The sequence below is a fragment of the Xenopus tropicalis genome, chromosome 4, assembly GCF_000004195.4.
Source record: "Xenopus tropicalis strain Nigerian chromosome 4, UCB_Xtro_10.0, whole genome shotgun sequence".
NCBI lineage: Eukaryota > Metazoa > Chordata > Amphibia > Anura > Pipidae > Xenopus > Xenopus tropicalis.
In genome coordinates this window covers 126701983-126846161 of record NC_030680.2, presented here as the reverse complement: position 1 = coordinate 126846161, position 144179 = coordinate 126701983, and the positions used below count along the sequence as shown (strand labels likewise).

The 144179-nt window shown below is 41.2% G+C and overlaps 2 protein-coding genes across 2 annotated transcripts; both read right to left on the bottom strand.

Moving 5' to 3' along the window:
• Positions 1-15096: 15096 nt before the first annotated feature.
• Positions 15097-25498, bottom strand: gnat1 (guanine nucleotide binding protein (G protein), alpha transducing activity polypeptide 1). Its single transcript, NM_001102808.1, has 9 exons — positions 25284-25498; positions 21725-21767; positions 20225-20366; positions 19446-19603; positions 18799-18927; positions 18481-18610; positions 18039-18192; positions 17755-17949; positions 15097-16446 (listed from the first exon to the last, which is right to left on the bottom strand). The coding sequence occupies exons 1-8, from the start codon at positions 25387-25389 to the stop codon at positions 17759-17761; spliced, it is 1053 nt and encodes a 350-aa protein (NP_001096278.1). The 5' UTR covers positions 25390-25498; the 3' UTR covers positions 15097-16446; positions 17755-17758.
• Positions 25499-67344: 41846 nt separating this feature from the next.
• Positions 67345-129285, bottom strand: sema3f (semaphorin 3F; the record flags this gene model as incomplete). The annotated part of the gene is given in 18 exon segments (NM_001011157.1): positions 67345-68382; positions 70325-70458; positions 70897-70964; positions 71150-71307; positions 74414-74422; positions 75522-75610; positions 76262-76484; positions 76818-76962; positions 77047-77116; positions 77226-77340; positions 77989-78128; positions 78290-78409; positions 79697-79790; positions 82843-82962; positions 83621-83683; positions 85172-85332; positions 110643-110781; positions 128833-129285. Coding segments are annotated over 13 exon segments (1458 nt in total), but the record flags the coding sequence as incomplete, so codon positions are not given.
• Positions 129286-144179: the final 14894 nt, after the last annotated feature.

Genomic DNA, 144179 nt, shown 5'->3' with positions numbered 1-144179 from the left:
GCGGATGCTTGATAACTGTATTAGTAACTTCAATAGTCAAATTAGCACCTTGTAGTGTAAGTAGGAGCAAGTAATTGAAGGAGACTATACCATTCCTTACTTGTTTCACCAAATACCATCCTGGAAAAATTCATTTTCCACTTTTCTGCTTAATGCAGCATTCATATACTTGCCTAAGAACCTGGAAGATATTGCTCCTTCGGGTACTTTTCCATTCCTTGCACAGCTCATTCATGCCCTTCAACGGTCAAAAGTGTGAACAGTCATGCCGCACTTGGTGTATCCTGGAAACCTTAAGCCAGGGCTGGTTGTTGGTGGAAATTGATTTTTTCTGTGCATTCATACGCAGGTTTTGCACCTGGGTGACCCATGGTGCACTCTCATAGCATTTACCTCCTAGCTGCAGCAAATCAAACGCAGGCACCTGTGCTATAAGGCGATGGTTTGTACATCTGACGCAGACATCCACATTTATTCTGCAGCAGCATCCTAGAAAGAGCGAGAGCACATGGACTTAAGATCAAATCATCTTCAATGTGTACATCCCAGGCAGCAGGGACATCACATTTTCACCCCTCTTGCTGTGGTGTATTAACATGTCCCATCATCCAAGCTAGCATCTGTAACTTTGGCATCCCTGTGCTAAAGAATGGCTTTTAACCTGTTGTTCTTTTTATTTTTTCCCAGGAGACCTCTTTTATGCATTATGGGACCTTTATACTTCTGCTGCTAGTTTAAAAATGCAAGCTTAACATGTCCTAATACTAAGATATTGCGACAATCCCACAACAGACATTAGAAATAATCACAGAGTGAATAAAGGATTAAGCAGAGGATGAAGGTTGTAGAGAGACTATAATTGAATGACTGTGGAAGATAGAGGGGGCAGAGTGAAAGAGAAATCAAAAATCAAAAGGGAGAACTTAAATGAGGATATTAAAGATCCTGTCACCAAGATACATACAGTTTATTGTAAATTAGAGATTCCCCAAATCCATAATTTAGTTTACAATTTGGCTAAATCCCAACACTTTTTGCTGAGTGTTTAGCAAACCAATTCCCAACCCTAAATACTTGTATAATTAGCTGATTGTCTAGTAGGTAAATAGGACGGATTCCTACCTGGCCTTGGTTGGTGATAGTTAGAGTTTCCTTTAACAAACACCATAGAAGATTTTGGTACAATAACTGAATACTGTTCTGACCTTGGTGCTAGCTAGCAAGTGATCATAGTAGGCTTTAATACTAAGGGTACTGCTAATTTGTACTGAGCTGCTCCTACTAGTACTCCTACTCATTGCCAGGTGACGGGTTGACTGGTTCTCTCTCCACAAATATTATGGTGCCTATCACAATCCGAGAAACTGGGTTCATTGGATCTGGGACAGTGTTTCAGTCATGGGTTTGGAAAAATATTTTCTGCCTGGTAAATATTTCTCCATAATAAACACAAGCTAAACATTAATTAAGGATGGTACATTAATGACGACTGTGGTTCTTAGTATGCTGTGGGTCAGGGAGCTGTCATGCAGCTGTGTGTAATGGGGAAAGTAAATGTATCAAAAGCGGTTACATTAGTACAAACGTCAGTGTTTATAGCACAAGGATTTTGTATGCACTGGGCTGGACTGATAATTTGGTAACCAGATGGCATTCAATAGACACTGTGAATAAAGTGACCCCATAATGGCACTTATAAGTGCTCCCACTCAAAGGAATATATACACACATGCAGATAAAAGTTTGCAATGATATATTCCACTGACCATTTATATGAAAACCTCATTTATTTAAAGCAGGGTTTGTTATCCCTTTAAAGAATGTTTCTGTACATACCATAATAATATTATTGAAGATTAAGGAAGTTTTTATGGGATTAGCAATGAAGCCTTCTGCTGTGTAATTATTATTTGGATCATAACAGATAAAAAAACAGACTAATTGTTTGGGAAATGTATCTTGTTTCAGATATATTTAAAAGATTTGATTGTATGAGATTAAAATAAGTTTTTTTTTAAACATCTGGATACAAAACATTACTCTCTGGTTTACAGAGCATAAAAACTGTCTTTTCTATTCATTGCTATTGAAATCCCTGAACAAAAATGTTTAAATTTTAGGGAAAAAATAAGCAAATATTCCCTCACCAAACCACAAACTCCTGCCCAGACACACACAAACTCCCAGACACACACAAACACACGTTCTCCCTATGCAGCTTCTCTAATCCTGTTCGAAGTGTGTGAAGCCCCCTCGGCCAGTCCCATGCCTATTGCCTATGCCTATTAGCCATGGGACCAGCTGCAGTGAAGGGCAGATAGAGCCCTTGGAGTGAAAATATAGATGAAAGTACAGTTGGTCCCATTGGTCAAAGCAATTCTGTCATTGTTAGTACAACAAACAGCTGCTGGTTGGACATCCCTGACTTAAATAGAATATAATAGTGTTGGGCATTTTGATACACAAGGCTGTAAACATTCCACTAATTTACTATCATTCCACTAATCACTTATCATTCACAATGTTATCTCATAACACTTTATTCACCATTATATCTCTTATGGTTAGTCTATAACATAATGAGCCCCACCGTAACCCTGGGTGTGTAAGGAAACAGTCATTATCCACTAAGAAGGATTTATAGACAGTACAAGCAGTGGTTTTAGATCCAGGGCAAGTGTCAAATAACATTTAACAATGTTCTTCAAAATGCCTCCATTTACTCTTGTCTTTTACAGAGTTTACTGTAAAATAGGGTAAACCTCCTTTTTGTAACCCTGTTATTCTGAGTATTCCTAATTTCTTTTAGGATTCCCTCATCTTGCTGTACATTGAGCCCCTTGCGCAGTTGCAAGTTTCCACACACTTTATAAATGTAAGTGCAATTGAATGCAACCTTTGACACAACACAACATAGCAGAGCTCCATTCTCCCTCCAGTTCTGATAATCAGCTGATTTCTTTTGAAGGTTTATGTTGAACTGTTTTGCTGGAATCAGTATTGACTTCTGCACTTACTGTGCTCTTCTTTTCTGGTCTTTTTTTAGGTAACTGCCTTCATCATCTTTCATGAACCCTGTGGCATAAGAGTGTGCAACCTAGCCCTAGCATCAATGATCTGTCTTCTTTGGACTTTAGACAAGTCTGCCACTTTCCTGTTGGCAGATAAGGTACACTTCGCAGATACAATACCTTTAGAAAATAATGATCAGACTTATACTAGGGGGCTGATTTACTTACCCACGAACGGGTCGAATGGAGTCCGATTGCGTTTTTTTCGTAATGATCGGTATTTTGCGATTTTTTCGTATGTTTTGCGATTTTTTCGGATTCTTTACGAATTTTTCGTTACCAATACGATTTTTGCGCAAAAACGCGAGTTTTCGTATCCATTACGAAAGTTGCGTAAAAAGTTGCGCATTTTTCGTAGCGTTAAAACTTACGCGAAAAATGCGCAACTTTTCGCGTAAGTTTTAACGCTACGAAAAATGCGCAACTTTTTACGCAACTTTCGTAATGGATACGAAAAACTCGCGTTTTTACGCAAAAATCGTATTGGTAACGAAAAATTCGTAAAGAATCCGAAAAAATCGCAAAACATACGAAAAAGTCGCAAAATGTTCGTTTTCAAGTCGGAACTTTTCCAATTCGGGTCGGATTCGTGGGTTAGTAAATCAGCCCCTAGGTGTTTCTATTTTTTGTACAGCAAAAGCACTGGATATTAGTAATGATGGAAATAAGAAAATGTGCAATTACAGCATGGAGGAATACCATACATCAATGGGCACTATCTCTCTGTGTGCCATTACTTATTACTTACTAGTCACTGACACTTTTATGGCTTTATTGTTTATTTCTGATAGTTGTGCTGCAATGTTCTAAGAGCAGAATCATTACATCTGAAAGAATACAGTATATTGTCAACTGGGGAAATCTCATCCCAAGGGGACTGTAAATCTGGACATACACTTGCGGATCTGCTTGTTTGGCAAGGTCAACAAACGAGCGGATCTTTCACCAATAGTCCAACGCTGATAAATATCCAAGGCTGATAACTAATCAACATTATATAACCTTAATTTAATCCTAGCTTTGCAGTTTGTCCAAAAAGTTAGCCTTTTTTTGTTAAAAATGTATTGTATAGTATAGTGCTTCCAAATATGCTGGTGCTTTGTAAATATATGTTAATAATAATAATAACAACAAATACATTTACAGTCTCTTTAGCCTAGGAATTCTAGACTGCTCTATTTTCAGTTGCTCAAGGTAAAATGACTCCGGCGTTTGTCACCTGTACAGAGCTGTAAGTAAATGCATCCGCAGAGGCTTGTTTGTATTAGCCTTGAATGTATTTGTGTTGGGGTTATCATATCTGCTTGGGCTGTTTTCCAGTGGAAAAAAAAAACCTGTATTGCTCATTCTTTCCAGTAAATTTCGCACTTTCTGTTTTTTCTAATACAACCCTGTATTACATTCACACAAACCTGCATTCATAATTCTCCCCCCCACCCCCCAAAAATATTTTTGGACACTGGTTATTACTACAGACTACAAAAAAACCTACTCACAGCCCTAACCATCCATAAAATATTGCCAAATGTTGTCATTTTCAGACTGAGGACCCATCCTCAGCTTTGTGCCCCCTGGAAAGGCACAGGCTCAAGATTTTAGGAACCTCTAAAACAGCGGATGCCACCATAGAGTGCTCTTTTACTGGCTTATTTACCAACCACTATTTTAGCCTTTGGGTTTAATGGGCATTTTGGCCAATATGTTGCCAGCATTAAATAAACGTCTAAATCAGTGCAACATCTCCCCCCTCCTTTGTTTAAAAGTCAGAATATAAACTCTTTACATGGCAAGAGTGTCATGTAAATTTCTATATGTAATTGCAATTTCTACATATCAGGCATTCCGCTCATAGCATGTGATTCCATACACAGGAGGATGAGTGGAGGGAGGGAGGGAGGACATTGTGTTCATTACCCAGAACAGTGTTTAGACCAGTGTTTAGAGCAGGGATACCCAACCTTTGCCCTATAAATCACTCTTCAGAATCAGGTTTAATGGTATATTGTGTAAGTAAGTATAGCTATAAGCAGGGCAAGTCTTAGGATCTGAAGTCCATCTCTGAGCAAAGCAATAGTCATTTAATGCCCTTTCCAACATCCATGGCGAGCATCTTGTTGAGGTGTTGCTATTTACACTTGCCTCTGTTCTAAATTGGTCAAGTAATGCGCACCTGCTTCTACTATATCTTAAGTGGGATTTGTAGGCCAGAAATCATATTCCTACGATGACAGAGAGAGAAAGCGGACAGGCCCCATACAAATCCATTTTCCACAACTCTCCTACCCTTCTCTTTCTGGCTGAGTGCTTTTGCATTTACTCATTGGGAAGCAATAGTATAAAGAGTAGGAGACGTAGCATTTGGCAGGGTCGGACTGGGCCTGGCAGGTCAATGGGAGAAAAATGGTGCCCCCACCGACCCAGGCCCGCTCCTCTGCCTGTGCTGCCCAATCAAAGATTCAGAGTAAAAAGGCAGAAGTTACACAATGCAGCACACTTACGGCAGGGTTTGTAGGAGGGGGACCCTGGAGATTGTGAGAGGGGCCCTTCTAGTCACTGCCACACCCCCAGTCCAACACTGGCATTGGGTAGTTTGTATTTACATGTACTTGTCCATGTATTTAGTGATACAGTATATCTTTAACCTACTCCTGAATATTTAGAATAGTAGCCATATTTTTAATAGTTTGGTTTAAAAGAGATCATCATTCTTAAAACCTGGCCGAGGAATTTGAAGGAAGGGAGATAAAACTCTGCTACCTAGGATTGCATCTTCCACAGTTACATTTGGGTTTAAAAAAGACAAAATCGAGTTCAACCCTTCCAAATGAACCCCAGTGCATATATATACTGTATATATTATACAGACCTATCTATACACTCACATATATAACTATATATACCAATACCTATACTAGCTAACTGCAGATCCTAAAATTATTAACATTATTATTATTATTATTATTATTATTAACATTTATTTATAAAGCGCCAACATATTCTGCAGCACTGTACAATAAAATCACGATGTCTTTGGATATTATGCTTGTTTAAAAAAATCAATAATTCCACGAAGAACCACCTACACCACACCTGAACTGGAATTAATGGAAACTATACCCCAAGAATGAATACTTAACCAACAGGTGGTTTATTAAGTGACCTATTCACTAAGAATCTTACCAAACTGGAATATATACAGTATATCAGTAGATATTGCCCTTCAACATCCTTTCCCCTGAGCCGCCATTTAGTGATGGGCTGTGTGCGCCCTCAGAGATCAGCTGACAGGAAATAATGCAGCTCTAACTGTAACTGGAAGTAGTGTGGGAGTAAAAGGCAGAACTCTGCCCATTAATTGGCTGATGGGGCCTAGCATGTATGTGTACCCCTGGTTTGATTGTGTTCACTGTAAATCTTATGATCCCAGGAGGCGGCCCTTAATTCTTAAAATGATAATTTTCTATTTAGCTTTACCCAATAGCACATACTACTAAAAAGTATATTTTATGAAAATGGCTTATTTAGATAAAGCAGGGTTTTACATATGAGCTTGTTTATGCAATATTTTTATAGAGACCTACAATGTTTGGGGGTATAGGTGTCCAAACAGCCCCCAGCAGCCCAATAAATAGGGACTGTCTATGGCATCTTACAGCAGCCCCTCTGGCATTTTGGAATTCACAGAATCTGTAAAGAAAAACATGTATAAATAGTTGCTGAGACAAAGGTCTCTGCAGGTACCCAGTTCATTGCCCAGTTTAACAGAAGAAAACAAGTTTTAAATGGCCTAAAAAAATTAAATGGAAATTGCAAAAGTGCTCAAAAAAGTACTCTGTACAAGTTTTTCTTTATTATCATTCTTATTGTTTTTTTTTGTTATTGCATATTGTATCTATTCAGTTGTCTGGCGCCTTGGCTACAGGGCCCGGGGGCCTTTTCTTATGCCCATAATGGTATTTGGAGGGGGTGGGGGGTAATGCAGTAATTGTCCAAAAAGACTTTCTGGGTCTTCTAACTTAGCAGCAACCAATAAGATTGTTGTTTCCAGTAACACCCAGCTGATTGGTTGCTATGACTTTACTCCATTTAATGTCAAATTGCATCTGTGCATTAACCATTATTATTTATCCTTGCCAGAATAATATATAAGGTCTATGAATCTTCTGTTGCTCTTCTTTTCTATTACAAATGTGCATCTCTAATACTATAATGCCCCAGTAGGCCCAGTCATTTTGTTAAGAGTTTCTATGCTCTTGCTCTTTTCTAAGGGGATCTAGTCCCGTGCCCTGTGTCCTGTGCCCTGTGCCCATGCCCTGTTCTAGAGGCATCAGATTTAGGCACCTGTTGCTGGCTTGTCATACAAATGTCAAGGTCAGTATGATTAATGTCGCTATCTCCTGTAATAGTCATGCTTTGTGTGTGCCCAAATAAGCGTGTGTCAGTATTGCATGTAGATCATAGATTTGCAACTACAAATTTCTTCATCCATCATCCACAGTTAGTACTGGACCCCTGTATAGGAACAACCACAGGACTACAGGGTTAAATCTTGGCCTGCGTTTATTCACCCCACACTGGCATCAGCTTTTGTCTGTATCTGCCCCCGGAGTCATTGTGTTGGCCCAGGTGCAGACATACAGAGTGGATTTCGGCACAGAAATGCATACCGTTGCACCAAAATCTGCAGTGGCTCCGGATGCAGGATCAGGGAAAGCTGGTGCTTCTCTGCCTGTGTTTATCTATAGCCCGAGAATGAGCCCCATCTGGCATTAGCCTAAAGGTTAAAGCATGAGTTTCTTGGCTTGTGTACTTTTCTTAAACTACAATTGAATTATATTTCAAGGAATTTCGCTGTATTTTTCTGCCTAAAGCACTGAAAATTCCATTTTGCTATTGGCAGAAAGTTTCATAATGTCTGACTATCACAGACACTGCATAAGAAATAAAATCAGAGAAATTCCAATACTTTGTCCCATTTTAATGATTTTAATTGTTTTGTATATTTCTGACACAATAGTAAATTTAAAATGGGTTTTTACTCATCCTGCCAAAAATCTTATTATTTAGCTTCCAATAACTCAAAAATGTCTTTTGGGGATATCTATATATACAGAATTGCACTAAGTTGTGTGGGGTCCACCGGGGCTACCAATCCCCCGGGGGCTCCCACACTCCCCAGGGGCCCTGCCAACGGAATGACCGCCCAACCCCACCCCTGAGTGTGCCTACCTTATACTTAACTATGCCATAATAGGAAAAAGGAGGTAAGCAAGGGAGCATCGGTGCTTCAGATCTTGTCGGGGTCGGTGGGGCCCACCAGGTTTTTTTTCCTTCTGACCCTAAATATATATAAAGTATATTATTGACTGAAATCCTAAAGAACTGTTAGCCTTTCATAATTAAAGTCTTTATTAACTTGGTGTTACTGCTACCACTCCTATCTTATCAGATGCCAAACTATGTTACCTGCGGCTATTCTCCTGTGCTACTAAGGCCATTCTTCTGCACTAGAAACCTACCTCTCCTGCCTCTATGGAAATTTAGCTAGAACCTGGTTAATGACTTGTTGCCATAAAAAAACTGACCTATTTGGCCCAAGGTTTGCCCAACAAAGGTAAGGCTATATGATGGGTATATAATTGTCAATGGAAGAGATATGGTGCCTGGCTTGATTTAAAGGTTAGTTAACCTATAATATAGACCGTAGCTCTGTTTATGTTTAAAACACAAGTATAAAAGTACATTTAATTTATACATTGAATAAGTTATTTGTAAACATCATTGCTATTAACAGCCGTATCTGTCCGTCCTTTGCTAGTCCCTGCTCTGACTACCTGTACCATCAAAGCAATGCAGCAGTCGGGACCTTCCCTCCCAGCCAATACTCCATTTCCCATACTGCCTTGTATTTCCTATGATGGCCATAACTGTTAGAAGGAATATCACAGACGTGTGCAAGGCTATGTGGGAAATGGCTGGGGGGAAGGGGCGCTGCGTTGTTGTTGCATGAGTAGTCAAAACCAGCAGTGCAGAGAATATCAAAAGGACAGATGGATACTGTTTTAAATAAAAATGACACTTATGCGGAACTAGCAATATGAATGTTTAGTTACTGGGATTAGTAAAGAAAAGATTTTCCGTATATTTCTGTAAAATATAACTTCACCCTTTAGGTTCTGATTCCCCTCGTACCCTATAATTTACTGCCCCCTAGTCACAAGGTAGGTGTGTATTCACAGGGCATAAAAGTTTATGTATAAATACAAACAGTCAACCAATAGGAATTTCTCTATAAATATGTACTGTGTGTTGACATACATGGTGCCTGTCACACCCCCACATAACAATCACATGCCGGCAAAGTCAGTGGTGAGATCGGTGCCGGGCCCCCTGAGAGCTCCACCTTATGCACTCCCCCCAGCAGCTCACCGCTATTGGCTAATGGGGACATGGCCCTGACCTGATGTCACAAGCAATGGAAAGACACAGGAGCACATTAAGTAGAACGTGTATATACCGGTCACTGGGCAGCACTTGCCTGTATTTTCAATAGGAACAAAGTGTTTTTTTTTTCTTCCCAGCCATTCAACTTTCAAGGACAGTTTCATTTATCTACCTACTTGCTCCCCACCCTTCTGACGGGCATTGTCACACACAGAATGGGGCCCCCCCTGATTTGTGTGTGATCAACAGGGCTCAAAGGCTTTAACAATAACAGTAAAATAGAGAATAGGGGTTAACTTTGTTAAACCAGAGTGTTCCATTATATGTAATAAAAGGCACAATGTTTGTCAGTATGCCACATGCAGTACGATATGTGCTTTTAAACAAATTACCAGTAAATGCTACCTGCTGTTTACACTAGAGGGGACCTGAATTGTGCATTCCAGACAGGTGACTGGGGCGCAGAAATATTTGTTTGCAGGGGGGCTGTTGGATTAAAATAAACCCCCTACTCACAGATGTACATTAATGTATCATTTACACAGATTAAGTTTCTTAAATATAAGTATTTCCCTGTACTTTGTATCATCACTACCCAACATGCATTATGTATGTGACAGAGAGGTACCAACATGGGATTATCCCATAGCCCAGTCTTATAATGGATATGCAAATCGTGTGACATGATGTTAGAATTAGCCACTGCTATAAAGCCAAAGATTATTGAATATTGGACCCAGCACATTCCTGTGTGTCCGGGTTTTAGTTTTTTTTTTATTGTGTTATTGTGTTAAAGGGGCTGCTTTATACACAGTATCATACAGTAGCACTCTGCATTGATAAAACCATCTCCCAGAATGTAACACTCTTCACGGAAATTGCATATAAATGGCTGCACACATTTAAAAGGATTTTATTTCACGCCTTGGCTTATTGCTCATTTTTGAATGTGGTTTTTGTTCTTCGGCTAGTAGAGGGCGCCATTGTTCCATTATTGCTTTTCAAACTAGCTTGAGAGTTAAAACAGTTCCAAACCAGCAATTACCAGTAATGTAAGAATCCCGACAAGCCAATCTGTCAGGTGGTTTCAGAGTCACCCATCTAAATAGGGCAAATGCTAAAACATTATTTTTTTATGAAACTTGTCACATTGTGTGTTATAACTCTGTATGAACAGTTCAGTATAATACATTTTTAGTGACCCAATTTAATAGAGCTACTCAAGCCCGGACTGACATCTGTGGATTCTGGCAAAGCTGTAAGATGCCATAGACAGTTACTATTTATTGGACTTGGGGGCTGCTTAGGCCTCTGTGTAATTGAAGTGCCAGGGTCTATTTTAAGTCTAAGGGGCCTATTTATTATGCTGTGTAAAAAAAATTGCCAAAGAAATGGTGTAAAATGCTGTGTAAAATAAATGGCGAAGTTCACCGTCCCAATGCCAGATTTTAGGCCTTCATTTTATAGAAGTTCTGGCGGAAGAAAAAACACATCAAAAATTGGTGCATAGGAGTAGCATGATTCCCATTCTCTCCCACCAGTATTATGAAGGGTTCCCAGGTTTGCCTGCCCAACCAGGTAAGTGCTGGGAGAATGTTTTCTGTCTTGGAATAATGCCAGGAAATACAGATTGAAGAAGTAAAGGGCAGTTTAAATATACTGCAGGTATTCATGTATATATTGTTCAATTATGTCATGTATATAATATGTTCTCTGCACAGTACTAGATTAATCAGCAGTCAACCCTAGCTTTGCTGCCACCTAGTGGAAATATTCATTACTGCACACATGCCAAGCTGCCAAATATTAGAAATGCATAAGCTAGGTCCCCAGGAATTATTGTCAGGGCCGAGGTAGGCATCTCTCCTGCCTGCCACACCTGAGTTCTGGCCCTTCTGTAGCTCACTGCTCATTGCCCGACCCACTTGTCACTGCTTCCTCCTACAACCCATATACCTACTTAATGACCCCGTCAATGTAGTGCGGCTAGCAGGGCAGCACACAGCCACTTTCGTCCTTTTTTTTTGCACTTTGCCCACTGCATGGGGTAATGTACAAATAGCCAAAGGCCCCTGTGCTCCATTTCTGACTGCTCTTTGATTCTAATGCACCCTGTGTTGGGCTGCGCTATAATCAAAAGGCGCGGCCTGGTGGAGGTATATAGGATCCACTGGGCACAAGTGCTAGCAAAGGAACTTGTGCCCCCCCAGGTTGTAAATTACCCTTATTTGTTTGCTCTGTCCATCCTCTCTGTGACCTAAGTACATTATCCGCACATACTAGGATCTTTCTTGCTTGGCTTTTAGTTAAATTAAGCAAGATATGTTCCATGTTGCAGATACTGGGGGCCCAGAGGTGGCCCTTACAGATTCCAGTGTCACTTGTATATCCCCTAGTGCCCTGAGTCATATAGCAAGGTGATTGTTCTGCCCATATGGATGTGACTGATTTTGAAGAAGTTTCCTAACCCAGTGTTGGACTGGCTCACCAGGATACCAGGAAAACTCCCGGTGGGCCCAGTTGTCAGTGGGCCCTATTGCTCCTGACCATTTGGCCTGCTTCATGGTTATTCACTATTTCTGAATGGGAACAAAGGAGAATTAGATGGAAGGATAGATACTAGCATGTAAATAAAAGAGACTATGAGAATGAAGAGGTTGGGTGAGGAAAGGAGGAAAAATAGTTTGGCGAGTGGGCCCATGGTCTAAGGTTTTGTGGTGGGCCCTGGGGTCCCAGTCTGACGCTGTCCTAACCAGATCAGTAAGAAATGGTAAAAATTATCTAACAAGTCTGCCAGTTAGAGAATCCAACAACGGGTTCCTTGTGTGGCTACCTTTAAGCTTTATATTTAAGTTAAACGGATACCCTTCAGTCCCAGAAGTGACATTTTTTTTTTTTTAATGTCCTCAGCGATAATCACAAGGCACAGTTTATTTGTTTCAGGGAGGATTCCTTCTCTGTACCCATGAGAGCTGCCATGTTGTTGTGTGAACAGTGGGAGGGCATTGTAGTGTTAAATAAATACAGTATTACTAAGTCAAACTCTAGGTATTAGCTTTCTACAGGCCATGCCCAGTACCACTGGATCTGTGTTGGTGACAGGACCTTGGAGATACCAATATCTTCCTGAAATCCATAAATATAAATATAAAGCAAACTTTATAAATGAAAATTTGTTGCTGGGTCAGAACTGGGGAGGGTCTTTTATGAATGCTTATTTTTGGCTCCTTTGAACCATTAACTTGTTTTTTTTTGCACAGTTTAATACATCCAGGCACCGCCCATACTGTCTTTTGGGAATACCAGATACCCAATTTTAAGTGAAAGGGTACACCTGATCATGAATATTCATAAAAGCTTCTGATTTGATCTGGAGGGGCTGTTGTAACCCCTGTTTGAGTTGACATTTTGCTTAAGGCCAATCTTACTGTTTAGCCATGATTTGTTATCCTGTTCCTGTTTCCCACTTCCTGTCTAAGCTGAGAGCAAGGAGCTAGCCAGTCCTACCTGCTATGTCATAATAAATGTACCAAGAGTTACTGTGCTTGTCTGACTGGTTCACCCGTATTAACACAGCAGAATCATTTAACCCACTGCTATCCAAACAGTTCATCACAGGGGCAAAGTAGGCAGCTTATACCAGCTAGCTTATCATAGGCCAGGACAATAACAATACAGTTATTTGCTGCACGTATATACCCTTTATCAAATAGTATATACTAAAATGCCCTGGTTATACTAGAGTTCTAGTCCCCCCTCTAGAGTTGCAGCCCCCCTCCAAAGCTCTTAGCTGCTGGTAAGATCCTGATAATTTTTGTTCACAAACTGGGTATGGCATGCTAAGCACCAGTGACATATATGTAAAGACATATTTATCCTTGTAGATTGTAAGCTCTTTTGGGCAGGGCTCTCTTCCCCCTTTTGTATCGGTTATTGATTGCTTTATATGTTACTCTGTATGTCCAATGTATGAAACCCACTTATTGTACAGCGCTGCGGAATATATTGGCGCTTTATAAATAAATGTTAATAATAATAATAATAAAATTTATTTACATACTGTATGTAATTCTAGTGGTTCTATAGTAGTGTGTCAAGTAGTATGATGAGTAGTATGGTAGTATTCCAGCCATGCATCATCCCTGCAAATCCATCTGCCCTGGTTTCTTCACAGTGTGTGTTTGATTGACATATTCAGTACATAAAGGGGAACTATCGTGAAAATAAAAAATGTATACAAACTTCATCTCATGGAAATAGGAAACTTTCTAAATATAATCAATTACAGATTCTGGTCCATTTATGAAATAAATGGTATACCCCTCTCAGCAATCTGAAATAAGGGCTGTGGATGGCTATTTGGTAGCCCCATGTGTTCTGCAGGAGGCTCTGTTTTGTATAAAACTGTGTCTCGATGCTTCCAAAAGTTCCCTTCAAGCCAGAAATGTAAAAATGGGCACTTACTTTTAGGCCACTGGGAGAAACATCAAAGGGGGTGGTGATCAGTGTATCAGAACCAACAGTCTTTCATAATAACTGTCTGCGATACAAAGTTGCATGTAGAGAGATAGAATGCTGAATGGGGAACAGTAAAGAGTAACTTCACTGTCTCATTTTCATGTATTCAAGTGTATGTGCTGGCATATGGTGCACTGGTAATGTACTGCACTATGTAATATGATGGCACTTTATAAAAACGTATTTTTATTATTAACAACAATAATTAAAATGCAGATTCATCATCAAGTTGATTTTGTACATTTTCTACTGGGACTTTAGCACCTAATGCTAATTGCTCAGGGTCCATGTGTAAATAACCATGAAGTGGGTAGCACTAGGAGCAACCTGAAATCAAAAAGAAGACCAGAATGTAGACCAACCTGTAGTCAAGTAGAAAATTTAAACAACTCCAGAGTCAGCTGGAACTGTAACTACAGAGAAAGCAGACCCAGCAGTTGCAGGGGAGGGGGGCAGGAGACCAGGGGGCCCAGTTTAACTTAGCAATGTTTTAGGACCCTAAATTTATTTTTTTGCTGGGTCGAGTTACATCTAAAAGTAATAAGCCAAACTATAAGTGGAACTTGTTTCTATTTCACTGTGAGCTGTGGGTTGGTTTTCCATGTCTACATATGTTTACATATTGAATACTACTTTGTGCTTGATTTTGTATGGAATTGGCTTGTTGTGCCTACACAACGTATTTTATTCCCGAAATAGTTTGTTTCAGGCCTCAAAACTTCAGGTGTTAAGATGACAACATTTAATAATAGATTGCTACCTGTGTACATAATACTGTGCAGAATGGTGCTCATTGTAGGGTCATGAAGAGGGGTCTTGCACCTGATTTTGTACCAGTGCCCATAAACTTCCACAAATGCTGCTTCCTGAATATACGGGATCCAGCTTCTCATCACCTTTGGCCAAACAATACTAGGGAAGGCTCTATTGATGTTTGTTCTTTGCAGCCTACTTGTTTATCAGCCCATTCATAGAGCTGTACCAGCTATTGCTTTTTCCCATGCCCATACCACCCAACAATGCTGTTGATAGGATAATTCAGCAATGATAGGACAACATGTTGTGACATCATTCCGCCTAACAACGGCATTTAATGTATCGAAAGCCTGGTAAAGAGCAGCTACATTCTATCTGTACAACTGTGGATGGAAACAGTGAGGGATAAGTAGGAGCACATGTAATAGTTACAAAAAAAATAAATGCATTCAGTACTGAAACCCTACAGAAGAAGCAGAGGGTCAGATCCCCTCTTACTGATCTGCAGACACATCCAATGTAAACGGGATTTTTATTTAGTTTTCTTGGGGAGGCTGGAAACGCTAGTATAAGATGTTCTTTTCTGGTTGGAATATATATATATATGTAACTATATCCATATACTGCTGCTTTTTAGTTATGGTTGGATAAGCCAGCTTGATCTCATATCACTTTCTCCCTGTTGTGTCAACATAGAAGATTCCTTAGGAGGCTATAACAGCAAAGGAAAATGACTCCCAGCTGGCTTGATGAAAGAAAGCATCTCATCATGGACATGGACACCTTAACATATATATATATATATCTATATACATTACATTAGGTCTTGTTATTAAAGCCCGGGTGATTTAGTCATGGGATTACAACTGGAGACTTTTTAAAGTAATAAATATGAAGTTTTATATAAAAGAAGGGGTGCGATTATCAATTTCTATGAAAGTGGGGCAGAAATGCAAGTGTTTCTCTCCAAGGACTGAGCCCCACCTTCCAATGCCGAATACTGCCCAATGTGAGAATTAAAGGTTCACATCTGAGGAAGTTCTCCTGTCTGCTAAACAAGTGCATTATAAACAGACTGGCAATTAATTCTCCCCACTCCAATGTGCTCCTTTAACCACTACATTCCTAAACCCAGAGCCCTTTACCCCACCTTAACCAACAGCTGCAGAACTACTAGACTGAGCCAAAATGTTACCTGCATCTGGAATATCTCTTATAAGGTGTGGCCAGTTAGCCCTCACCTGCCAAAATGGCCAGTAGTTGGGAAACACTATAGACATCTCTTACAGAGAAGGGGGTTTTCTGAAATGGAGGAACACCATTGAATTTGAACCTATAAAAGTTCTCCTTCACTGAGGTCTTGTTTATATCCAGTGCTTCAATTGACTTTACTTCTCTAAAATATTGTTTCTTTGGCTTTTTAAACCAGGTGTGGAGGCAAATTAAGACTGTTGTGGGTCCTCTATGGGTGCTTAGGGTTCCTTTAAATGGGTGTGAAGGAACTGTATACAATAGCCTGGTGCAGTGTCACTCCTCTGTCAGTTGGAGATGGGGGCCCCACAAGGGTAGCAGCAATGCTCCTTCGATGAGTTGCTCACCGTTGGGTGATGGGGTAAAGGGCTGAGGATGGAGTCACCTTGGTAAATTCTGTAGCAGTCTGACGGCAGAAAAAAAAAATCAGAATAGCAATAAAGGCAACTGTAAAAGAATAAGGTAGAACAGAGCTGTCCAACTGCCCCCTTCCCATGCAACTCACCTGTCTGGCTACTGTGACTGCTTACCATTGTGTAAGCTTTAAATTATATCTGTATTGGGATTATCTGCCACCCTGCATTGTTCACACTTGAGATTCAGACTGTAAGCCCCAGTATTGTTCACACCTGTAAGCAGAGTTGGACTGGGGGTGCAGGGCCCACCAGGGCTACCGCCCCAGGGGCCCTGCACCACCAATGTGCCCCCACCGTGTCCCCTGCACCTCCCACAGGGGACCCCACCACGCCACCCTAACCCCCACCGCACCCCCTAAACCCACGCAGGGCCCCCCCACCCGGGCTGACGTCCTCCCCCGAGCGTGAAACTTGCTAGCAGGGGGAGCAGCGTCAGGGATCGGGTCTGGGCCTCCGGGGCCCACCGGGTTTTTTTCCGGTGCCCCAGAGGCCCAGTGCGACCCTGCCTGTAAGTTCCTGTTTGTGCACACCTGTAAGCCCTTGTATTGTTGACACCTGTAAGACCCTGCATTGTTCACACCTCAGATCTGTTACTTGCGTAGTTATGACCTATGCTGCCTGTGTGTGCCATTCTCTGCCTGCCCTGTGCTGCCTGTGTGTGCCATACTCTGCCTGCCCTATGCTGCCTGTGTGTGCCGTACTCTGCCTGCCCTATGCTGCCTGTGTGTGCCATACTCTGCCTGCCCTGTGCCACCTGTGTGTGCCATACTCTGCTTACCCTATGCTGCCTGGGTGTGCCATACTCTGCCTGCCCTATGCTGCATGGGTGTGGTTATAAAAAGGGACTGGTCAAAAATGCCCTCCACCACGTAGGCCAGAAACATTTTGGACAGCACTGAGGTAGAGTATTAGTGTATCAAACAATCCAAACCCTTCAGTGCACATTGAGATCTAAACAAGTTGCCTGAAATCTGTTGCCTTCCATTGCAGAGGAACTTTTAAGTCACATGACAGTTATGACAGCTCCTTGATTTCATGCATCCCAAGCCATTATGCATTGAGCTAATGTCTTTTTATGTTTATTTAATATGCCATGTGATGGGCAATGTACCATTTTGTGTTGTAATCAGAATCAGATAAAAATTGGACTATGTATTGGAAATAACCCCAGGATTGTAATTGCCTCCATTCCAACCCTCAAGGCTGATTGTGGCTGTACAACAGGACCTAATTGTCTCAATGTTTAAGCTTCTGCGGTAAATATTAGTAGAAGGCCCATCAGTAAGAGTGGTTCATACCTCCTTAGAACAGGCCACAGTCCTTCAGATTCTCCTTGATGATAATGTCTGTGACTGCGTCAAACACAAACTTAACGTTCTCTGTATCGGTGGCGCAAGTCATGTGACTGTAAATCTCCTTGACATCTCGTCGCATGTTAAGTTCCAGGAACTGTGTCTTGATGTAACTACCGGCATCCTCGTATGTGTTGGGCCCTGTGTGAAAGAACAGAGAACAATCAAGAACACAGAATTTAGACTACATTGATATGTTGTGATATAACATTCTTTGCCGTTGTGCCCACCATCATAGTCTGGGAAGCAGATGCTCAGGTGAGCCTTCTTGATCTTCTCTGTAAAGACATCCTTCTTATTAAGGAAGAGTACGATGGACGTTGTGGCGAAGTAACGATGGTTGCAGATACTGTTAAAAAGGTGCAGACTTTCATGCATACGATTCTGTGATTAGAATAAAAAGAAAACTGATTGGAAAAAATATAATATTCTGTTGACTATATGACTATATGAGATTTATCATTAGCCTGTGTATTCTCTTCTCATGGAATGTTTTGTATAGCACTGCTGCCAGTTTTACATTTTCCCATTTTATTTTAATGTGTCAGGCTACAACTTCTCCATCCACTAGAAGCCATTTTCGCTACCTTCTATCTTTAGTGAACTGAATATTATCCCAAGGACAAGCTGCTGAAACCAGTCCCTTTGGGCCTTGCTCTTATTTTAACTCACCACTTCATCATCCTCAACCAAAACCATGTCGTATGCACTCAGTGCAGCAATAAAGATGATGCAGGTCACCCCCTCAAAGCAATGAATCCACTTCTTACGTTCAGAGCGCTGTCCCCCCACATCAAACATCCTGGGAGGAACAAAATAATACATTGAACTAAAGACGGCAATATTCTAAAGACCAATATTTATGCACTCTACCCACCAGAAATAACTGATCTGGAGGAGGTAGGAATAAAAGCTAAAATAAAAAGACACTTTACAGAATGGGAGATAGATGTAGTAACAGCAGATCCATGGAGAAGACCTTAGTAGTACCTAAAGTTGAGATCCTTGAAGCCAAACTGTGTCTCAATGATACCCGTGGTCTTCACTCGAGATCTCAGCACATCCTGCTCAGTTGGGACATATCCAGGAGTCACCAACCTCTCCAGGTCATTCAAGTAACTGAGAACCAATCAAAATGCTGAACAGTTAGCTTTCTACTCTTTATGTTGGTAGTCATTTTTCATTATAATATGTCTATATGTCGCAGCCAAGGGCTTTGGAGAATGCTCAGTACAATGCAAGTGGTGTAATGCAAACAGCTACTATAGAAAAGCTTATATAGAAATATGCAGGAAAGGAATGCTGTGCATATAGGACTTTTGCCTTTAGTTTCAAAGAAAATTGGAAACTAAAAAATGCTAGATTGTCATTATCAGCTCTTAGGTATTTGTTTATTCCTGCTTGTCTCTACTTCTTACCACTTGATTTGGAAAACTTCACTTTGGAAAAGCAAGTTGCACCCTATAGAAATGCATGGTAAAATGTTGGAATTCTGAATGAAAGTGACTGTACGACTGGCCAGACCATGAATGACTTTGACATAGTTTATCAATATAATATTTTGTAATATGTGGACAATGGTGCTGGCTACAGCTTGCACAGCAGAAAAAATGCAGGAATACAAAATATTTCCTTACTATCCAGCAGAGTCATTGAGCTGATATTCAGATGCACGATCAAAGCATGCCTGGATACCCGTGTCTTTCCATAGGCGCCCAATGATATCAGACATCTCCTTTGGCATGGAACCTTCATCAATGGTGTCTGCCAGGTGCAAGAGCTTCCGAGAATCATCCTGAAGGATACATACATGTCACTGCAAGTGTTGGGTTATATTAACAAGACCAATCATCTTACGTAGCAAATTCTTAGGAAAATACATTTATCCAGTGACCCACTTTATATATCAATGCACACTTCTTGTAGCTGTTTTTTGGCTGAAGTTGTGATTTATGGATTGTGGATTTATAACCATGCAGCTTAAGTGTAATTTTCTTACACTCGTGTTTTGTACAAAGTACAATTTCAGAGGCAGTTCACCATGTTTTATTTTACCAGACTGCTGTGTTTTTTTCCTCCACATTATCAGCATAATTGTGTTTGGTGCAATGGCAACTCATGAGGGATGCTCTGGGATTCTTTGTTGTATAATTATATCTGTTTGTTATTGTTTGGGCACAAGTAAATGGCACATTTTCCCCTGTGTCATTAGATGCATCAGAATAGTAGGCAGGTTAGGCACACTAGCTCCATGTGCACCTATATGAATAGTGTAAATTAGTACAATGACTGTATCCTTTTTTGCACAAATACAACTTATGTTATAAATGACTTCTCTTCTTTTATGCATACCCACTAATGTGTGTGTTAGTACATACCTAATTGATATGTGAAAAGATATACGTAAAGTTCTTACCTGCCTTGCTGGGTCCCCATACTGGATGTTGAGTGTATTCATGGCTCTCACAATAGCAAGCATAGACTGTAGCGTGTTGCCATAAATAATTGAAATAAACTCCAAGCATTCCTCAAGGGAGTAACCATCCTGGTGAATAATTCTGGTCAGAGAAAAGAATGCACAAGACTGTTAGGAATGGGGTTATGTACGATTGTTGGTACCCATCATTAATGGTGCATATTTAGCACACAGGAGTAAGTATGTTGGCTATACAGGAGTGGGGACTAGTGTTGAGTTTGCTAAATGTATGTATGTATATCTTTATTTATAAAGCGCTACTTATGTATGCAGCGCTGTACTGTAGAATACATTAATACATTAGATACATTAAGATAATAATAGATAAATACAAAGTACAACAATAAATACAGATAGAAACAAGATAAATACAGTTGCAATAAGTTAAGAGTCAAAGACACAAGAGGATGGAGGTCCCTGCCCCGTAGAGCTTACAATCTATAAATGACGTGCATGTATTCTATGTATTATATTATTAATGAGACCATGCATGCTTGTAGAGAATGAGAAAAGCATGGTAACATATTTGATATGCAAGAGGAGCATGGTACAGCGCTACTCTGTAGCCACTTTCTATGTAAGAAGAGCAGTAGAATACTGGGAATAAATGTATAAGAGTAACATTGAAAAGCTTGGTAAAAGGAACAGTAAAGGGAAATGGCTTTGCAAGAAAACAGGGTACAGCACAAACAATGTAAGATGGGCAGAGCAGAAGAGGAGCTGTATAGAGCACTGGGTATAAAGAAGAGCAGTATAAAGCAACAGGGGCTAATTAACTAAAGTGCTAAAATGCACCACTACAGTTGCCCAAAACTATTAATCAGACCTTTGCTTTTATGTTCTAAATAGTAGCAAAACTAATTACAGATTGGTTGTTTTGGTTTAGCCCATATGTCATGTGTAGAGGTGTGTAAGAGAAGCAGTATAGAGCACTAGCTGTGTAAGAGTTGCACACAAGAGTTGAACACAAACTGTATAAAAGGAGTTGTAATAAAAAGGCACAGACACTAAGTTTGCCCAGGTGCAGTAACCCATAACAGCAAATAAGATGTTTGCTTTCAGGCAGGTGACCAGAGGCTACCTGCTGATTGCTTTAGGTATAGGTATTTGTATTGGTAAGTGCACCTGGACAATCTTTTTACATAACCTCATGTGTGTGCTATAGGAGCTGTGCAGCTCAGGAGAAAGTAATATACAATATCTAGTGGCTCTTTTGTTATGTTTCCCTCTGTAGCAGGAGCAAGTTGGGGAGGAACCCTAAGCATGTTACTCTGGCAGCTATTCCATGTAGAAGTGTGTTTATTGTAGTGAAAAGTGGCTGGGCTTGGTGAAAAATAAAGTCTGTGTGTGCACAGGTTTCATAAATGAAATCCTTATTGTGTGGGAATGGGGGTGCAAGTGGCAGTGCAAGTGGCAGTGCGTATGGGGTCTGTAACTTACTTCATCTGTTTTACAATGGTGCTTTTTCCAGACTCACCCGCCCCTGTAACCAAAAGAACAAAATAACTGTAACTGTGAAATAGACACAGAAAGTACTACAATGGACACTTAAGCAGTTATCTGATATTCATTCTTGTAAAATAAATTATAATTGATTGCTGTAGGTTGCCACATTGTGTCTTGCGTTGTACTTCAGTATATGAGGGCCTCTGAATATCCTGTCAGTCTCTATGTTAAATGCTCATGTGCCTTATCCTCCTGCTGTTACAACAACAAACCATAAGTAGCAAAATGTTCCTGGAGAACTCTTTCCATGCAGGGGAGCCAGTTAGTAGACATACAATATTTTCATGGGCCAGACTGTATCAAAATGATGATATAGTGCAGTTTATGGAACCCACACACAGATTGGAGTGTGGTCAAAATTTCTTGGACATCCGCAATAAAGCCAAGAGGCCTCCAGCTGGATAGCTTTTGTAGCTTGTAGGCTTTTGGGATAGGGGCCCTGCTGTGGGTCCCAGTAGCATTTAGTTAAGCCACTAGTGAAGACTAGATTAGGCATCTTTTATTTTCATGGGTCTACTTAAACCAGCACCTGCCTAGAATTTTGTCTAGAATTTTTAATTTTTCTATTGAAGCATAGGTCTATTTAAAAGAAAAACCTGAGGAAACATCACTAGTAATAGCCACAGACAATGGTATTTGGGCAAAAAATGCGCAGAATGGACATTAAAGTCTCAGTTCTTGATAGTGGGCTTCCATGCCCTGCGGACATACTAAGATCCTCCTGTGACAAACATAGCTGAGGGATACATAGTATTATAGGTAAAGTATCCAATAGTCTAATAACCCATTGGGATAAACATATACCTTTTAGTGCAAATAAACATTGAAGATGTAATCTTAATATGTATGTGTAACTAGCAGCATAAGATTCTACTATCTGTAACAGGACAGCTCCCTATTGGGCGGTCATAATAAAGAGAAAATACAATTATTTTGCAATAAACTCTCTCTTTTTTGGAATTTTGTTACAATGAGCCTTACTAACTAAGTACTTACAGGCTGTTTGTATCAGGCATATATTCAGTGCTCTAGGGAAATGTATAGGCCATAATGGTTTTAGTAGCAATCACAGTATTTTCTCCTGTATGTTTACACCCTGTATTACCACTGGCTGATTTAAAGACATGCTGTTAGCCATTGTTTATATTTTTTATTCATTTATAAGAACCAGGTTATCTACAAATGAAAATCCAGGCTCAAAACAGGAGACATGTGACTTTAGTATCTATGGGCACCAAGGCAATTTTATAATTTTTATAAGTTTTAAGCCTTTGCTCATGAAGTCAGTACGGTGTGCCATTCATTTTGCCATGGTTCCAAGAATATTTTGGCAGCAAATATATTTTCACCCCAGAATTATTCTATTCTATTCTATTATTCTAATTGATCTTCAAGCTGGGCTTTCAGGTGTATTCTCCTCAAACTCTGACTTTCATTGGCGTTTAGAGCCCCTCCTTAGTAACTTCCCAGTATTGTAACTGGGATGTGTGTATGTGATGAGTTACAGAGAGATTTTACTAGTCTCAGGGCAAAGAAACTGATTGCAGCACAATGAGTAATATAAGACTATAACTGGATGCAAAACAATGTAACTAGCTACAGATTGGGATTACTGCTCACAAAACAATAACGTTGATCACAAACTATACTCTACCACTGACTGGGGGTGGGTGGGGTGGGTTATGTTCCACAGGTATCAGCTGTAGGCTTACTACAACAGAAAAAATGGAACAGTAACACCTAAGACATATCTCTCTATGAGACAATTTTCACACACTGTGTCTTCATAGATGTCTTCTAGAACTCAATCTGATCACGTTATCAAAGGTAACATGCAGTCACAATGTATAAACCATGTATTAATTTAATACCTGTCAATTATGCTGCTAATAATGATGCTCATCATTATGATGCTCATAGGTATGTGTGAACAATGGGAACACCATACAATCTGGAGATAAAGACCACCTTCTGTGTCAGATAGGGTTGAGCCACTAATTTTTATTTATATAAATGTACAGATGGCACACTGTCTGTGTTCCTCTGGGATTACCCATCTGACCTTGTACCTTCTCAAGGTGTAAGCATTAAGCCTCCTTTTCTAGGGGCTGGGCAGCTTTAATGGGATAAGACCCAGAGCTGGGATCAGCTGTTAGAACCTGATCTCTCTTCTCATCACTTTCATTCTATTTGTGTTTAACTTAGATATCCCTCTCTTATCTCAACAGCCTATAGGGAGGAGGAAGATTTGAAAATTGCTTACAATTTACAAGTAAACTATTTTAAATGTCATTTATCTGAAGGATTTGAGGATTAAGAGCAGATTGGAAGGGAGTGAGTAATGTGAGGACCAGACAAAGCCTTCAATTTTGTTTTTACAATGGAATATCTGTATATGAGCAGTGCACATATGACAGTACATTATATGCTACAGTATGAGGGTATAGAGGCTGTGTTTAGACAGGCAGGCAGGTAGGAAAGGAGACACAGTGGCCAAATTATTCATTCATTGTCCAGCACACTATTGAGAGCCTGTATAAAAAAGAAGAGTCATGTGGCTTTAAGTGTTCAACTGAATTAAATCAGAACCATAAGGATTTGGCCACATCCAATATCCTACAAAAGATGCTGGAATTCAGTTCAATCCTGAACAGATTCCTGGATATGGTTCACCCCTATGCATACATTTATGTATAGGCCTACAGACCAAGAAATCCATTGGCACTCCCCTTATGTATGTGGTTCTTCCCAGCAGCGCAGGCACAAATGTCAGCATATTATTGGGGATATTAATGTAAAGGTACTGTTGGTACAACTGTAGGTAGGGGGCATCATTGCTAGAGCCCTGAGAACCAATATATAGTATATGCATTATGGTTATGTATGACATAGGCTCCACTGGAGAAACTGGCAGCTGATTAGTAGTACTAGTTACAATATTGCTCCAGTGTGGTAAAAACCCTCAGCATTAAAAATTAGCCTACTGCAAGGTAGACAGAGAAAGGAAATGCTTGGGTGTAATAGTTAATTAAGTTGGTGCCATTCAATACCTTTGTTAAATGATCCCTTGCCTATAAATATTAATATACTATAAAGGGCACTATTGTTTTTTTACTTCTCACACTGCTTTATTTTTTTTTAGAATATTCCCTTTTTGTGACAAAAAGGTTAAGGGCCATTTACAAACAGATGGTCTCTAATTGATGTCTCTCTTCCAGCTGAAACCCTCTAATTGGTGTCACTGTGTACAATGAGAAGGACTTTAGCCAGTCACTTTCTGCCAAATGAAGTTCTCTAATTGATCTCGCTTTCTTTCTTTTTTCTCCCCTGCCCTGACCTTTTCTTTCCCATTCTATATTGTCTGATTCTTCATTACTGTACTGTTATCTGGGAAAAGTCTGTTGTGGCCAACAAGAACAAAACATGAACAAACTCTTGACAGGCTGACCAGCAGTACTTTGTTCCGTTAGTTATGAGGAATGTGTTTACTCACCCAAGAGGAGCAGTTTGACAGTCCTTGCATCTTTCTCGGCATCTTCCTTTAGCTTCTTTTCTAACTCCCGAGAGTGCTTCTCTTCAGCACTGGCTCCAGCCCCCATATTCCCGTATTCCAAGTGCGGGGCAAGAGAGAGATGGCTGAACCTGACCTCCTGGTTTCTCTAAAAATGGGGGAATTCCAAACAGGGGAACGGGGAGCTAATGTGGTCCCTGCCGTCTGGCTGTTTGACCACCACTTAGTGCTCTACCCCCTCTCCTTCTCCCAAAGCTGATCTGCTGTAATTCCCAAAAGGGTTTTACAGATCCAAGTGGTCAGGTGACCCACTTTGGCCTATGGGGTGCAAGGACAGGTATGGGGGCTGAGCAGGTGTGGGAGATGCTGAGCTCAGCTGAAGTGTATTGCCCAGGAAAGATGGGTATCCTTATCCACAGAAGAGGTTTATCTTAAATCTGTGTATACGCTGAGTCCAGAGAGGAGAGATTTGTGCTAAGCCATCTCTATCCTGTACAAAGATCTCACTAGTAGCATTTGTACTCAGACACACTGCCCGTCCTTCCCTGCCAACAGGTAGAGTCATGGCTTCAGGAAACAAGCACTGCTATCATTTCAGAAGTTGGATCTTTTTTTTAGAATAAAATATACATGTGACTGAATGAATCAATATTTCACCAATAGTCAGCTTCAGAGTCAATTAAAAGTACAGCAAACAGGTAGGCCACAGACAACTATGTATGCTGTGCCTGCTGACAACTATGTATGCTACACACATGTGTGAAAGTTATAGGTATCTTTAACTGAGAATCCCTGTGCGTATGTAATGTGGAATCCACATAGTCCTGCACTGCCACATCTACCTCTATTTTGTTTGCTTCTGTATGGCACAAGGTTGTCTTCTTATGAAGGCCCATGGATATCATGATGATGCATGTGTTCTATAAATAGGCAAAGAAACCTCCCAGAGGGACTCGCTGCATATAACCATTGATTTTGTACCCAGGTTTCACTATGACACTAACAAAAAAAAAAACATATTCAAGAACACAGTGATGATAAAGGATATTAAGGTAAATACGACTTTAAGGTATGTAAAGACCTACAGTATATCCCAATAGTTGCTTGTAGCTTTATAATATAGAATCCAGGAGCTATATAACTAGATAATATAGCAGATCTTGCAAGGATTTGCGTTAGCTAAGATCTTAGTTATGCCTAAAACTTGGCAGGGATCCCCTAAACTGAATACACAACAGGTTCACCTTGTGGCTTGACATGGCAGAGTCAAGTGTAATTTAAATATGGCCTCTTATGTTAAAGTAAAATCCAGTGCAGTTGAGTTGATTGGCTGAGTTCACTAGATCAACATCTTGTGCAAAGTGATTCAACTAAGAAGCAACTCACTTGATGAACTGTCATCCTGATCACTGTAATCTGGTGACATGGGTGTGCAATTTATGCTTAAATTCCAGTAGATCCAATGAGCTGATTTTGGGCTGATCAAACCAATCAAACCCAAGCAATATGACTAGATTTCACTCATGGCTTACCTTACCATCTTAAGCTTGAAAAACAGGCAGTGGGATATGTGCCAAGTGTACTGGCTGATATATAGAAGACTCTAGTGAAACTGTTCAAAAGGCCAATCTGCTCAATTGTTTCAAGTGGCTGCACATTCATTCTACGGTATGCTACCCACTTGCAAAGCACCATTACTCTTCCTCTTCATCATCCTCTTGGAAATCGGGTGTCTCTGGTAGCAGAACTAATAGCGGGATCCATCCAGCAATCAAAGTTGGATTACATGATTATTATTATTATTAACATTTATTTATAAAGCGCCAACATACTCCGCAGCGCTGTACAATAAGTGGGTTTCATACATTGGACATAGTGAAGCATTACCAGTAATGTTGGCCAAGACATCCAATCAGTAATCAGATTTCAACAGTAGCAAAGCATCTATTGGCTGCTATGAGCAACATTACCTGTAATGTCTTACTCCACTTTTTACACATTGTGATAAATATACCCCTTAGTATCTTACTAAGTATATTAATAAAACATTTGGCCCGTGACTTAGCCTGTGTTTTAGATTTCGGCCCCCTTATGTGATTGAGTTTGACACCCCTGCTATAGAAGATTACTAACCAGGTATGAAAGTTGTTCCAATCAGATTGCAAGGGCACTAAAACACCAATACACCTGAGGCCAAAAGTGTCAGCAGATTTATTATTCTTTACTGTATTTTTCCGTCCAACACCTGAAAGCCCAGCAATTTGTACAAACGCTAAGCTTGCTCATTTTTTAGCTATTTGTTTTTAGCTTTAATTGCCCTCATTTTGAAATTATTTGTGTCAGCATTAATAAGCCTCAGCAAGGAAGTCTCTAATGGAATTGCAAGTCATTATGTGTGCTACAGTATATAAAGATCAGCACTGTGCAAACACTTTCAATTTTATGCTAATGCATTCACCCCGGGGGATCCGGCTCTTTACCTAGTAAACAGATATGTGATGGGCATCATATGCTAACGAAGGATAAAGAAAATGTAACAAACAAATACATGGGATGTGTGGGCTGAAATAATAGACAAGTGCACTAAGCAAAATCAAATAATTTTCCAACATCTTTTAAGCTCACAGTGTAAAGCTCACGTTGTTCCATTCTGAAGTAATAGATTCTGGGAGTCCCTCACCTTTCCATACTAGGTTGTGCGCAGATTCTCTGGAAAGCAGACTTCAAATCCCAGAATCCATCACTTTGCAACAGAACAAGGTAAGGGAGGAGATCATTCTGTGAGACTAAAGGTGGGGAGGAGGAAGCTGGTCCTGAAACTATTATGGTTTCCTTTCTCTCTATGGAATCAGGTATGTATGTGTAAAGAAACACATTTTTGTGATTGGTTATTTGATAAACCAATGTAAACTGGCAGAATACAGGAGGCTCAGTTTGGCAGTATACATGGTCTTCCAAAACTTACATCTTTATTCAAAAATAAGCACCTGTTTTGAGGCCACTGGGAGCAACATCCCAGGGGTTAGGGAGCAACATGTTGCCCCCGAGTCACTGTTTGGGGATCACTGCAAAGAGACACTTAAAAGTGCATAAAACCCCCTTGTTTAACATGAGTGCAATGAATAGAGCTTGTACCGAAGTAAACATACTTTACCCATATTTTATTTACAAGAGATCCATGGCTATTGTTATTTCCTGAGCTAAACAGGGCAAATTGGGAAAGAAAAGCTACTCCATATTTGATCCTTGAGTAGTAAATAAATAGAATCTCAGTGCACAGGTAATCCCCCATCCTAATGGATTTCTGCTCACAAAACAGTCAAAACTAAACATGAAAGGCAGGGTTTGAATACTGATAATCTACTAGGGATAGGCAGAATATATAGGGTGCAACAGTGAGGGGGCACCAGGCAGGTACCTCGTCTGTCGGCCTACCCCTCTGGGCCCTTCTGTAACTCTGAGTGGTGGGCACGCTGAGTTTTCTTGTTTTGCATATCAAGTCCATCCTACTCTGAAAATGCAAATGTATATCCGCCCCTTGTGTGTGTATCATTCTAGCACAGTATTTGCCCCCTTCAACTTGTAAGTGGGTGATATTTACCTCGGAGCTTATAACCTGTATAAAAGCATTTGGTTGGCAATCTCATGCCTTTAAATCGGGGGGGACAAACTTTTAGGCTCAGGGGCCACATTAACTGACAGGCCGGACCAGCGCCGTCTCTGATTGTCAGTCCCCTGGGTTTTGCGTTGCTGCATTTACATGCAGTCTTGATGCCAAGTCTCGTGTGATGAGACTTGCGGAGTCAGGATTTTCTGAAAGACAGAAGATTGCAGACTGCGTTTCGTACGATATTCGGTGTGTGTATGGCAAGTCGGCGAGTCGACCAATATCGCAGGTGGCTGCTGATATCAGTCGACTCGCCGATCGGCCAGGTTAAAAGATTTTGATCGGGCACCATAGAAGACGCCTGAGCAAAATCTGCCGGCAGGGCTGAATCGGCAGAAGGAGGTAGGAATCCTATTGTTTCTATCTCCTTATCTGCCGAGTCAGCCCTGAATGTTAGTGGCCGATCACCACGTGTGTGGCCAACTTTAGGAAAGCGAGACACACCAATCCTCGGCGGGCTGGATTGAAAAGACCAATGGGGTGGATGTGGCCCATGGGCCGTAGTTTGCCCACCCTTGCTTTAAATGGTCACTCTGTGACTTCCAATATCTTTCTAATTTATAATAAGGGGGTAAATTATTCTCCCTCTATATATAAGGATGGGATTGGTTGGATCGTATGATCAGTGAGTAGGCATGATTATAATAATAATGGATGAGGCAGTGTCAAACAGCATACATTTATTGTACAAGTTGACCAAGAGGTGGCGACCAAGTACCGCGATTGCTCAGCTTTACTACCTCTCTTGGCCGCACACAAGCATTTTTTATTCTATGCCGATCCCATAAGCTTGCCTCCAGCAGATCTGCTTTGTGTGTGTTTGCAAGTCATAAACTGAAAAAGAAAAAAAAAAGAACTTTATATGAAGGAAGCAGCCTGGAAAGAGAGTGCATAATAACAGATGCCAAAGCTAAGTGCCGGTTCTTGTGCTGTTGCCCCATAGATTCCAGTGTCCCAGGCCTGCTTGATGCCTGCCCACGGAGCAGCCTTTAATCACTGTCAGGCAGGGCCTTTATTTAAACAGGCCTATAAACTGATGCTCCTAACCCGGTGGTGTCCAACGGGAAAAATCTAAATTATCTAACTTATTGATTGGACTTTTGCAATTTACATGTTTTCTTTGTAGTTTTCAATATGTTATCAGTTTTTTACACTTTACTTCAAACATCACCGCTTGCTGTTCATTTGGGCTGACTGGACACAATTGGTAGAAAGTTAGTGAGATAAGGAAAGCCTTGTGATGCTGCTCATCTCAGAAAATGAAGTTAGTGAGCAGTCACTAGTCACCCAAGTCTCTGGTCAGTTCTAAGCAATGTAACGTCATATACTTTCTTACCAACTTCATTTTCTACCAACTGTGTCGGGGGGGCCAAGATTGCCAGCTTTTTATGGCGCATCCCGCTGTCCCGGATAGTTCCATGAATGTCCCGCATTGCGGGACATTCATTGAACTTTCCAGCACAGTGGGATGCACTGGCTGGAGCCGGCCGTTCCGGCTTCTCCTTCGGCTTTGCTTGTTATGCCTCTCCTTGTGCAGCGCAACAGGCCCTTTTATAAGGTTGCACCCCGTGTGTACGTGTGACGTCATTACGCACGGGGCGCAACCTTATAAAAGGGCCTGTCGCCGCCGCTGCACAAGGAGCCGCATAAGGAGAGAAGCCGCAGACGAAGGCGGAGCTCCTATGGGGGGGTACTGTGTATGGGGGGTACTGTGTATGGGGGGATACTGTGTATGGGGGGGGTAATGTGTATGGGGGGCTACTGTGTATGGGGGGCACTGTGTATGGGGGGCCACTGTGTATGGGGGGCTACTGTGTATGGGGGGCACTGGGTATGGGGGGCTACTGTGTATGGGGGCTACTGTGTATGGGGGACTACTGTGTATGGGGGACTACTGTGTATGGGGGACTACTGTGTATGGGGGCTACTGTGTATGGGGGGGCAAAACTGGTACATAGTTATAACTCACTTATAACTGACTGCCTTCTCTCTATATTTGTATTTTATATGTAGGAGTAGCTATATTGTTTTCCTTAGGTAGTACAGTATGAGGGTATAGCACATTTGCGTCTGATCCCGCCATTTCATCTATATAAAAGGAGTATTTTTTTTTAAATGGGGTGTAGTAATTGGGGCATGGCCACAAAAATGGGTGTGGTCAAAATTTTTGTCCCTCTTTTCATTTTTCAAATGTTGGGAGGTATGCAAATACAGGCATAGTGTTCACAATGCCCCAGAGGTAAAACTCACTGAACATTACAAGATTTCTGTTTTTTCACTAACTAAATTTTCTATCAACCGTGCCCAGTCTAATGAACAGCAGGTGGTGCTGTTGTTTCAGATGTACTGTACAAGCAGTGCAATACCTGCTAATATCTTGTAAAAAAAATAAGAATTCAATTATGTAAATTGAAAGTGCTCAGAAGAGTACTCTGACCATTTTTACATTCATTTATTTTGAGGGTTTCACATTTCCTTGTTGCACTGGGAGTCAATTAGCTGGTCTCCCATCTCTCAGCAACTAAACAAAAGCTTCTGTAGCACTATTTGACCTACCTAAAATAATTTTGGATAATATTAGCTTTATCTTTGGATTTTTTCAGATATTGCTCTCAGTTCTCCCTTTCATCAACAAAAGAAGCTTGGGCCAACTACTCCTTATATAGACTTGTAAGGCAATGCCCTCCCTCTTAAGGGTGAAGACACACTGAGTTACTAGTAGCAGCTACTTTTTCACGGCTACTAAATGCCAGAAAATACCCTGCTATAGACAATACTGAGAATTGCCTCTGCTAAAACACATAGAGACAATTATCAGTTAATGATCAGCATTGTGTATTTTCGTAGTCACAACAAGTACTGCTACTAGTAGCTCCGTGTGTCTTCACCCTAAATGACACTGAGGATTTCTTTGTAGAACCTTTACACAAAGTTGAACTGGGCTGGTGGGACACCATGTGAAATCCTCCTAAGGCCTGCTGACTGCCTGCCATGTGCAGGGGGGGGGGGATTGGTTTGCCAGCGGCCTGAACTTCAAAGTACCTGGCAGAGGCAAGAATAGGTTTGTATGGGTGGTGAAGGTAGGTATATGGTAGGGGAACTGGGGCTTTACAAAAGAGTGGGGACCTCCGTTGCTAGGGTGGTTGTGGTGGTGTGATGACACCTGGTGGACCCGAAATATCCAAATCTGAAACTGCCATAATTTAGGGGATTTCATTCAGTGACTGGAATAGGTAACTGCAATAAACTAATCCAAAACAAATTAATATATTAAGCCTCTTTTTTTAACTTAACATGGGTACAGGGCTGCGTATTATCTGTATGGACCCCAAGGGGTGACATTTTGCATCGCATTTCAGCATCCTGTAAAAGAACCCTTAACTGTTCACTGTTTTTTAGTTATTCATGACAAATACAAAAATATTCAGTAAATAATAGTTTTTCTGACTGTGGACTATGCCCAGTGTAGCACCCTCCTTACATAAACACAACATGAACCCTCACATAACTCTCTCAGATCAAAAGCAGAAGCAGCGAGAGTGCACATCTGATCCCCATATTATGTTAGAGCTGCGAGAGTGCAACCTGTGGCTTCCCAGCTGTCACTGATTTACAGCTCCCGAGTGTTAGTTGTACAGCAGCCGAGGTGCCATGGGGTTATTGGTGTGTGCCGTGCCGCTATTCGTCTATGGATGGGGTAACACTAAGGCATTGTAGGGTGGCAGGTGGGTTCACTCTGGTGTTACCACAGCTTATAAGTAAAGAATGGTGTCTCCACCTTAAGCATATAATGCTACAAAACAACTAGATAAAGGAAAAGTCTTTCGGGAAATCGTGCCGCCGCGTGTGCGATCCCGCCGGCAACTTACATGTTCACCGGCGGGATGGCGGGTCATGGCAACTCGGGGAGATTAGTCGCCCGCGAACAGGGAGTTTTGTTGCGGGCGACTAATCTCCCCCGTGTGCCACAGCCCTAAAGTGTTATCCCACTAGTTGATTTTTAAACAAAGCATGTTTGTGCTGTGTTTCCAATAATAATACCATTTATTGCATTTAGCGTCAGTGACTTGTGCTGGACAGAAACCCCAGACCCCTGCTCTCATTGCCTTCTACCTAATGGAGATGTGCCTAGGCCCTGGAATTTTAGAGACCCAAATAGCCTCCTATCAGCCCACTAAATGGTGACTGCCTATGGCATCGTACAGCAGCCCTCCTGGCATTTGCCTGAATCCAGAGATTGCCAGTGCGGGAGGGAGTAGACGTGCCCGTCCATAACTAGGAGTCTATAAACCATTTTTTCCAGAGCCAAAGAAGCAGGGCAGGGCAGAGACAGAAAGTGGTAGGTTCTTAACCTAATTACAACTAAGGGGGTAAGTTCACATGAACATAAATATTTAGGTTCTGGGTAGTTCCTTGGTTCCCGTGTGTCAGAAAGAACAGGATGGACCTGGTAATAGTAATAGTAATGCAAGTAGTGGCTTACAGACTGATTACAGAAGATATGCTGGTGGTCTTCTTGCTTGATGTTCTTCAAGTGTCCTTTCACCTTTCATGGCTGATTAGATCACTGTTAATACCGAACAATAATTTCATCTAAATTGTTTTGCTCTTTCATGAATGTCCAACCAGAAAATCATCTGAAAGATTAATTATGCGATTATTTAGCACTTGCAGAACTCACAACTCCACATTCTGATCTCACAACTATGTAGGGCACACAGAATTTACATTATAACAATGGTCCCTCCGTGTCCAACAGCTCTGCTCTAACTATGATGTTCTAAGGCAACTCCCCAAACAATGCAACTCTGTATCTCACCTTTGCACTACATGCCTAACACACTCATTATACACATGGGTGTGTTAAGGTCCCCATACACCTTAAGATCCGCACGCTTGGCGATGTCGCCAAGCAAGTGGATATTCTCCCGATATCCCCCACCTACGGGTGGGAGATATCAGGAGAATCCAGGCTAATTCGATTGTTTGGCCCTGGGGAGTTATAACGATGGGTATAGGCAAAGTCGGTCTGGGGACCGCATCAACGAGCCAATGTAGTCCCCGATCCGACTAGATTTTTAAACTTGCCCGATCAAGATCTGGCCTATTTCAGGCCAGATATCGGTCGGGCAGTCCCGTCGGTACTGCCCATATAAGGGCCGATTAGCTGCCTTTAGGCACATCCATGCAGCACATGCTTTGTGCATATATTACAAGATTTGGGACCTGATTTTGCCTGATATAAAAACAAAACTATCGGAAAAAATCCTCTTTGCAAACAGCTTATCTAAATAAATCTGATGTCAGCCATCTCCATAATGCAGTGGCACCTCCACTCCAGGGTGTCTCTTCTCCAACTGTTTCCTAAACAACAAATGCTGCTGTCCCTTTGAGCTGTTGCCCACCGTCTTCTCACTGTTTGCAATAAAGTTGCCTGTAAATGAAGAATAATGAAAGACTGTTGGCCTCACGTTCTCCTACATGCGGTGTTTGTTTAACGACGACCATATGAAGATCTAAACAAGTGGAAAGATGTTTAAGTAAACACAATCCTAGTTCCGAAGGGAATTGGCATAAATTCACTATTCCCTGCCCAGAAAAACAGAAGACAGTAACTGCATATCCCAAGACAGGACTAAGCTCAAGATAATACGTCTAGGTAATTAGACATATTTTAGGATATCGTTCTCCTTTAACTTCACAGAGCTTGAGGGAACGGCATATGCCAGCAGGAACCTCCATTGTAGAGTTGAAGCATGTGTATGAAATTGTTGGTATTCTTTGAACCCTAAGAATTTCTTTGCTCACAGTTGTTTCCTGTTACCGTTAAGTATATCTGAGGCTTTCCCAATTTCCTTACCAGATGCCTGAATCCCCCTTCCCGATTCCCATTGCTTAGGGATCATTTTTTTTATTATGCTTAAATAATCTATTTAGGGGGCTTTATTCCTTGGATAGCGATGCAGTGGTTATGTTACTGTACCTCTTTGGCAATTGGTGGGCACAAATGTTTATTTAGTGGGGGTTGAGGGAAGAGGCCATAACTGTAAGAGACCACCTTCCTAACCCAACTGAGCTGTCAGTAGCCATGTTAAGAGTTATTGTTCTACAACAGCTGAGAGGCCAAAGGCTGCCTATTATACTGTTATAGTGAGAGAGGGGATGTTGAACTTACCTAGAGAGCTAATATGTCATGAAAAATGATTTGAAAGACACATTAATGAACAACGAAAGATGGGGCAGACGGGTTGGCTGAGTGGAAATGGATCTTCTGATAGGGTCTCTCTGCCTTGGCCTCCCCTTGTTTGTATACTAAGACTGTTACTGCCGTGTTGCCTAATTATCCTTGCACATCTGGTCCTTTCAGACAGTTTCCTGAACATGTTAAAGCTTTTAGAACTTCTGCCATTTCTTTTATGTTTGAAGAATAGCTGTATTTTTGTTTCCATATTCCTTGCGCACATTCCCCCTCCATATGTGCTCCTTGTCTGCCTTTGTTGACATCTGTTGCATAACTGCGCTCTAATCGAGATATTCTATCTGGAATGAAAGATTTTTCAGGTTTTATTTGACCTTTCTTGAAGATTCTTTGTTTTTTGAGTTGGAAATCTATTAAACAGGCCTTATGTGTCCTTTTAAACAAAGTACTTGCTGATAAGACATGTAGCCATGCTTTCTGCGTTCTGTGAGCAGTGGCGCAACTTCTTGGCCTCGGGCCCCCCAGCAAAAATGTTTAGCGCTCAGTTGTGTTTGTCAGTCATGTAACTCGGCTCCTGCCCAACATGACTTAGAGGATAAGTAAACCTTTAAAACAAGTCAATGTAATATTGATGAGAGTGCTATTCTAAGGGCACTATATACTCAGTGACTGGTCTCACTGCTTCTATGGCCGCCTATTCTACAGCCAACCAGAGACGCCCGGGGTGCATAGTAGAGATATACAGCAGATCACAAGCAGATGTAAATAAAGAGCGTTGAATTCCAGCGATTACAGCAAATCAACAATCTATATACCAAAGCCACCCAGGGCCAGTATTAAAGAATAATCAAATGTTCCAAGTAGAGTGTTTTTAGGCTGGTTATCAAAAATGTGCTGACAAGTGGGATTAACAGCCTTTTTAAGTCAAATACAGATTTCACATTAAGATTAGAGGGTAATGGCATCCTGTAAAATATAATAATGCAGTCAAAGCAATGCATACTGATATTCTACCTAGTGCCTAATTACATTACACAGTCAGAACCATGGGTTCAGTCATCCACGGTATATATTAATACACTAACCCCCCCATATGTAATAAAAGGCACTAAGTTTGCCCAGTCGCATTAACCATAGCAACCAATAAGATGTTTTCTTTCAAACAGGTGACCAGTAAATGCTTCCTGCTGATTGGTTGCTATGGGTTACTGCTCCTGGGCAAACTTAGTGCCTTTTATTACATAGCCCCTTAAGAGTTGCAGCTAGCCTTCTATTTCTCACGCTCGGTCTCTGATTCCTCTTATAGTTCATTGCCAAAATGTATTACTTGGCTTCAATCAAAAAAGAATATTTTACATTCCTCACGTAGGCAATAAAACCAGCCAACTGTATCCCAGGCTTATCATTCACAGAGGATTTAGGGAGCCAGCTCTCTGGCTTTTGTAAAGGAAAAGGAGACCAAAGACTAATCCAGCACTGCGGTATCTGTGTGCCACTAGTTAACTGATAGATACGTTGGTTTCTGGGCTCTAAGAGTAGGGAAGTGAGGCGCCATCATAAACGGCTGATAAGGAGATGCACAATGGGTTAATTTATTAAACAGAATAGAGAGCTGGCCACATGATTGATAAGGAACCCCCTGAGAGAAAAATATGGATACACCCAAGTGGGAATAATACAGTCTTGTGCTTCATAGTAATTAAAGAGTAGTTGTACCTAAGGGACAGCTATGGGGATTAATATGTGCCCAGCTTGCGTATCTAAATATATGTGTTTTCAAATAATTATTAATATCATTTTTTTAAAGTATTTTAGTATTTTAGTATAAAATATTTAGATGAAGACTGGAAGCTTATTGCTAAAGAACAAACCAAAAAATAACTGATTGCATTGCATAAGTATATACCCCCTTCAAGTCATGCAATGCATCATTGGCACCTTTACAGCCTGGGGTCTGTGTGTATAGGGGATGAATAAAGGCATAATATAATAAATGCACTTTAACATTTGGCTTGAGGGCTGAACAAGAACTGCATTTAGTCCTGACCAGTAGGTGGTGATGGTGGCACAGTGGCTCAGTAGTTTGCACTGCTGGGTTTGCTGGGTTCCCCAATTTGATTCTGCCCCAAGGGAGAGTTACCCCAGGGGTTCATGTTTAGCAGTAGCCAATCAAACTGTCTATGTAAGTTTGGAGACAAAAAAATACAAAGCTATTGCAGATAGTGCCTTGGTAGGAACAGGACTAAGGACCCTGAGCCGCCATGCCACCCATCACGGTGGATACTATAAAGCACTGCCTACCATGTCTGTATAAATAAAGGGTAGTGATCATATTTTGAAGCTGTTGAGGAGGTGGCTTTGAAGCAAGCAATATGGTAGCTATAACTCATGCGCAGGGATGGGATATTTGGAGCACAATATAATCTCATCATTTACTGTCTTTTTATAGAGAAAATGAAAAATGAACCTTGCTTGCAATAAAGGAGCTAATCATCGATATACAGAAGTGAATGTGATTCCGATCTTTTAGGGCTGGAAAGTGAAAGGAACTGTACATTTCACAGCTGTACCCACTAATACTCTGTGATTTATAATGACTATGTGAGCCATTCCACAAAGGGTAGATAATGCTTGATTAATGGCTGTAGAGCTAGAATTCAGGCTACACTGGGAAATCTCCATGTGACCTTGCCTTCACTGGAAACAGCAACATTGCCTTGAAATACAGCTGGGCAGTAAAATGCATATCAGAGCGAGCATTGGGCCATAATGGGGGTGAGAAATACCAACCGTTCCCAGTCAGATTTCTTGATGACATAGAAGCCAAGAATTCTGTATTATTGCAATGACATATTTATTGGTATGACCCCAAAAGGCATGTGTAAGATAAACAATAGTGTTTTGTGTAAGTAATGCTTATACCTATCTGTAGTTGCACAGTGCCTTCCATTTCTAAAAGGGTCTCAGCTCATTCCTTATGGTGCCCCTACATGGGCCTGACACAAATGGTAGCCAACCAATCGGCCTGCCAGCCAGACATACGGAGGGGCTGTATGCATACATGGCCAGATTGGAATTGTTCCATTCATTTGCACCAAACACATGGGAACAGCAGAAAGTGAAGAGAAGCAGCAGAGATCCATCTCTCCCTGTGTCCTTTTGGATTGCAGAATTATCAGTCTTCATGGACCCACTATTGGCCATGGTGGTTGGGCAGTATGGTCGAAATTGGCCCAACTTGGCCCAAACAAATCTGTACATGTATGGGAACTTAAGAGCTCAACCAAACTAATCCAAACTCTTAAAAGGAAATTCACCTTTAAAAGAAGCTTTGAATATGTAAACTAGGGTTAGGATTTGGTTTGTTATTCACCTGCAATCTTTTGTAGAGGATTTGGTATTCAGCCAGTCCAAAAAGTAAGGATTCGGAGCACAGGCAGAGAATAACAAACTGGGGTTAAAATGTGGTGAGTTGAACTTTGCACACTGCACGTGGGCTCATATATAAGTTTTATAATCTTTATACTGTATCTTCCCCAAAAGATTTGTCAAAATCCCAAACCCTAACTTGAATCTTAAAATTTGAGGAAAATCCCACCCCCCCAAATGTGCACCCCCCCCCCAACACCATCAATCCATATAAATTTGGAGGCAAAGGGCTTAGAGGGGGAGCAGATTCTTACTGTCCCTCTGCTGCCTGCCCCGCCCCACTCCACCTATTTCACTGCCCCCTCCTGCTTCCCCAACCTAAGTGCCGGTATAATAGTAAAAAAAACTCATTGCTAACCACAGATAGAGTCAGTTCAAGTAAATGACACATGGCCACATTCAGGTGTGGGAACTGCTGTTGGATTATATTTTCCATGTGTACTGAGTAATGGATTATAATAAGGGTGTTATGGGGACCATTTGTTGCCCATGGCAGCATAGCCCAGATAAATTGCTGGGACAGTCTGTAAACTGCATGAAGGTAACAGTTATCAGACAAGCCCAAATCAGATCCCAGTGTTGTGTAATGGAAGGGCCTTGCCCTGCTGCAAGCAATTGCTTCTCTGGCTCATCTATAGCATCTTGGTAGACTTTGTAGGCTAGATAGCATTGCTGGGGTCCATGTACTCACACCCTGGGGTACAAGATTCTCTTCATCTACCACTGACCATTCATATCTACTTTGTGTCTCCTTATCTGTTATCTGTTCTGTAGGTTCGGTCAACCGATGGCCTATATTAGTCATTCATAACGACTACAACTCACATCACACCGCTAGCAATTCAGTAAGAGAGTGACTGGTAGAACACCCCTTCTTGGACCTTTTCTTTAGCCCCCTCTGGTTATCTTAGGATCTGGTTTAAATGTTTTCTTATTATATGACATCATCTTCTGTCCTTATCGCCTTATTGTTACTATCTCTTTAATTGCTAGTGTTCAGCTATGACTTACATGTGCAGCGCAGTTCAATGCTCAGACACTAGATGGCAATATACCACTTCATGCTACTGCAGAGCTGGACCAGCATATTGTATTTGGCTCTTTGTCACATATAATAATATAAAGACTGTATTACATGTTCCTTTTAAACACTGCAGTAGGAGTGCTTGCAGTTAACTTTCTCTTTGCTAATTGCTTTCATGTCTAGACGCCTGCAAACATATAAATAGGGTGTCTGCCGATGTGACATGAGGAATGGAGTGGCTGCATTACATGGTACAGGTGGCGTGCCTACCTTCATTCAAACCACCCAATACCTTCATGCCAGCAATTAAAGGTGTGCCTGAAACTTGGCAAACAGGTTGCAATCCATTCGCTGTATGCTTCCAGCCTAAATAGAGATGGAAATGGAGAGATAACCTTACCTCCCTGAAAATCTTGGATTTAACACAAAAGAAAACTCCACTTTTATTCCTTTATATGTATGTGATGCTCATCTGCACTGAAATCCATTGAGGTCAGACTCCTTTCTAACATGTATTTTACATTAGGCTCAGTTTCATACAATGACTGTGTTTGTGGTAAGTACACTAGTTCTGCTTATTGGAATAAACCCTGTGGATGTGCGTAGGGGACCTGCAATATTTAGTGAGAGTAGTGGGAGAACCCTAATGGCAGCTCTATGTATAAATAAGGAAGGGGTGATGGAGAACAGTGTCATGGATCCCCCTCAGGGAATTTGTGTGTTCCAGGCAAACCCTCAGGCAGACACTGTTAATGGGCTAAAGGAGCTGCTGTAGAAGCATTTTTTTAAATTAGGGCTAGGAAGCCAAGAAGTCATAATGGACTATCGAGTTACTGGTTAGTGGGGTTACTATAGGAATAGCCATTGGTACAAGGACAAGACATGTATAGTATTAGGGATAGAGGCACCCTCTATAAAGTGCTCTCATTAAGCATCTCAGAGATTTAAGTTGGCCAAGAGCTGAAGACTTGACCCCCTCCAGGCTGAGTCAGTGGCCTATCAACCTGTGTATGTGGTCCTCTGGAGGTCCTGAGATCAATCAGGGAGGCTTAAAAAATCCTGTTGGGCAAGGGCCCTGCAATGACAGCCTGTCCACAGAAACATTACCCATACTCCCTAATAATTTGTAACCAGGGTTGCTCCTGCCATGAAGCAAGGTAAGAACCTCCTTAGGAAGCAGAGATCACACAGTTACCAGGGGAGGCAAAAAAAACGCCCCTGGTAACTTTAAGAGCTAAATCTCTTTTGTGCTCTCTGCACTGGTGATGCAGCTGTTGGGGGGGGGCAGAAGTGCAACTGCATGTTACTTTAAGTTCAAAAAGCCCCATTTTAGGTAGCAATTCTCCTTGTTAGAGCAATTCCTTCAACTTATGGGGGCAGTAGCTTGGGTGAATCTTGCCTGACTCCATGTTGCTTCCTGTGACCCTCACCCCTGTTCTTCTACCGGAGTGGCACTTATATTATTAGTCTGAGCTAGGGTTGCCTCCTGGTTAGTATTTTACCAACCTGGCCTGGCATAAATTATAAGTCTGATGTCAACAAAACCATTGAAAGCAATATTGTGCGTTTCTGCAGAGGTCAGAGGCCTTCAGTTCGTTCCCCAACACGGTGGGGTTGGGTCACTATAAAATAAAGCCAATAAGCTAAGTAAAGTAAAGACATTTTAAAAAATACTGGAAAGGCCTTTGTTCTTGCACCAGAAGGCAGGACTGTGCATTGCAATCACACAGAGGGCCTATCTCACCCTGCCGCTTGTTGCTAGATATTTGATATTTCTCATCTGCCAGTCATTAACAAGAATCCCCCATCTGTGATTGCAACACTCTTTCTTAATACATTAGATACACACATCATACATTCATAGAATCACAGGCAAAGGAAAATCGGAGGAAAGCAAACAGAAAATTCTATCTGGTGAACCCGTGGGGCCCTAGCGCAGGATATCAGGGTGCAGAAGGGCGCAGAAGGGTCACTTATGAATGCAGTGCTGTAAGCAAAGTGCTATTTTCAGATGCAAATTGTCATGTTTTTCACCACAATGTATTTATTTAAGTGGAAATTACATTAAAATATTTTTTTACTGTTTATTCCCACAATCTTCAGTCCCAGAGGGGGCATAGCCATGTTTATGCAGACTCCTCAGGACATTTATTTTGTTGTTTTCAATTGATTTAGTGTCTGCTGATATCCTAGTGCAGGGCTGGCCAACTGGAGGCCCGTGGGACAGATGTGGCCCTACAAAGGGTTTTTATGGCCCCCCAAAACTCCCCTCCCGGGAGGACATCATCATTATATTATAATCAAGCCCTCAAACACTGTATAAGTCATAATTGTCCCTCTACAGGTACAGTAATAGATTAGACAGCACTGCCATAATGTATAGTGGTGGAATCCGGCCTCACCGGCCCATGGTGGCTCTCTTACTGCTCCGTGCCACCAGCTGTCAGCCGGTCCTCTCCCCACCGGCGCCCTGTGTTTGGGGCTCTGATTGCCCTGCCTCATGCACTAACATGCAGGTGTTTGACAACCTTATTTATACTGATAATTGCCAGACAGCTGGTGCACACATCAAAGGCAATCATTAAAAGAAGCATTTGATTTTCAGATGTCTTAAGCTTCACATGCACTGGGCGCTATAGGTTACTTTCCTACTTATCCTTTCACAGAACTACAAAGACCCATATTTGTGGGAGCTGGGTGGTACCCGTCTACTTCAAATACTTTCACTGAGCTATAAAGGCTTAAATATTTCTGCTCTTTCTTATATTGTTATTCTGCTGGATAAACAAGCTCCTATTTGCCTTCTAGGTACTGTTCTTGCCCAACATCTCACCTCTCCTCCTGTAATCTTCTTTCTCTGATCTATCCCTGGAATTTCGCTGTGCCTTCCCAACGTGTTACTTTGATGCACATTAAACGTGAGATAACAAAGCATCTGTTACCTACAAATTAAGTGTCCCAAGTACAAAATCCCTCCTGGACGTTCTCACTGCTTTGACTTTTATGATTTTTGTTTTTCTGAAATGTAGTCATGTGACTGTGGTGCATGGGAATCTTTTGCTGCCAAGTACAAAATCAAAGACAGCCCCAAGGCTCCTTCAGTTGTTAGCCATGGTAAGTGACAGAAGTAGCCCCTAGCAGGCAATTGTCATGTTCAAACGCACCAATGAGTAGTGGAAATCAAGAAGCTACATGTGCTAAAGCCTTGAAGATGCCGTCAACCAGATTTCTACTAGAAGAACTTTCTAACATAAATGTGTCATTCATTCAGGGTTTCTTACAATAGATATTTCTAACTGTTTAGTCCAAGCACCCAAGTATGAGGGGTCAACATCTGCTTACTTAGAACTAGCCTCTGAGGCCTGTCCTTATGAGGGACGTCTTGATCAGTAGGAGCTGCCACGTGAGGGACTGATTTGATATCCCACCAGAACTAATTGGTTCCTACCTGAAAACTAATTCAATACAGTCTTATAAATATGCAGTCAACAGAATGGAATGGTATGACAGAGCAATACACACAAAGAAATCCCTAGCCTGACAATAGCTCATGAATGTATAATTGCATGCATTCTCCTGCCAAGTGGTTATTGTTTACTTACTTTTGTTCCTACAAGTCAGTAAGCATTGTTTCAGCCGTAATCTCTAATAGCACACTACTGAGCAAACCCTACAATGAGGTTTTTTTTTCTTAAGGCTAATGTCATACTGGGCAAAATTCCAGCGACATTTCTACACCAAATGCTGTTGCCAAGACTGCGAGTGACGTGGGTTGAATGAGCACCCTGCCGGAGCAATGGCCTGCTCTGGAGCTACATCTGGAACCTTCAGTCCCCTGGTGTGATATTAGTCTTAACAGTCACAAGGGGCATCTCTGGTCATATGATATGAATGTAGGGCTGCCAGTGCAACTCTGTAAGCTAATGCTTATGTAACCTAGGCCGTGCTGAGTGAAGTATATTACATAATGCTAACTGACAGTATGAGTTGGCTGTCCTGTAGAAGCCTTTGCTTGCTCCAAGTAATAAAATAAGCTTGCCCTGTTGTAGCCATGTTGGATGCAGGCTAGAAGATGGGTTGGCATTATATGATGTGTTTGATGATGTTTTGGACAGGCTCAATATGACCCTTGCCTGACTCCCATACTTCATGTGACAGTGTCTATAATGGGATAATAATGCAGAGCGAGAATGATAGGGCTATATGTTCCAGTCATGGGCAAACAGAGGTCTCAATGAGCACTCATATTAGGACTTTTTATATTTTAAAGGAGATATATAGGATAAGTGAAATTCCCCCCAAAGTCTAGCAGCCAATATTAATAATATATGGTGGTGATTTCACTCGGGCTGAATTATCTTTAAAAATCCCCCCTTTATTGTAGCTCCCTATAAATCCTCTCTGAACCCTGTCTGTGTTTCAAGAAGAAGGCGTGTCCCAATGGCCCCTGCAAGAAACACAGCAGGAGGGGGATAGCCAATCACTGCCCTGCACTCACACAAGCAAGGACAGGCTGCAGTTCCCCATCTGGTCCACCTAGCTGCTGATTGGTTCCTATTCTACAGTACAATGTGTTGAGTGCCACTGGCCCCTCTGCACACCCAGAGAATTTACCCAGCAGTAAGTAGAACAGAAGGGAGGAACAAGTAGAGTTTTTGGGCAAAAAAAGGATTAAAAGTTCAATAAGCTTGCAGCCCCAAGTTATGGGGGGGGGACCTGCAGTTATTCTGCAATATGTAGGGAAGGGTGCAGAAGAACATGGCTGTGTGCCTATAATTTGTTTTTTATACCCTGCCCTATATACCATGTGTTTTTTTTTTTAATCCTTTTCAGCCAATCCAAGCTTTTGTTACAGCACAGCATATATTAAACATGATGAAACAAGGTCTCCACCAATCAGTGGGCTGTCAGTAACAGCATTGCAGCTGCTACGAACATCCCACTTTTCTGCTATTTCCCGGTTCTGCCATCTCCTTTGCACTAAGCAGACATTAAGGGCTATGATGCAACAATCAAAATGTCAGTACCCACTATGGCTTTGCTTCTAATATATATACTGTATATACATACTTTCCAGGGTGGCTTTAAGTCCACCATTCATTGCCCACTAATCTAAATCTGACAATTCCAGCTAGAAGAGGGGCTGAGGACTCAAGTGAGTGCCAATTCTCAGTAGGCTCAAAGGGTCGGCTAAAAATAGGGCTACCCTTGTGACAAACAAGATAATCAGATCAGTGTCCTTGGAACAATGCCGCCTGTGCATAAAGGCAACTTTAGCTAAAGGGAAGGCTTTATTTCCCTCTATAAGAAATCATAATAACATTTATTTCCATATACAGTACTGTGCAAATATTTTATCATTACTTTAAAAAGAATTTAAAGGAAACCTAAATCCACACTATCCTCTATTTTAAGGTGTCTCTCTACCCACTACCTAACTACATAACTCCGACTGTGTAGAGCCCCACGTACTGCTGGCGGCTGCCATGTTTGGCCACATCATTTCCACTGTCTGGCTCTTACAGTTGCTTAATAACCTATGGGGGTCATAATATTTTCTACATGATATCTTGAATATAAAGTGTCAGAACTACTGGGGGAACATCCCTTTCTCTGCCCAGAAGAGCCAACGTTGCCCCAGTGGTACTATTAATCTTGCCCCTCTTGTGACTGGAATTCTGAGGGGAAATCCTGCATTGTGGGAAAAAAACCATTGTGATGGTGTTTGAAATTGCACTTTACTCACTGCACTTGCAGATGGACAAGAAAGTAATTGGGGTTATTTAAGGTGCAGTTGTACTTCCACACGTTTTACCCCACAGTGTGTTGCATGGTAATCCCCAATAATAAAAGGTACTTGTATAAAATGCACCCTTACGTATTGTTACGCTAGGCAGCTCTCTGCCCTTCCTGCATTCCGAATTGGGTGCTGCTGCACCTATTGACACTGGGTACCAAGGGGGCCTGGAGCTACCACTGGATTAGGGGATGGCGGTAACTTCAGGCACTTAGGCACTTGCGCCTAAATGTCACTTGCATGGCAAACACCTGAAATTATGGCAGCTGGACTTACACAATTAGTCATATTTGTGTGGGCTGCAATCTAATCTCTTCCCTAATTTTATCATTTATCAGGCAAGTCATATTCTGACTCTTATCTGTATTTAACCTGCATCTCCATGGGAATGTCAGAATATGACTTTGATAACTGATAAAATTAGTCAGAATATGGCTTTAGTGGGGGTTTGCCCTACAATAAATGTAATAGGTCTCTAATAGGGTTCGTCAATGTGACACAGGACCCAGAGTGCACCTTGTTCCACTGAGACCTGAACACAAAGAACACAGGTCCAAATCATTTATAATATGGTGCCGGGTGGAATGGGAAGCCAATGTTTTGCACAGTTCAGACTGTAATTTGGATGGAGCTGCACATAGCAGTACGCCCGAATGAAATACAGCTTCTTTGTCAAAAATATTTATGTGCACATTGCCTTTATGTTGTTGATTCTGCTTGCGTAAAGTAAGCAATTTCTCAGGGCTCTGCAGTCAGAGGCTTTTCATCTGTTGCTGCATCACAAATGCCAATGGCCGAGGTTACTAAGAGCAGAGTCAGTTAGAAGCATGTCATGCTAGAAGCATGTTTGTCTCTGCTTTCTTGGCCCTTTAGCACTTCCAAAAGAGGAGCACTTACATTTGGATGTGCGCCCACTGACTGGAGCAGAAACATAAGGAGCTTGGTAGGGTCACAGACAGTGATCGTGAGCAACATCTTGCTTGCCAACCCTTTGGATGTTGCTCCCAGTGGCCTCAAAGTAGGTGCTTATTTTTGAATTTCTGGTTAAGAGGCAAGTTTTGGATGTATAATAACCCAGTGTAATTGCCAAGCAGAGCCTTCTGTATGCTGCCATTGCACATAGGGGCTATCAGCCAATTTTAGCTCTTATTGGCACCCCAACACTTTTTCCATTTGAATGTGGCTCACAGGTATAAAAGGTTGGGATCCCTGGTCTAGCACAGCCTTATGGGTGCAAAATCTGCATCTCGCCCCAGTCCTCATTATTCCTTGGCACACCTCCTCATAGCACTGCTGCTGGGCTGAGGGCCTCCTGGTGGGTCTGTTGGTGTAAGTCAGGCCCGGACTGACAATCTGTGGGTTCTTGCAAATGCCAGAGGGGCTGCTGTAAGATGCCATAGACAGTAACTATTTATTGGTTGGTTGGGGGGCTGTCTGGGCCTCTGTGTATTTAAAAAGCCAGGGCCTATTTTGAACCCCTGAATCAGGGAGCTCAAACTCAATTTACCTGGGGGCCGCAGGAGGCAAAGTCAGGATGAGGCTGGGCCGCATAAGGGATTTCACAAAAAATTGGCTTTCAAGGGATAATGCAAGGCACGGCGGGTGGGAGCTGCTGATTGAGGAAATGACGTTATGCCATCATAACAGTTATTATGGGAAGACGTTCTGTGTGCACAATTAGCTCCTTAGCAGCTAATTGTGCACACAGAACGTCTTCCCATAATAACTGTTATGATGGCATAACGTCATTTCCGCAATCAGCAGCTCCCGCCCGCCGTGTCTTGCATTATCCCTTGAATCGCAATAAAAATCGCGATCCATTCATTGCTTTTGAGAAGGCGTTGGTGCGGGCCACAAAATACTGTATCGAGGGCCACAAATGGCCCGCGGGCCGCGAGTTTGAGACCCCTGCCCTGAATGGACCTGGTGTAGTTGCACTTGCTGTCCCCCCAACAGTACCACCATTGATCTTCATGTTCCTACTAAAGCAAATTAATTATGTTTTATAGAACCTTTTGCAGTTGCTTCCTTTGTATCCAAAAATGTCCTTTCCTTAAATCCCCCCCATAACTGGCCATCAGGCTGCCTCCCCTCCGTAACCGCTGCTTTGGGCCTCTCCATGGGGGTTAATGCGGCCCAGAAGGTTCAGTAAATTCTGCTGTAAATTATTAGCCCCAAATAAAAAGAGCAGCCATCAATATGCAGCGAACCTAAATAGCTCCATACCCTGCAGTGACCAAAGGAGGAAATAATGAGATCACTAAGTGCACATATATTTTGTTTTTCTCTTTTTAATATACCCTTACAAAAAGCCTTAGGGCGGTGGCAGCGTCCCAAACTGAAACAAGAAAATAAAGTCAGATGTAAATCTCCTTTAAGTGCACATGCCCTTTAATCTAGCAGAAGTGTAAACCAAATAAAAATTCACCTTATTTTTTTTTTTAGCTGAGAGCAAATGCCCTTTGTTAGGCTCTGAAATGCAATTTCCCCCCTCGGGTCTCACTCCCATCTGTAATTGTAATTTAGCCACGCAGTTAATTCTACAAGATTAAAGGCTATTTATTTAGTCTGCTTTATTTTTCTGTAGTCCTGCCCATGGCTTTTTTCCTTGTTGCTGTAATGTATGCAACATAAGTAAGTGCCAATCTTCTTTTTGTGACTCCGGCACTGCACACAGAGCCAAGCCGCCTTTCTTTCTTTTTCACTTCCTCAGGGTTTTTCAGCCTCACCATCTCTGCAATTGGTCTCTGTATGCCCAGGACTGTAGGACTAGATAACCCACGGAATCACTGTGGTGCCTTCAGAGATTTCAAATCAAGGATCTGATCCAATTTAAAGTCCAGCAAACAATGAGCGTCCATGGGAATGTGTCCTCGCTGAGCCCAGCCAGGGAACCCTGCTTCCAGCTGCTTATTGCCAGAACTCAGTGGCCTTAAATAAATCACTAGCAAAGAAACAGTGGCATCTGCTGCCCAGTGACCCAAACATGATGAACATTTTTCAGTTAAAAGCCCAGTGTTGGCTATAAAAAAAAAAAGAATGCAATCTTAATGACTGTCACGGCTAATGATCCTGTTGACAAATACAGCTGTCAGCCCAGTTTATTTCCTGCCCCCCTCATTAGGTTTCCACTCGGATGTGGGGGCTTGTAAAGCTTAAAAGAAACAATATCAGGAGAAAAAATGTTTTTTTTTTCTTAACGTCCATAAGCGGTGAGTAATAGAGAGTGAACCCATCGAGCAAACAAATGGTATACATTATTTTTTATGAGATATCGCCTGTGTTTACTGTTTCCTATGCAGGGAGCCTTTTAATTGGTCATGCGCTGTGGCAGAATAAATGTATTTATATATATCTTTATTTATATAGCGCTGCTTGTATACTCCACTTTGTATATTATACATAAATAGTACAGAGGGGGGGGGTAACAAACACAAAATAACTGTAATATAAACACAGTTACAAAGATTAATGGCCACTTCTTAGGAGACACAGGAGGTCCCTTCTCTAAAGTGCTTGCAATCTAAAATGATCAATTACTATGATTCCTGTTGGCTAAAGGTGGGCATACCTACCACTGGTCATAGGAAAGATCCACTCTAACATTAAGAGCTGAATCGTCTGATATGAAGGTAAAACTAAGTATTTCTTTATCCCTATCTGACGGAGGTACCCGATCAAAATTTGCAGTCCTGCCTGATGAAGAGAGGATATCCAAGGCTTTTACCGACATCAGTCACCTTGTCTCCCACCATATTTATTATTATTATTAACATTTATTTATAAAGCGCCAACATATTCCGCAGCGCTGTACAATAAGTGGGTTTCATACATTGGACATACAGAGTAACATATAAAGCAATCAATAACCGATACAAGAGGTGAAGAGAGCCCTGCCCAAAAGAGCTTACAATCTACAAGGAGAAAGGGTTGAGACACAAGGTGTGGGAATGGGCATGACCAGAGTTGTGAGAGGTGTGGCACAGGGTATTGCTAAACTAGATTAGGGTAAGCTTCTCTAAATAAATGTGTTTTTAGAGATCTCTTGAAGGCAGAGAGATCGGGTGAAAGTCTGATAGTTTGTGGGAGCGAATTCCAGAGAAGGGGGGCAGCCCTTGCAAAGTCTTGAATACGAGCGTGTGAGGAGGGAATGAGAGAGGAGTTGAGGAGCAGGTCAGTAGAGGAGCGTAACAAGCGGGTTGGATGGTACCTAGAGATAAGTTCAGAGATGTAGGGTGGGGCAGAGTTAGGAACTGCTTTGAATGTAAGAGTCAGGAGTTTGAATTTTATCCTGGATGGTAGGGGAAGCCAGTGCAGGGGTTGGCAGAGTGGCACGGCAGAGGAGGAGCGGTTGGAGAGGTGTATGAGCCTGGCAGCAGTATTCATTATGGACTGGAGAGGGGACAGTCTTTGGAGGGGAAGGCCGATTAATAGGGAGTTACAGTAGTCCAGGCGAGATATTATAAGAGAGTGAATAAGAATTTTGGCAGCATCAGGGGTGATAAATGATCGTATTTTGGAGATATTTCTTAGGTGAAAGTGACATGATTTGATAAGTGATTGGATATGAGGAGTGAAGGACAGGGCAGAATCAAGGATAACCCCAAGGCACCGGGCCTGGGGAGATGGGGTGATGGTAGAATTGTTAACCTGTATAGATACCTCGGGAACAATGTGGGCGTTGGATGGGGGAAAGAGAACCAGTTCAGTTTTAGAGAGGTTTAATTTAAGGTAACGTTGGGACATCCAAGTGGAGATAGCGGCCAGGCAGGAAGAGATGCGAGATCAGGAGAGGAAAGATAGATCTGAGTATCGTCAGCATAGAGGTGGTACTGAAAGCCAAAAGAATTGATTAGTTTGCCAAGTGAGGAGGTATAGAGAGAAAATAGTAAGGGGCCCAGCACAGAGCCTTGGGGAACCCCGACAGAAAGAGGCAGGGGAGAAGATGATTCCCCATTGTAAGAGACACTGAAGGATCGATCTGAGAGATAAGAAGAAAACCAGGATAAGGCAGTGTCACGAAGGCCAAGGGATTTGTTTCATATAATATGGGTGCGTGTATGGCCACCTTTAACAACACAGTTTCATGGTTTCCATTGCTGCAGTCAGCACAACTTCTAATCACTTTTAAAGCCCCCATCCATTCCTTTGTTTATACAACATACAAACCAATGGATGGGGCCTTTGGTTCCAGTGTTCACTAATGCCAGTGCTGGTGTTGGGCATGTTAGTGACATCTGCGCCTTATTGTTTAGCCACAAGTGTGCTGCATCTATTGACGTAGGGCGCTGAGGGAACCCTGGAGCTTCCACGTGTGAGGGGGTGATGGGAACAAGGAGTGCAAAGAGTGTCTTTGAACGCAAGTAGCTTTAATGAACGGCAATAACTGCCTCCATTTTTGTGAGACCACAACTGCAGTTGCAGTCTAAAGGAGGCCTTGAGAACTGCAGTATTACCCATATAGCATATAATTCACTTCAGCCAGTTAGGGTGAAGACACATGGAGCTACAAGTAGCAGCTACTTTCTCACAGCTACTAAATGCCAGAAAATACCCTGCCATAGACAATACTGAGAGTTGCCTCTGCTAAAACACACACAGAGACAATTATCAGTAAATGATCAACATTGTCTTTAGTAGACATGACAAGTAGCTGCTACTAGTCTTCACCCTTAGGGGGGAATTCACAAAAGTGGAGAGAGCCCTTTTTTGGAGTAAAAGTGGTGGAAAAACTGGTGGAAAACACTTTCTCCAGATTCACAGACAGAAATCCGCCTAAATTCCAACTCAACCGCCACTTTTTAGTTTTTGGTGAAAGAAAGACAGTTTACAGACACTTTTGTGAATTTGTCATTTTAATGACATTTATACGACGTTTTAATGACATTTTTTCCTGACATTTTCCCCCGACATTTTCAAAATGGAGTAAAGCTCAGTGTAACTCTGTCAGACCAATTCTAAGCTCTTCTGTTTTGTTTTCACCTCTAAGGTAGGGGCCCCATGGGGGGATCGTTAACATGGACGTATGTCTTTTTTCAACCCAACTTACTATGTTATTATATTAATGGGGATTAGCAGCCTATTGTTAGAGGACAAGTTTCTAACCCTAGAACAATAGGTGCAAAAAGCCTCATTAACATTTTATAAACAAGTAAAACACTGATTAAAAAAAGTTTAATTTATATCTTATATATAAAAAGTTTTTACCTCACATTTGCATTGCTATGCTAGTTTCAGCTTAATCAATGAGGCAATAAAAACATTTTGAGTGAATAAATTCATTTTTATTTAAAGGAAAAGTAAAGCCTCCCAGGCAAATTTTTAGTTTTAGCAGCAGTGCCCCCTCTTTAACCACTTCACTGACATTTGCCCCAACTTATCTATGCCCCCATAGCATGTCCAGAACTACAGAGCTGCCTGACAGCATTGGCCCCACCTGTTCCCAGTAGCTATCTTGGTGGCACATACACACTGGCACCCAAACTGGGATATTGGGGTACAGGGTTGGACTGGCCCAACAGGGCACTGGATAAAAACCCGCTGGGCCCTAGTCCTGTTGGACCTCTATTCACTGGGCATGTTGGTGTGTGGGCCGGATTGCTGCTGCCCAGTAATGAGTAGGGGCTAGAGAAGAAGGTATTTAGATCCTTAAATCTTGTTACAGGAGTGGAATTACACAGAAATATAGAAAACATTATAAAGCCCAATTGTCCTGAAAAAATATATATAGTTTCCCTGGGAAAACTAAAGTTACCCCTCAGGAAATGCCCCCAAAGTGAAATGGCAAATGACAAATGAAATGCAAAATCCTGCTGGTAAAAAAAAATCCGTAGCTGTTGGACTGGGTTTGATGGCACTGACAGATTTACTAAGAGCTAAAGGCAAATTCATAAAAAAATGTCGGGAAAAAGACAAAATCTGAAAACTGTCTGTTTAAAAGACAAATTCACAAAAGTGGAGATAGATGTTAGTGAATTAGGTGGAAAATCCGACAAATCTATCTCCACTTTTATTTTGTCGGAATATCACCACTTTTGTGAATTCCCCCCTTAGAGTTGCTAACCTTTTTGTTCAATGATACTGTCCTTTAGGTCAGGGGTGAACAGTGATGTCATTTGGGAGGAGGGTAATGAAATCATAGGGTGGGGAAATGGGCAAGAAGGGTGTGCAAATGGGCGGAACATTGGCGGGCCTGTACTTATAAGAGGTAATCTTGCAGCGGAAAGGATTCTGGAAGGAAGGGATTTATAGGCAAATTTACCCATAATTACAAGACAAATATTTCACTGCTAGGAAATTTGTCTTGTGGCAACCCAAGTCATTATGCAACATAACAGTTTCTGAATCCTGATTTGCACGGGACCCATTTTAAAAACAACTAAAACTTAACTGAATTTATTATTTATTTTTACATTCCACAGTATTAGCATTAGTATTAGTTGCTCATAGAACTGAGCAGAATAGCACCAGGAGATGTTTCCTGCACCAGTAAATGAAGCTTTCTGTCTGGGCCCTCTCACACAGAACAGCAGTGGGATGTTTGAAGTTAACAACTTAAAATGAAAGAAAAGAATAATTAATGAAAATAGCAAAAGTGCTCAGAAGAGCACATTGAGCACATTCTCCATTCAGTTGTATGGGTGGGTACATCTTCCTTTCGATCAGACAGGCTTAGTGGTGCTGTAAGAATCTGGCCCCTCTTCTTACAATGGAGGGGGTGTTATAGATATCAAACAATAGAGCAGCCCAAGGTCAGAATGGGAAGCCTATATCTGCTATTTGCCTAATAAAAATGTAAATTGTAGATGTACTGTATATGTAACATCCAATACATTAAATATCTGAAGCCTTTATGAAAGATAAATGTGTGTGTATGTTGATATATATATATATATAGATATATATACAGTATATATTGCCCTCATCAGCCCATTAGATCAGATGATTTGTGATAACTCTTTTCTCCATTTGCTCTTTATTCTATATTCTCACACATTGCTTCTCATTACGATATGTTATAGGCTCTCCTGGGGGCAGTGATTTCTTTCCATTTGCACTTAATTCCCAGAACTTGTCTTTTCTACTCACTATTTATTGCGCCTGTGTGTATGAATTGTTATATTCTTGGCTCAGAAGGAATTTACCCTTGTGGCACTATAAATACAAACCAACACAATACAGTTGGGGAGGGTAAATAAACAGTGCGGCCCAGGGTAAGGGATGATATAAACTGTATTCTTGTCAGGCTGTGGCTGAAATGCAGCAGTAAATAAAACTCATCAGGAGATAAAGGCAAAGTCTGACCTGCATTCTATCTGCTGGGGCAGCCGGTGCCGTGTAGCAGGGCTTGCATAGGCAGAGCGCTGTTAAGGGCTCTGGCACATGGGGAGATTAGTCGCCCGCGACAAATCTCCCTGTTTGCGGGTGACTAATCTCCCCGAAATGCCATCCCACCGGCAAAAATGTAAATCGCCAGTGGGATGGCATACGCGGCGGTGGGATGGCATTTTGGGGAGATTAGTCACCCGCAAACAGGGAGATTTGTTGTGGGCGACTAATCTCCCCATGTGCCAGAGCCCTAAGGCTCTTTCAGCAAGCGTATATCAGTTATGTGGCAGCCATGAGAAACTGAAGCTATTAAAGGCACATCCATATTATTATTTCATTGTATTCAAAAACAGTTTCTTGTACAGTCATCATATTCATTTATTTATATAGCGCAAGCAAATTACGCAAAACTTTACATTCATTTAAAGCAAACGCGGATCTTACGATAGTTTGACAAACACGGGTTTATGGAGTAAGAATAGGATCCATATAGGGCCCTACATGCCCTTCAAACAAATGAATGCTCAGGGGGCTTTTCTGAACAGTTTTGCAATTTACATTGAGTAATTGTGTTTCCTGGTTTTCAAGATATCAGCAGTTTTAGGCTTTTTAATATAATCAATGTGTTTAATTTGCTCTCAGTTTAACCCTGCAATGCCCAGGGCAATGCCCTGCACTATTAGGAATGAATGGGAATAAATGTATTTAACATTTGCCCAGTTTGTGTTGCGACCCCTGACTGGACAGTATTTTGGCAAATGGAACCTGACCACTTTATTATTCATTTTGTATAAAGATACAAAGGCAATTCGCTGCTCAGAGTTCATTAGTAATCCATTTAGATACATGAGCTGTGGCTGCTTGGGAATCAGTGTAGTCTGCAACATACTCAATACTGGAGCAGTTGTCTAGACAAAACAGCTAAATGGTTAGCGTACCCCCTGCTGAATTATATACTGGCGGAAGAGTTCCTGATAATGCATAGAAGTAGGGTGAATCTCCTGTACCATATAGCAGCAGGGGATAACAGATAGCGCTCACAGGATATCTCCTGTATTACATACCAGCTGGGCACTATTATACGGCTCAGGGAATATCTCCATTACTCTCCTATCAGCTCCCCAGTGTAGATTCTGTTCTATGATTATTTCCATATAGAATAATCAAAGTCCCAAAAATAACCCTAAAATGCACTCGCTGATTTTAGCCACATTGGTGGCCCCATTATCCCTGCGCTGCAGCTCAGCTCACCTATCAATTGGCTTCTTATTGCCAGTGATAAGAAACGGATTTTTCCTGTTGCTTTCAGCTGCCATGGACAGCACAATTCCCTTGAAAAAGCAAAGAGAGGATTTGTGGGGAAATGTAAATACAGCCACTAAAAAAAAATCTGGACAGCGCTCAAACCAGCCTATTTCTAAAGGCCGATATGATTGCGATGTTGGGAGGTTATATGACTGTGCCCAGGGCAGTCACAAGGCAGACCCCGGAGGAGGGAATCGAACCCTTGCCCTGTCGTCACAGGGCGTTCTCCCTATCCTTCCTCCTCCCACTTATGGGATGTTTTTTATTTGCTACATAGTGGCAGTTGGTGTATCCTAACTGAGTGAATGAAACATTCAGGGTTAAAGCCTGCAGTTTGCTCAATACCTATATAACTAGGGGGACTGTTTAATAAGTAGGGAGAATGAATCCTCCATTTATCAACATTCTCTGAGAAAGTTGATAAGTGAGCCCCGGGGGGAGGTCTCTTTCTAACCCTAGAACAATAGGCGCAAAAAGCCTCATTGACATTTTATAAACAAGTAAAACACTGATTAAACAAAAAGTTGAATTGATATGTTTTTTATAAAAAAGTTTTTTTACCTCACATTTGCATTGTTATGCTAGTTTTAGCTTAATGAATGAGGCAACAATAACATTTTGAGTGAATATATTTTTACATTACATTAATACATTTTTATTTAAAGGAACATTAAAGCCTCCCAGGCAAAATTTTAGTTTTAGCAACAGTGCCCCCTGTCTAAAGGGGACATATACCATAAATGTTAACAATGCACTAAACCATTCCCATTTCCCTGCCTGCTCCGCCCATTTCCCTGCCTGCTCCGCCCATTTCCCTGCCTGCTCCACCCATTTCCCCTGCCTGCTCTGGCCATTTCCCTGCCTGCTCCACCCATTTCCCTGCCTGCTCCACCCATTTCCCTGCCTGCACCACCCATTTCCCTGCCTGCTCCACCCATTTCCCTGCCTGCTCCACCCATTTCCCTGCCTGCACCACCCATTTCCCTGCCTGCTCTGCCCATTTCCCCTGCCTGCTCTGGCCATTTCCCTGCCTGCACCACCCATTTCCCTGCCTGCTCCGCCCATTTCCCCTGCCTGCTCTGGCCATTTCCCTGCCTGCTCCACCCATTTCCCTGCCTGCTCCACCCATTTCCCTGCCTGCTCTGGCCATTTCCCTGCCTGCTCTGCCCATTTACCTGCCTGCACCACCCATTTCCCTGCCTGCTCTGCCCATTTCCCTGCCTGCTCCACCCATTTCCCTGCCTGCTCCGCCCATTTCCCCTGCCTGCTCTGGCCATTTCCCTGCCTGCTCTGCCCATTTACCTGCCTGCACCACCCATTTCCCTGCCTGCTCTGCCCATTTCCCCATCCTATGTGATGCCATATAGTGCCAATAGTGAAGAAAGGTGGCAACCCTAGTTGCCGCTAGTGGCACCCGCTGCTGTGTTACTAAGCCAAGGCCCCCACTATAAGCATTAGGCACAGAATATTCCAGCTGAAAGAGTTATGTGTCAGGGCTGCTGTGCATTTCCATTAGACCTCTCTGTGTGAGGTTTGGGGGCTGGGGTGAAAGTTTTAGTAAAAGGGAATTTCAGAATTGGCAAGTTGCAATGAAATGTATTAAGACAGATGAGGGCGTGGGGTCGGGGGTCAGATCTCAGATGTAAGTACCAAACTCTGCGTGTTCCTCTGTTTGTTTGGCCTGGGCCTGTATAAATCATCCACTGTTTACAGTTTGTGCTGCTCTCTGGTTTGAATCGCTGCATATTATAAATAATGGGAATATTTTTGACCTCTTCATTTCCATCCATCTGTTGCAAGGCATGCCTGCAGCTTCTTAACCCTGTCACTGCCAGGCAGCAACAGTGTTTAACCCCTTCCCAACAAGCCCCAAGCTGCTACACACTGCTTAAAGCCGAATCCTCAGGAGAGGGTTGGAGGCCACTTATCCCCAGACACATAATGTATTATGAGCTGCGCGGGTGCCGAAGGAGAGCGCTACTCATCGCATGGCTGTTGTTTCAAGTTGCGTCTTTAGATTTATTCACATGTCATTAGTTGGTCCCCTAGGGGCAGCCATGGGGTGTCCCTTCCAGGCTGAGACACTCAGAGATCTGCACCCCCCCACCCCCATTAGACATCCTGTAACATGACGCAGCTTCTCTGTAAATAATTCACTTTATTTTTCTCCCATAAACACGGGAATTTACAGATGCTGTAAAAATTTGACGGCAGTGCCGGTAGGAGGGATAGAGGGTAATTCTGGGAAGGAAACAAAAGGTTGTGATGAAATACAAATGACTATTCGCCCCCGCCATGCAAGCGTGCACACTCACAGGGCCAATATGTATAGAAAGGCTTGTGCAAATGACGTGCCCGCCTCACTCTGTCTCTGTCTTTAGTCATGTCCTGAAAACCTGGCACATATGCCAATGTGGCGCTGTAAATATACCGTTGCCAGCCGGACGCTCCGTAGTGTCAGTAGGTTACGTCGCTGGATTCCAGTTCAGACTTTGAGATGTGCCAACTGACATTGTGTTTATTGAGCAGTATTCCCTGTTAATGTGTAACTCTTGTATATGAACTAGGCCATGAGTGTAACCAATGAGAAGTAGATACAGCATCAAAAATACCTGCATTTTTATCATTTTTACCTTGATGTTTAGGTACAGTCTGCAGTTTGCACAGTTTTAGCATAAACCAACGATGTCTTGTGTAGCTGTGCCGAGAAACAGTTTTTTATTCTGCTTCCAAAAAAATCTAAAGGTAGGTGTGGGATCTGTTATCCGGAAACCTGTTATCCAGAAAGCTCCAAATTATGGGAAGGCCATCTACCATAGATTCCATTTTATGCAAGTAATTCAAATACAGGTATGGAACACATTATCCAGAATGCTTGAGACTTGGGGTTTTCCGGATAAGGGATCTTTCCATAATTTGGATCTCCTACCTTAAGGGGCACATTTACTTACTCACGAACGGGCCGAATGCGTCCGATTGCGTTTTTTTCGTAATGATCGGTATTTGGCGCGACTTTTTCATTGCCATTCCGAATGTTGCGCAAAATCTGGCGATTTTTTCGTAGCGTTACTACTTGCGCGAAAAGTCGCAACTTTTTCGTAGCCTTGTGCCGAGTACGATAGATTCGGATTCATTCAAGCTTCAGTATGGTGACTTTCCTTGGGCCAGGTTGGAGCTGCAGAGTGCCATTGAGTCCTATGGGAGACTTTCCTTGGGCCAGGTTGGAGCTGCAGAGTGCCATTGAGCCCTATGGGAGACTTTCCTTGGGCCAGGTTGGAGCTGCAGAGTGCCATTGAGCCCTATGGGAGGCTTTCCTTGGGCCAGGTTGGAGCTGCAGGGTGCCATTGAGTCCTATGGGAGACTTTCCTTGGGCCGGGTTGGAGCTGCAGAGTGCCATTGAGCCCTATGGGAGACTTTCCTTGGGCCAGGTTGGAGCTGCAGGGTGCCATTGAGTCCTATGGGAGACTTTCCTTGGGCCAGGTTGGAGCTGCAGAGTGCCATTGAGCCCTATGGGAGACTTTCCTTGGGCTGGGTTGGAGCTGCAGAGTGCCATTGAGCCCTATGGGAGACTTTCCTTGGGCCGGGTTGGAGCTGCAGGGTGCCATTGAGTCCTATGGGAGACTTTCCTTGGGCCAGGTTGGAGCTGCAGAGTGCCATTGAGCCCTATGGGAGACTTCCCTTGGGCTGGGTTGGAGCTGCAGAGTGCCATTGAGCCCTATGGGAGACTTCCCTTGGGCCGGGTTGGAGCTGCAGAGTGCCATTGAGCCCTATGGGAGACTTTCCTTGGGCCGGGTTGGAGCTGCAGAGTGCCATTGAGCCCTATGGGAGACTTTCCTTGGGCCGGATTGGAGCTGCAGAGTGCCATTGAGTCCTATGGGTGACTTTACTTGGGCCGGGTTGGAGCTGCAGAGTGCCATTGAGCCCTATGGGAGACTTTCCTTGGGCCAGGTTGGAGCTGCAGAGTGCCATTGAGCCCTATGGGAGACTTTCCTTGGGCCAGGTTGGAGCTGCAGAGTGCCATTGAGCCCTATGGGAGACTTTCCTTGGGCCGGATTGGAGCTGCAGAGTGCCATTGAGTCCTATGGGTGACTTTACTTGGGCCGGGTTGGAGCTGCAGAGTGCCATTGAGCCCTATGGGAGACTTTCCTTGGGCCAGGTTGGAGCTGCAGAGTGCCATTGAGCCCTATGGGAGACTTTCCTTGGGCCGGGTTGGAGCTGCAGAGTGCCATTGAGTCCTATGGGAGGCTTCCAAAATCATGCTAAGTCTGAAAGTTTCGCCCGCCGCTTACGAGCGCTCAATACGAAAAAGTAGCGACAAGATACGAGCGCATCGTAATGGCTACGAAAAACTCGCGTTTTTTCTCGCAAAACGTATTGGCAACGAAAAAGTCGCAACAATTTCGAAAAGTCGTAAAGGCGCCGAAAAAATCGCAAAAAATACGAAAAAGTCGCAAAATGTTCGTTTTCCAATCGGAATTTTTCCAATTCGGATTCGGATTCGTGGGTTAGTAAATGTGCCCCTAAGTCTACTTAAAAAATATTTAAACAGTAATTAAACCCAATATGATTGTTTTGGCTCCAATAGGGATTAATTATATCTTAGTTGGGATCAAGTACAAGGTACTGTTTTATTATTACAGAGAAAAGGGAAATCATTTTTAAAAATGTGAATTATTTGATTTAAATGGAGTCTATGGGAGATGGCCTTTCTGTAATTCTTTCTGGATAATGGGTTTCCAAATAAGGGGTCCGATACCTGTACTGGATAAAAGATCCCATACCTGTACAATTAAAGGCTGCACAATATAGACATAAATTTACTAATGTTTTGGCATGAACCTAAGACATTGGTTTCCAAACTGTGAGCCCAAAGCAGTGAATGGGGCAGCCTTAAGGCCTGGTGGGGTGACATTTGGGGGTAATTGCTTATATGTTGTCTTTGGTACCCCAGGAACTACAGGACAGTGACAGTTACATCCATGTTATAGCTTAAAGAACAAGAAAAGTGTTTGGCAATAAGTCAGTGCCAGGCCAAGCGGCCCACGCATCTTAGGCAAACCAGTTTTCTGGGCGCCCTGTCCCCAGTGCTACGTATGTGAGCAAAGTTTAGGTGTGGCTGGGGGGCATGTCTTGCATTGCCACAAATCTCGACATATATGCCTAGTTCTAGCCCCGCAGTTAGTTATGAATCCCCCAGTGAATGTATAAACTAACCTTGGACCTAGGATCGGTGCTCCTCTACTCTGCAAAATGCACTGGCTGGGGGAACTATTGCACTGAGCACCGTGCCCCACACTTCTCACACAGTAAAATAAAAGTTCTGATTTTACTGCACTCATGCTGATTTAGATTGCAAGCCTACTGAGCAAGCAAGTGGTCAAAGACAGGCCAGATCCCTGGAAAATCGCAAAAAATTGTAAGAGGGAATAGTAGCCCAGGGCAGTGCGTTATTCAGAGAAGAAAAGAGCTTATATTCGCTAGGGGTGCCTAAAAATTGGTCTTCTAAATGCATAACATTACAATTGTTTATGGAAACAGGTCAATTTTACAACAAGTTGTGACAGATGGTATATGTGCCCTTTAATCTCTCATATGGAATTCTCTTGATCCATCTCTTTCTGTAGAGGAAATGGCTGATCCCCATTTGGTAATTTACAGAACTATGTGATTTAAATTCACTTCAAAATCAGTGGCAAGGAAACCTGCTGAAACATGGATAGGATGAAGGCACATACTGTAAGTCACAGCTAATAACAGGAAGGTACCATTCATGTCAATGGGCCGGCCTACGATTATCACTTTGGGGTTGAATTGGGGTATCTTTCTTCCCAAAATCCTATATGTTCTCCAGCAAAGCTCTGTGTATCTCTCCAGAGGGGGGGGGGGTTTAAAACCCCAAGGTTCTCATAAAAAAATAAATTGACAACTCAACTTAAAATAAGGAGACTTGGTCTTCTTGACCTTTAGGCTTATTTCCAATCTTAACAATTTAAATATCTGGTCTGGTGTTTAGATCCAGACCCAGAAAACACTTGCCTGAAACAATGGCATATGCTATATTCTGTAAATCAAGGGACCTATTCACAAGGTTCCCTAGAATTAGGTTGTGATGGACAGTTTGGCATGTCCTAGCCGCAAGCCTTAAGTGGCCCTCCTTCCCTTGTACTCGCTTGTTATTTTCCATTATGTGGCAACTCACACCTCCCATATTTTAGACAACTGCCAGACTAATGTGGTGAGCCCTATGGCCAGGCGGTAAGGACTGCTCCCTAATGCACATCTGAACTAAACCCTGACAAATGCAGTCAGTGCTATATTCTCCTGGGCAGCCCAGTAGCATAACCCATGTCCCCTCGAATGGTCCACTAGCACGAAAATTGCTACAGTCAGGGGCGCAGCGCTGTAACCCACTGTAAGTACAATGGTGATGTGATTCACAGCCCTGCCCTATTGGCTGTTTGACTGATCCGATAACCCCCACCCCAGCACAGGACCTGTGGGACCCTTATTTAAACTACTGGGGGAACTGGGGGTATCTAACCATTGAAATGACCTGTGGCAATTCTGCAAGGCAAGTAGACAATGTGCAAATTGCATTAATTCTGCCCATACCCAATAATTACTAACTACTGGTGGGAAGTGGTGAGCTTGATATCTAGCCTTCCCAATAGTTATGGGCCCTAAGGTTGTACTTCTTGGCCTGGCAGAGTCTACAGTACAGAAGATACACACAAACAACTTAGTTAATACTATTTTTTTCATTGCCAACAAAATCTGAATCCACTGAATACCCCCCCCCAATATAGCTCAACCTGACAGAACCAGCAATAAATCAATATATGAATGATTTCTCCCTATATTTAACAGCAATTTCTTTCCATCTACTACATTCAACTTCTCCCCGAAACCCAGAAATAACTCCAAAGTATGTGTGCCTTGCCTGTGTATATTTCTCTGCGCTGATGGGAAACAGATGTATAATTATGTGGCGCTTACAAATGGAAATCTATACACGACAATGTAAAAAAAAAGTGTACATTATTCAAAAATGTTATTTTTCTTCTTTATAAAATAAACATTCCTCTATTTTCCCTTCAAGATTGCTAAGATTCCTCCCAACAAAGTATCAAGCGGTGATGAATGCTTGCCATGAAATGGGGGGGGGGGCAGTGAGTTAGCTGTCGGACAATTACAGGGTGCAAATAGGTTAAGGGAGAGAGCGGCCCCAGCGAGTCCAGGCTGGCTCCAGGTAACACTTGGCTGGATGACTGCTCTGCCTCCCCCAGGACTGACCTCCTTGCCTAAAATATAACTCTCCCGGGTAGATCATTCTTGGCAGGTTTATAAGCCATTAGGGCCCGAGAATTCTCTGGGAACATAAATCACAATGACACTGAGTGGCTGCGAGAGTTAACCCCTGCACACTAACATATATATATATAAATATATTCTAAATACTGATAATACAGAATGCCCCCATTCCAGCAGTGGTTCATCATGACATAAAACTACAGCTATCCGCTCTGCCCTTGGCTTGTTCTATGGGTCCAGTTATTTTCTCATTACCCTGAATAAGACCTTCATGGTTTTGTAGGGTTGTATCACTGCTGTGGATGTGGATATCAATGTTATGGAGACTCTCGTACCTATAGATAATACCTGGAAATTCTAAATGTTCCAATAGGGTTGGGCTAACTATAGGTAAGTGGTTTATTTAGGTATAGCATTCCCTTGCTATATACAATATACTATACCACCGGTCTCCTAATGGGCCTTTCACCAGCATGGCTTTATCCCATGGGATTGGGCTACATTCTCAGTCCAACACTCCCAATAACCATGTCACACTCTGGGCTCACCTTAGGCTTCCCAGGCACAGCAAGCAATGGCTGAACTCGATATATGCTGCTGCTGATGAACAATGTCATGTATAAATATAACGTACCTCCCAGTCGGCATTAGTATATGGCCCCTATAGAGCTCTGAGCCTTTTTGGCTTTGAAAGAAATTGCATAGAAGGTTAAGGGAAAGCGGTAAGGTTTACAGGAAATAAACCTAGATATTAAGGGTTAAAGTACTGTTAATATAAATGCATTTTGTTACAAGAGAGCAACCTGCTGGTCACTTTCCCAACATAAAGTAGTCAAGGACTTTGTTGAGGAAGTTGTCAGGAGAAAGAAATAAGGAAAGAGGGATGTTCTTTTGGTTAGGAAAGACTTGAGAGAAGTTATATGAGGTTTCAAATCCCTTTCCTAACCAGAAGAACATTAGATCAGTGATCTTTCTTTATTCTGACAACTTCCTCTACTTACTACATCACGGCTGGATATATGTTGTAAGACACAGAATACTGCTCTTTAACATTACTCTAAACAACCCCCAGAATAACATACCTTAGTCCCTGCATTCAGTCTGATCTGGTTTCTGCTTTATAAGTTGAAATCTCCTGCTTCTCTGTGCATTCCCAGAAAGCTTCTTCTCTGTCAGGCATGCACAGAAGGCTCTCCTCTTGTAGTCGAAGAGATGAGGAGAGCTGAACATTCAGATTGAATGAAGGGACTAAGGTATGTAATTCTGGGGTTGTTGTGGCTTACAATCAGTAGTACTCATCATTTTAATCATGGTTTAGTTAAAGATAAATCAGCATTTTCTGCAGTAATCAGATCCTAATATTCCAGGTTCTCCTTTATGGATGGGGTCGCCGACCCACTGATGCTTCACATGACACTCTGTAAAAAGGGCAGAGGAGCTATGAAGCACCTTCCTTTCTGTGTTGGTCTGTATGCCATTGATTCCATTGGCTGATTTACTATAAACACAAAAAGGGCATGATGTAGTTTAGCCAGTAGGTGCAGATGGCAGAGCTGGCAATATGAGTATATCACAGGTATATATACAGGGATATACAGTGTACAGTATAGTAATATATATGTGTGTGTGTGTGTGAAAATCAATTAATTGCTTTAGGTAAAACCATAGTACAAAATATAATGGTAACTACTTGCATTAAACCAATGGCCTTGAGGTGAACATCCCCTTTAAAAAGAAGTTGCCTTGAGGGAAACATCCCTTTTAAAATGCATTCACTACTCTGTTAAGTTCAATGGTGGAAAATAAAACCCAGTTACTCATACCTTGCACCAAAGTTGCCTCCACCAGCTGTTGCATTAGCCGTAGCCAGTATGAGCTTTGCCATAGGCAACAATGGCAAGGAATAATGAAGACTTTAGGGGTCATTTACAGATACCTGGGGTGTAAGTGCTAGAATGCAAAGGAGACTGCGACTCTTAGTGCTCATTCCTGCATCAGGAGGTGTGGGCAAACCCTGCCTAACGCAGGGGCTAGTCTCCGGGTTTCTGCACTTGCAAAGAGAGAAATAGCAGAACGTATAGTGCAAAGTGCAAACAATGACCAACTGTAGCCTCAGTTTGCACACTGCTTTTGTAAATGACCCCTTTATGTGAGCAGTGGTGGCGGCATCGTTGCTTGCTAAATGGGCTTATGGCCGTGGTTAGATGGTCGCTCGAACAGACTGCCCCCAGAGTCACATTTTGTAAAACAGATTTATTATATTCTGGTCCATCCACAGGAGAAAAAAATTCACTGCACATTTCAGGCTTAAACTCTGAGAGAAACATAAGTACATTCGAATGGAAAGCTATTTACAGACAAGGAAACCAAAATACTCAGGAAAAGTGGGGAGTGTGGATGTGGAGCACCCAGGTACTCAGGCGTCGGAAATACACGCCAGACACGGGGGCATCATGTTCCCACTGACCCTTGCTACAGACATGAGAGAAGCGCACTCCCCCTGCCTCTGTAATATGCACACACCCAGCCCGCCTTTATATAAAGGTATATACCTCCCCAATCTCCCATAGGAAATCAGTGCACATTCCTCTCACACCCTGCTTATACACAGATTATAGGTCACGCACACACAGCCAATCACGTACCTCTAATCTTCTAACAAATACAGTAACATATGGGAACGTAGCCCTCAGCCCTTCCTCATCAACACACAGACTGACCCTTACCTCCCTCCATCTAATACATAGATATAAGGATACCATTCATCCACTCCTAATACACAGATATAAGGATACCATTCATCCACTCCTAATACACAGATATAAGGATACCATTCATCCACTCCTAATACACAGATATAAGGATACCATTCATCCACTCCTAATACACAGATATAAGGATACCATTCATCCACTCCTAATACACAGATATCAGGAAACTTACCTGACCCCCCCCCCCCAAGACACAGACAAAGTAACTTACCTCTCACCTTCTCAGAGAGAACAGTACATTTACCTCTCACCCCTTCCTAACCAGCAGACACACACACTTCCTATCCCCATTCCTAATTGAATGACATCAGGAAATGTACCCTCACGCCCTCCTAATGTATGTGTTAATAAACAGATATCAGGACACGTACCCATAATGCCCTTTCTACTACTATACAGCCATCTCTTGCATCAGGGCACCAAGCTCTCACCTTGTTATGGGGCACATAGCTCAATGCGGGTACATTCCCCAGCTCCTAATACACAGGCCTAATGGCAAGCACCTCTCACCCCTTCCTCCCAATACACAAGTATCAGGGCAAATACATTTCATGGCCTCCTCCTAATACACAGATAACAGGACAAGTGCATGAAACCTACTCCTAAGGCACATATATCAGAACATGCTCTCTCTAATTCAGTGCTGGGCTCGGCATATGTGGAGATATCAGTGAATATATTGAAAACAACGGTACTTATGCAGATAATCCTTAAGGGCAAAAGCAAACATGGCCACCCGTTATAACTATAAAACAAGTGCTTACGTCATGAGAAACTTCTTGTACAATGTTCTATGGAGCCGCTAACACTGGTAACATAGTCCTTGCATGTTCCTAGCTACATATCTCTTATTAAAGTACCCTTTAGCCACTTATAGTGACCTTTTCTATCAATCTCAGCCACACATCTCCTTTCTAGCCAACAGGGAAACCTTCTACCTTATTCCATCATCATGGTCGCCCTGTTTCATGCACATGATACCGCTAGGCCCATATCTATCCATTTGCCCTAAACTCATTCCCTCTGATAGGCTAGTGGGACTGTGTATTTTTTCACAATGAACAGATAAGTGGAATGGATTTTTCCCAATCAATAGCCAAGTGGGACTCTAATTTAATCCAGTCAATCAGAAAGCTCGGACAAATGGAACTGAAGATTTGAACTCATTTCTTCCCGATACGTATAAACCTGTGACTTGTTTCTTATCATCAGTCAGACAATTAGGACTCTGCTTCCCATAATCATTCTCATTTGTACAGTCACAGATAATCTGGATCAATTCACAGCCAAACCAATACAATACAAACGATTCAGGCTCATTCTGTACCAGTAGTGCCAATCTGGACTCCTACCATTCCCAGGCCATTTAGGTTTATTTCATGCCGACAAACAGACAATTCGGACTCATTCCATTCCAAAATGCAGTCACCAGAGAAACCACCCTCACCCGCAGGCATCTTCCCTGTTCCTAATACAGAGACAACAGGGACATGTACCTCAAAACTGACATGGGGGGGGGGCACATCATCCAACAGAATAACAAATAACCCACTATATAAAAAGGAAGACTTGCATAAAATAACATTCCTCTGTCAGCTGTATGTTTGTGCTTCCCTGTAGGACATCACTAAGCATAATAACAAGTCTCCTAAATCCTACTGCCCACTCCCCCTATTATGAATTGTTCATTGCTCATGTACTGATTATATATAGTCTCTGCCATTTCCAGATAATCCCGTGCCCTATTAGCCAAGTGAATCCAAGAGTATATAAAGTGCAGGCTCACACATTGCTGAAACATCTCCAGTTCAATGGGACCCAGTGGCTAATACAGTATATATCATAGGACAACTACATTGCCTTATGTAATTAGATCCCAAAGACACTGTACCTTGCAGTTATTTATAGGTTGTAGCCTTTAGTGTTACTATCTGTTCTGGAAATAATGGACCCTGATCCATTTGGAACAGTGCTCTGAAATGGATACATTCTTATTGGGCTGAGCTTTCATCATCACGGATACAGAGGTTCTATCACTCCTCCCCTACACAGCGCTTTGGAACATTGCAGTCAGTTTTAATCCAAGAGGAAAAGTGGGGGCGAGGATTCAAACACATGGCGCTAGACAGGGCAAACGTCGCAGTGTAGGAGAAGGGAGTGGACGCAACGCACATCGCAATGATGTCTATGGTGTAACAAGAGAGACGCAATCTTTGTCAGTGACTCTTTATTGAAGTGTCAGCCTGCAGAGCGATGATAATGGGGAGCTGCTCTGCAAACTGTATTGCCAAGTGAGAATGGAGCAATGATCTGCAGATTCCTGAAGTACTGGCGGGTGGCAGAATCACACCCTGCAGTTTGTGGAGTCTGAGAGGGGCTTATGTGCAATTATCTGCAGGCTCTGGTAGTATTAAAGCAGTAACACGCCGCTGACACTCTGCGGGTCCCTCAAGCAAAGAAGACACGAGCATCAGGGGTTTCGGTAGAGTCACATGATGTAAAGTGTCCCCCATGGTGAAATGTCACATCATTTCAGAAACTAGGACCAATCCTCTCTGTCCATACTGCACCCCAATAAAAGAGGAATTGGCATGGGAGGGATTTGAGTTCCCCCAATAAATAAAGTCTAAGAGACTCAGGAAAAAGTAAACCCCCTTCTTTCTTTATATATCTATATATATTTTATATATTTATATATTTATAGTTTGTTCTGCTTTTTGTCATGATATTTAAAAAAAAAAAGAGGTTTGAGTAAAAAATAAAATAGGGGTCAGTCCGGAAAGGAGGCAATATGTGGGGGAAGTAAGGAGATGAAGAATAGTTGGTCCTAGAATTGATTGGTCCTGTTTCATGTCTGCAGTTCCCCAGTAGGCGGATGATTTCTCCGGTTCCTGGCACGTTTTTGGTCCTGAAACTCCTTTGCATCAGTCTGTGTAGAGCCTGGAGGGCGCCAATATCCCTGACAGTACTGATTGAGAAGCCCCATCTCAGGCTGAGAAAGAAGCTGAACTAAATCATCATAGGCACCTGGGGGCCCAGCTGGGTTGGTGGCAAGGGCCACAGGAGGTTCTGGCTGAAGGAGTGCTGCTGTGACGGCGTCGGCACCCAGGACATGGAGACGGACACGCATCACGGTGTGCTTGAAACTGTTCTCGGTGGCTGTGCAGTGGTACACTCCAGAGTCGGACAGTTGCAGGGAGCGCATGAGTAGTCCTTGTTCTGTCTTCAGGAAGCGACCTTCAGAACGGAGCTACAGAGAGACAACAAGCTTCAGATATTACCCCAATCTATAAATCAGATCACTATAAATCAGGAGATATATTCTGCTCACTCCCCGCTACATTGGTTACAAACCTACATCACCAGGCTGGGGAGCTAAATAAGGGATACTTTCTTGTGTCCTCTATTGAGTTTTAGATTTGATCACTTATGTGACTGGATAGAATATCTTGCAATACCAGAAGTAGAATCTTTCCAGATAATTAAATCCTACCAAAAAACCCATAAGTCCTTGATGCAAACATGGCAGCTCTAATGAGCCTTCTTTTCTACAAATGATCATATGTCCAACATGGCACTGTCTATGTTGCCCTTCTCTGGTAAAGACTATGTATTTGCTTTAGAAACACTACTATAGTTTATATAAAAAATCTGCTGTATAGCCATTGGGCAGTCATTCAAAAGGAGAAAAGGCACAGGTTACATAGCAGATAAACTCTGTAGAATACAATGGTGTTTTATCTGTTGTCAGATATGTAACTTTTGCCTTTTCTCCTTTTTCCATCTTGAATGGCTGCCCCCATGGCTACACAGCAGGTTATTTATATAAACTATAGTCGTGTTTCTGAAACAAACACAGTTTTACCAGTCAGGGCAACAGTACATTAAATTTTATTCCTTAAAAACACTTTCATTTTTTTGGTGTTACTGTTCCTTTATGGAGGCAAATTATCCATACTATGGCCAGTATGTACCACCTGTTTCTAAGAAAATATACATCAATTCAAAGATACTTCTATTCTGCAAATGGGATATAAGGAGGATTTCATCAAAACCATGTGGAAATGATGTTATACATTTATATATATATCCACAATGTCTCTCTAATTTGACTTATTTTTCTTAGGTATTGAATTTCCCACTTGTTCAATTCCCAGTGAACTCTAAGCCTATTGGATCAGAGTTGTGGAATGTCACTGGGAGATTTAGTGATTTATTATGGGGTTTTGCTTGAGGGATATTTACACTTCCCTTAACAGTTTCCAGTTTTACAAAGTTTTATTTTTAACCAACAGAAAAACGCCCACTTGCAAAACTGAAAAATGACATAAAGACTTTTCAGCGACTAAGGTTTAGATGTATGTTTGCATGGTTTCTATTGTTACCTTATTTCAAAAGTTGCACTAATAAAAACACAGATGAAAACAATGGTGTTCGTGCTCATGGAACAATGTTTATGGGGCCAAATCTATTAAACATGGGGATCAAGCTTCAGTACCTACTGTATTTTTAATTAAGGTAATGGCACAGGGTTATTTTGTTGTCTTCAATTGAAATTGCCTTTTGAGCATGTGACAAAACACCCAAAAACACCTTTGTATTGAGGACAACTGGAACTGCTGTGCACTTGTCGGTAGAATTGCTCCATGCATTGTTGAATGATAACGCAATTCTGCTGCCAATAAGATGGCAAGTTCAATTGCTTTCTACATAAAGGGTAATTAGGGGCATCTTGACACCTGCACTAATGTGTGTATTATTACCCTTAGGGCCATATTTATTATTGATGTTGTCCATAGCAACCAAGATCTGATTGGTTGCTATGAGCAATATCACCAGTGATGCTAGCTTACACACTATAATAAATATGCCCCTAGTGTTCTTGAGGCTTCCCTCTGCTGGCCAAAGACACAAACTGCAGCCTCAAACAACTAAAGGCATGGCAACTCAGTAGCCCTAGCAATGAGTGAAATATACTAAAAGTAGGGCAAGGTTTAGGTTAGATTAGAGAATGGATTTGCCCTGAAACACATATCATGTACTGAATCTCTCAGCCTCCCTCAACAGAAAATATATTTTTCTGTTGGAAATAAAAAAGCATCTTAATATTAGCCTTATTTCACAGTCTAAGCCAATCCAGTATATAACAAACTGGCACCTTGTCTGTAAAACACCCTATTTTATGCCTTTACCTCTTTTTTTCGATCAGTGTTGTCCTTCTGGAGAATCCATTTCACTGCGGCTTGGGGGGAGCGCGGCTGACACTCCAGGAAGGCTGAACTGCCCTCCACTCCATACTGCACTCCATCCACCCCATTCTTACTAGCTGAACAGAGAAAGGGTGGATGTTAATCTGAATGCCTGGAAGTGCCAAGCTTAAAGCCTACATAATCAGTGCTCTCAGGGTCAGTGTGCTTATGGGAACAGTTGCTAGTCTGTATGTACTGTAGGGGTGCATGTAACTTGTATAGCTGTGCTATCAGCACCATTAGGTACTTGGTATTAGGTATTTGGCCAAAGTTATACATTTGAGAATCACACTGCATATAAGGAAAGCAGACAGTTTCCTTGTTGCTAATGAAAGGAAAATTAAATTAGCCATCTAAGCTGGCCCTATGAGGCATTACTTTAGTTTGTGCTCAAGTCTGAAAGCATGGGATTCTTTAGGTTTCAGGTCCCTTATGTGAATATATTTTATAGCAATCTAGCTCTGTGTTTATTGGGTCCCAGATTTATCAAACTTTGCATGTTGGCATGATCTTACCATTTGAATTGTACCCTCTGCACTGCCTCATTGGATTCCCATGCCTCACATCCTGACGTCGGCTACGTCTGTTACCATCCGAGGCAAATCCCGAAGAAGCCATAAGAAAGGCAGGAGGGAGAAACAAAAAAAATATATTATAATTCCTTATTTTGCCAATCAAGAGTCAGATTCCACCCTTATTCACCAACACTAATGCATAAACTTCTCAAATCCCACCCCAAACTCCCACAAGCCCCCACCAAGTGCGCACCTTTTGGAGGAAGCCGAGTAGCGAGAGCAGGTTTTCCCGTCCCATGCGCAGTAAGGATCTCTGGCAAGACAGCAATCTGCGCAAGCCTCGCCATACACATCACAGCGATGGAGGGCCACGTGCGTCACCCCTGACATAGAAGCCACATAAAGCTGTTGCTGATAGAGAGAAATAATGATAATTGGTATTTATTTCCTTAAACAGTGCAAGGAGTAACAAATCAATTATCTTATTTTTACTGTACAACATTTTAAATCACACCATCAGAATCTCATTCTCACGGACATTACAAGGATCATTTACCATCACCGTGCACGGTGCAATATCCATTTGTTGGACACAAATTACCATGTTTTAGCCATAATATAGAATTTTTTTACAGAATGAGTTTTCTTGCAGTCACTTCAACTTGTTACAATTGATACTAATGTGGCCACATCTTTTTGATGAATCAGGCAACTATCCGAGCATTGGGGATTATGTATTTACAATGTGTCATGAACATCTTATTCACTGGGTGCAAGTCAGCGGTGTCCATGGGTTCAACTGCCAAGTGGGACCCTGAAATTACTGCCATGTGTATGGGGGGGCAGCAAGTCCAGGGTTCACTAGCGTCCATGTATGGAACACAGGCCCGGACTGGCAATCTGTTGGTTCTATGAATAAGTACCCAGTAAGGTACGAAACGTGTAAGGCTTTATAGCATTTATCTGTCTACCTTAATAGACATATACAGGTATATAGTAATTTTTTTACTATATACCTGAGTATTATATCTACTTTTTTTTGGAGTTCCGGAGTGCCTGCCTTTCTGCTATGTTTTTGTTCCTATTGGGCTCCCCTTATGCTGAAGGTCTGGGGCTTAAGCACCTGGACCACCAAGTACTACGGGTAAGATTTCTCTACTTTATCTGCCTAGAACTATATACCAGTCATAATTTTCCAATCTGTTGGTTCTGGCAAATGCCAGAGGGGCTGCTGTAAGATGCCATAGTCAGTCACTATTTATTGTGCTGGTGAGGGGCTGTTTGGGCCTATTTTGAAGTCCAGACCTGATGGAATATGTTTGTATGTATGGGTGACCATTTTAGCAGCAGTGCACTTGGGATCATAAATGAGCCTTTACAAGAGTAAATCACAGAGCAAACACAGTCACAATGCGTGTGCATGGATTTAACTGTACAAAATAAGACTATTTACCATAGGCGCTACCTCCCTCTTAACAGTGACTTTTCTCGTATTAATCTTGTTCATTCCCCCATTAATCATGACATGCTTCCCATTGAGGCAGCCCCAAAAAATAATGTTGAACCCGCTGAGTTGGATGAGAAGGCCCAGGGTCAAGCGGATGATTTTCCCACAGTTTATTTACTGCTGTGGGAAAGCTGAATAAGTCTCTTACAGTGTGTGCACATGAGTAGCAGCTGATTCAATCTTTGGCAGCTTGTGAATCTTCTAGAGACATTCTCCTCTTGCCTTTATATTGCTCTTACACGTTCATTTCACAAGCAGCCCACCAACCTGCCTCTTATTATTATTATCTCACTGTATCAAGGTGCCCGGTGCCAATGGGACACTAGCCTGAGGGTCACGTGTACTGTGCTCATTGTAAAGCTATTGGGTCAAGGATACTACTGACTCATGAGGATTTACTCTCTTAATTGTAGCAAAAAATCACTGGCGATGTTTGTCTCCAATGTTAAAGTTAAAAAATGGGGATATATTACACACTCAGAATGCTCCCATGAGAGCTTTTCCAATGCATCTCAGTACTTCCCAGAGGAGGAGGAGGCAGGTTTTCTAGGAGGTAAGGCTACTCTGTCCCTCTGTTACAGTGATTCTTACACTGTGGTTGGGACCCAAAATAAGTACATTTAATTAATTTAGTAAATTAGAAACCTAACATATACTGCTACAATAGACAATAACACTTTACATAAAGTGCTTGATTCACTTTAAACCAATTTCTGGGTTGTGAAAATGACCTCAACCTTTATTCTGGGCCCCCTGAGAAAAAGCCTACGACGCACTGCTCGAACACTTGGAAACACTCCTTATGTACAGAGACTTCTGATTGAAGAACATCTTCTGCATATTGAATCCCACCATGTGCCAATGTGAGTGTATATCTCTTGAACTCTGTGGTAACTGTTGCTATGAAAGAATAGGTAGAAAAGCTTGCCTTGTAGTAATGTGCAGGAGAGACTTTATCAGGGGCCCCTTTACGTTTGAGACTGTCAACACCAGCTAAAGGCTGCAGCATTTTAGTTCCCACTGTAACCCAAACCGGTGCCTTATAGGAAATGGCTGGGCCCTTGTACAGCGTTACTGTAATGCATCACAGGCCACTCGTCCCGCTGTGGAACTTGTCAAGGTGGATGTTTGATGTAAGCAATAGGGCTGAATGTGGATGTAATTAATATTGTATGTGGGATATATTTTGCTTGGATTAAATAAAGAACAACTACAAAATCAATTACACTGAAATTTAAACTTTGCGGATCCCTTTTGTGCTAAGGCTCTGCATGTCTGTCACGGGGACAGCATGAGCTTTGCTACAAAGGTAAAATGCGTTTAACTTTGGCCATAAAAGACAAGGTTAATGTGCCTTTTGTATATGTTTCTCGTCTTAAATAACAAAAGAAAAAAACGTGTGATTATGATTCAAAGAAACAGCTGGCAACTAGAAAGGGCAGTCTGGTTTAATGGCTGCCTCCACTATAAACTTCAAGATGTATAAGGTGCTGGGAACAGCAGCCTAAAAACCAAGGAATCCCGTGTAGTAAAAAATGCGACTGATGTTTTACAGGTCTGCTATTGTTACATTGTTCCGTGTCATGTATGAGCAAGTTCATTGGTTTAGTAACCCCAGCCCACTCTTAGGTTACTGACCTTGACCCCCTTCGGTCTATTAGTAATTCTAATCTCCCATGGTACACTTTACTTGGGAACTCTACCAGCCCACAGTGTGAAAAATGTATTGCCCTCCCTTAGTCTACAGAACTAGAAATGTTAGCCACTTGCCCAGACTACTGGCTCACTCCTAATTCCTTTTTGTCTAGCAGGGTCAGTGACCCCCAGCCTGTAGGGACCAATAACGTTTTCTTTCCTAATGAAAGAACAACTCATACAAATAATCTAATCTTGCTAAATGCACATAAATATGCTTCATTCTAAACTAGAATCTATAAAACTGGGACACCCAGTCTAATGACAGGTGATTATTCCTGCTCTAAAACATGTTCTTAAATGACCATCTCCAAGAATACGTTTCATATTTTGTAAGTTTTACTTAGATATGAGGGAACATTTACCAACAATAAACTGAATACCAAGATCTTTAACTCAGAAAACCCAATAAATTTGCTTAGGAGTTTATAGGAAGATCACATATAAAGGGAAGACAAAGGTTAACACTATAATTAAACTGACACAGTAATGCTCTGCTGGATTAGTTGGTGATTGCTGACTCCTTCAGTACATTTATAAAAAGGTTTTAATGCCTTCTTGTATATTGCATTCTTGCCTGACATGCTTACAACCGATTGCTTATTAAAATAAGGTACCCGTGCAATAAAGTTGGCCATACACAAACTAGTATAATCGATTTTTGAACCATGTGTGGGCTCCGAATTATCATCCCAACAATTTTCGTACAATGGAGATTGACCATTTAGTCGACTGGACAGGTTAGAAAATTTTGGTCGGATAATGATAATACCTGTACCTGTGTATTGTGTATCTGACAATATCCACGGGGGACCCACAATATTTCCGGGACATAACTTTTTTTACGATTGTTGTCTGGCAATTATTAAAGGTCAGAATATCCTCCAATTTGTTTTAGGACTTACAATTTCAATCTGAATGTAAGTTTTGAATTAAATGTACAATTGATACCTGGACGTTCATCATAATATGACTAAAATGTAAAGTGTACGGTCGCTTTAACAATATGCAATTTTGCTAACTCTTTATGCTCAAATACAGGTTAGCTTTTGTTATCTGCAATGACACTGTTGAACTCACATGTTATTTGTTACTTACTCTCTTTGTTGAAATCTTCATGGATTTGATGGGTGCTGGTACCTGAGAAAGAGCAAGAAGAAGCATTAAAAACACAAAGCAATTCATAGAGAGGAAGAATAAACTGGTGCTGTGTATGAACAACATGGCTGGAGCCATTCTCATGAATGTTTTGTTGGACATATATTATGTTACATATTTGTCAGTATAATGAATGGAAGGTTCTCTAATAACATCTTTATCATCTGATAATATTAATAACATTAAGAAACATTACAATTTCCCCCATAACCTCCTCTCCACTGAGAGCAGCCAAGGAACACGATTGGCTGGAAATTGTTCTCACCTTGAACACTTCTACTTCTTCTAATATAAGCTCTTCTGTCTCCAGGTCATCTTTTGGTAGAACAATCACTTTCTGTACTGTTCCCTTATCTGAAAGAAAAAAACGTTCAATTAAGAACAGATAACCCTAAAGAAGGGTACATTGGCAAAATGTCTGTAACAATATACAGAGCAGAAAGGGAAGAACTTGGTATTAAAAGGATAAATGACAAAGTGAGTGGACAAAAATATAGAGGTGAATTACAAAATATGGCCAACATGAAATACAAATCGGAAAGAACCATAAAACATAATATATATAATACAGGGGTAAAGTTTAATATGAAGGTGTCGTTACACATCTTGTTGCAGTCCCTGTTGGCATTTTTTAATAGTTGACTTGGATATTGGTTCTAGAGTGAACATGCAAACACTATGATTGGCTACAGGACAACGTTTAGGACACGCTGACAAAAAAACATAACAATAGGCTCTCATATCCCAGTGAAAACATTAAATAAAGAGATTTATTCCTAGAAGTTATAAGCTCTGTAGTCTGTAGTACTATTTACACTGCTTTTGTTAGTTTATCAAGTAAAAATTGACATTCAGAACTTTTTGTGCTATTACCTGTATGGTCTGTAGGGTTCAGACAGGGAGATTAGTTCTAGACTCATAGATTCATTGGTCAACCTTTTTAAGATAAAGCTTTTGTGGCCAACTGGAGTGATGATTAAAGGAAGCATCAGAAATCAACCTTACCTGTACCCAAAAACAGCACTTCATAGCGCCCGTCAGATGCATCCACTTGGTCTACTGCAATAGTAGTGAATCGGTAGTTGACGTTGGTGCGGACTAGTAATGGCTGGCGGTGCACTGGATACACAGGATTGTACATGACAGGGTGTGTACGCATAAAGTTTATCACTTCATCTGGGTAATCCTTGGTGGACTTCATTGATGGGGTGAAGGTTCCACCTGGACACTGCATAGGATTGTAAAAATCAAAGGTTTAAAGAAATTAATTATATTGGGTTGTCCCATCTACAAGCACTAAGTGTGCAACTGGGATAATCACTAACCCCCAAATGTAATGAAAGGCACTAAGTTTGCCCAGGAGCAGTAACCCATGGCAACCAATAAGATGTTTGCTTTGAAACAGGTGGCCGGTAAATTCTACCTGCTGATTGATTGCTATAGGTTACTGCTCCTGTGCAAACTTAGTGCCTTTAATGAAATAACCCCAATAAAATCTGAGAATAAAGATGGATAGACAAAGAACGTATCAGAGGCACAAGCAGAGAAGAAAGTCTCTCACCGTGCCAGGGCGTGGGTATGGAATCTTTCCTGTATAAGGCATCCACTGGTAGTTGGGTCCCTCTTTGTGAGCAAATGGCCCATTAAACACCATACGGATGTCCGACATGGAATATACACAAACTGCTGATCCTTTAAACACAGATCTGCCAAATAAAAAAGCATAAGTTGAGTGTTCAAAGGGCATGATGAGTAATAGAGTGAGCAGGATGGTGAAATGCAATACTCACCCCGAAGAAGAAAAGACTGCATATATCACTGGATTTTTATTGTCCTGTGTCTGCTGGATAAATACATCCTCTGTAAACAGAAACAATAGGTTAAATATACAGAAATGCTCAGTAAACTATAAGTGAACGACAGCAGTAGAGAACAGAAACTATTTCACATGTTTTCATTTTATACTTACGTAGCTCATCGAAGTGGGTCTCTATTCCATCCGCTCCAGGCACTGAACATATCAGTCGTGCTTTTAGAAAAGTGCTCCATTTATTGACAAGGCAGCAGTGACCTCCATCATCATTCTGTAGAAGCAATTGCAAGAAGTCTTAATGCCAAAGTAGGAGAAATAACAGAAGAATCTGCCACACAACGAAGTGAAATGAATGGTGGTCACCAGATGCCACTGTCGCTTCATAGATTAAGTGGACAGCATAGATGTAGGAAGTGGTGTGAACTGCACGGCAGGCATAGTACAAAGATGGCCATACACCATAAGATCCGCTTGTTTGGCGCCGCCGCCAATGGAGCGGATCTTTCTACCATCTAATAAAGCAATATCAGAGAAATTTGATCCCCAGGGCCAAATGATCAAACTTCAACAATAGGAATCGGGGACTGCATCAGCTCATAGATGTGTTCCTTGCTCCGAGGGTAGAATCAAACCTGCCTGAGCAACAGCTGGCCAATTTTAGGCCAGATATTGGCCAGGTAGGCACATCAAGGGTCCTCATTTGTCCCTAATCGCTCTGAAGGACACAAATTGGCAACAGAAATCTGACTGTGTATGGCCTCCTTAAGACTGGCAATCGGTTAGAAGGATCAGCTACATGCCTGCCCTGTATATTTGTGCCTACCAGCAGTTCCATATGGTAGAACAGTGTTAGATATAATTTATGAAACAAATTTGGTGTGAGAGACTTGAGAGTAGCAGGGTCAGGGTTTTGACTCACAAGGCAGACACGTCCAATGCGGGAGTAGACTGTGGGACTGTGAGGAGAATCTGTAGACTTCTCACGGAAAAAGAAGTAGAGCTTGTCATCATTTCGATCTGCGCTGTCCGGAATGAGATGCACGTGGACAAATGCTGGGTCTGTGGATATGGACACATCATAGGGCTTACAGAAAGCAAAGGGCACAAGAGAATTCTGCCTGGAGTGAGCAGTAGAGACACTGTACACTCAAATGGCACATATATGTAGAAGCCCATGGGGATGTGCATAAGGTGGTTGTGGTGGGCCACGGTCTTCTTACCATTGAGCCAGCGTGAGTTGTACTGATCTGTTCTCATTGCTGCCTGCTTTCCCATTGCTCGGAAAATGGCAGCGTCAGTTCCCATGAAATCTATATATACACCAGAATACAGCTCTTCATCTGTGGATAACAAATGATGAAGGAACATTAAACACCACAAATAAAAACTACCTCACTGACTGAAACAAGGGATAAGATATACAATATCTTATGGAAGGGAAAGGAACGCAGACACCATTCAGTGCCGAGTGCAGAGCAAGCAATAACCCCTCTGACAGCATGAAAGTGGAGAGGATCTGAAACAAAAGTATCAGAGGAGATATGGAAAGTTCTGGAACTGCAAAGGAGACTATATCCAGTTAAAGCAATGTGATATACAAGTACACAGTACAGCCTAATACAAGAATAGAATATACTGGATATTCTTTAGTCGGTTTGGGGTAGCTCAGTTAAAGTGGCAGGGGGTCATGATAACTAGGGTGTAACACTCTCTCCGTCAAGCCCCGAATGGAGCACACACTATCTGCTCACAGCTCTATGTGGTGTATGATGTGATGCTCATCTTGCTGGCTCTCTGCCTGACAGCTGCTCCTGATTAATTAGAGAGTCTCGACCTCAGATTGTAACGAAAGCCCTTCAGGATGGGATACCAAAGGGGGGGTTCATTTGGCGGGTCCCTCCCAGGGGGGCAGGAGGATTAGCGGCAGTAAGATCTGGCAGCCCAGTGTCCACAGTCCTTCTCTGTTCCATTCCACGCCTAGACCTGCAGCTGCTCTGGGACACACTTTATACTCTATTTAACCCCTTTGCAGGATAGGTTTAGAGAATTATCAGACCTCAGCAGATATTTAGAGGCCCTCTGAAATCTAAAAGTCTTTAAGAACACTTGATGAAAGTGTATTATATTTACAGTTTCTGGCCATCTGGATAGAGTAAAATGCTCTGTAGTCTTTAGCTGAATACAAGTGATTGTAAGCCATATTACACTTTCATGTGATGTTCTTTTTTATGAGGCTCCAGCTATTAAACATCATTAGATGCCGACTGGTTGGATCCCGTTCATAGAGGCGCTAGGCCTAATAATAAATGCCCCGGTAGTAAGAGTTGGAACTGATGTACTTGAAAACATTTCATCCCCCTCCTTCTAACTTACTGCATGGATCTACATAAAGAACTTTCAAGTTTTGAAGCTGAAGTTTTTGTCCAAGTTTACAACTTACTAAAGTGCTTTTCTGGTAAATTATCTCTTTTAAAAAGATTACAAGGAAAGAGACTCAAAAATGGGCCAAGAGGCAGAGGTGTATCTAACAGAATACTTCTATTATCGCTGATGGAAAAAACATGGAAATAGCAAGAAACAGAGTCAAAGTATAGTTGTCTAATAGCTACAGGTTGTGTTTCACTTACTGATGAGGGCTGACACACTATCTAGCTTGGGGTCATAGGCACACTTGCCCTTCCCAGATTCCACTCGATCTGGCTCCAGATAAAACACATAATCCTAGAAAGTGAAGAAAAAAATAGCAGAAATGCATCACACTCGGTGCTTTACTAGAGGTGCTGGCACACAATAGCTTTTCTAACCTTGCTATTCGTTTCTGACTAATTCCAGGTGTCCTCAGATCTCAGAGAGACAAAATAGGAATATGAGGAGGTATGCATGAACCTGGGTTTGCACATTGTATTTACACAAGGAGACTTCTGAAAAGGGAATTCTAAAATGCTGAAGGGCCCTAGCAGGCCCAGACTGATAATCTGTGGATTCTGGCAAATGCCAGAGGGGCTGCTGTAAGATGCCACAGACAGTCACTATTTAGTGGCCTGGTATTTGGGTCTCTGTAAAATTAAAATGAAATCCCAGTCCCGACCTTGGCCCCAGCATAGTAAGGAGCATGGAGACTACATACTATAACTGAATCTGATGTCAGGATAAACTTTGATTACACACATCTACATTGGCGATGATCTATAGCATAGGTAATTCAAGTATAACAGCAGATATGTCTATGCCACATTCCGTATAAAGGGTTAAAAAGATACTGCTCTGGCCTAGAACGTGCTTTTTAACCCCTGCCCTTTAGAGCTTACAATCTAATAGCAATGTTTTCAGAAACTTAAGAGCATATAGTGAATTTCTCTTGTTTGTGAATAAGAGGGGCAACTGGCACAGTACATAATTACATCTGAAGAACAAGATGGCCTGCAGAATTTGTCATTTTGGGGGACAAAGTGGTGACATATTTCTGGTGGTGCTCACATGATTGTTGCCAAGCACATTAAGATGGGATATATGAGCGTACCAGGATGAGTGAAAATGATCAGGCTGCAGGTCTGGGTTACAGATTTTTCAGAGCACAAGCAGAAAGATGGCCTGTATGTTTTGGGGTATATGAAGCTGGGAAAGTGGGGACCCTTTAACAGTGGTACTGACGGTATTGATCTTCACGTCTGTAATGTCATGGTTTGACAGTTGCTTTCTTTTTTGGCCCCCCATCTGGATAACTAAAGCACCAGGGGATTAAGCAGACAGTATAACCAGAAAATGTTAGGGACTAAGAGGAGGCGAGTGTATGAGTGACTTATTTAGCATGGTCAGTCATGGGCAGCATGTGATTTTTATTTAGAAATGGTGATGAGCATATTAGCTTGTTTAGGACAGGTTGGCTCCTCTGTGAATGTCTCTGAAGAGTCAGGGATCTATATATTTGTCACATGAACAAAACAGGGTAAATGTTGTCACTCCTAGGTTTTTGGTGAGGGAAAGGCGGCTCCTTGGCCCCTGGGAGTGGCCCCACCTTATGGTCAGCAGGCGTTGGGCTGAGCAGGGAATCAGCAGCTCTGCTCCCTCGTCCTCCAGGGGTATGGCTCAGCTCTGAGGCCTATGGAGAGGAGCATGGCAATAAGAGTTAGATCTAGAGGGACGTCACGAGGAGGCGGGGAGTAAACTCCCATGACCTCCAGGGACATGGGAGTGACATATGACATGGATGATGGAGACACGGGGACACAGATGAAAGCTCCGTCCCTAATACTGGGTGTTAGTTTGGATGCAGATCTGCTTCTAGGAAACATATGTGGCCAAACACATGATGTAATGAGCGCAGGCATGTGACATACACTTGTTATACGGATACATGCATATAGACACATCCATGGAACTGGTAACGGGAGACAAGATGCACATGCAGAACACAATGTAACAATAACAGGCAAATGATTCACGCTGACATACAGGTGTGCAATACAGGTATACAAAGAACAAATACAATATAAATACAATATTTTACAATCAGTTTATTTAGTGCAAAACGACACAACCACACTCTAAACACATTCTTAAAGGGCACTCACACTCTCTTTGCCATGGAATATTAAACCTAAGGCCCTAAAGCATTCATGACCAGGGATGCACTGGGATCCATTCATTTTGGATATCACTAATACCTTCATAAATGTTGTGCCTGATTACTGAATATCAAGCCTCAGCACAATTATCCTTACAAACGGTTTCAAATCTGGGCTTGTGTGTACAGAAAGGGGTTGAAGGATCCTATATGTGCGCTCTTTAGAGAAAATTTATCTAGAGAAATGTTCTAATTTTTTTTTCAATTCATGGCATAATGAAAAGGATTCTCGTGTCTTCAGCCTAGCAATGTATGTTCTTCTTTCTCAGCGCTACCTAACCACATCCAGTGAACCTAAGTGTGTACTCTCAAGTACGTACTAATCGAGTATGTATTCTATATTCTATAGCAAGTGCTACTTTACTGCTTTCTCGACTGTAGGCAATCTTGAACGGTTTCAACCACACCCAGACATCACACTTCATGCCCCACATACCAGACTGTTGTACTGCTTAACTCACATCCAGCACTCATCAACTGCTTTCCATGTGTACACACAGCATTCTTCACACACAATATTATGAACTGCTTATTCCAATTCCAATGTTCTTGTGGTGTTTCCGTCTGACACAATGATCTCTCTGGCTTGTACTAGAAGCAGTTTGCTTAGAATATGATATGGGCAAAACACTGCTTAATATTTACCCGGTTTTTGCAGTGTCTGCAACTTGCCTACTAGTTTAACACTGAGTACTGTATACTTGTACTAATTATTCCTTGCCATGCCTATTTCATGAAAATTGTTTATGCTTGCAGCTTTTTAAGACTACTTAACAAATGTGCAAAACCACTGAAATATTTCTATATTAATAACCATACTTTTACTAGGCTCTGTTTTGTGTTATCCCTTATCCCAGTACCCTAATATTGCTTCTCGGCTACACAATAAGAAGTATTAACTCTGAGCAACATTTCTGATACAGAATATTGTATTCTGTGACAGTAAATGCCATGGACCTTATCCAAATTAAAGCTTCTAAAGAGAAAACTGTAGAGCTTGTCTTTAGTGAAAGAAAAGTATACTGAACTAAGAGGTGAAACTACTGCTGCTTGTACCACTGAGCAGGCTGGAGATAATTCCCACCTGTTTTGAGCCAAATAGAAAACACAGTAAGTTGATTTCTCTGGCTGAGATTGATTAGGTGGTACCTGTGCTTTGCGCCCTCGGTTGATGTAGGTGCACACAGGATTGTATGCCCCAGTTCCGCACACATACAGGTGAGTTCTGTTCCATGGCTGGATCAGACGGATAAAGTTGCCACACTCCCCCTGAGAATGAGAAACAGAGAATTTATTCGAGACCACCTAGTTTATAGAGAAGAGAGATAAATTCATGGGTGACACAAGTATGGGATCAGTTATCCAGAAACCCATCATCCAGAGAGCTCTGAATTATGGCAAGCCCATGTCCTATAGACTCCATTTTAATGAAATAATTCAAATTTTAAACAGCAATTTCCTTTTTCTCTGTCATAATAAAACAGTACCTTGTACCAGATCCCAATTAAGATACAATGAATCCTTATTGGAGGCAAAACAATTCTATTGGGTTTATATAATGTTTAAATAATTTTTTAAGTAAATTTAAAGTACAGAGATCCAAATTACAGAAAGATCTCTTATCTGGAAAAGCCCAGGTCCCAAGCATTCTGGATTACAGATCCCATACCTGTACCAGCATCCCATTGACAAACATCACTGATCACAATGTTTAAAACTTGACTCATATCGTTCCTACCATCTTTTGGAAGTCTCCAGTTATGAAGTCAATTTAGAGTATGAAACAGTTTTATACATGTCTATATATTTACAGTATAAATATTTATTTATAGGCAGTGTGATCTGATGAATCCTGCTTGTTGTGCTTAGCTTGGTGACTCTCATATCCCCTTGTAAACTGTGAGATCTGCAGTCCTGTCATACTCACATTGCTGTCTTTCCCAGATAACACGCACTCTTCTATCCTCTGCTGGGATGCTGGCCAGTGAATCTGCAGACAAAGGAAGACCCAGAGAGGCAGTTAATTGGGTAGGAAACTTTAGAGAATAAAGGCCAGTGTATGTACCCCACTGTGCTTATTCAGACCTAAACAACATTGAGATTTGTGGCACTTTCACACGTATATTTGTTAATGACACAACACACCCAGTCATGTACCAGCAACAAGTTTCCTTAAAATAATAAATAAGAGCACAATAGTTGTTCTACTGAACCACAATCCATGTTAACAATGAAGTGGCCTTATAGAAGTTGCCGTTCGTCTTTCAAAAAAGCAACTCATGTAAATGTGATTCTCAGGAATGCTGGCTTAGCCGGGTATGAAGTCACTGCTTGAGCTGGTGATATCCGTTTGTACTGTGTAGGATAGAAATGCTGCGCTGGAATGGCCAAACTATGTGAAACCAACAAGCTCTACATAAATACAGGTGGATAGAAAATCACTCAGTGCCCACATTAACCAGGCTGCTGAGAAAAATAAGACCAGAAAAATTCACCTGCACAGATTAAGTAGATAATTCACTTTAGTTTAAAGGGTTATTCCCCTTAAAATTGAGCTTTAGTATGATGTAGAATTACCCTAGCAACTAAGCTGTAGTTTAAATGAGAAACTGAAACATGAATAGAAGAGGGGATAAAAGGATAAGTAATAACTTTTGAAAGATGGAAAAAGTCAGAAGAGGCATATCATCCAAAAACTATAAAAAAGTGAAGACCAATTGTTGTTAAAAACCGGTCCATTCTATAACATGCTAAAAGTTAACTTAATGGTCAACCTTCCCTTTAATGGCAATGTCAGTACCTTCTTGAACAAACGAGAGGTTAGCAGTCACATAATGAGGGGATAGCCAATCAAGACCACCAGCCATAAAATGTATGAGCAGCCAGACTTACTAAATGAATTCAAAAAGTGCCACAAAGGATATAATGCACTCAAGAATCCACATTAATGGCCAATGATGCTACTGCGCAAGAGGCTGTGCTCTACAGTGACTAAATCATCTTGCCCCCAAAGGCTATAGAATGAGAAGATTTGCAATCCAGTATCTCTCCTGAACAAGAACACAAGAGCATACTGAAGGGAACATAGTGATAATTCAATCATTTGTTGCATGAATGCATGAATTCAATCATGGAGGCTGATAAATCACTATAATGCAACATGGTCATCATCACATGCAGCAAAACCAAGAAAGTAACAATCCCTGAAGGTATCAAGGTCTTACAACAACTGTTATAGAACATTCAACTATAGCGTCAGGTATATGGAACAGGAATATCACAGTACCCTAAATCACGGGATTACATTCAACACATTCCAAGCATTTTACATTATTTAGTTATGTTTTTGTTTTTTTTTTTAAATGGTGAAACATAATTTTTGTCTTTAGCATATATACTGTTTAAAAGCTATACAGCTTTTTGTGTCACGTTGCATGGACTGGATGCAGAAGAAGAATACAGTACATTGGGTACTTACAATGAGAGGTTCACGGTTGATATCCTGCAGGTCCAGAGATAAGATGAAGTCCTTGCTCCCAACATACATACGATCATGATCTTCATCCTTTAATAGGATCCGGTAGTCTGTTGTGTTCAGCAGGAAGCTTAGAAAGTGAGCAGTGCCAGAAGCCTTGAGATCTGTAAGAGGAGTATGCTGTTAGGATATGGCACAAACCTTAAAGAGGGGTTTCAATGTGATGAAAAAAAAAAAAAATTACCAGGAAGGAGTATTTGGAAACAGTTTGCCTTGAACAAAAACACCAAAAAAATTGTTAGACACTGCCACATATCCATGAAAATCTTGAAACCGTACTAGTAGAACATGGGTGAAATAAACCAACCTACAAACCCAAAGGGTGCTTGCAGGAAGGGGTAGATTTATGCAAGAGCAAATGTCATTTATGGTAAATATGGGCAAGAAGAACAAACAAATTTTGTATCGAACAAATCAAGTACCTGTGTCTCATCACTGAATAGTGAACCTTGCCATACAAGTGCATCTTTTACTTATATGCCCACCTTGAGGTAGGCGATATTGAGCTGATCCAATTGGCCAAACAATTAGATCACAATGACAGTACAAGCAGGCCATTGGGGTGAGGACTGCATCATCAAAACAATGTGTTCCTCAACCTGATGGGATTTCTAAATCTGCCTGCCTGGTTTTTGGCCAACTATTAGTGGGAGTCAATAGTATGGGGTCAATAAGCTGCCGATACGGTCTATCATCAGCTTTTATTGGACTGTGTATGGCCCTCTTTAAAAGCATACCTCTGCATCTTCATCAAATATTACTTAGTGGAACCTGTTGATAAGTCTTAATGGCAATTCCATTCCTTTTCTCTTACACAAAGGAAGCTTTGCCTGCTACAGACAATATTGGGCCACACTGAGTCACAGATAAGATGTAAATGGTGTCAATGGTGAGCCTAGTTTTATAAACATTCCTACCATAGGAAGATGAGGCTAAACAAGCTCTGTATAAAGCAGAAAGTACATAGAGCACTCTATAACCTTCTGACTTACAACCAGAGCATGTGTCCCACCAAAGCAAAGAAAAACAGCGAGACATTGCTAGGACTGGGCTTGTGAGCCCCCCCTGCTGAATGTAATCTCAGCTTACTCCGGGGGATGCCAGACATCCCAAATATCTTCATTAGAAGTGTGAAGGGGCTCTAAGCCCACAACAGCTGTGGTGAATGATGTCATGCAGACGTAGGGGGCCTTGATACCCTTGATTCCCACTCCTTCCCTGTACCACAGTCTATACTCGGGCAAGAGCACAATAAAACATAACATGTGTACAAGTACACGTTTATAGTCATACTACGTATCACTGACCTGGAAATCTGCACCTACAAGCCTTTACGATACTCTAAAACAACCCATCTGCCATTGGAAATACCAAAGTAGCCAATGAATCCATGATCAACATCGGCGGTAAGGCATTTAACCTTGAGTTGACACTGCCACGTATCCATTATTTTAGGAAATTGGTCTAGTGTGAAAAGTGAAAGACCAGGAATTCACACTTATTAGTGCCATAAAAAGACTGACCCATCTCTGAACCTGTTGTTTTGGATCCCTCAAACATGGTGCTATCTTTGTGCAGAATGCTATGAAAGGCTTCAGTAAGGAGTAGGTTTCATAGCATTGTGAGAAAGGACAGCATGGAAATTTACCGTGGGGATAATAAATGAATGGCAGTTTCTATGTATTATTCAACATAAAGTGCATGAACACATTGATGTGCTCTATTAGTGATGCTTTCACTACATGGCTGATCATTGATCTATGTTATATGTTGATTGAACAATGACTTGTGGGGCCCCCAGTCTCTACCTCCCATCATACCCCAGAAATCTTGGTAGTTTGGCTAGTAGATTTTAAAATGCCATAAATGTTAGATCCGAGACTGATTCTTGTAAGCTCTGCCATGAACATAAAAACTTTAATTCAACAGCGCACTGTGCCAAGGCACCGCTTTATCTTTTCCTTACCTAACGATAATTATTTATAAAATTCTTGCATTGTCAGCAGTTTTGCAAGTACAATAAATACTGCTAGAATATCTTTAAATGGCTCGGTTGGAGGGAGACTATGGCTTAGATTAGGATTGCCCAACTTTCCTGCAGCTAGCTGTCTAACCGGGGCTTTCAACATGCCTGGCTAGCCATAGGGAGCGCGGAGTGGCAGCTTATCAGCATCTGGAAGGAAACTGGTTGGGCAATACTGATCTACAGCCACAGCCTTTTTCATAGTGAAGTGTCATATTCAATTTAGGTTCCTTCAAACAGACACTAAGGTATCAACCCACAGCACTTATCATATACTTAAACATATCTTTGTGATCCACTAAATTCCATGGTTTGGATACTTCCTTCTGCACAAACACAAACAGAAGAGCATGTTCTACTAACAATCATGACCCTCTGATTCTTCTATTATTTTGTTTTCTTTTTATAATGAAATAAACAATATTGCAAAACCTATTTACATACAAAAGAGAACATATGTATGGAAATGTTCAGAGGATGCAGTCTATGTTAGCTAAATTATAAATATATTGGTGACAAACCCTGATTATAGTAGTAGGCCATTTATACCTTCTCTCTTTTGTAAACCCTATCACCCTTGTGCATTAATCCCCTCAAATCAGTGCAACATTTTAGCACTTATTTTTATTAATTGTGTATTGATAAGGGCAGAAGATCTTGATTTTTAGTTACCATTCTAAGTTACCGTCACTTGTATTAGATATAAATATATATAATAGAATTTGCCAGTCGTTTTTATCCAGACCTCACAAAGTGAACATGGTCAACACCATGGCTTGACCCTATTAAAATATCACTACTGTAATTAGTGTTGCATGTATTCTCAAATAACATATAACTTAATATTACTAACTTTTGTGATGTTTAAGGGGAACTGTTAAAAAAAACTGTATAAAAATCCACTGTAGTTGGTGTTTAATAAACCTGCTTTACAAACACTAAATGAATACAGCAAACAGCAGTCATTACAATAGTAGGTAAATAAATACAAAGTATGATAATAAATGCAGATAAATACAAAGTAACAGCTGCATCAAAGATTCCATAGAACCAAGTGTCAGAGACAAGAGGATGGAGGTCCCTGTCCCACAGAGCTTACAATCAAAATGTATAGTATTAAAGATACTGTGAAACTTCATGAATTGTGTTGGCCTCCCCAGAAATCCATATCTTTTCTTTGCCATTTCAGCCTGGGCCCAGCTCATACATTTCTGCAACATTCTCAGTTCCTCGACTTGTTAAATCCCTTTATTTCTCTTGTTCATAAATCCACAGGGAGCATTTTAGATTGAGAAGACCAGCTATATATTTAAGAGCTTTAGGCAATAAATGCATGTCTAGTCTAGCAGATACACAGCAGCTTAAGTAAAAGGAACAACTGGGGTAACATTTAGCAGAAAGGGCACAAATCAGTACATAGGAGTGGTGCCATGTACCAGCGAATAACTATAGAGCAGATAGATATCACAGAAGATGGATGTTATAGCAGGGAATGGGTTAATGGACTGTTCTGGCTTCAAAGCAGGTCAAATTCCAAAAGGAGAGAAACAGGCTGAAACGAGGGGGAGAGGTTGAAAGCATTTTTTTGGAATAGACAGGGATGTTGTCTTGTCTGTGATCCCATAAAGTACTGAGGAAGATTATAATCATGGCTGTCATAGCTCCAAGGGCTATAAAGCATATTCCCATACCAACAATCCTACAGTGCCAGCCTGTGTAAGGTATAGGGGTACATGGAGGAAATATGTAAAGCATGGCAATGTTTGCCAGAACTATGGTGACATAATCTGTCATAATCTATTAGTGTCACCCTGAGGACAGAAGGCAAGGCCAAAGATGGCGTAATACTGAAGCTATTTGCTGTCCGTGTCTCCCTGTGGTGACCGAGATTAGATTCATCTTCTCCAGCAATTTTCTGTCATTTTGCACGGACCTCCCTGGGAAAGAACTGACCAGCACCCTATCCCGTGACTCATTTCTCATTGTAACCTTGCCATGCCCAGAGCAGGCCTGAGACAGCCCCTGGGTCAGAGAGAGAAGAATGACAAATGATTCCAAGGGATGTCAAGATGCTCCATCATGTACTTACTCAAAGAGAGTTGACACTGGGCTTTGAAGTTCACTCTGGCCTCTGCCTGTCCTGTTGTAATTATAGAGCTTAGACTAGGAGCCACTAATTAGGAACCGGAATGGAGAGTACAGTCACTGACTTCTGGGGGGGGGGGCATAGATGTTTATGCAAGAATAGAATAACCTTTTGACGTTAGTACATATCCTCCTATTAGTACTATGAGGTTTAACACTTTAGTATCCTGACTCACTTGACTACCCATTAGAGAAACTCTGCTTACCCACAGATCACTAGGATTATGTAGAAAGGCCGCAGTGAATACATGCGAGATGCTGAAGAGAACAATGAGATCATTGTGGGTTGAATCACAATTAAAGTCCATATAATTCTAACTCTAACTGCCAAGGAGTCTATATACACTCCCTATGCTTGAATGGGTTTTGTGCAGCAATTTGGGTTTTCTCCAACAGATACATAAAACTTACAGGCAGCTTTATTGGTTCCTGATTAAATTGACCATAGAGTGTCTGTGACCTTAGAATTAGGGGCAGTGAATGAGGGACAATCCTTATAAAGAGCTGCAGAATATGCCGGCACTATGTAAAATAAAGAAGAATCTATTGTCTAATGCACGTTCTAGATTTCTTCTGGGTTTCTTAACCTTTCTCTCTTGGGACCCATATTAAGATTGGGATTAAGTTTATTAAACCAATAATGGGTCACTATTGCATACTGTAGGACTAAAGACCAGTGTTTTATAAGGGATCATGAAAATGATAATGGAAACCCACTTTAAAAAGCTTGGGGATCAATCATTGTGGTACTGAATCACAGGCAAAGGATGCCAGTATATAAAAATCTCTATAATTGTCTTCAATTACAAGCATATAATTGTTTTGGTGACTCTTTGGCCAAAACATGGACATCTGTGTATATAAGGAGAACATAACTAAAATAGAGTGAATTTCCTGTATCCTTACTTGGGTTATCAATCCTCAGGCTGCACTATGATGCAATTTTCCACTCTACAAGGTTTATTTTAGCCCATAAGTTACTGTAAGAAAAAGTTAAAAGCCAAAGGTGGCGTTGGTCTCCCTGGCTGTGAGGAGTTAAAGGTAAGTCTCTTAATGAGTGGGTGTGCACTTAGGAGACGATTAAGACTTTACATGAAACAGATCCCTCTACAATTATCCTTCAGTATCGTTACTTTGCTAATTGGCATCACTAATGCAAACTCTGTCAGGTCTGCTCTGTACCAGGATACACTTACTGTGTGACCCTCTCCAGATCTGATAACCCAAGGAATTTAATCTATACATAGTAGCAGTGCCAGCATCTCCCCTTCCAAACACAACCTGGAAAATAGAAAGTAGTATCTAATATATACAGTGCCTAGGTACCAGTGGGAAACTAGTAAACTATGGCTCCTCATCAAACCAATTATGCTCCTGTGTATGTATAATCACGCACTGCCCCTTTTATAGTGTAAACATCTAATGGGAAAGAGTAAATTTGTTGTACCATTAGGGCCCATTGAGGTCTATAGTCCCTGCATCTTATTTAAACAGCACAGCCCTCTGCATCTCTTTCAGCCTCTCCACTTAGACTAGCAACACACCACCAAGTAGCACAACAATTGCTGGATAACAGTGCAAGGTGTTCCCATATATAGATGATTTTGCCAGTTGGCCCAAGCAGACTATTTGTTAGATGTGTTTCAATCTTAGCTAAGGACCCAATGCCAAACTGGTAGGCAAAGTTTAATAGTCCGATCAGTCAGTCTCTGTACACTAGCCCCTAAGGATCTGCACAAAAGGGAGCTGGTCTCCACAACCATAAACAGCGTGACTGCACATTTACGTCTATGTAGTTACATGGAAGTTGGATTTCCACGCAGTTATCTGAATATGATACCCATAGATACCATTACCATTAAAATCAGATCATTATGAGTCAGGTTCATATTGCAAGGGATGTGACTAGTAGGGCCCAGTTTTAAGTGTGACAAATCCAACAGCTGCTAGTGTGTATGGAACCGAAAGCACAATACACAAACAATACACACCATTACATCTAGCCAGGACTCAAGTTCAAGGGGTCACTGACTGAAATAAAGGAGGGGGAGCTCATTCAGAATAAAGCAGGAATTTATAAGAATTCTATAAGAACAGTAGATACTTGCAACAGACTCCCAGCTGAGATGGATAAAAACAACTACAGCAAATAATAGGAAAGTGCTTGAAGAAGACAAGCAAAGAACCTGAACTATAGGGGCAGACTGGATGGACTAATGGATTATTTTCTGGGGCAACCAAAGCCAAACAAGATGAGTGTTCAAGTGGCTTACACATGGCTTACAGCTGGCTCGCACTTCCTCTCATACACAAGGGAAAGCAAATAATGCCAATCAAAATTGGACTGGTCTCCCAGCCAGAGCCAGCTTTACATACAAGATGCCAATAACACTGTTTATTTTGTTTGATTTTTGTAGTGTCGCAGTGTCGCATATTAGTTCAAATCATCTTACATACAAACATATAAACTTTTGAAACTCCTTAAATAATTTATAGGGTTTTGTGATTAATTATGAATTTTGAAACCATTAAACTTCAAGTAGCTTTTACTCCCATATCTAAGAGGTACTGGGTTAAACAATAATCACTAGGCAAGCATTTATTCTGCTACTTTATATGCTATTCTGTTGTTTTTACCTATATCTATAGGTACAGATTAGATAAAGAACAGTACTGCAGCTCTCACTCAAATGTATGCACATAAGTAATTAGCCAAAATGTATTATTATCAATAGGGGATGTGCTAGCGGCTACTAATAATGGGCAAGCTTACTAAATTGCATTGTATACATTTCCCTTAAAGTCATTAACAATAAACATTTCCCCAGCACAGTTCAAACACACTCTTACTCAAACAGATAACATGGATGCCGAATTCAGCACCCTCCTGTGAAATGATAGATGAGGATGCTGGGATTTGTAGTTTTGCTTTAATACAAGCAGCATTGGCAGCACAAGCCACAAGTTTAATGAGTTGTCGCTTGAAAGTGTATGAAATACCCAGCGCAGGTGTGACATGGCCACGGGAAGCATAGCACACATTTTTCCTCTTAGCAACACATATAGAGCATGGGAAGTGGCAATGCCCCTTTACACACTCACCCGTTAACCAAAGCCAACAGTGTGCACCGGAGACCACACACACACAGTGAGAGTGTTTCCTTAACCTCTCTTGGGGGTCACACTCACACAAGGCTCATTCATGGAAGTTGGAGCCTGTTATAGATCACACTCCTTAACCACATCAGCTCTGGAGAGTCTTAACAAAAGTCACTTCAGTGCCAGAGAGACAAAGAATTGAACGGCATACAAAAATGCCCTTCTTCTCATGTTTTTCATCAGTGGAACAAAGCAAAGTTCTTTCAAATAAACTGCACCATACTGAATGAAGAGCCAAGGGCTGATTTAACATCAAGAAGTGAAGTGCCAGGCACAAAATGGCCGCAGATCTCCAAAATTATTGATTTAGTAGATTATCCTTTGGTTCCAACCTTGGGTGTTTCTGCCATAAGGCAGACTAAGCACTTTGCCTGAGGTGACACTTCATCTGGGGTGGCAAATAGCGAAATACAGGATGAGCTGGTTTTAAACATGAAGAGGGGGATCTGGGCAGCCAAGCATTGGGGGAAGCAGGAGTAGATATAGCTCTTGTGTGCCGTCATCAGCCTGGATGCACAAGTGACCTGACTAACTGGCATACCACTGCAAAATGCTTTGTGCCCAATATATCACCTCTAATGTCTCTTAGACAGAGTTGGGTTTTTTGAGATGGGAGTAGAAGAATGGACAGAGCCCTGACCTCCACCAGCTAAACACCTGTGGGATTATTCAGAACGCTAACTGCAAGCCAGGCCTGATCACCAACATCAGCGGCAAACATCACCAACACACTTGAAGCAATGTTCCAGATAACAACTGACCAACATCACACTAAAACCCTGGGAATGAGATGTTGGACAGGCAACAGTCCTGATATTTTTGGTCATAAAGTGTGGCTCAGCCTTTCCATTTGCTATGTATGTCAAAGGGGAAAAAAACCACTTAACAAATAGGTATTACATTTAATGCCAAATTCCACATTTTTTTGGCAGAAAATTAAGCAATGAAAGAAAACAAAGAAATACAAGTTATGGCTAGGAAAATGTAAAGTATCAAGATATAAATGGGTGAATAAAAGGAAGGAATAACCGTCACTGCTTGGTCAGACCTGTGGCCATAATCTATTTGCCACTGTTCTCCATCACTCTTTGTTCTTTAATTATAAAGTCCTCCCAAAAGGAAAAGTACTGAGACAACCTGCAGTTAGAAGGACTAAGCTTCTGAAAGTGAATTGCAGAGGTGCCAATGGCGGTAATCTTAAGGGACACTGCAGGTAAACTCCCCTTTGGAGTCCAAGGTTGGCACTTGGAAGAACTTTCATTTCAAAATGGTGTGTTTTGAGTGGTACAGCTGAATAAGAAAAGGGGAGAAGAACAGTTGTTGCTGTAGTTAATTAAGCTTATGGCTTGGAATTACACATCTGTCTAGAAACATATGATGCTTTGTAGAATAACTGGGTATTTTTTTTACCAGGGATAAACAGCAGTGATAGGGTTATCGCCTTCTCTTAAAAGACAATACTGACTGCCTATGTTTCTAACTTTCTTCCTTATTAATAACATTGTATTATTTACTGGCCAGGTAGCAACCCTGAGCTGCGAGCATGAGAGTTCTACCGCTATGACAGCAAGATACAGGAGCTGGAGGGACCTTTAATTGATAAAAAACGCTAATGGCCTCACAAGTGAGGAAACTGCCAGTGTAAAAACGGAAATAAAAAGTAAATGGAGTGATTCATAGGATATATTAATATGGAGCAGAAGGAAGCGAGGCGTACAAAGTTCTAGAAATCCGTCACACACGCGTCACTGGAGCCAAGAATAACATGGGGACATCCCAAAAGCAATGAGTCTTGGCCTGGCAGGCAAGGTTCCATCTCATGGGTGGAGAGCAGTATGAGGTTTATCTAAACAGCCTTTTAACTACTTCTTTCCAGTGAGCTCTACTGGGTAGCAAAGTTAGATAACTGACACCTAGGAAATAGAAATATTATCAGAGATATTAAATTAGAACTGTTAACGAGTGACTCTTTAACAGTTTTTTATGCTCTTAAGTCCTAAGGTATGCCAGATGCCTTTGCTACCCATTGAACCCCCACTGGAATGAATATAAGGTACTTTGCTAGGTATTTTGTTTGCCCTTTTATACGAAAGTAGAGGTGACAAAAAGTACTTGTTAAGGAAAGAATTTCAGCAGCTGCCTTGATAGCGGCCCATATTAATGGAAAGACATTTACCATGCACTTGAAGTGAGTGGCTGGATAAAAGGAATGTGCACTAGACCTTACTGCTTTGCGCTCGGCATTAAACATCAACTTTGGCAAGTGCCTTGTGTGCCTGCAATGTGTATGCTATGAATTATTTATTTTCATAATAACAGTGGAAACCTTCCTTCCAAGCCAAAAACTGTGTGAAGAAATTGACTTTGGGGTTGGAGGAAAGGATTTTAAACACAGATTTTCATAATTAGCTGTAATTAGTTCAAGGGCGGTACCTCGAGGTCCCAAACGGCTCATGTCAGCTTCTCTAAGAGGACTGTGAAACAGACTGAGGACAAAGTAGCGCATAGCCCATTCACGGCTAAGGGTTTCAAAGAATATACTATAAAGTGGAGTACAGTGAAGGGTGCAGTTACAAAGCCTGTGCACTTATGGAACTGCTTTACCCGGCAGATTGTAGAATGTACAATGAAGCTGGACATTCCCATGAAATACTGAGAAATCTCTGCAATTTCTCAAAGGACTTACAGGCTAGTGCTTCATGGCCTGTTGTATATCTGCCAGTAAGTGTCAGTTCTGGTGCAAATTGTCCTCCAAATGCACTGGTTGCCTATGCACTCTGGGATGATGAGTATGTGCAGGGGTCAAAGGGTGACCCATAAAATAATACAGATATGAAGTTGAATGGTCTCAGAAAACAAAGCTCTGCAATTTCCAATCTTTATTGTGTGGCTTATAGTCACTTTATTTTTACAAAAACTAAAGCAGGAAAAAAACATTGCTGGTTTTTATATTGTTTCCAAGGAGTCAACTTCATGTTCATTTGAATGAAATTTACCATAACCAGTTAAATCTCATCAAAGGAGTCAAATCATTTCCTTAAAGTTGCAACTGTTTCTAAAATAAATAATCAGCATGCCTCGAGCAAACCAGCAGCAACATGATGAACCTCATTAGCCACCAGGGAAAATTAACTCTAATGAGGACAATATAATAAGCTTCATTAACAAACAAAAAAAAAACCACACACAACGTAGACAATTTCTCCACTACATTTTACATCTGTGAATAGTGTAAGTTTTTCAAACTCCAAGGTGGTCCAGCAGATTCCCTTCCCAGAGGCTATTTTCCTCACTGCTACTATAGGCACCATCTCTCCCTACTATACCTGCTATCCCACAGCCACAGTCCCTTCCCAGAGGCTATTATCCCACTGCTACTATAGGCACCATCTCTCCCTACTATACCTGCTATCCCACAGCCCCAGTCCCTTCCCAGAGGCTATTATCCCCCCACTGCTACTATAGGCACCATCTCTCCCTACTATACCTGCTATCCCACAGCCACAGTCCCTTCCCAGAGGCTTTTATCCCCCACTGCTACTATAGGCACCATCTCTCCCTACTATACCTGCTATCCCACAGCCACAGTCCCTTCCCAGAGGCTATTATCCCCACTGCTACTATAGGCACCATCTCTCCCTACTATACCTGCTATCCCACAGCCACAGTCCCTTCCCAGAGGCTATTATCCCCCACTGCTACTATAGGCACCATCTCTCCCTACTATACCTGCTATCCCACAGCCACAGTCCCTTCCCAGAGGCTATTATCCCCACTGCTACTATAGGCACCATCTCTCCCTACTATACCTGCTATCCCACAGCCACAGTCCCTTCCCAGAGGCTATTATCCCCCCCACTGCTACTATAGGCACCATCTCTCCCTACTATACCTGCTATCCCACAGCCACAGTCCCTTCCCAGAGGCTATTATCCCCCCACTGCTACTATAGGCACCATCTCTCCCTACTATACCTGCTATCCCACAGCCACAGTCCCTTCCCAGAGGCTATTATCCCCACTGCTACTATAGGCACCATCTCTCCCTACTATACCTGCTATCCCACAGCCACAGTCCCTTCCCAGAGGCTCTTATCCCCCCACTGCTACTATAGGCACCATCTCTCCCTACTATACCTGCTATCCCACAGCCCCAGTCCCTTCCCAGAGGCTATTATCCCACTGCTACTATAGGCACCATCTCTCCCTACTATACCTGCTATCCCACAGTCACAGTCCCTTCCCAGAGGCTATTATCCCCCCACTGCTACTATAGGCACCATCTCTCCCTACTATACCTGCTATCCCACAGCCACAGTCCCTTCCCAGAGGCTATTATCCCACTGCTACTATAGGCACCATCTCTCCCTACTATACCTGCTATCCCACAGCCACAGTCCCTTCCCAGAGGCTATTATCCCACTGCTACTATAGGCACCATCTCTCCCTACTATACCTGCTATCCCACAGCCACAGTCCCTTCCCAGAGGCTATTATCCCACTGCTACTATAGGCACCATCTCTCCCTACTATACCTGCTATCCCACAGCCACAGTCCCTTCCCAGAGGCTATTATCCCCCCACTGCTACTATAGGCACCATCTCTCCCTACTATACCTGCTATCCCACAGCCACAGTCCCTTCCCAGAGGCTATTATCCCCCCACTGCTACTATAGGCACCATCTCTCCCTACTATACCTGCTATCCCTCAGCCCCAGTCCCTTCCCAGAGGCTATTATCCCACTGCTACTATAGGCACCATCTCTCCCTACTATACCTGCTATCCCACAGCCACAGTCCCTTCCCAGGGGCTATTATCCCACTGCTACTATAGGCACCATCTCTCCCTACTATACCTGCTATCCCACAGCCCCAGTGCCTTCCCAGATGTTATTATCCCTACTGCTGATATAGAGCAGAGTTCAGGGGTGAAACTATACATCCATGCCCCATCCATGTGATGATGCCCATTTAGTCACTGCCACAGACACAACTTCACCCTAATATATCTGCTACAATTATTGCCCCTTCTTTAAGAGTTATTATGCCAATGTATAAGTATCAGTCAGTCCATCACTATTGTCATCATTATGATTGACAGGTACATGCTACAATAATATGAACAATATTGCAAAGCAGTAGACAATATATAGCCACAATTATATACAAGTAGTTAGCAGTCAATTTGTAGGCCTCAATCCATACATTAAAATAATGGAGAAGCAACACTGCCATACATAGAAAGGGAATGTATGAATCTTGCTCAGTACAAGTGATGCTCTATTCTAAACTACGTGTAACTGTGTATTGCACAAGGGACAGGAAAATTCAAAATTAGAATGTCAGTGGCTGAAGCAGGAAGGAAACAGGAACCATAATTCAGTCAGATGATCAAAACTGAAGGTCATCCATAACAATATGACCAAAACATTCTGTCCTATTAAAATGGCCAGGAAATCCCAGTAATAAAGGCATACCTTTGCTCCAAAATGTATCTCATTTTAAGGGAAAAGTATTCCTAAAGAACCAATTCAGTAGCTTATCTCCCAACAGCCCCCACAATATCTGGGCAAAAATCAGCCAGTTGTTGGTCGGGCAGATTTGATTTTTCTGTCGGATCGGGGACTGCATTGGCTTATTTATACGGTCCTTGGTCCGGCGGCACCTATGCCCCTAAGGCTAAGTGTACCAATTATGTCCAGCTAAGGTGGGTGATATTGGGCTATCAGTAAAAGATCCGTTTGTTTGGAAACCTAGCCAAAAAAGCAGGTCTTAACGTGTAAGGTAACCTTAGGGGTAAGGGCACATTAAGTGTACCTTCCGGTAATTCGGAACTTTTTGTATAACAGGTTTCTGGATAACGGATACCACAGCTGCACTACTTTGCAAATTATTACACTGTTCTCATTTTTAACTCTATCAGGAAAAATGATGGAAGTCTAAACCAGTAATGAACTGAATTGTAAATGGTAGTTTTTAAATAAAAAGAATGAAGATGAAAAATGTAAATTCCATTTTCACCACAATTCTAGACATTTTAGCTTATGTGAGGAAACGTCTGTTTCTTTAGCTTTTTAGCACAGTTTAAAGCAGACCTTGCAAAAAAAAAAAAAAAAAATAGTTTGGATTCAGCCAAATGCCAATATGATCCCTTGGTATAGTCATACTATAGTGCATCCCTATGAGAAATAAAGGTACACAAGTTAAGTGTACACAAGCCATTTGCCTTTCTTTTTGTCTTGAAACCATCCTGACATACTTTCATTATCTGGTAGCACTGGATAAACATGCTGAGCCCTGCACTTACAGGATATCAGCTTCAGAGACTAAAATCCATTAAACAAACACGCCGCCGGTGTGAGAAGTGGGATTCCAGAGATAAATGGGCTGAGAGAGTTTTATCTGGGCACATTTTATAGAAGGACAGGTCAGAAGGTGCTAATCCTTTGCTTAATCCATGTAAGTGGACAATAGAAGGAAAAGGTCACTGACCCTAGGGATCATTTAGGAAGTCACAACAATGTACAGATAAACCACTCGGCTATGGTCTGGCTTCTTGCAAAGAAAGTTTGACTTCCATTCTTCGACTGATATGGTACATATACGTAATTTGGCACTGGGTTTCCATCGCTTTTCTATTTCTGATCTGTCACACATGCGTTACACCTCTGTGAATCACTTACTGGTAGAGGAAATCCTATGATGCTCGCTGGTTTGGGTGGTAGTATGGGAAACACGGAAACCTCCACACCCATATAGCTCATCTGTAGGAAGCGGCAGTTAACTATCTTCCATTGCCACATAATGCTTCTGTGTACAGTTCATGGCACCATATTGTTTTCTAGATGCAGGATTAGATATGCAGTAGCCAAGTGCGCAAATAGTCTGACTACAGGACTACAGGATCCCAGTCAAGATGCGACCAGAGATGTACAGCTTATCAAGTGAAAAGAGGGAACTGGATAGTCCTGTAGCTAAAGATTAGCAAATCAGTTGTCCACTGTTGTAACAGACACATTATATTATATATCAAGGTGTGGGTTTTCTCCAACGAATGGAAAGACAATAATGGTTCCATAAACTTCTTAATATGACATTATCATTTCAATGGAATAATAATCTTGATATGATTTCATAATTATAATTCAGCCCAGAGATATCTGAACATCAGAGTTTCATCACATGGCTTCATCATACGGCTACACCATCAGCTCTCAGGAAACTGGTTGCCTAGCTTGGGCTTCCAGACTAGTCAAACTTACTGCAGCCATCTCTGTTTTTGAAAATATACACATTTACAAAGAATGAATTACTAGTAAAAGGAAAATGCACTGAGCATTCTTTTTTTTTTGAACATTTGTAGAAATTTACTGTACTGTGTTAATCAGCCTTGGAGTAATGCACTTACACACATAAGTAATGCTAATGCTAGGGGACTGAACGTATTAAGTTTGTCCACTAGAAAATCTAGTTTTGGCACAGCGGTTAGCATTGCTTCCTCACATTGCTGGAGTCCCAGGTTTGAGAAAGCCTGAAGCAACATCTGCACTGAATTTGTATGTAAACCCTATGTTTGTGTGGGTTTCTTGTGAGTGTTCTGGTTTCCTCCCAGAGTCCAAAAACACATTGGCAGGTTTCTTGGCTTTCAGATTTAGTAACTATAAGTGTCTGTGTGCTTTTTAGGGTCCTTAGAAGGAGGTATTAGATTGCATAATTAAGTCACTCACCATTTAAACATTAAATAAGCCCAATAGGATTATTTTGCCTCCAATAAGGATTCATTAAATCTTAGTTGTGGTACTGTTTTAATATTATACAGTGTTTGGAGTGCGCACCCATCAGAGAAATTATGCTTGTAACAATGTAATAACTCTATCTGGCTTGCAGTAAACATTCCAGCTCAATGTGGGCTACACATTTTTCTGGGTGCCACTGAGTGCCTATGCCCAGATATGAATGGAAAGTTGAATAAAATGAAAGACATTTCTGAGAGATGCATCTTTCAGAAGTCATTGTGGTTAAAATAATGATGGTGGGCCTCATTGCCCTGGTGGGACCTAATCCTCATTTAGCCTATTTATTGAAGCAGCACTGGTCAAGGGCACATTGAAGAAGACAAGAGGCTTGAGGCACCACCCTGCGCAAGTGCTTTATAGGCGTTACAATATTGTCAGAATGTTTTTCAAGGAAGAATGCAGTAGGTAGCCCAAGGCTATCACCAGAAACGTTACTACTCCTTCTCAGAAAGCAGAAAGGTACTATTTCCTTATAACAGAATGGCATTACATTAACAGTATACGATGTCCTGAATTTACCCCTGTGCTAGTCATATTCTGTGCTGGCCTCATTTTCTAAAGGGCACTGGTGAATGTACTTTGAGCGAGATATATCTGCAGAGTTAGCAGAACCTTATTGTTCTGCTACATTTCTCAGGGGCCTGTCTGGTATACGTGAGGTCCTGTCAGAGCTAGCATCATGTGGTTGGCGTGAAAATGAGACATTTCAGCTACTTCTCACAATGCCATGCTAAAATATGTCATGCAAATGCACCGCAGGGGGGCTTTTGAAATTCTTGTGTCTGTGATACATGAAAGCAGCATGTCCTGTACATGAAAGTACATGAAAGCCAAACCACATCTGTCTCCCACTGCTAAATAGAAGCCACCTAGATCTGAATGATGTGACAAAACAAAATTGCAATGTCTCAGAGAATGACACTGATATATATCTAGTTCCTGCTGTTTGTCCTGCGCCATATAAGCTTGAATGCTTGAACAGCTTTGTAGGTTACAAATTGCTCTTTATACGCAATTAAAACATTTTTTTTTTTACCCACAATGAAGTGTTTTTCCCTGAAATTTCCAGTTGCGTGTACAAGCAACCTGAACAAGATAAACAAAGTTAGCGTCTGTTTTGGTAAATTGCATGCAAGTTGTGGCACGCACTATTTCTGCAGATTTTGTGTTGGATCAGCATCACTTCCAGCACAAGGTGCTTGATACACTTGTAGTAACTGACTCAACCTGCAAAGGGAACAATGGAATTACTGCCTACCAGGCACTCAATTTTGCATCCAAACTAGCACTTTGCACTTGCATTAATAAATAAGCCCTAAGATCTTTTTTCACCTTTGTGCACACTACATCATAGCAACCACACTGCTACATAAATTCTGCACCTATAACCTTATAAACACACCTTAATACAGGTTCATGTTAGCTTGTTATATAAAGTCTGGAAACAGATTAGACATGGAATGCTGGAAGCATTAGTCCTCCCTGAGGTTAGTAATGCTGCTGTGATAAATGAGCCCCTTATCTTTGCAAATAGCACTGTTTCTTGTATGCACCAATTATCACTGGATGTGAATAATGTATAGGCACTGTGTTGTACAGGGTCAACATAATGTGACATAATCTATAGCATTTGTATCATTAGTCTTGTGCCCCATTTCCCAGTTATCTTTTAAAAGCTGATAGAGACAGAAAACCCCCAGTGTACTAATTGCTGCTGCTTTTGCTGAAACCCAAATCAGCAACTAGTTTGCCTTGTGCTTTATTATCAAAGAAATGCCTCTTTTACATTGATACGTAACTGCTTTGGAGTAAAAATAAGTCTACCTGTTATAAGTTCCAACATGTAAAATGTGAATGCAAATACTGCCTGTAGATGATGCACTCGGTTCTTGGTCACAAACAGATTAACACACTCATGCGCCTTAAACACGCACATTAACACACTCACGCTCCCTCGCACATAAAAACACAATCCCTCCTGGCAGGTAATTATCTTTTCAGGACAAACTCACAGATAATCAGCTGAGAGAGAATGAGGGAGGGAGAGATATAAAGAGTAAGGAAGAAGAGGAAAGAGGAGAGAGTCAGAGAAGGAGATGCGGAGTGATGCGGGCTCTTAAAAAGATGATTAAAAGGCAGAAGCAGTGAGGAGTCGGCCAGTACACAAGGCAGACAATGAATATAAGAGATAAAAAGGTGCACAAAGTGAACAAAGGATATGCTGGTTAGTGGGAGTGTTGTGCAAGGTTTAGGCATTTGGCTTCCTGCACTTAATGAGTCTGGGGAAGTGGAGTCATGGATCAGTTACCCTCAGCCCCTCTCACAGCCCCTTTTTCAGGAGTGGGTAAGCAGGTGTCAGTGTGCGCTCAGCAGGAGCATCCTGTGGCTGCTCCCCCTTCGGCATGCCTGCCGTTTTACTAATCTGACATGGCTTCAGTGTACATGAGGGTGTTATTCTACAGTCTACTGGGGCACAGTAGTGACAACCAGGAGCTTTGTGTTTATGTAGGTGAGGAATCTCTTCCAACAGCAAGTCGCTCTCTTACCCAGGGGTCCCCAACCTTTCTTACTCGTGAGCCACAGTCAAATGTAAAAAGACTTGGGGAGCAACACAAGCATCATAGAAGTTCATGGAAGTAACTGGATCACAATAACCAAATGCAGGTCATCGGGGTGGGGAAAATATCACCAAGTACATGTGTTCCTCATCCCGATGGGATCTGTAAACCTGCCCTGTTGACATGTGAATGATTTTTATCCAGAAATCGGTCAGAAGCCATCAGAGAGCACCATACACGGGCAGATAAAGATAAACTGCCGACTCGACAGCTCATGTCCAAGAACAAGTTCAGCCAGGTCTAAATACTTTTTGGAATGAGTCTATATATATATATATATATATATATATATATTTATATATTCTATGTGTGTATATATATATATATACGTGGGGCATTATTAAAACCTTTTTGTGCATGTGAATAGAGGGTTTGACAGTTTGTTTTCCAGAGATAAACAGGGCTAGAACTGTGAGAACACCACAGAAAAGGTCACTAGAGGTAATGCCAGGCACTGAGATTTTAAAAGTCACTGAAACTACAACTTCAAGTTTCTATTTGAGTTAGTTTTTTATAATCCAACCCCATCAGATAACCAGCCAATATAGGTTTTTTTGACAGCGGAAGAGTTAATCGTAGCTCTGGGTTTGGCATTAGTACAGGGTCTCGGCTCACTGAATTCTTTTTCCGGTGGGTTGTGGAGTACTCATTCCAAAGTACTGACCTTGCACAGCGGGAGAATGGCCTGATCATACACAAGAACCCTATATAAACATCATAATTTATATCCCACAGTGCACAGCAAGCATTTGGAGACATGCAGCTAGGTAACCAATTAAAAGAACTTTACGAAGCAAAGATGATTTAGGTGGTATCCCCCTGACTAGGGCCCTTGCATATACCTGGCACCCTGCAGTTGTGGTTACGCAAAAACTATATGCCTCAGGTATATACCAAATGACCTTCTTGCAAAAGGCAATTAATACATGCTTATTAATAATAATTATATTTATACTCATGGCTTTCTCCAATACGGTCTTATTGCACCATCAGGGAAACTGCAGTGTCCCTTTTGCTATGGTAATAGTGTTGAAAGAACCAATATGTCTTTCAAAACACCTCTTGACATGTCCATTGTCCAGCAGACTCTGCAATGGGTCATTCTAGTAGATGAATTATGGCACTTAGCCCCCTCCTGGCTATAAAAGGTTTATATGCTAATATTATTACAAAGAGGATTACTTACTTCTCAATGCAGTAAGGCCAAGAGCCCAAAGCCTACCCTACCCCCATGGGGTACCCTCATTTATTTAAATAGAGTAGCATCCCACTTAATTCAAATCCCAGAATTGCCCTCAGTCCTTGGTTACAATAAGGGTGTCAATGTCTGACAGATGGGTGACACCCACTCACTTAACCCCTCCCCCAGCTCTAACCCCATCAAAGGGAGTAGGGTGAAGAGACACAATGGGGAGGGCAGCCAGTAACAGAGTGATGACTGACAGCTGTCACTCCCACCTCTCCCCTCTCACAGCAGCATTTTTCGGAGCTGGGGAGATTTAGGAGATTTTGCAAAAGTGATGGATGAACTGATAAACCCAAACTGTGACCCATGACCATTCCCAGGTGCTGACCCTCCTCGGGGCCAGACAAGGAGCAGAAACAAAACTCCTACTAATTCCTGTTAGTTATTTTTATACAACATTCCATAAATGTTCTATTTTTAATATACCCTACAATGACACAGTCCACACAAACGCTGGCGTAGAAAGCACCTCCAGTGTATGGGATACCTCCTACACATAGCACATATGCACTATATGCTTTCTTTTATTCATATATCATATGCAGTTGTTTCAAGCTTTACATCCCCCAAGATCTGTCATTTAACTTTCTTCAGTGTGAGTGAGGCCCAAGCTGTGGGCCCTAATCCTATTTGAAGTCAGTGGTGGTTAGGCTTGCGGTCGCTGATCATGCTCGGGCAAGTTGATTTTCTTGATTAAACCTGCTTATGTATTTTAAATGGTGACAGACATCTACTCAAAGCTCTGTAATTATTACCATCTATTTATTTACATTGCTTTGATATATTACACAGTGCTTTAAATAGAATGATATTCAATCAGCCACATTAGAGCCAGCAGAGCCTACAGGCTAATTTCCTTTGCACAGATATACACGCACATATTAGGGTCAGTTTCATCAGAAGCCAATTAACCTACTGGTATGTATTCTGGGTTGTGGGAGGAAACCAAAGAACCAAGAGGAAACCAAGCAAACACTGGAAAAATATATCGCAACAGTGCCTTTGTCAAAATCAAACCAAACATCTCATACTCTTAAAGGAACAGTAACACCACAAAATGAAAGTGTATAAAAGTAACTAAAATATAATGTGCTGCTGCCCTGCACTGGTAAAAGTTGTGTGTTTACTTCAGAAAGTCTACTATAATTTATATAAATAAGCTGCTATGTAGCCATGGAGGCAGCCATTCAAAGGAGAAAAGGCACAGGCACATAGCAGATAACAGATAAAACACTATTGTTATTATGTTATTATGTATTCTACAGAACTTATCTGTTATCTGCTATGTAACCTGTGCCTTTTCTCCTTTTTTCCAGATTGAATGGCTGCCCCCGTGGCTACACAGCAGCTTATTATATAAATTATAGTAGTGTTACTGTAGCAAACACACCAGTTTTACCAGTGCAGGGCAACAGTGCATTATATTTTTATTACTTTAAAGCTCTTTCATTGTTTGGTGTTACTGTTCCTTTAAAGGACAAGTAGAGTTCCGGAAAAGATGTGGCCAAACACCTATAACTTCAGAATAATTGCCACAAATTGGTCTCCTGGAGCATTAGTAAGGGTGTAGTTCATAATACTCCATGGCCGGCAGCACATGGGTGCATTTTTCAAACACATATGCTATGGGGGCTAATGAGCACAAGTTTCTACTGTACTGAACGTCTGACTATGGCAGGACTGAGCTAAAACAATCTGCATGCCCCAATAGATCCAGCAGAGACCCCTTACTCTTTGCCCTAAACCAGCCATCAATAGAGAGAAGATGTTTATATGAAGAAGGTTATTATGTAAGACACGTATTTGCCGTTACCCTAAAAGCTGTTAGAAAATGTGAATCTGGTAAAGTGGACTGAGAAGGCCTCTCTGGATCAGTGAGCAGTGCCGAGTATCCGGGGATTTAGCAGTCGGCTAGCACAGACATATGTTATTCAGCTAATCTGCCATAAATCTTGTAGTGTAATTGAGGGTCCTGCTGTGGGCAACAGAAATGGGCTAAGCAGGACTCTGAACCAAGCTGAGAAACAAATATCATCATCAATCCCAACTAAATGGTTTTGGGAGTAGTTGTATTCTGTGTTAGCAAATATAAAATCATTTAAGTAAGGGGTCACAACATTAAGCTTATTCGTAGGTATTGAAAAAAAAATTGAAATCCTTTTTGGCATTATAAATCAACTATGCCCTGTCGGACTCTATAAAATAGATTAGTAAAATGTTAATAGCCTAGTTAATAGTTAGTTGCTAATAGCGGGAGGGGTGGGAGATAATGAGGGTAAAAAGAAACCAATGATCAGTGCTATATAACTAAAATTATTGTTTTTTTGTTATTACAGTAATTGAAACCAACCCTATTTATTGAGCTGATAATAAAAATACTGAGTTGTATATAGGTATATGCTGCCTCTGTGCCAGCCTGGAAAAAAAAAGGTTAATTAACTGTGGTTTGGGCCCCTCTGAAATCAGTGTGCCAAGAAAACCCATTACATCCTGTTTGTGTCAATTAGCTTCTAATTATGGTCTTGTAATGCTCGAGAGATAATTAACATGTAAATGACATTACAGTGTTTATAGTCAATAAACTCTCACTGGGGCATCTCTTGGCGCAGAGAATTACCTGAGCATGGCTAAACAGTGGTGTGTGCCAGATAGGAAGACAGGCGAGAAATGAGATGGATAAAAAGAGATCCACCTACATGGAGCTAAAATGTCATAATAAAGCAGCACATATGTGTTTCTGTTCAGTGCTGGGAGAGGTACCGAAGAGAAACAATGAGCCATACTAGTGCTGTTATATGGATACAAGGGGAAGTAAAAAAGCAGGTCCAGCGTTATAAAGCCGGGCATCTGGAGATGGGGGGGGGAAGAAATACATAAAAAAATGAGATGAATCAGGGACCTCCAGCCTTGAGTCCTCCAGCTGTTGTTGGGCAACAACTCCCATTAGCCAAACCAACACCCTTTAGCATTTAGTGGTTTTCAGTACAAAAATAGTTGTAGGACTGTCGGGTGTAAATGTCTGATAGTAATATTGTTACCCAGTGTATGTTCAATTTACTGTATGTTGTTGGCACCAAGGAATTTCTTGATTCTGGAGCAAAAATACCGATCCTGCCTTAGCCTAAACCAAGGAAAACGAGTAGCGATGCTAAAATGGTTTATTTTCTTTGGTCCCAAAACCTCACATTCTATAAAGTAAGAAAATACTCAAATCATGCATAGTAAAATGTCATAGATTGTTACTTCATATGGAAAGCATTATCCTCTAGGAAAGACAACCATATGCAGTGCATTCTCTCTATAAGTTTTAGCATGCGTGGCATTACCTCTAGGAATATCACATCATATGGGGAGCATCACCTTTGCTGGATTTCCCACTAAGCTACACAATGATCCTACCTACAAGTGACTAAGAATAAAGGACTGTGGCTAAACTTACCAGAAATGAAATGAAACATTCCAGAGCAGGAGATGTGAACAGATCCACATGAATAAGGTGCACAGCTTTATATTCTACAGAGCAGAGGGGCCAGAAGGAATTTTAACCAGAGACATGGCATCTGGTCAGTTACAGGTTTGTGCCTAAGGACAGATCCCAGCTAAACCCCGAGCCTGTACAGCACAGCAGAATATGAATTCCTGTGTCTATCTCCTGTTTATGCATTAAATAACAGCACTATTTTTTGATAGAGGGGGCTGTTGGTTCTCTATGGGAAGCACTGACCCAACAGACTAGGACATGTGAGAATGGCTCATATAAACCATACATCAAGCATTGATAATTAGTCTCAATCTGCAGCAGTATTTCCCATTGGATTACAGTGATGTTTTCCCTGGCAAAACAGTTGCAATCAAAGAGGCCTGTGGCCTTTGGCGTCACATTGTAACAAATGCAGTTTCTATGAAATAATTTTGCGTCATGTATGAAGTATTGCCTCTAGTAATACTCTCAAGAGCTCCTCTTTCAGGCTTTTCACTGTGTAAGAGCCAACTCAATATTTGGGAGTATGAAGCAGAATATGATAAAAAGGGAGCTGGATTTTCATGGCTAAGGTTAGAGAAGCAGGACCTATCATGGGTACATGAGTGCTTACTATTTGTCATGATCAAGGAAAGGAAGAGATGGTGGGATGGCTTTATAGAGGGGTCTGAACCAGCCATTTGGGGGCCTGACTAGATTTGCACAGTTTGTGGCTCTGGTTTGGCTCCTCATCCACCCTCATTATAAATCCCCATTGTTTTATGCAAGCTAAATAACACAATTATTACAGCACCACATTTTTTTCTGTAGTGCCGTATAGCTGGGTCTTATAATGATATGCAACTATAAACTTTCACAAATGGAAGAGGGTGGCCTCCTCAAAGAAAAGTAAATCTTTAAAGATTTTTGCCCCATATATTATCATATGTAACACATTAGCTATGGGGTAGGGTTCCACCATGTTGTAGCCATATGCAGAGCCATGCCTGCTGATTAATACATAGCACAATAGAACTTTATTGCTCTTTCCCAGTTATATTCAACCCCAGGGCAAAGCATTTAATGATCAGACAGTAGAAGGCCAGACAGAAAGTGGAGTAAGGAATACAGAAACAAAGAGACTAACTCTAAAACAGAAATGGGAATATATAGACAAGCTAATGCAAGATGTGTGTGTTGGATGGGGGGGGGGGGGGGGTTGAAAGGCTGTGAAAAAAGGTATATATATATGAAGGTATAAATCTTCTTTATAAAACGATTAAAAATGAAGGAAAATAATTTGTAAAGAATACAGAGAAATCTACATGTACAGGAATGTGTAGGTAAAATTATATTGTTTTGTAATATTCCTTCTTACACGAGTATGAGACTGCATGAAGCGGACAATTGCACAAGGGAGGGGGAGACTGCTTCATTTGCCTAATATCAGGTTAGGGAGGCTGCTGAGCCACAGGCAGCTCTTAGTGGGAGACAGAAAGGCCCAAGATTGGCAGATAATTATAACTGCTCGCACTGTGGCTGTCAGGGGACCCCCTACACTCAGTCATTACTAGAAAGAGAGATTGAAAGAGAAAAAGGGATGCAGGAGAGCAAGGGAAACACTGGGAAAAAACATAGGGCAGGGGGAAGAAAAGGATTAAAAAGGAGAATGATTGTGGGCAAATTAAAGAGAGAAGGTAGTGAGGGAGTCAGTGGGCAAAGAAGGGAAGATGGGGCTAAGATGAGAGAAAGATTAAAGAGGAGACGGGATCAGACTGGCCAGAGACTCTCTTGGTAGCGAACTGGATAAAATGTGCATCTGCTAGGGAAGGTATGGCACGTGGGTGAGACATGGGCTTAGACTAATATATCCTTTAGTTGCATAAGATGAATTTGGAACAGCAAGCACCTATACATAAAACATGCAAAGGAATCCTGGTGCTTACTGCCAGCTAAAGTTAACCCTTAACAATCAAACTAGGCTCCTTTAGCACACAAAGGCCCAAACAGCCTAAATAGTGACTGTCTATGCCTATAACATTTACAGGAGATCACACCAGTGATGTAACTTACTTACAGCTGCCGATTCAGGTCCTTAAGACCGATTCACGTATAGGGCCCTCCGACAGGCCTCCCTGACCGATATTTGGGCAAAAATTGGCCAGATGTCAATATTTCATTGGATCAAGAAGCGCATCAGCTCATTGATGCAGTCCTCGTTTCGGCTTTTCCTATCCCCTTCATTGCATTTCGATCGGGGCCAAACGATCGCATTAGCACAATATTACCCGCCCAAGGTGGGCATATCGGGGGAAAGATCTGCTCGTTTGGCGACCTTATGAAATGAGCAAATCTTTGTATGGCCACCTTAGGTCAGCAAACCCCTGAGCAGCTTGAGCCTCTGCCAGCCCCATTGGCATTTGCCAGAATCCACAGATTTCCAGTCCAGGTCTGGACTAGAGGACCGAGGGGTCCGGTAAGAACCCACATCCCCTTGGCACTCTCCTAATTGCACCCATGATCTCTGAAAAATAAATGTTTTTGCAAGAACCCAGTTAATGACTGAACCCTAGCCATACTATTTGGTATTTTGCAGGAGACACCTGGCATAAGGCAGAAAAGAGAACTGAAACGCAAAACCCTGAGTGAAAAGCCTTCAGTTCTCACAGAAAAATAAGTAAGAACTTTGTAAGTAAGCACTTTGCCGATTTACAGAGAAGGATGCTATTACTATTATGTTACTCGGCTGCCAGATATCATGGACCCCCAATGCGCAGCAAAGGCCCACCTGCAACCTGAACAGGTGTCGCACACCAGCCGAAAAGTGTTTGCAAGGACTGAAAAGATCTACTACACCAGCAGGTTTATTGTTATAGAAAATAAACGTCAGGTAAAATAATAAGTCTCATTTGCAATCAGAGCACAGCAATAGCGACTCCAACAGAGACTGGGTTCTCTCGCTCTTACCTCGGAAAGACAGCTGTACGCGCGGAGTGGGCGGTGCCGAGTCCTTGGCGAAGGCGGAGCATAGGGTCTGCAGGATACACAGCCACAGGATTGGCTCCCGGGCTGGCATGGCGGGAACGCCGAAGGACACCCAGGGATCCTGCCATGAATAAAACAGACTCTTATTAGGCAGTTTTAAGCTTTAAAGGCAAGGTTAGATGAAAATGTTGAAAGCACTGTTACTATGTGTTCCTCTATAGGCCCTGTCCCTTATACACTACATACATACATATTTTATTTTCTGTTGAATCCTTCAGATAACACAGTTTTTTTTATTTCTGTGTGAAAGGTTATTTGTATATAAGCTTCTGTATAAAAATTCAACATACCCTCCGTCTTATAGCTTTCCTCAGTGGAATCAAGTATTCTTGTTATTTGCATCCCTGTGTTGGCATGACTCTAAAGCCTATAGTACACATAGCATTTTTATGCCCCCTCAGTTTCCCTGTAATTTATTTTATTTTATGTATGACAAACTCCAGTATTTTGTTGAACTGAGAAACCACAAGTTTAATGCACTACAGTAAATTTATGGGAGTAGATTAGAAGTTATACAGATCCCAGTCAGATCAATAATCATCAGATCAATAATGTCTGCCAGTAAGGTATATATGAGTCCAACACTCTCCCGTTCTTTGATCTAAATTCATCTGTGTTTGAATTGCTCTCTATTCAGCCAATTTTAGTGGCTGAAAATTCAATAATAGGCTCAGTAGTCCTAGATTCCTGGAACTAGGCTGCTTGGTCATCTTTGGGGGTATTTGGTGCCCAATGTTGTGTACATTGTGCATGTCCAAAAAAAGGCCACATATTTAGTAGTTTGGAGCCCAATATATTTCTTTGCTTGGCTAGCATTAGAATTCTTGCTAGTCTTTTCTTGTGTTCCATTCAGTTGCTTTCTCTTCCACCCATGTCATCATTGATCAGTAGAAGTATATTACTTCCCAATTCATCTTCAATTCCTTTGGTAAAAAAAAATCTTTCCTAAAATCCTAAACACTTTATCCAAATCTTTTTGTAAACGTTTTATAATCCTTAGGAAACCCCTTTCTGTTGACTTGCCTGCTCTGTTTATAGTTTATTAAAGTACGGTTCATTTGAAGATAGATAAATAAACTGTAAAATGTGCCGCACGTGAAATAATTGCAGAGACAGGTTTGTATAGTTATTTTCATGTTTGTTTAAATTTAGAAACAGTTTTATAAATACATTCTTAATTTGGTAAAGCAAACTGTGACAGTATCCAGTTTGTTTGGGTTGAGGTGGGCTGGAGGGATCCAATAACTGTCAAATATAAAGAAAAAGTCTTATAAAGGAACATTTTTGTAAAACCCCTAGCTATACACTTAAGATTATCTTTACAGAACTAGAGACTAACCCTGATTTAGGAAATTGGATGTGGATGTGAGGCTTTTGGAAAGGTAATTGCCTGCATGTGTTATAACTGTGGCAATACTCATTGACTTTTCTCTGGGGTACTTACAAGTGTTTTGTCTGGGAATGTTTCCTTTGTAAAAAGTCGCCAAAAAGACTAGAAAAATTTCCTATTTGCTATTACCCTAAATATTATCTGAAGTCATTTTTTTTTTAAATGCACAATTATGTATAAAAATAGTGTTGAATTAGATTTCCAAACCAAAAGGAGGTGGTAAGGGATCAGTCTGAACTACCAGTTTTGACACTATTCTTTACAAAAAGCATTGTGTTTAAATATAAGATTGGTCTTATAAACCAACCAAAACCCAGGACTATAGAGTTGGCTCAGTCATAATAAATCACCAAAGAGTAGAGGTTTAGTAGGGTAGAAATGTGTAGGGAAATGCATGGCTGACTTCATTCAGTTTCCCCTGTTGAATTTCCATCTGTGTATTTTATCCACATTTTAAGACACTTTGCTAAGAATTCTTAAAAAAATTGTCAGAATAAATATACATTTTAATTTGGTATAGCTGGAACTAGTACTACTTTAATAGGACCTAACAGTTCATTTATCTCTTCTCGGGCCGCATTGTTCCAGTCTTAGTTATCCGTAATCTACGGATCTGTCTCTTCCTCCCCAGGTCTTTCTAATACTGTCTACTGTGTTCTGTCTGAATTTGCTTACACTATTTTCCTGCTATATTATTTGTACCAGTCACTTTCCGTCTTGTTATGTCTCAGGTATTTACTATATGTCTTCTTGGGTTCTGTCTGTCATCACTATCTTCCCAGTTTTAATTTTTACTCTTATATAACAGTTTTGTGATGTTAATATTTAGGCAGTGTTGTATCTTTCATGCCTTTTCCATGGCGTTTTTTTAACAGGACTGATCCATGTGACTGTATAATTCATAATTTATTGTGCTGTTGCCTTTGAGGGCCCCTTGCTGTCTGCCACTACATCCACAATCCTAAATTTGTTTGGCACTTAAACCTTTGGGTTTGTTATGTGGGTGCTTCAATTAAATATTGCCATCCAGCTGGGTTTAATGATTTGTAAGGCAATAGCCCTTCTGTTCCACTGTATTTGTCCTTTCTTTATTCACTGTATGGTCTGCTGCATGACCTGTCTATGTCATCACTTTATGTTGCTTGTTCTTTAATAAATTACCTTTTCTTCGCTATCTATTCTGCTATTGCTCCTTTCTTTTTGTGCCTTTTCTATGTTTTGGCAAAAGTGCATTCGCAATGATTATTTTTGAAGAGTAAATTTAGCTGGCTTGATTCAGTATTCAAACATGGCATCAAACTGCAGAATAAGAGCTAGAAAACCAAACGTAGGTACTTTTCTCTGTCTTATATGATCTGTTATTTCTCACAAAGTATAGTTGCAGTTAATAGACAGATCCCAGAGGGGAGATCTGCATGTAGCAGGGTCGCAATTTTTGAGCACTTTCGCAATGTTTGATTTGGCGTCCTTGAGAACAGGCCACGTGGTTACTAAGAGTGACAGAAATCAGCCAAAACAAAAACAAACAAAGTCTGCTTCTCCCCAGCTCTTTATAACCCTTCCACCCTCTGCTTCCCTTCCTTCTCTTATCTATGGAAGAGGAATTCCCTGGTGAGAAAATAAGAGGAATTATGCTCCATAGTTAGAATGCCCTACTTAACTCATTATTGCTGGGCAGAAATCTAATACTTTGTAAAGCAAGTGTACCAGTAATTAGAGACGTCGACACACAGCAACCGTAAGAATATTTAAAGTTCATTCCTGACATAAACTGTGTAACATACACAAGGTTAAGAATATTAACATATTTAGCCAAAACTACAAAACTATATTTAGGAAAGTTGAATTGTTTTTTATATATTTTTTGCAATAAAAAAAGTTGGAAGAATGGAAAAGAAAGGGGTTGTGGAAATATAAACTGAAGACATGCAAAGATGGTGGAACCACAAAACAAAATGTGTTTAACTAAAGATGACAGAATGTAAGGTGAGAAGAGGATTAAAATGGCTTTGGAAAAAAAGCCTGACGTTCGCCCGCAGGAAGACAAGATTTTTGAACAGCAAATAGAACTGGGATATGCTCGAGGTGACATGACTAGAAGTTGTCTAGGTGAGAGGCCAGGTTAGGAGACGCAAAGAGAAGAAGAAGAGGACATAGTCCCATAGAGGAAGGGGGGCAAGAGAAAGTGTTAAACTACACAAAAACAGAGCCAAAAAACTATAAGGATATAGGTAAAGGGCGCTGAGGGTGAAGCAGGAGTAGCATTGCTGTAGTAATTTACATTTAGAACATAATTTTTATGCCTAAGTAATGTGGGGTTATTAATCTTTCAATCCTTCATACACAACCTCCTGTCCAAAGAGCATGCAAGCCAACGGAAGTACCTTCAATAAATGTATTCCTCATTCTACCAAACTCTTCAGTTTGTTTCTTCTTGTGCATTTGAATGTTTTGTGCAAAACTAGAAAACTGCTGATAACTGTGTAAGGGTTTGTGTTATGTTGTAACTATAATGCTTTTTACCTCCCCTGACCCTTGTTCTGTCTGTGTCATACATGCTGTTTCTCATACTGTTAGCTGCAAATGTGCTAGTTTTCAGGCAGCCTACTTACTGGAGAAGTTTATCCCACAATAATGCAGCCATAATGGTATTACAGAACATTAAATATGTGATCACTCACTTTCTTTAATAAATATAATTTTCAGTAAGAACCCTAGGGTTAGGGTTGCCACCCAGATAATATCTGACTGGCATAGGCAGTATTACAAATTTACTAGCAAGTACATAATGCCATATGAATACCTTCCTTTCCTGATCTCCTCTGCAACTAGATGACCCCTTATAAGCACAGGCCACCTCTGCCCTGTCCATTTAACCAGTCTGCCTATTATTCTGCTCTAAACTTGTTACCCCACCACAAGTTCACCACCCACCATCCCCCCCAAAGACCAAATTTTAGCACAAAAAAGGCACATAAACATAAAAGTTATTACAAATCCAGAAATATTGGATTTGGTGCATACCAAATGGTCAGATATTAATGATAAAAACATCCGAAGTGCCGAACCAAATCTGTTCATAGCTTAAGAATGGATGACCAACAGGTCTTTATCTTATTTGTAAATTTGGATTTCAGAGGTAAATTATAACATGGTGTGGAGTGGAATATTCTAGGTGGGAATACTATGAAATAATAAAAAATAAGAGTCAGTAATGGTCTGAATAACTGACTGTAGTTTGTCCGCTGAAATATAGAGAGGTAAAGGCTTTCTCCCTATTGAACCAATAATAAATCTAAATGATGTATAAAGAATGAGAGGCCTAAAGTGAGAGAGCAATTTAAAGCAATGCAAAATCCACAGTGTTTCCTTTGTAATGTTTTCTTTTCCAGCGTCTTGTGAGGCCAGGAAACCCAGAGCTGACAGATTGGAGCAGACTGGATTGAGGAGTTTGAAGGGAGTTATGCAGGAATAACAGGGTCTGTTTGTGGAAACGGTTGAAATAGAGGAGGATGTACCTTTGTTACCCAGAAGAGGAGCAATTCATGTATTTATAAATTTGTATTCCCCACAGGACAGACAGCATTCCGACTTTCACTATCCGATTAGATGGAATTCCTGCACTTTATACATGGAAATCGGTATGTATTTTTAACTCTGAATGATAAACTTGAAGCTGTTTATAAATGATACATGTACTGCATGTTCACTATATTTAGAGACTTACACTGCTGTTGTGCATAGGACTTTATAACTCAAACTAGTAGCGTGACCGAAACCAACATAAAAAAGCATCTCCAGATCACAGTAATAGTTGGTGACATATACAGAGCACAACTAGTCCTAACACTATTCTTTTTAACTACAAACCCAAAACATACTTTACACTATATCAACATTATGCCACTAAATAAGTGGTTCTTTCTTCCAATATGCTCACCTCGACAGCGCAACAATGTACAAAATGCTACAGTGTACAAATGCTATTCGTTAATTTGTATTCAAATACACTATTGCAAAGAGTGGCAAGTTGCGCCAAGTGTCAGTTTATTTGTCCTGCCCCTTATGAAGAATCGTGCACCTTTTATCACTGGGGAACCCTGAAGATACCACCATTCTGAATATGGGTGCTGCTCCAGGGTTCCACATAGACTTGGGCCCCAAGAATCACATCTTAATGCCTTGTAAACATAGCAAACAAGGGAAAGTTGTGATCACCACTAAATTTTTAACAATTAGGTGGGGGTGCAATGAGGCTGTGACCACAACATTCATACAAACAGCAACAAGAGATCCTCTGCACTCACCCATTATCAATATACATAGGACATTAAGACATCTGTGCGTTAAGCTACCATAGTTAGAGTAGTAATGATCAAGACCAGTGCTGCATTGAGGAACAAGAAGAATAGCAGTGGGTGAAATGTAAAATAATTTAAGTGGAATGAAATTCAAGAAAGTAACTGTGACCTGCTCAGATGTGGCATTAAGCGAGTGTATCACTGGGTTGGAATTACAGCACATACTGAAACTACGTCTCTATGACTTTATTTTGTGTTGAACTCATAATTTATTCAGCGCTGAAGTGAGGGTTAAGTAGGTGTTGTAAGGTCACCTTTCAAACAGACACAGACTAAAGAAAAGTTGTATACGGTACACATGGCATGTGGAACCCCTGCTACTTTCTGCAAACAGGCACTGAAAAACAATGTCTTTCCAACCGAAATAAAAAATATGCAAAATCAAAATTAGTGGTGGACAAATTTGCAACTCTTTTCAGTGCTCTGCTTTGTTGCTATACACCAGTGATTCTCAACCAGTGGCTCAGGGGCACCATGTTTCTCACCAACCCTGGATGTTGCTCCCAGTGGCCTCAAAGCAGGTGCTTATTTTTGAATTCCTGGCTTGAAGGCAGGAATTCACGGCCAAACAGGACCTCATTTAGGCTGCCATTACACATAGGAGCTACCGAATGGCATTCTTATTTGGCACCCCCATGAAAATGTTCATGCTTGTGTTGTTCCCCAACTCTTTTTACATTTGAGTGTGGCCCATGGGTAAAAAAGGTTGGGGATCCCTGCTATACACAGTATAGTTAGGCAGGAGAAAGAAAGGCACAGGCACAACTGCCTAAATCCACTTGAAACAATGTGTACTTCCATTACAACAGTACTTTAGCCAGTCTGAAGGTAACCATACACGGGCTGAAAAAAGCTGCTGATGGACAAAGTCGGCAGATTATTGCCCTGTGTATGGGGCTCTCATACTGGTTTGCCTGACCTATATCTGGCCAAAAATCAGGCAGATGTTTATTGGGCAGATATAAAAAATCCCGTTGGGACGAGAAGCGCACTGGCTCGTTGATGGGGCTCGTGATCAGTCCAATATCACCCACCTCAAATCGGAGAAAGATCCGCTCATTTGGTGACCTTGCCAAATGAGAGGATCTTTCAGTGTATGGCCAACCTAACTCTAGTGTGCTTGCATTAGTGTTATATATATATATAATATAACATTAGGCCAACTGAAGACCTCATCTCCTCTCTTAAACAGACTTTTTGGAAAACAATGTCTTGTGCATTACTTGTTCTATTCAAGATTTATCATGTATTGCAGCTACACTTACAAGGCTCTAATGCATAGCTGACTCGTAAGGATGCATTTCCTCACTCGTAAGGAAAGATTAGTCTAGGAATTCAAAGCATCCACCAATAAGATATAATACAGCTCCACACGTTTTACTCTCTTTATATTAAACTCTACAATCAACATTTTTCTTCAAAATGAAGTAAATGCAGACAGAGTACATCATTTTATGTTAGACATCTAACCCTGACACACAAATATCCTCATTCATTGGCATAACAATTACCATGATCTAAGCAGATTGTTCTGTACCAAAGAAATGGAAATACGGTAAGTCTATAAATGGACTGCACATTAGGAACAATAAATCTTCACGGCAAATATAGTACTGAAAATAGCAAGAGCTGGATTACATTGTCCATAACTTGCTGCACATACAGAAACTGAAAAAGTGGTGTCTCATGGTACAGCGCAACTTTTTCTTGAAAACCAAAGTCAATAGCAAGCTCCATATTGAACTCCAAATGAAAACTTAGAGAAATCTGGGTACTTAGTGTAACACACTGCCAAGAAAGAAAAAAATCTAGAAAAAAAACTTGGTCTGGTCGGACTTATAGGTGGTGAATACAATAGCTAGGTCTGAAGTGTTTTATCTCTTATTCTTTCTCTCTTCCTCTCTCTCTCTCTCTCTCTCTCTCCCTCTATATATATATATTACAATACATTAACATTTATTTATAAAGCGCCAACATATTCTGCAGCGCTGTACAATAAGTGGGTTACATACATTGGACATATAGAGTAACATATAAAGCAATCAGTAACCGATACAAGAGGTGAAGAGGGCCCTGCCCAAAAGAGCTTACAATCTACAAATATAATATATAGGAGGTCAGTCGAACTATATGACTTCTGGACAAATGTGGCCCCCAGATTAATCACCATGTTATTATATATAGTCTGGTCCCTGAACATATAGTATAGTCAATAATTGGTCCACTTTATGGAAACAGTTGGACAGCACTGATCTATACTTCACAGAGCCATATGCTTTATGAGACACACAGTGCACAGATATCAACCTAAGATCAAAAATGGGTTGATCTTGTACTGAACATATTGAATCTACGATTTTGAGACTCAAATTAACGTGCAAAAACAGTACAGATCATGAAAGAAGGCAACTCTTTTCCATCTCTACTGCACAGAAATGCAGTAGAATTGGTATTCCAGATTTGTTTGGTATGGACTGAATTCACTCTTAATAAAGAATCAAAAGGACACCCAAAATACACTGAAGCTGTAGAGCAAGGGTGTGTAAAGGCACTGCAAACAAAAATGCTCTGCAAATATAAAGAGAGAGAAAGAGCATTGGGCACATGACAGATTTTAAAGAAAGAACCAGAGCTATTCAGGAGCAGAATGCATTGAATCCCAAGGTTAGAGTTCCTTTTCAGTTGTTTAAATTCTAGCATATATTAGTAATAGCTGGTTGCTCAAGCTGGGTATATGTGTATTTGGCATGCTGGTAATAATTAACAGGAAGAAGAGAGAGGATCGCAGGATTACATGTAAGTGCAGTCTTGAGCCTTTTTATAATCCTGTCCTGCCCACCAGTCAAACTTTTTCTTTACTGGACTTGAAAAATTATTAGCAGTAACCATGTAATTTCCCCTCTAGTTAGAAGCTTATTGCTAAAGCCATTATTCATCATTAAAATCACCCTTCCCAAATGAATCACAAAAACCTTTGTTGAAGGATACTCTAAATAATGCAACAAACTTTTTTGGATTCATAAAGGCTCCAAGTATTATTTAGTTATTTTTTTTTACTGATTTGTAGGTATGTTTTACAGGTCAGTTAATAACCAACTTTGATGTCATACACGTAAAAGCAAAGCACTATTCAGCACATTACATTGTTGACAGTATAATGTTAAAGAGAGCCAATGCAATAATAGCAAAATACACCTCTGTATGAAATGAAACATACAGCATTTTTTTCAGGTCCATTTCCTTTGGTATGTCATTGTTAGTGATTTAACTCAGTTAAACTGCTTAACTAAGCGTAATGTCACACGGGGACACTTTAGTCACCTAATATAATACAGCAACACCGGGTGAGGAGTGATTGGATTCTATGCCCCTTGTCATGGCTGGGGAATAACAGGGGCCCGCCATCCACAGGCTCATTGCTAATGGCTGAATGAATTGTAAGCACTTGATGCTTGGTGTGATTGATACATGTCTGTTAGTCTATTAGAACTGGCTGGATCTTTAAGAAAGTCACCATACAATTCTGACTTTATTTTATACCTTCCTTTTCAAAATCATTTTAGTTCCACATCCTCTACCACCAAGCACAGGAAAGTAGCATCATTGTACATAGATCCAATACAGTATTTAGGGAAAGGTTCTGCACTCTCAGGGATTTAAAATTCAAAACTAAAAATATGTATTTTCAGATTATTTTAGATTATTTTGATATTAAAAATAAAGGTTTCTGATACGAATCACCCAAAATCAAACCCATTCTGTTTCTAACTTGGTGACGCACAGTTTTCTGCAACCTCTGATCGTTAGATCCATTTTCTGCTCACTCACTAGCGTTTATGAAGAGACTCACTCACCGTTTTCTTTAATGTAGTGGATTTTTATATGTGAGTCTGTGATGTGCATGAATTCAATTGCACTATAATTGTCTAATTGCTGTAAGGCTTCTGTGGGATCGTTTAGTGACAGAATAAATAGCCTCTTGATGCCCTAGTAGGGTCAGGACTGCTTAATATATACAGGAACATTTTGTGCTTTTCTTCATAGTCAAGCTGATAATTAATATTATGTCCTGTAATAAGCAAATTAACTCTAGCAGGGCTGTCTAGCTGGAGAACCACAGTTTGAATTTGATGCTTCAGACCATTTTCATGGTCACCACAGACTTCTTTGCGTGACATTGTAATGCTTTTCATGGAGATATATATATATATCACATTGTTGGCTTATTTAAAGAGGTTGTCTGGCATGATTAGTATTTCAAGAAAAGGGCGGTTTTTCTCAAACTACTGATCCCTCTGGGGGGTGGGCAAAGTAAATGAAGGGTAGGGATGTAGCGAACCTCAAAAAAAAAGTTCGCGAACCTGTTCGCGAACTTCCGCCGAAAATTGCGAATATTCGCGAACTTTGCGAACCCCATAGACTTCAATGGGAAGGCGAACTTTAAAAAATAGAAAAGCCATTTCTGCCCAGAAAACTGATTTTAAAGTTGTTTAAAGGGTGTCACGACCTGGACAGTGGCATGCAGGAGGGGGATCAAGGGCAAAAACCTCTGAAAAATTGACACACGCCGTTTTTCGAAATGATCGGTAATTTTGCGACTTTTTCGTATTTTTCGGCGCTTTTGTAAAGTTATCGTAAGTTTTGCGACTTTTTCGGAGCTTTCGTAACGTTATCGTAAGTTTTGCGACTTTTTCGGATCATTCGTACCGTTATCGTAAGTTTTGCGACTGTTTCGGATCATTCGTAACGTTATCGTAAGTTTTGCGACTTTTTCATACCGTTATCGTAAGTTTTGCGATTTTTTCGGAGAATTCGTACCGTTATCGTAAGTTTTGCGATTTTTTCGGTGCCGGGAACCCAAATTGCGAACATCACGAAAAGTTCGCGAATTTGCGGACTTGCGAACACCCGATGTTCGCGCGAATTAGTTCACCGGCGAACAGTTCGCTACATCTCTAATGAAGGGGCCATAAAACCAGTTAAAGTGATTTGTGAGGGTGAATGCTTATTTACTGTGTTGGGTATTCCAGGAATCATATGAGAGTTACTGTTATGAGAAAGGCTTTATATATTCATATATAGAACTTGTTTGGGGGGGGGGGCATCCCAATTTTATACAAAGAAAGCTTGAAGACCCTTGTCCTAGGGTGAGCCTTTCCTGCACCCATTCCTTCTACCCTGCACTCCTATATTTCCTGTGTCCTTTCTATGAAACTCCTCCTTATATCAAATCAAAACCAATTGCACTTGAAGTTCTGTTTTTATTTTGTTTATAATCCTGCCAGGAAAATCAGATCTTTTCTCTCAGGGATCATAGGATTAAGAGCCTGTTCTCTGGATTTAAGTTGAAAAGAATGTTAGATATCTGTGACGGAAAAAGCATCAGCTTTAGACAGAGATTCTCCAAAATATTGTTTTAGGCACTCGGCCGGAGTAAGTTAAAAATAATAATTGTCTCAGTGTGGATAAGAGAGATCTGAGAAACCAAACAGTGTAAGGCACCCAAGAGATCAAGATTTGATTTGCTGCCTATGTTGTGTGTCAGACAGGTCTTTGGTTAGGTATACAATATGATATAGATAAGCTTATATAAACATTTATGTAATATAATGCATCTGACCATACAATGGGATTTTTACTTTTGTCTAACTGCCTCTAGGCCTTTTTTATTCAGTTAAAACCTGTTAATCTATAATGAATTAATCTAGGTTGCCTGTCTAGCACCATGGCACATTACTACCTATAGCTTCTGCCCTACTGCCCTAAATGTAACTCTTCTAAAGCTTCTTTTTAAATGTTTTTTTGTAACCAGTGATATATATATATTTTTCATCTGAAAACTTCTTTATATAAGACGGTTAGCATAGATATACAGATAAATAATTACCAGGATTTCTCCAAAAACTCAACTGAAGTAAGGATGCTGGGGGTTGTAGTTTTTTTTCAGCATCTAAAGTGCTGAGCAGAAGAGGTTGTTTAATAAGATGTAACCTTCCATTTACTGCTCTTACATCTTACTGCATAGATGTTTTCTTTTACCATATATACTGCTACAAACAACTAAATGTGCAAGTTTTTCAGCTCATACAGAGCTGCTTTAGGAGTCTATTGCACATCAGCCCTGTGCATGTCATAACCTATCCCTTATGCATACTCAGTTTCGATGGTGAAGGTTCCGTGTGTATGCACACTTGCTAAATCTAGCATCCCTACAGCTAACACTGCTGTTTACTCCATAAAAGTTAAGCACTGGGAGAAAAGATGCACTAGAAATCGTACGTGCATAGGTGAAATGTCTTTAGGGGTTTTGTTGCCCTTCAAATGTAATAGCACAGGGGGAATTGTGTGCAAAGCTTTTGATACAGCACCTTAGTACCCAAAACTTTAGTGCCCATTACCTTACATGGCAATTTCCAATAAACACTTCTGCGAGTGCTTGTCAGAGCATAGTAGACCACTAGGTCCATGTTGAAGAAGCAATGCCAAGCAAATACAGTGTAACTTAATGGAAGCCAATTTTGGGAACACATTTTGTTGGTTGTACATTTTACAGCGTCTAACAAAAGGGGCACTCATAGCAACTGGAAGCACCCTGTGTGCTACTATAATAAACTACTGTTACACCAGCATGAGATATAATAAATATGATATAATGACCATTATTTTTACCTGATGGAATATAATACATGGACACACACAGAATGTTACTGCTTAGGTGCTGGACAGACTTATAGCTATTGGGTTGTAGCTGGATCATGTTGTGCAACTATAATTCAGCAGCAGATGGTTAGTCCACTCTGTCTAGAGTGTTCTATGACAGGCATGCCATCGGTCTGTCCGCACTCACATGGGGCCGATTTCAGAGCTGAAATGCTAAACTATGCATGTGTATGCTGACATACCAACATACCAGTTTTGTTTGGTACCACCTGCATGTCTCCTACTACCAGTTGCAGTCATAAAACATAAACCCAAAGTTTATTTAAGCTTCTTAGCATTTTTTTGTAGTACTCAGTGATTGTGTATAAGTGCTGGTACCCAGTTTCCCTGTGTCTATGGCTCCGGTGGAAGTTCTACCACTGCCAGATGAGCCCTTAGTATAACACCTCAACACATCCCTTTTACTGAGGTTCCATTAATTGGATTTGTTCTTTTCTGACAACATGGTTGTTCCCTGCAGCTATTGAGGCTACACTTAAAATGCAGAGAGAATACAGACTTGAAAGAGGTAATTACTTTGACAGTTTAGAAGCAATGTAAAGGCGGGCTTTGCTTATTGAATCAAACTAAAGCTAGCTAAAATGTTATTGCTGTGCTAAGCTAGGCAAGCATTCTGCCATTGACCATTAAAGATAAGATATGGATAGGCTTTACTCTCCAGGAATGTCAACTAAAGGTGGCCATACACGAGCAGATCCGCTCGTTTGACGATGTCGCCAAGCGAGCGGATTTTCCCCCGATATCCCCACCTACGGGTGGGCGATATCGGGGAGCATTTAGGTAAAAAAAAAAATAATCCTGGGGCCAAACGATCGGATTATGTGGGCGGCAATGGGGCAGTCGGATCGGGGACCGCATCAACGAGCCGATGCGGTCCCCGATCCGACCGGATTTTCTAACCTGGCCGATCGAGATCTGGCCAATTTCAGGCCAGATATCGGTCGGCCAGGCCGCTCTGCTCTCCCCATACACGGGCTGATTAGCTGCCGAATCGGTCCAAGGGACCGATATCGGCAGCTATAGTCGGCCCGTGTATGGGGACCTTTAGGCTGCCTGTCTGGTCAGAATGAACCATGACAAATAATCATCCCTCCCAACATTTTCAAAACAGAAAGAGGGACAAAAACAAATGGCGCGGGCCTAGCATGCCCACATTTTTGGCCACGCCCATTTCTGCGAACACACCCCCTAAATACCACTCCCATTTGACTACATTTGGCAGGTTATTTAAAGTTTGAACACATTTCTGGGGGTTTTGGTGTTTTATGTGTTATTACAGTTTTGCTGAAAAGGTGAAATTGGCCTTTTAAGTTGCAAGCCTCAGTTCCCCAAGAGACCTGTTTAGCTTATTAGTTACAATTGTATCTTAGTGCAGGAGACGCTCGTTAAGATTTCTGGGCTCTCTGCCAAAAGCTACTTTTTAATTAAATTTGTATCTTTTTTAGCTTCAGTGCAGCAGATCAAAGGGAAATGAGGGACTTTTCAGTAAGAACCTGGGACTGGGGGTTGAGCTGTCAGAAGAGGGACTGTCCCACGAAGAAAATTGGCACAGTTGGGAGGTATGAATAATGAATACATATTTATTTATTATAATGCTTCTATATGACTGTGATAATAATAACCCCAATAACCCCTTTGATATTGCACTGGATTTCATTCTGAGAAAGGTTGCACCTCACTAATCTTAATGTAACACAATGCAGCCCTGAAAACAGCAAGTGCAGTAGGACAAGAAACAGAAATAAAAAATCATATTGTTTGACTTTTCTATCTAGATCTGGGAATATTCCTATATGATTTTGATACAGGATTAATAGTGTCCCCTTCAAACAGAACCGCTGGACTCCACTAAGTTGGGAAAGATCTACAATGTCCCCGGGTGATAATATGGTATCATTATGCTTTCTAAATGCTTATTACTTCAAAGCTAAAATTCTCTGTAGGAACCACAGTTCATTTTTTTTCTCTAAATAATCGCTTTATCGGGTATTTTGAAGTTTACAAAAATTTAGAAAGCTTGAAGATCCATTGTTACAGGCTTGGGGACTGAGTGCTTCCCTGCCTGGTGCATTCACACAGTGTGTTTTAGTTCTGCACTGCTCTTGTATGTTCTTTGAGTCCCCCCTCCTGGCAGATAATGTTTAGCTGTAAAACAAGAATAAATCAAAAAACTGGCCTCAGCCTCTGGCAAGGTAACCTGCTACTGGATGATTGCTGAGCGGATTCTGTAATAAGGGCAAGCGGGCTTCAGCCATTAATGCTCAGATCTATTTATGGCTTTTGATCATTATAGAAATTCTCAGTCACTAGTGTACCCTAAGTTTGGGGTTAAAGGGTAAGTCACTACTTGCTTTGTCCTGAACAATGGAAATATCTGTTTACTTTGCATTCTTGTGTGCTTAATTACAATATACTGTATTCATTTTTACACAAATTACATACATGTACACAGAAATTAGCACCACCTACTTCAGAACCAGTGGGCCCCCTGAGCTTATGATTTAGGTGGCTAAAGTAGGCACTGACCAAAACCATCATTACATAATAGTCGTTAATTACTTGATGAATACCATATTCACGGCAAATAGTGAAACAACTGTATTAAACTATCAAATCCATATACTTGACTTAAATCAGGTTATTAGGCCTTTAGCAAACATTTTACCTATTATTATGTAATCCCCAAAAATGATTTGGAGTAATGTAATAAACCAAACAGGCCAAATATTAAGTATTTGCCCATATGAATTAACTTTCATACAGTCAGTATCTGCCCACCTTGCAGGACAGGTTGGGGCCAGGCTCGTTCTGCCTCAGGCAACTGAATAACTAGGCCTGCCATTAACAATGGATTGATATTGATATGCCTTATATGCATGTTATGTATACCTAGTTTTATTTATACCTGGGCAAATTACACAAAATAAGAGGGGGTTAACTCTGCTCAAAGAGTGAATTGTAAAGTTTAGGACACACCTGGGATTTTAAAGGAAGAAGATGTCACTACTTAAATGCATCTCCCTATGCCCAATAATAAATGCATAAATACATACATAAATCACACTACAAGATAATTGTAATTCACAGTTGGCCTTTAAGAGCACTTCCTTATTCTTTATTTTGGTGTTAGTGTCTCTTGTAATATGTTTACAAATGGGGTTTTGTGCAACAAGATACTGAGACCTATGGCTAGGTTTTTAGATTGAAAGCTCCACTGGGAAGTCCTTCTGAGCCACAGAACTGGTCTTGCCAGCTAGTGGGAATGCAGCTCATTGAAGGAGAGCCTTGTGCATTCAAAGTCAGTGCTAGTCATTAGTGTACATATTCACTCACCGAGTCCCTGCCTTTCATTCATTGGGTAACAGTGGAACCCATAGGATGTCAGTTTTTCCTCCCTGAGGTGGGGAATTGTTGGTTTTAGGACAGCATTTGCACTCATTTGAGGGCCAGTTTTACATAGTGCAGGTCAGTTGAGGTTCTTGTGGGGTGTGTCTGTATCACCCCTGGGGGGCAATGTCATGCACATGCAGACTGTTGTTGAATAGCATATGAATTACTGAAGTGATGAAGTTTATTTTGGGCAGCAAAATGTACATATGTTACAAATTACAAAATGTTCTGCAGGACTGCATTGTGCATTTGTTATTCCCTTTAAATCTTCTCTGTGCCAACTCCTCACATCAATAAATAAGCACATGCATAAATGTGAACATGTGTATATATATATATGTATATATATACACAGTTCTGATATTCTTATATATATATACATATATATATATGTAAACACACATACACATATACTATATATATATATATATTTGCTGTGGCTGTCTCCTTTCTGTCTCCCATTTTTCTCTGTGGCAGTCTCTCCATACCTCCCCCACCCCTCTCTCAGCCACGTGCAATAAAACAGGTTATCTCACAGTGTGAACAAAAGCAGAAAAAAAGGAGAAAAGCGCAGGAGGAAAAGAAAATCGACCATGAATATAAACTAACTCTTTCACTTCCAGAGCCAACATAAATATAGTACAGCAGCTTAAAAATAATTATATGGAGAGAGATGCGTTTGAGTATATATAGTTACATAATACAAGGTAACAAGTAGAATTATATTTTTTGTGTGGTGCTTATTATTATTATCTATTGCTTGCCACTTATTTTTCCTTAAGGTGAGTAATAAGTATTTTTGTACAATGTAACCTTGTCTTGTTCTTTATTATATCAATAGTATAAACATCTGGACAGGTGAACTTGTATCTTTAATAAACCCCATTGCTTTTCATTCTGATTGGTACTAGTTTTTGGATAGGGTACAGGCCAAGTCCATGGAAACCTGATGCAAAGAAGCGGGTAATGTTACCCCAGTTATGAAACCCAAATAGTTTTTATAGTGTGTAGTGTTTTTTTCTGTGATCCCTAAACTTTCCATTTTACTGATCTGCCAAAGGCAGAAAAGCTCAGTGCAGTTTGAAATGTATTCTGTATGGACCCCTTGGAGCTGAGCAGGGTATTACAGGCTGTGTGTTTAATACGGAGCAATGCTTTGTCTGTTATTTTGAGTGGCAATGGGTTAATCTGTGCTTGAGAGCTAAAACAGAAGAATAACCTATTAATATATTATCCCATAGCTTACGTTTCTTGCTCTTTGCACCGTTTACTCACGCTGTGCCTCATTTTCTCCAGGATAATGCTGTCTCCGTGTCTCTAAAGCTCTCATCTACCTGGTTTCTCCACTTCTCATTTTTCCTACCTTTATCGAGCTTTCTCTGTTCCTTCCTATTCTGCATCTACCTACCCTGTCTCTCCCTGCCTGAATTTTGTATACTTTGCCCTTCAGCCTCCCAGATTCTCTGTTTCTTCCCTCTGTTGACACAAGAATCCCTGAGAAAGAGCAACACAAAGGCAGAAAGAGGTAATGAGAGAACAGCAAGGGAGAGAGAGGGAAAGAAATGAAAGGGAGGGCAGTAGAGGAAAGGACTAGAGAGGGGAGAATGAAGATAGGTGAGAAAGGGAAATGAGACTGGAGGGGGAGAGAGGCAGCAGAGAGAATTGATAGAAAGTATACAGAACCGTAAGTGTGGCTGAGAATGAAAGTGCATAGGGAAAAAAGAGTCTGACAGGCAAAGGCAGCAGTGGATATAGAGCCTGTCAGGTACTGTGACTCATATTACAAAGCAAAAGTGTATTTATAATGGACAATGAGCAAGTGTGAGTGCGACAGAACTAAATAAAATGGGAAAGATGGCAAAAAAGACATAAAACCCAGTTGACTGTCACTATTTACAAAGTACGGGTATGCACAACTGGAGAATAATTAAGATATAAGGAGGCATAGACTCCCCAAACAAAACCAACTGCTATACACACATATACATATATTTAATTATAAAGTTCTCCAATGGAAAGCCTTCTATTGGTAGCCTCTCCAAACAACAATGTCAGCCTTCTCCCGAAGGGTAGTGGAAGCCCTATCTCATGAAAGAGTGCTAGGCTGAAGGCTCACAGGCACTGGACACACACAAAAAGCAGTACAACACAGACAGGACCTAAAGATCTGACTGGCTGCTTTGCTGCAGGCTCCAAAAGAAACATAGTATCGTCTAAACCCACATCCTGATTGCACCCATCTTGCACTCACCTAACACGACCCCCCGATGTCCGATGTCCAAACCCTATGCAGATGCTGGGCGCCACAGAGTACAAGAAGAATGACAGCAGGACTTGCTGCTCAGAAAATAAAATCTGTAAGATCCTTGAAGTCCAATTCCAAAAGGCAAGCAGGAAAAAAGCAGCAAAAAAATAAATAGAAAAAGACAAATCTGTGCAATTTAATTGCACCTCCAAATATTATATAAAATGCAAAACTTTGATGGGACAGTGACAGAAACACATGCTTGTTGTGTAGTGCTGGGTACCAGCTTGGGGGGGGGGTAGGTTAGTGTATTCTGTAATTGTGGCTTGTAGTATTCAGGAGCTTGTAATAATAAATCCAAATGTGCTTTTCTTCTGAAGGCTGGATACCTGTCCTGGGCAGCACCCAAATCCTTGCCTCCAACTAGCAGAGCAGGGAGCTCAGGCAGCCTCAAATCCCACAGCCGCTTTTGATAATGTTCTCGCTGGAACTGAGCAGCTCCAGGCTGAGAAAGTCAGGAACTTAAGATATTTACATAAACCAGCCTCCTCCAGCCTCCCAGAGAGAGACAGCTCCCCACCCCCTGCACACACATCCTCTCACCTGGTCCTCCCCCATTCCCAGCCAAACACACTGGGTGCCCTTACCTGGCCCGTCCCTCACATGGGAAGGAAAGGTGCAGGCACCTACAGGGAGCATATTCTGCCTTCTAGGAAACTATCAGCATTCGCTCTCTCTCTTCCTGTCTTGCAGCAGCACATATTCCCTGTTTTATTGTTATAGCTGCCCTCCTCCTCCTTTGCCTCTCACAAGCTTTGTATTGGTCATTGTTGCATTTCATCATGTTGTCCTATTTATAAAGATTGCTGCCAATCCAAGGGCAATCATGCTGGTTTTATTGAATTTCATAGTTGGTTATGGGCAAAGTTAAAGTGGATTTAATCGATAGCATTATGATTGCACTTTTCAAGAAAATGCATATACAGGTATAGGACCTGTTATCCAGAATGCTCGGGACCCAGGGCTTTCCGGATAAGGGATCTTTCCGTAATTTGGATCTCCATGCCTTATGTCTACTCAGAAATCATTTAAACATCATTTAAACCCAATAGGACTGTTTTGTCTTCAATAAGAATTAATTATATCTTAGTTGGGATCAAATACAAGTAACTGTTTATTATTACAGAGAAAATAATTTTCTTATAATAGAGTCTATGGGAGATGACCTTTCTGTAATTCGGAATTTTCTGGATAACAGGTTTCGGGATAAGTGATCCCATACCTGTATTTAAATGCTTTATATATAAAACATGTTCCCTCACATATGCATATACATTTTTAGAACATTGTTCTTATTGGTGTTATTAATAGCAGACATTAACTTGGTTATGCTTTAATGAGTATGCATTTCCTATCTGCCCTCCACCCTGCCCTGTTTCTTAGGGAACCCCTTTTCCAAGAAGTTATGATTTGGGTGTGGTGCATACATGTCCTAGCAAGGCAATTTCTTTGGGTGCCAAGTACAAGTGCCTTGATTGAATACCCCACCCTTCTCTATCACTCCCCTCTTTAGTTCTGTGATGTGATTATGTCTATAATACCCTGATTATTGATTTCCCCCAGATGCAGAAAAGGAACTGCTTTCATAAATCATATCTTTTGCATTTTAGACACTTGTTGTGTTTCTGCTGCATTTTGTAGTGATTTCCATAGGATGATGGGAGTTGTAGTTTTGCAGCGCTAGAGAACTGCAGTAATATGTTATAGCAGCCACCAGATGTGTGAACAGAAAATCATAGCTTTTTACCTCCTTTTTCACAATAGGCTACAATGTTGGCCAGTAGGCATTTGCATAGACATGGCTATTATTAGACCAATAGGGCTTTGTACTGTTGGATTGTAGAATGATGCCAAACTGACACAAGCTGATTTTCTTTGCTCCAGGGATAAGCATCCTGCAGCTTTTGTAGAACTATGTAACTGGTTTAATACAAAGTTATTTGGGTAGACAAATATTTTCATACATGTTGTCTTTAGTCTGAACCCTGTGGCTTTGCTTACAGTCAGAAAGTGTAGCAGTTTAATGATGCAAGCTCCACTGTTTGATGTGCTTATACCGGCAGCAAGAGATAGATCATGGTTAAGCCAGTCACTCTGAGACTGATATTGTCAGACAGCTTGATCAATTAGCCAGTGACCCATGTAATCTGTTTGGGACAAATGAATTCTGATCAGACATAAACCTACAGACCAAAAACCTGTTTGAAAGAGGATGGAGTTGGTCTGTGTTTGCAGTGAGTTCTCCCTAATAAGTGCCTTTGTTGGCCCTCCATGTGTACTGTTAATTGGCTTGTGGCTCAGCCACAGGGTCAAAGGAAGTGTAGAGGTGCCGCTCAGGACAAATGACATAGTTCATCAGCAAATTACAATTTCAAACCTTCTCATTCCACGAACAAATCACTATTCGCAGTACCTTACTATTGGTCAGAAGTGTTTGGCCAACTACAAAAATGTAATTGTGTTTTAATGATATGTGTATAGCCAGCTTTAGCCTTTAAAAAATCTCTTCTTTCAGTCCTCAGCATAATTCCTAATCGGTTTACTGGGCTCTGCAGTAAATGTTAGTATCTTGGTATCTTACCAGTCATTGCTGTTAGTTTTTGTTCAGATCAAGTAAGTAAATAGGCCTGTTGTTGTACTGGCTTCAGCTAGATTGGCAACAACAATTTTTATAGCTACAACAATCTTTATAGCAGGATGCTAAATGTGTATTTGCCCCCAAGCCTACAGATGTAGTGCATTTCTGAATATAAGGATACATACACGCAGATAGTTAGCTCATGTTTTTGCAGTGTTTGTGGCTCTCCTGTTACGTGGCCATTCTGTGTGCCATTCTCTGAATCAAAGCCATAGGCAAGTTTATATACTAAATAGCCTTCAATGCTTCTGTTAAAAGTGATTTTCTATGTGGAGAGACCCTCATGTTCACCATCTTGATCCTATTAATATAATTATATCATAAAAAAAAGATAGCCATGCATACTGAAAGGCCAGTGTCCATGAACATCCCTATTCTATAGTGTTACATTTATTAATATATTTCATTATTCCTTCCCAGCATATTATCTTGCTTTTATAAATATTGTGTGCTTTTTTTCCTAGTCATTTCTAAAAATAAAGGATAAGTGGCACTCCACCATCATATCATATTGTGGAGCCAGTTTCTTTTCATGAACACCAGAGCAGCAGATATAAAGTTATACTAATATATACAGTATATCATAGGCAACTTGATAGTTTACATATTGTTATAATGTCTAATTGAAAGTAGGCGGGTCTGGACTAAAGTTAATTAGAGATTTTAAGCAGTTTCTAGTGACTCTCAGTTTGTAATGATTAAAAAAGCAAGTAGAAGTAAAGAAGAGAATGGGCAGAGAAGTGGCACTGCCCCTGAGGAAAGCAGAGGGAGGCTGAGCAGAGTGCCTGGGCTGATGGTATGCATTTCCCGTTAACCTTGCGGCAATTTACTGTTCGTATTGAGGCACCCACAGGGAATCATTAGTAGTGCTCAACCTAGGACCTACCTGCAGGCAGCAAAATAACTACAGCCACAAGTGTATATAGGACTATGTATCCAGCAGAAAGTCACATCTTGTGTACAGCGCTACAGCTCCAATATGTCACATTTCATTGAATGAGATGTCCTTCACACACAAGGACTGTATTAGCCCAACAGATGGCATATAGGAATAGCATTATTTCCAAGATCCTTTAACCCCTATGGTAAGGAACCTGCAGCACATTAGGATTAATGTCCTTTACTCAACCATCAAAATCTGACAAAAGCTGTCTAAGCACCACATTGTGATGTGGCTGGGCCAGAGGGTCTGCAGAGGCATGGCTCAGTGTTTGTTACCTCTGTATAATTAGGTATTTGTCACCTCGTTTGGACTGTTTATTGTCATGCTGTTACCAAACTCAGTTGAAATGAACCACAATGCTCAGACATGTTATTATATAATTAGGGGTTATATTAGGCACAGGCACAGAGTGAGAAAAAGTCAGAGGAGGGCAGTGGGAGAAGGAAGCCATAAACAAATTGAGTATGGTTTAATGGCTTTGGGATAGTGGGATACTGGGAATGGTGATATATTAGCATTTAATCACTGCTAAGCCATAGCAGAGCAGACTAAAGCAGGTGTTTTAGGTTTACATCAGAAATAATATGAATAATACATAATTAAAGCAGTTTTGCATTATTATACACTTGTATTACTGTGTAAGTAATGAGTCTGTGTGTTTGGGAGGTAACAGGTCCCCCTCCTCTTTCACCCTCCTTATTGGCTCACATAAGGAATGCAATTAGTGACAATTATTCTGTCAATATTTACATCTCCGCCAATGTTTGAACTGGCCTATGCTCTTCACTTAACCCTGGCTCTATTCTAGGGATGCCTGCCAAGCACTGCAGAGGTGACAGGAGTGTGGCAATCACTGAGGCAATTTGCAGCTGTCATTGTACCTGCCCTGTGTGTTATAGGAAAATGCACCCTAGCACCGTCTGCTAAATAGCTGGACAAGACACAACACCCACTGAAAAACTTCAGGATTTAACAAGTGCAGCTGTATCCATCGAATGCCACTTGCATGCACTGAGATGCTGCCCATATGCTTATAGTATAGGCGAGTGCCATTAGGCAGGAGAAAAAAAGCAGCTACAAAGAAGCAGTTCAGCTGAAAAAGTGGACACTTCCAGAGATTCAATCACTTTTCCTTGTGCTCCCTTTTCATTGTGCCGTACACGTAATAAAGGCTTTTAATGCAATGACTGGAATGTAGGAATGTGGTAATTCAGGATCACACTCAGCTGTACTCTGGGGCTCGGTCCACACCCTCCTGAGATGTTCTGTCATGCCCAGCAGCACTTTGCCCTCTGGGGCAGCCATACTGTGGATATTGCACCTGGTTCTTTCCCCAGCCACTCCTGATTATGCTGCACTGCATACAGAATCCTAACTAGTGAATGGCAGGCCCTTTGGGCAGCACAAATATAGCACTTTTGTAGTTCTCTATATACACTAAAGTGCACTTGTCAGTGCTTGTGACTGATTGGTGTTAAGCACCACTGCATCAATACATATTTGTCATACCAATATTCCTAAGATAACTGGGGTATATTCCCATAAAAAAGCTTCAGCTACATCATCAATATTCCTAATAGCAGATACTAAATTACATAAGCCAGTGTCAGCTGAATCGTAACATCTGTCTTTAATAACTGCTGGTTATACTAACATTGCCCAGAAAGTATAATCCTCTGTCCAGAGAGTTCATATAACAAATGAGTAAGATAACCCATTAGCATTAAAAACATTATAATCTTACCATTTTTAATTTTCTTATTTATTGTTGACATTTTGATAGAGGAAGATGGTGCAACACCGAAGTGTTTGGTAGCTCTGCTGATGAGAGACAATAGCCTGGAATTACTTTCCATTTACTTCAGTGGCTACAGGCTTTAGGGCTCAGGAAAGCATGTCCAGTTAGGTTACTTTTCAAATCCCGTATGACAGATAACTAGTGTTAAATATCTGCCTATCTTCCTGTTTAGCTAGATTTCATACAAGAGCCCTTAAACGCTTTAAGGTTTCTAAAACTGGCAAATAGAAAGCAATATCATAGATGATTTGAATAATGTACTGTAAATCGTGATGCAAGACCTGCAATGAGTCAAACGCTGGAATGTGTTGCAACCACTCCTTTGGCAATGGCAGCTTGATTAAAGAGAATTTAGTAAAAAGCAGTAAAAAGGGAAAATTTGATGCAGGAACTGATATCTAAATTGGTTTTAGTCCAGTTTAGTATTTTCTTATGAAAATATAGACTAGAGCATAGAAAGCCTTAAAGTACAATGTAACACTGCAAACAGCCTCGATGGTAACGTGGAAATAAATGGTAACACTCGGTATAATCAAAATCAGGGTCGTTTCATGCATTTCACATGCCTGAGCCTCACGCTTGATTCCATTTTGCCAATACGTACAATCCCTTTGGAGTAGTTTTCTTTTGAATGGAATGAAAATCAGTGCTAATGATCAGAAGTTCAACAAGAACAGGTTTTGCAATTTGTTATGAGTTAGTCAGGTTTTTAACATATAACTAAACAGAATGTGGTTCCTCCCAACCTCTTTGCAGAATAATATGCCCCCTGCTACTACTGCTTCCCCCTCTTTAAACAGCATGACAAAATGTCTTTGATAGGGCTCAGAGACCCCCTGTGTCCCTAAAATATATTCCCCTCCCATCACTAATCATTGTGCAACTCCTGTATTACCCCCAGTGAAATCCTAAATGGAAGTCGCCCCCTTATATCTCATTGTTTCCTCACACGTCTACAGCTTCTTCAGAACAGCCCCTCATCTTTCCAAACATGGTGAACTGTCAGCATGTTTTATTGTCCTCGATAAACTTAGTGTAGATCTGACTGGAGTTAGATATATTTTTTAAAACTAGCTGGCAGACTATAGATACCTGGCCTGATTTTATGTTAGTTAGTTAGCTGACATATTGGTGTCCTAATGTCAGTAACCAGCATGCTTTTTTGATTTAACATATGGATTCCATAGCAATTTTCCCGGACAATGAAGGAAAATTCCGAGCATTAACAGCCCTCTTGATAGGGACCTCATAATGTTTCTAAAAGGATAATAACTCTGATAGATGTGAGAGCTCAGATTCCCATCTTGACCCTACTGTGATCTCTCACTTAACCCCTTTATTGCTCAAATTACTGCAGGGAGCTAAGCTAGTTTCTAGTTCTAATGTCTTTCAGGTCTATCCATTTTGTTTCTTGTGTCACTGTTTCTCATATTGGACAGATATGTAGGCTGCACACAAGAATTAATGTAGACTTTCTAGTCCATGCAACATTCTTCCACACATAATACATTATTTTCAATTGCAAATGGGGGGCATGCTAAAATGAACACAGACCTATGTGCATATTGATGCTATATTAAATGCATTTGCTCCCAAACACTATACTTGCACCGCCAAATTGTTGCTCTATGCACCATTGACTGCCTCTTCTGAGGAACTGAGTGCACGTGCACCTATGGACACTGGGGAGCCTTGGGACTACTGTCATGGCAGTAATTTCAGGGTTCCTACAGTGAGGTGCATTGACAAGTGCTACACACTCTGAAATGTTAGCTGCAATTGCTTTTCATTCTCAGAAAATGCACAATAGTGTGAATTTTGGTGAATTGAGCACAGTTGTGCTTGATGCTCTGCTGCACACAGGTGCAATGAAACTGGAATTGTGGGGGCAAATGCTGCTTTGTGGGGGAAACTTTACACTTTGTACACTTTACTTGGAATGTAAATACACCTTTCATTCTGCATCTTTTGAAGTAGGTGGTATCTGCCAAGTTGCTATGATCTACCATGTTACTGAAAACATCTTCAAGAAAGAATGCACCTTAAATTGCTATATCGTTATTATTATTGTTGCATCACTGGCTATAAACCTGAAGAACAGTTATTTGCATTAAGTTGCTAGTAAACAACCAAATGCTCTGCTACAAACATGGTCTGTAGTTACCAACTTGATACAGGTTTGTACTCAGTCTTTTGCCGTATACAAAACAATATATCACAATACATACTGTACTGTCTCTTTCAAAATCAAACCAGCCCATCCCTGAGGCCAAATGTCACAAAGAGTTGTTTTGCTAGTGTACTAGCCAGGGGTTTGTGTTGTCATGCAAACCTGGTCGTAGTACCTGGATAATAATCCCTTGTCATGCCCATTATCAGTGGCATCGTACAGTTTTGAAACTTTAGGGCTCATTTACAAATGAAGTTGAAAATTCATGTTTTATTTTCTTTTATCAACAATGCAACATTTTTTCCATAATTTACAACATAATTGCAGATACACATTAAGTTTCCTCTGCAGCTTGGGCTTGATGTACCAATTCAATGCAAGTTAACAGCTTTTTTTGGTAAAAGGATTGCAGGGCAATGGCAAGTCCTGCTGCCATAAAAAAATACATGTCTGAACAATTGGGGATGCTAAACTGTATGACAGACAAATACTAATACTTTCCGATTCTGACAAAAAGGGCACAAATTGCTATTGTGGATGCATGTCTTTTACCGACAATGAATTGACTTTACCCATATTTCCAGCATAATTGCGACCTCAAGTAAATTTGCGACCTCTGCACGAATTAAATGCAATTGAGCTCAAAGTTGTTGAAGGGGGATTGTATCATTTCTGGTGTAGGATCACTTCTCTTTCCTCTCTGGGAACCTTTTCTTTTCTTTGGCACTCCTAGTGGGTGGTATCCTTTTCTAATATTATTTATAAAACAGTATGGCAACCCATCCTCCAACCCAATTTAACAACTGGTTTAGGTTCAGTAAGATTTAATAGTTAAAACCTACGCAGATAAAATGGTTAAAGCCTACGCAGGCTCAGTGTAGTATCCCTTCTTTCTATAGAATGGTATCTGCAATGCAGCATCACTTTTCCCTGGTGCCCCTAGTGGGCAGTGTCTGTTGCATCTTTTGCGTTATACACTGTGTAAACATTCTAAGGTTATGTCAGGTTATATATTCCTCCTAAGGGGATTATGTGCTACTAGAATAGCAACTCCTCCTCCACCACCACTTAATTAATGGCTTAGGTACTGTAAGCTTTAATAGCTACATGGTTAATTTGGGTGTCAAAAAGACAACTGTCAATCATAGTAACATAGTAACATAGTAAGTTGGGTTGAAAAAAGACATACGTCCATCAAGTTCAACCATAATGCCTATACCTAACCTGCCTAACTACAAGTTGATCCAGAGGAAGGCAAAAAACCCCATCTGAAACCTCTCTAATTTGCCTCAGAGGGGAAAAAATTCCTTCCTGACTCCAAGATGGCAATCGGACCAGCCCCTGGATCAACTTGTACTAAGAGCTATCTCCCATAACCCTGTATTCCCTCACTTGCTAAGAATCCATCCAGCCCCTTCTTAAAGCTATATAATGTATCAGCCAGTACGACTGATTCGGGGAGGGAATTCCACAACTTCACAGCTCTCACTGTAAAAAATCCTTTCCGAATATTTAAATGGAACCTCCCTTCTTCTAAACGGAGTGGGTGCCCTCGTGTCCGTTGGAAGGACCTACTGGTAAATAAAACATTAGAAAGGTTATTATATGATCCCCTTATATATTTATACATAGTTATCATGTCACCTCTTAAGCGCCTCTTCTCCAGTGTAAACAGACCCAACTTGGCCAGTCTTTCTTCATAACTGAAACTTTCCATACCCTTTACCAGCTTAGTTGCCCTTCTCTGGACCCTCTCTAACTCAATAATGTCCCGTTTGAGCACTGGAGACCAAAACTGAACAGCATATTCTAGATGGGGCCTTACCAGTGCTCTGTAAAGGGGAAGAATAACCCCCTCCTCCCGTGAATCTATACCCCTTTTAATACAGCTCAAAACCTTGTTTGCCCTTGCAGCTGTTGCCTGGCATTGCTTGCTACAGCCAAGTTTATTATCTACAAGGACTCCAAGGTCCTTCTCCATTATGGATTTGCCTAGTGCAGTCCCATTAAGGGTATACGGGGCTTGTATATTTTTACATCCCAGGTGCATGACCTTACATTTATCCACATTAAATCTCATCTGCCACTTAGCTGCCCAGATTGCCAGTTGGTCAAGATCCTGTTGCAGGGATGTCACATCCTGGATAGAATTGACTGGTCTGCAGAGTTTTGTGTCATCTGCAAACACTGATACATTACTCATAATACCCTCCCCTAAGTCATTTATGAACAAATTAAACAAAAGTGGACCCAGTACAGAACCCTGAGGGACCCCACTGAGAACCTTACTCCAAGTAGAGAATGTACCATTAACAACCACCCTCTGTACCCGATCCTGTAGCCAGTTTTCTATCCATGTGCAAACGACTTCACTAAGACCAATAGACCTTAGCTTAGAAAGCAGTCGTTTGTGGGGAACGGTATCAAATGCTTTGGCAAAATCCAAATAGATTATATTTACTGAATCCCCACTGTCCAGCTTCTTACTTACCTCATCATAAAAAGCAATTAAATCAAGTTCAACCCTTCCTTCCACATACGGAAAGAAAGAACACCTGCTGACCCTGACCCTGTAAACACATATATACTCATATTAATATATATCAACTTACACAGACACTGGGCTCTTGTCCTTTATTCTTTGCTGCATGAAAAAGATCCACCACTATCTGTCTATAAGTCCTTATATAGAGGTATTTTGTCCCTCCTTCAGTACTTTTTCTCCAGAGGAAACTAGCCTAGTTTCAACAGTCTTTCCTCATAGGTTTTTCCTTCTGCTTGTTGCATGTCTTTGCACTATTTCGAGTTCATTGCCAAACACTGTATTGCATACTCAAATATAACTCTTACCTCAATAAAGAGGCAAACTATCTTTTCACCACTTAGGGTGAAGACACACAGAGCTACTAGTAGCAGCTACTTTTCCATGGCTACTAAATACCAGAAAATACCCTGCCATAGACAATACTGCTAACTGCCTCTGCTAAAACACAGGTAGAGACAATTATCAGTGATTATCAGCATTGTCTATTCTTGTAGCTGTGACAAGTAGCTGCTACTAGTAGTTCCATGTGCCTTCACCCTGAATGAGTGCCTTTTTTTTTTTTACAAAAGAGTAGTTTATTAGGATTAGAAGACAATGACTGGTAGAGATGTAGCGAACTGTTCGCCGGCGAACTAATTCGCGCGAACATCGGGTGTTCGCAAGTCCGCAAATTCGCGAACTTTTCATGATGTTCGCAATTTGGGTTCGCCGGCACCGAAAAAATCGCAAAACTTACGATAACGGTACGAATTCTCCGAAAAAATCGCAAAACTTACGATAACGGTACGAAAAAGTCGCAAAACTTACGATAACGTTACGAATGATCCGAAAAAGTCGCAAAACTTACGATAACGGTACGAATGATCCGAAAAAGTCGCAAAACTTACGATAACGTTACGAGTGATCCGAAAAAGTCGCAAAACTTACGATAACGGTACGAATGATCCGAAAAAGTCGCAAAACTTACGATAACGTTACGAAAGCTCCGAAAAAGTCGCAAAACTTACGATAACGTTACGAAAGCTCCGAAAAAGTCGCAAAACTTACGATAACTTTACGAAAGCGCCGGAAAATACGAAAAAGTCGCAAAATTACCGATCATTTCGAAAAACGGCGTGTGTCAATTTTTCAGAGGTTTTTGCCCTTGATCCCCCTCCTGCATGCCACTGTCCAGGTCGTGGCACCCTTTAAACAACTTTAAAATCAGTTTTCTGGGCAGAAATGGCTTTTCTATTTTTTAAAGTTCGCCTTCCCATTGAAGTCTATGGGGTTCGCAAAGTTCGCGAATATTCGCAATTTTCGGCGGAAGTTCGCGAACAGGTTCGCGAACTTTTTTTTTGAGGTTCGCTACATCCCTAATGACTGGTACTAGGGTTGGGAGTCTGTTAGCGATTCCTAAAAGCCTTAATAATTAAGGACGTCACCAACACAATTCTGTTTGCTATAACTAGCATTTATGTGATTTTTGCCCAAATGCATAACCTTACATTTATTGTTGGTAAAGTTCACTTGCCAGTTCTTTACCTAATCCCTCTGCAAAGTGAAAACATCTGCATGGAACCTGTTGTTTTTGCAGTGTAGTATTATCACCAAAAACAGAGACTAGGGCAACCTCAAGGTCATTTATGTACAAAGCAAAAAGACAAGGGCCAAGGACAGACCTCTCAGATACTCCACTAACAACACTGGTCCAACTAGAAAATGCTCCACTTGTCATTTTTTAAATCTATGTTTCAGCCAGTCCTCTATGTTTCAGCCAGTCCTCTATTCAAATAATATCTCTGTATAAGTGCTAGGGTGAAACAGCTGGCATTTCATCCTTGGCATCTGCTGTGTGGTAGAACCTTTACTATAACAATTCTGAACTGTAAAACCTTTGTCCTAAGGGGTCAGTGATTTAACCCATTATTAAGACTGCTGCACATTCTTTTGTCTTTGTTCCATGATGTTCCAGTGTGAACTTGCCAGGTCCTAATGACAGTACCATAAAACAGCTGGTGGAAAAGGACCTGGACAAACACCCTCCATAGAGTGCTGGTAATAACTGCATCCAGCTACGGCAGGGTGCTTCTGTATATTGGTTTCTTTAGTGTGCTTGTCTGTTTACCTGCTATACTGGGTGATTATGGTGAGACGAGGGAAAGTGCAGTGGTACAGAATATTGCACAATTTATACATTGCTGTTCAGTATCGGTGCATAGGTGGTCCCTCTGGCACGTCACCTTACCTATAATACCATGATTGCTGGGGGCTAGTGGTCTCTTTTTGCTTTATGTTTTATACTTCATTAAGCATAATAAAAGAGCATATTCCTGTTTAAAATGTGCAATTTTACACTTTTCAATAACAAATAGGAGTTCAGTCTTTTAGTTAAATACAAAAGGAACTCAGATTCTTCCCATATCATTTATTTTTATAGGTCCAGCTAATTACGCAGAACTTTCTAATAAATCTGCATATCTAAAATAGACTTCTGATTTTAAACAGTGCTGTCAAAATCCCACTATGCATTTCTAAAACAATCCACCCCACAAAAAACTATTCTAGGAAGCCAAGTTTCTTTAGCTCGGCACTATTCAATGCAATGGGAAGGGCTCTCACTTGCAGCAGATGCAGTTTACAGTTCAACTCAAACAATGAATTCATGGTTAAAACTCTTTCTCATATGAGTGCAGCAGAGGTGGCTTATGGTTTAATATTTCATTTTGAGTCTGCATTAAAATATTACTAATTATATTGATTTAATAGTCAGTTTACTCTGGTCTCACACCTCCACTTCTATGGATCATGTTCTCGACACATGGGTGTTCAGTGTTTCTTTATTTTTCTAACACACTTTGGGAGTAATGTAATAAAAGGCAGTAAGTTTGCCCAGGTGCAGTAACCCATAGCAACCAATCAGCAGATAGCATTTACTGGTTACCTGTTTAAAAACTAACTTATTAGTTGCTATGGGTTACTGGGCAAACTTACTGCCTTTTATTATACATGGGGGTAGGAGAGCTTTCATTAGCTGGGCAAATAGGATCTCAAAATATTTTCATGTGATAGTGCTACCCACATTTCTCAACAAAACTAGAGAACAGTTCAATCCTAAATAAAAAGACAGTCAGCCAGTCTTGAGTTGAGAGGTTGGAGGTCTTAGATTTTCAAGTGTTGTAGTTTACACAACTTTCATATGTTTGCTTTAATTCCTGTCACAAATTATTGCTGTATAATTAAAGTCCTTTTCAAATTAAAAATGAAACCCAAATTCATTTTTTTATTAACACATCCATGGTAATGGCAGATTCTGTTAATGCGTATAAGAGGGGCCTGGATGAGTTCTTGGACAAGCAGAATATCCAAGGCTATTGTGATACTAATATCTACAGTTAGTATTACTGGTTGTATATATAGTTTATGTATGTGAGTGTATAGATTGGTAAGTATAGGCTGTGTGTGCTGGGTTTACTTGGATGGGTTGAACTTGATGGACTCTGGTCTTTTTTCAACCCTATGTAACTATAACTATGTAAACCCATTATAAAGGAATTTAAAAACCCCAGCTGTCAATCATATTGACTTAGGCATAGAGGCATTTCCTTTCAGCACATACTAAGGGGCACATTTACTAACCCACGAATCCGAATCCGAATTGGAAAAATTCAGATTGGAAAACGAACATTTTGTGACTTTTTCGGATTTTTTTCAGCGCCTTTACGACTTTTCGGAAATTGTCGCAACTTTTTAGTTAGTTTTTCGTAGCCATTACGATGCGCTCGTATCTTTTCGCGACTTTTTCGTATTGAGTGCTCGTAAGCGGCGGGCGAAACTTTCAGACTTAGCATGATTTTGGAAGCCTCCCATAGGACTCAATGGCACTCTGCAGCTCCAACCCGGCCCAAGGAAAGTCTCCCATAGGGCTCAATGGCACTCTGCAGCTCCAACCTGGCCCAAGGAAAGTCTCCCATAGGGCTCAATGGCACTCTGCAGCTCCAACCTGGCCCAAGGAAAGTCTCCCATAGGGCTCAATGGCACTCTGCAGCTCCAACCCGGCCCAAGGAAAGTCTCCCATAGGGCTCAATGGCACTCTGCAGCTCCAACCTGGCCCAAGGAAAGTCTCCCATAGGGCTCAATGGCACTCTGCTGCTCAAACCTGGCCCAATGAAAGTCTCCCATAGGGCTCAATGGCACTCTGCAGCTCCAACCCGGCCCAAGGAAAGTCTCCCATAGGGCTCAATGGCACTCTGCAGCTCCAACCTGGCCCAAGAAAAGTCACCATACTGAAGCTTGAATGAATCCGAATCTTTCGTACTTGGCGCGAAGGCTACGAAAAAGTCGCGACTTTTCACGCAAGTAGTAACGCTACGAAAAAATCGCCTGATTTTGCGCAACATTCGGAATGGCAACGAAAAAGTCACGACAATTTTCCAAAAAATCGCCAAATACCGATCATTACGAAAAAAACGCAATCGGACGCATTCGGCCCGTTCGTGAGTAAGTAAATGTGGCCCCAAATGTCCCTCTTTTAATTCCCTCTCCCTCCTCACCATCTAATTGTGTAGCCAAGTGCATGAGCATCAGCCCCCCCCATTCTGGCACATAAACAAGATTTTGGGGGTTAAATAAATTCTACACATTTTCTTAAATACTTAAAAAAGATGGGACAGTCATTAGCAGTTGTTACTGAGTTTTCTCGAACAAATGAAGACAAAATGCCATTATTCTTCCAATGTTACAGTGCTCTCATTAACAGGAGCCAGTTCTGCCACCAATAGAGCGTGCCCCTTAACTAAGCAGGCATACAGAAATGTCATTAGTCAGTCAATAAGATTAATTAATAGAATACAAACAAATTGACTTGTGCAAAAAGGAAATATCACTGTGGCTTTAAATAATTCATTTCTCCCTCAGCTTTTCAGCTCATTGCAAAAGTTTCTATATACAGTGCATCACTTATCGAGTCCATAAATTATTTAGCCCGCATAACACTCAACAAAAATATACAAGGCACGACCTTGTTATAATAACACAACAAAATATTCCGTTTTGCAGCATGCCTTATTACCGCATCCCTTAATCATGCATTTTCCAGTACTGAAGCATCCTCTGGAACCGCAGTGATGTGTCACTCATTACTCTCTCTTCCCCAACTCTTTGAAAATGTTTTTACCTTTCATTCTAGTCCCCACTGCTTAAAACTGAATTTAATTTGCA

Bases quoted from the DNA above. Each gene is read 5' to 3' on its own strand.
- gnat1 (NM_001102808.1), bottom strand. From the start codon at position 25,389: ATGGGGGCTGGAGCCAGTGCTGAAGAGAAGCACTCTCGGGAGTTAGAA. The intron at 18,928-19,445 runs GTAAGGAAATAT...ATTGGTTCTCAG, and splicing joins CTCAATGACTCTGCTGGATA to TTACTTGAATGACCTGGAGA. The intron at 18,193-18,480 runs GTGAGTTAAAAT...TTCTAATCACAG, and splicing joins TGGTTGAGGATGATGAAGTG to AATCGTATGCATGAAAGTCT.